Source organism: Postia placenta (genome assembly GCF_002117355.1).
Source record: "Postia placenta MAD-698-R-SB12 unplaced genomic scaffold POSPLAscaffold_1, whole genome shotgun sequence".
Classification (NCBI taxonomy): Eukaryota; Fungi; Basidiomycota; class Agaricomycetes; order Polyporales; family Adustoporiaceae; genus Rhodonia; species Rhodonia placenta.
The window spans coordinates 170-128,064 of NW_020169832.1; the positions used below are offsets into that span (position 1 = coordinate 170).

Genomic DNA, 127,895 nt, shown 5'->3' on the forward strand with positions numbered 1-127,895 from the left:
GGCCGCTTAGCAATCAGCATAACGTCCCACCAATCAAGGGCGTTTCATTCTACAAGTCTCAATGGCAAGTTCTTTCTCAGTCGAGTCCTTGCTTACTCAGGCGTCCTACTGCGCCCCGGTCGCTCGTTCCTCGCGACGTGCGACTCAGCTGACCAAGCGGATCTGAAGAGCCCATAAATACGGGCGAAACTTGGGGGTGGACGGCATTCCACCCAAGTCATCCGAGTCAGCCACTCAAGCCTTCAGCAAGGCAGGTCGACACTAAACCGCCTAACCTAACCTAAGGAGGTAGTGTGCTAGTGCACAAGCTAGGTGCCTGTTTTGATGGCACTGGGGCATTGTCTTGAGCGACTGCAATGCCTGCATCGACAGCTCTGCGAATGGTGTTTGAACACAAGATGTAAGACCTGACACCATCATGAGCCGGGACATGCAGCAATGGAGGGACTGGAGGCAGATGATCAGGTGGTTGCAACACGGCTTGCTCGAGCCCATCTGTCAGGTCAATAAGTATCAGCCAGATGATCTTGTAAACACAGTTAATTCAACTCACCTCCATCTTTAGTCTCCACCCGTGACGCATAGTCTGGCGGGGGGTCACTTGCTTGATTTGCATTTGGCGAAGCCGTCAGCAACACCAATCTCTCATTTCCAGGAGTGTCTAGTTGCTCGAATTCGCCTACAAACCATGTGTATTGATTACCCCAACTCAGCACCACCGACCCTCATACAAGATGAATAAGAACACACTGCTCGCCTGCACTGTGACCAAAGGTTCTCCAAGCAATTGCGCAGAATGTCCTTGTCGGCATCGCCTTAGAACACACCATACCAGCAAGCTCACAAACATTACAGCAGCAACGCTGCCGCATATGATAGCCACAAGGGGTAGGACATGTCTACTCGAAGATGCTGGTGATGCTGATGAGACCAAGGGTCCTGATGCTGCTAAGGAGGAGGTTCTTTCTGGTGAGGACGTGGTTAACTGCAACGAGGTGATAGAGTTTGATGGTATAACAGGGTCATCGCTGGCAAAAGCGTAACCTGACACAGTCAAGGTGGCATCCGTATAAGGGACAATTGAAGCCGTCTCAGAGCCACTGAGCTGCATGTTACATAAACACCATGCATTATCGGTGAGTGACAAACGGGAGCTTGCTACTGAGACACTCACGCCAGCTACCGCACGCTCATAGTACACCCTTTGAGTAACTGTCGCAGTCATTCGGAGCAGGCCTTTTCTAACGAAGTTATCAGACACAGCAGAGCCAGAGGAGTTCGATGTGCGCGATACTTACGTGTTCGCACCCACAAGTGGTCAGTTCACCGGTTCAGTAGACAATATATCAAGAACGGCTTAGGACGAAGACCAGTCACCGACAGCACGTAGGACAGGGTCATGCATTGCGGCATCGCAGTCGTTTTATACCTTTTCTCGACAGAAAGGAACGCATCCTATTGGATTCCCTGATGGACCGTAGCACAATGATAGATGAAGGCTGTGTAAAAACGAATTTGGGACTCGCTGACCTCCTTCATGGTCGATCTCTGCAGAAGGACTACGATGTCAACAAGCCGAGCTCACCGGAGGATGAAACCCCTTAGTTACGTTGAAATTGACTTGAGATCATTGACCAGATAGATAGATGAAAGTTACAGCCATGATCGGGGGTCGGAAATGGCTGGTCGTACTAGGACATGTCATGGATGGAGGGAACTATCTATGATTGAGATGTACATACATGGTTCTTACATTACTGCTTCGTCTCGTCGCAAGCGCAGGCACTCAGTCCTTCGCGACCTTGATGACCACCTTGCCGACATGCTTCTGGCTGTCGAGATACTCATACGCGGCCCGCGTCTCCTCGAATGGGAAGACCTTGTCGACAACGGGCTTGAGGCCCGACGCGGCAATGAGTTTGTTCATGTCTTCGAACCTGCACACAGTAAATTGAGGGTCTGGGTGAGCGCGCAGCACAGACGGGAACTTACTGCGTGCGCGAGCCGATGAGAATGCCACGGAGAATGACGGCCTTGCCAAGTACTTGGAAGGGCAGCTGGCTCACGTCGCCTGCGCCCGCGACGAAGCCGATGACATGGACAGAGCCCGCATAGCGGATGCACTGGACGGACTGTGTGATCGTGCCGGGGCCGCCGACCTCGATGATGTGGTCGACGCCTCTGCCGCCAGTCTGCCGAGCAAAGGAAGGTATGACGTCAGTTGGAATGGATTCAAGCACGATCGGCGTACGATCTTCAAGACTTCCTTCCCCCAATCAGGCGTCTTCTTGTAGTTGATGAGGTGCTTCGCGCCCAGCTTCTTTGCGATCTCCAGCTTGGAATCCGACGAGGACGTCGCGATGACCGTCGCGCCGGAGGCGACGGCGAGCTGCAGACCAAAGATGGACACACCGCCTGTGCCCTGCACGAGCACGTAGTCACCGCCCTTGAGCGGGTTCGGGCCCATGAGTGCGTTGTATGCAGTGACGGCGGCGCATCTGTGCGCACTGTCAGCCGCGTGCGAAGCGAGTTGTCAACATACTCACGGCAAGGTGGATGCCTCCTCGTACGAGAGGTGCTCAGGGACGCGCACGAGAGACTAGGTAGCAGTGTCAGGGAAGAGTGAACGTAGGACGTATGTTGACGTACGTGGGCGGGAAGGAGCTTGTACTCCGTCAGAACGCCGTCAATAGGGGCACCGAGACCGGTGAGCTTGATCTCCTCGGTGACATCGCCGAAGATGTGGTCGACGGCAAAGTTGGCGCATACGCGGTCACCGACGGACCAGCCTTTTACCTCGTCGCCTACAGCGAGGATCTCGCCGGCCATGTCGGAGCCGGGGACGACATTGTCTTTCTGGCCAAGGGGGTATTGACCCTTTGCCACAACGAGGTCACGATACTGGCGGAGATCCGTGAGCGCATGATAACGGGACTGATACTCGCATGACATACCTGCAGGGAAACGGCGTGGACTTTGACGAGGACTTCAGACGACTTTGGTGGGCGGATGGAAGCCTCGCGTATGGTTAGATTGTGGAAACCGTCGACCTGAGGGAATGTATTGAGTGAGACAAAGATGCGAAGGGACCGAGAGCGACCTTGGGAAGGCGGTATTCACGGGTTGTGGTGGGAATGGGCATGGTGGATGCGTGTGGAGAGGAGAGAGCAAATGGTGTGTCATCCCTCTGAGACTGGACTATTTATTGCGGACTGCAGGTGGCTAACATAAGCCAGCTGCAGAGGATAAACATTTGCGAGGATAATGACGCAGCGACGACTTACATGATCAGCCAGATGAACGTCCTCGCCCCCGGCTCCCGGCTGAGCACACCGCCAGCAATCGTCCTTGGCATCGTCTTCCAGCGTCTTGTGGTCGTCGGCCGTGTCATGGCCTGGTCATAGCTAGCCCAGCGCGGAATGCGTGATGAGAACAGAATTTGTAAAAACATATGCAACTCTACCGTCCAAGCGCTGGCGGAGGGTCGTCGGAGCATGGGAGACGCGCGCTGGTAGCCGTCTTTCCCTCGCTGCCTTCGTCGTCGACCTCGTCTGCGATGTACGCCCCGCAGTCTCGCCCGTCGTCCGCATATCTCCCAGACGCTGCACCCCAACGCCCGTACTCCGAGTATGACCAGGCCGATGCTCGCTCCACCTCATACCCCGCTCGCTCTTCTTCCCGCCCTCCAAGAGGCTCTCCCCGCCCTCCCCGCTCTTCCTCACGGCCTCCGATGCCCTCAGAACAGCTCTACGACGACTACTCGTATGAACACGAAACAGCCACACCTCCTGATCCCGACGCGGACGACTTCTACGCCTCCCAACCCAACTTCCACGACGCTGTCCCGTATTCTGCGGCCTCCGTCGCTACCCAGTCCGTACGCGCGCCCTCTCCCCCGCCCGCACCCGTCCTCGACCACTCCCACCTCCGCCCAGGCAACCAGGCCGCCCTTCTCTCCCATGAACGCACTCTCGAGCTCTACCGCGCCAACGCCAAGAAGACCCAGGATCCCGACCTACAATTCGAGTTTGCCGTCTTCATGATCGACGCCGCGAAGAACCTCCCCCAGCCCGTCCCAACCCTGGGGAACGTCATGGATATCGAGAAGGCCCAGCAGAAGCGCGAGGACCTCATCCGCGAAGCCACCGCCCTCCTCAAGAAGCTCGCCGACCGCGGGCACATGCCCTCCCAGTACTTTCTCGCCGACTGCTACGCCAACGGCATTGGCACCCACAAGAACCGCCAGGACTTTGACCGCGCCTTCCCCCTCTTCGTCCTCGCTGCCAAGCATGGCCACCCCGACGCCGCCTACCGCGCCGGCACCTGCTGCGAGAACGGCTGGGGCTGCCGCCGTGAGTCCGCCAAGGCCGTCCAGTTCTACCGCAAGGCCGCTGCCGCCGGCCACCCCGGTGCGCTCTACCGTCTCGGCATCGCCGAGCTCAACGGCGAACTTAGCCTCTCAAAGAGCCCTAGGGATGGTGTGAACTGGCTCAAGCGGTCCGCGGAGCACGCCACCGCCGAGTTCCCACACGCACTGCACGAGCTTGCTCTGCTTCACGAGCGGGGCATTGACAACGTCCTCTTCATCGACTACGAGTACGCGACAGAGCTATTGGCGCAGGCAGCAGAGCTTGGGTACGCGCCCAGCGCATACCGCTTAGGAGAGTGCTACGAGTACGGCAAGATGGGCTGCCCGCAGGACCCCGCGCTGTCGATACACTATTATGTATGTCGCTCTTGCCCGCTTCTACGCCCCTGGTGACCCTCCCCCCGGTGCATAGAACATCGCAGCGCAGCAGAATCACCGCGACGCGTGCTTCGCGCTAACAGCGTGGTACCTCGTGGGCTCACCCAGCGTGCTGCCGCAATCAGACACGGAAGCATTCCTTTGGGCGAAAAAGGCGGCAGAAGCAGGCTTGGTGAAGGCAATGTACGCGGTCGGGTACTTCCTCGAGGTGGGCATTGGTACGGAACCGAATCTCGCCGAGTACGTCGCATACCATTCCTTCTTGTCCGCGTTCCCTGCACAATGGCATCGGTTTCTCTGCAATCACCGTGCGCGTGCTGATGATCCTGGTCTGTCACTACCCTCCCAGAGCGACGACCTGGTACAAGAACGCCGCGGACCAAGGCGACAAGCGTGCTCAACAACGCCTCAAAGGCCATGGGCCCCAGGCCGTCCCCGGTGGGCCCGGCTCGGTCCTCCTCCGCAGCGTCAGCGACGAGATGTCGACGTCCGGCTCAGGAAAGAACGGGAAGGACAAGGACTGCATTATCATGTGAGCGGCGTGCAGCGCTCATTAGAGCAGAAGGCAGCAGTTGGACATCTACACTATGGCTTGGCTTGGACAGATGGACCTATTTTGTACGCATACCTCCTACCGCATGATCTGCTGGACGCTCGATACTGTGTCCTCATTTACACTAATACACGGATGGGTTACGCCCGTTTCCGTATTCGACGCTTGTGATGCAAAACGGTAGATTATGAGTCCATAGTCCAAGTATCACACGCTTTGTGCAGACGCGCGTTACATCTGCTCATCGACACTCCCACTTATGCCCGCCCACAGCGATCAGCCTATTGAACAGCTCGTCCCGCCCCTTGATGGCCGTCATAGTCCACGTCTTCCCATCCTCATCTTCGATCTCGAGCCCATCTAACACCTCGCGCTGTAGCACGTACCCGATGACCATCTTCCCCTTCCATCCATACCCACCAACCTTCTTCAGTCCCTGAACCTCCGCCAGTGCGACCGAGAACGCGGCTGTAGGTGCGTTCGCTCCCGATCCGCTGATGCCCTTTGGCAGTGCGAGACCAATCAAGTTTTTGTTGATATCCTTCTCCTTCACAAACGCCACGAACGGCGACGCCGCGCTGGTCACAAGCACGATGTAGCCGCGCTTTCCGTGCCAGCGCGCAGCCCATGCCGTCGGTCCATCGCCCGCGCCCGCCCTGTTTCCGGCGCTCCCTTCTGTGGTCGTCCCAGGACTGTCGTCGGGTACCGCGCCCAGGCGGCGCTTTGCCGCCTCGGATCCTAGCCGCGCCTTCAGATGGTCGATGCCCAGCGCGCTGCTGACCGCGGCTTTGCCCGTGCCCTTGAGCGCGCGGGCGAGCTTGCTAGCTAGTCGGGGCCTTGGCTTCCCATCCTCGCCTGTTGCAGCATTCTCAGCGTGTTCGCCTATGGCCATGTGTGCATCCACACCTTCGACATCGTAGTTCGACGTGTCGAACTCCATGTCGTCGTGCTCACGGACTGCAGCCTCGATGCCGTCCGGATGTTCCTCAGGCTCTTCCGTTATGCCATTCGTCGGAGGCGGGGGTGGGAGAGGCGTCTTGCTCTCTTCCGCGATGCGTAGCAACGTGAGGGTGAGTTGCGCGTTTGTTGGAACGCCCTTGAGAATCGATCTGTATGCACCCATGCCGAGACCTCTGTTTCGTGACGCGACTGCAGGAATAAGAAATACTCACCTACGCAACTGCAACATCTCGCGCCAGTTTGGAAACCGGTGCGTGAGCCAGTGTGCGCCGCGTGAGATGAGTGGCTGGCCGAACAACGCGAAGCCCAATCCGAACGACCCAGCCTTGACGAATATCTCAGACCTAAACACTGTTGTCGCAAGTAGTAATGGGAGCACGAGCACAGCGAGCCGGAGCCTTGGTGCATGCGAGAATGGCGGCGTCGGCGACAACACGCTGCGAATCTCGACGTCAGTTCTCTCCTTATTCACACCGCAAAGTCGCTACACACTTTGCAAAGCGCTCCCACGTATCCGTGATATCTGCGAGCGCACGCATTGCGGGGCGTGCCTTCTCCCATATCGCAGCTTGTACATGTTGCTTTGTCGCATCGTGCTTCCCATCCGCGCGAGCCCCCTGTGCGACATGCTTGGCGTCTGCTGTCTCTGCGACAAGGCGTGTCGGATCAGGCAGCGCGGCGCCCACGCCGACTGCTGCCTCATCCTGCTCCTTCTCTTCTGCGGCGGTTTCGCCGTCTGCACCTCCCTGCTCGACATGTGGTGCCTCCTTTTGCCCGGTGGCTGCGCCGACGGCGAGCGAGGCGAAGCCGGAAACGAAGTTAGTAGCCTCTTGCTCGACAGCTTCGCCCTTATGCGCCTCAGGCGCGCCGGAGAGGCTGTCTTTGCTGCCAATCGTCCCTGCGCGGGGCACCTGGAGGTTACCAGTAGATGCGCTGACGGCGGCCAGTGGGGCAGGTGGGAAGAGAATTTTGCGGGCGGGAGGATGGAGGATGAGCGCGATGAGCGTGAGGCTGAGGAGCGCGCCGAGGTTGTTGCTGAACCATGCAAGGTGGTAGGCCTGTGGGTCGCAAATTGAGCGCGAAGGTGCCCCATACATATTGAGCGAAGGAACGTACCATGCAGAAGCACGCTGTGCGCAATGGCTCATTCCACGAGCGGATACGGGCTATATGCTTCCCCGACGCAGCCATGCCTACAATCTATGGAGGCAATTGACTCTCCGATTGCATACAAATCGCAGAGTGAAGACTTACGACTGTCACATATAAACGCTCCAAGTGTGCACGAAGCTTGTCCGGGGAGAACTCTTCATCCTCTGAAATGTCGAGGTCGAGATGACCCGGAGGGGGCGGCGGGATCGCCTTCACGTAAAATACTTGCTGAGCAGGGAATTAGTACAAAACAGGCGAATGAATGAGGATCCTACATACCTTATTAAAGCGCCGAACGAGGGCGAAGAGGTCCTCATTCGAGAGGCCGTTCACGACGGTTGGAGGAAGGTGCGCGAGATCCCTGTTCCAACCGACGTCCCTAATCTCGGGGTCCTTAAGGTCGAGCTGGACGTCGATGCTCTTGTCTGGGTCGGGCGGAAGCTCGACGGTCTGCGCGATGACATCTGCGTCAGTCTGGAGAAGGGGATTGCCGTCTGGTGCGGTAGCAAGATTCTCCGTCGGTTCGAATCGAGTGTCGGGTTTGTCGACGGGACTCTGATGAGTTGCTGTGTGGTCCATAGTGGGTTAGTGGTAAGGACGAGAGAGACGGCGGGCGGGCGACAACCCTCTCAGCCCCGCCCCCGCCGCCGACCTGACGTCACGCGTCCGTCACGTGAAACGTGTCCTCTCTTCGGCAACAACACTTTAAATTCAACAAAACGACAGACAGCAGAGCAGATAACAAAGCAAAAATGACGACAGTGGCACGGATACTGGTCGTTGAGTACACCATCGCCCGCGAGGCCTCGCGAGCTGTCCTAAACAAAAGTCATTGCTCAGCTTGTAGTCAGCAGAGACAACGCTCAGTACTCATTACTTAGCAGTCAACGACGCCCAGCCACACTACCATCCGGTCAGACAATCTCTTCTTGCTCATCAAGTTCCGGGCCTCGGAGCGAAGCCTCAGCCTAAACAGAAAGGTAAGTCTCTATACAAATTTGATGCTACTATGCAAGGGATACTGCAGTAGAAACAGTGTCGTCCTCCCGTTTGTACTAGTGACAGCGTGCAAGATATGTCAAACCCATTGCTAACAAGAGACAATGATCGTGCACTTACCCAAGGACGCTCGCACCGCTTGTAAGGGTGATAACAGCGCTGGTCGCGAGACTCAGCCCTACACATCTGTTGGTATCTGACTGTCGAAGAGATGTCTTTGGGCATTGTGAGAGAGACGTTGTGAGGTGAGTGATGATTATGGAGATGACACCCACATTCTGGCGTTTTTATGCAACTCTGGTTCGGACCACATCAAGGTCATCGCGACGCCGCTCAAGATCCACTTTCGCTACGCGTGCCACATGTCGGTGGTCCTAGGTCGCGTAGCATCGATTCTGCGAAGACCTGCGCTAGACAGAGCCCAGTTGTGTCCCGAGTAAAAGTCTACGTACGGCCCTGCTAAGCGGCGCGTGCGCAACCAGAAGAAAGCATTGGCGCATGTTCAGCGCGCCGCTGTTGAGCAGTCAAGATGCGGAATGCTGCTTTACGTTATCCTGTCCATCCACGGCCTTTCGTACACGTCCCCACAGCCAACCGTCTTAAGTTGTAGTCAATGTCTTGGTTCTCCATCTCACTATAGGTGATTATGAACAGCGTGCACGGAGATAATGGGATAATGGGTGCAATAGAAGACTCGCGGTAGTAAACCTCGTTTGCGCGCTCTCAAGTCAGCTCAAGACCCCCTCGCTTACATCTGTACCTTGGCCCGTGTACGACTGGCCATAGCATCCAAATTACGTACATACAGGAGGGTTTTTGCGTGACGGTTCGCCGAAGTGTCATCGTCGCGCAGAACATTCAGGGTCTCTAACACGCCTTAATGCACCTAGGCTAGCGAGAGCGAACGTCACGCGAACGTGCAGTGCACGGGCGCGTCCCCGTTAAGCTGCAGTCATAGCGCATGAATCATCGGGGAGTGACAAAAGGACAGCGACGCTGGCAGCCTCGTTGTGTTCCATCGAGCGCTGTCCTCGTGGCTGGCAGACACGCCGAGGGGTCAGAAGACAATATGTAGTAATGTGACGTACAGGTGTACAATAATATCACTGACGCCCTAGAGGGTGCAAGAATATCATTGTGTCAATACACGGCTCGGCATGGCACGGCTGAGGATCGCGATGTCGAGCACATTGCTCTACGAAACGGCACTTCATGAGAGAAATCGAATTGTTATACGCAGGCCTACCTCGCGGCGATTCCACGCATTAGGCAAGAATTATACTGCACGTACGGCCGATTCTGCGGGATTGCAGCAGAATTTTGTGATTCGGCGCCGAGCCCAGTACGTAGAGATTGGCGAGAGTTATACAGCACACCCCGGCAAAAAAGGGGAAGGCCAACAATTTGCAAATGGATAGCACGCACCAGAGCAACAGCGGGGACACGCAGCACAACTGTCGCCGAGTCATTACCCAACTTACTACATGCACTCGGGATGGAAGTTTTGGGCATGCTTGACAGCCGCGTCCTGTTATAGCACCCGACAGAAAGCGTGGAGCAGAACAACAGTGAGGGCATTGCGACCGCCAGTTGTGACCAAGAACAAGCGAGTGTGAAACTTATACATCGGAGCGCTGCACAACTGGTGGATGCACGTGACGCTCGCGATGAGGACTGGACGCGTAGTGCACGCACTCAAGCTACACTTGCTTTGTCTCTGACCACCACTCGCTCGTCTTTCTTTCTTCCTCCCTCCTAGACAGAGCAGCCTACATCGATGACCAGCGACCCCCGTACGCCTCGTCGGCCAGACGATCCACCATCTCAAGATCCCAACCACAACGACCGCAGACCGCTCGAGCCCAAGCCAATCCGCGCAGCCTCTGTTCACGCTCCCATACCCTCCGCCAAGTTTTATGGCCCATCAAACGCCGGCTCATCCCGCACCGGCTATATTGCGCCCACGTCTTCGCCCTTTCGCGAGCCCCAGCTCGTCCAAGAGGAAGATCCCATTCCGGACCTCATTGCCCCAGAAGAGCAATGGTATGCCACTAACAACGAATCCTGGAAGGACACGGGTCCAACTCCTTGGGATGCTGCTTGGGCTGGTGCCACTTGGAGCGACACCTCCACCTCTCGCAAGGTCAACATCGACGGACGCGACACGGGGGAGGAGGAGAACTGGGCCGACGCTGCCCTCCGCGAGAGCCGCCGCAGGCCCGGCCCCGGCATGCTTCCACCCATGCTCTACGATTTATTCCATGATCCTAATCACACCCTGTACAACATTAGCCTCAAGGAATCCCAATTAGCGACCTTACAGTCAGCGACCTCGATTCCACACGCGCCCTCACTCGAGGAGGTTGTGGAGACCGTTCCTCATCCGCACGCGTACTTTTGCAAGGAGCACAATGGTTGGGTATTACTTCTCTGGCGGAATTCAAGCGTCCTCCCCAAGCTTGCCCGCAAACTCGACCGCCTTCCGGACCATGATCGTCGCAAGCGGACCGGCTCATGCGTTGGTGAGGGCGAGCAGCCGTTTGGCCAGGCGAACGTAACCCATCACTGGCACCGTTACGAGCGTGCTGTCGACGCTCGCGATCTCAATCCGCCCTTTATGCGTGAAGACACTTTGCTAGACCTTTATGTCTGCTGCCAATGTTCGATGTACTGCTTAGTATCAGACATCATTCCCGGTGTTATCCCACGGCAGTTGGTCGACGAATACACTCGCGACAGGCTTGCTCATCCGCCGATTGAAAGGACACCAACGGCGAGCGTTCTGATGGGTTGGGAGACGTTCATCTCGTAAGTCGCACTGGTCACTCTCGTACATGGCCTGTCTCACCATGTACAGCATCATTGAGAAACGTCTATGGCAGGACGAGCAGCGCATACTGCCCGTCAAGCGCGCCCGATTCCAGCAAAAGGTCGGCTGGAGCGAGACAGTGTAAGGCATCTCCCTTTCGTTTTTACAATAGCTCTTAACAACTCTATCTTGCCTGCAGCAAGCAGATCTTTGATGTCTTAGGCTTTCCCATGAGCATAGTGCCGGGTACGGAAGAGCCAGGCGTGTGTCCACCTGTTATCGACCCGTCTATCTCGGAGGGCAAGCAGAACCGGGCGCGCCTCTTGCGTGCATGGGTCGAGATGTCCGCATGGCTGACCATATATCAGAAAAGCAGTATGCCTTGTCTTCCATCAGACCAGGATCTAGCTGATTATTGCCAGAAACTAACGCACTTGGGACATACAAGCCGCAGGTGTTGAACGCGCAAGCACTCGACGTTTACGAGTTGTTGCAAACTAAGATCGGCGCGCATGTTTCGCAAAGTAGGTACAGTAGTATTGTGCTTGAACGTTATTAAGTTCGCGACAGTCCCCCGCGGCCTTTTACCAGATGCGCTCGTTGGCCTTGATATACTCGATTCCGCGTGGAAGGAGCTCGGCATGACACAAACAACATACTCATGGGGTAGGTGCATGCTATACCGCTACTTCTGCCACTAATCTCTCGCAGAAATGCTTGCCTTCGCTTATCTCGCCCAGTGCCGCTGCGATCCCGCGAACACTCCTGACTACTTTACGGCTCTCTTTCATATCGCACAAGCACTCAACAATGTCGGGGAGGCTGCGCCAGAGCTGCAGCAGCTTATAATCGAGGAGCGCACCCGCTATCGCTACTCTCGAGAGGACCTCGCAGAGGCCATCGCGGTACTCGGCTTCGGCAAGGACCGCGAGCTGCGCGTAGAGCTTGATGCGGATGTCGATGACCAGTTCATCCTTGAGGCATGGCGGAGCGCACGGCGGCGCGCGTGGCGGGAATCAAACGCCAATGACCTGAGGCACAGACTCAACGAAGCGCTCCGGATGCTGGCCGACGACCGCGGGAGCGCACTACTGCGTAAGGCTTGGGACGAGGAAAAGGGTACGGGCATGTCACCAGACGCAGCGTACTCAACGCTCGAGGTGCCACGGGAGGTAGAAGAGACGATGCTAATTACCGTCTACGTGATGCGGGTTCGTGTCTGTAGTCAGTTCAGTGCAAGGGATGCTCATGCTTGATCCAGGTTGAGGACCAGCCAGGCCAGGCAGACAGGATGCGCGAAGCGATGAACGTAATCGCCGAGGTCACGAATAGCGATAGGCTACGTCAATTTCTCACTACGGGTAATGACCGTGAGTCGCTGAAGACGGCGCCGCTCTTACCATCTTGACTGATATCCTGTTTCACAGCTGGTGATGCAACCGCTCAAGTGATGAGCTCAGATATGCCCCGCGGTTTGAATCAGCTCGGAAACACGTGTTACTTAAACTCTCTGCTCCAGGTAAGTCGATTAAGCTCCATGATTAACAATCTCACCTCGAACTATCTGTCAGTATTTCTACACCATCAAAGACCTACGCGAGGCTGTCGCACCTTTGGCCAACGCCGACGCAAAGTCCCTCGACGACAGCAAAGTCACTGACGATGACCTCAAACGACACAGAGTAGGTGGCCGGCTTGTCACCCGCCGCGAGATCCTACGATCAAAGAAGTGTAAGTGCATGAGACATGGGATGGACGCTTGCTCACCTTGAGGCAGTCGTGAGCCAGCTCGCGGATCTGTTCTGGAACCTCGAATATTGCGACGTCCCCGCCGTCACACCATCTATCGATCTCGCGAAACTGGCACTTGTTACCTCGCAGGACGAGGAAGAGGACGATCAAGATAGGACAGGCACCGAATCATCGAACGATACAGACGCAACCTTAGTCGAAGACGCTCCTTCGCGCACTGGTCACGAACGCTCATCGCCCTCGCCTCTCGATAGCCCTACTGGCAGCGTCCTCGGGAAGCGTCATCGTGACACGGCTGACATTCCTATGGAGCCAGAACGCTCGTCACCTCAGGAGGAGACAAGACCGCCGTCAGCGTCGTCCTCCGCACAATCACCACAAGCAGTAGCATCTTCCTCGAGACTCGAGCCTGCTGACCGGACATTCGATGTTGAAATGCAAGATGTTTCGCAGCAAGCCCAGAAGGCACCACCCTTACCCGCACGGCGACCACGACCCATTGACGACTCCGTGATGATGTTTGGTAAGACCCTGCGCGCATGTATTCCCATCTCCCGGCTGACAACCTACCCAGGTAGACAGCACGATGTGTCAGAGTGTATGGACAATTGTATGTTCCAAATCGAGACCGCGTTACTCGACTTCCAGGGCAACGCCGGCGCCGACAATGACAAGACAAGCGTAGTGAAGAGGTAATGTATCATTTCGTTTACCTGCTGATTTCTTCTAACATAAGATACATGGTTTGCAGACTTTTCTATGGCAAGAAGCGCCAGCGTCTTACGCCGCTATCTGCTGCTGATGACGCGCGGCACAAGGCTTCCATTCATGAGAAGGAAGACTTGTTCTCGCATCTGCATGTCAATGTCTCAGACGAGGGATTCGATCTGTACGATGGGTTAGCCCGGTACTTCGATGATATCGTTGAATTGGAAGGCTTCAAGAAGCTAATGGAGGTCTCCGTGGTGGATCTCCCGCCATTACTACAGATCCAGCTGCAGGTAATTGATATGTTGTTAGACGTCAGTGGCTACGTCTGACGTTTGGCATAGCGCGTACAATTCGATCGCGAGACGCAGCAGGCGTACAAGTCACAAGCATACATCAAGTTCGATGAAACAATCTACATGGACCGATTCTTAGATAGTGCAGACCGGGAGAAGCAGACGCGCGCAAAGGCAATCCAAGCTGATTTGACAGCCACCCGGGACCACATTCAGCGGCTCACAAAAGACAAGGTGCGCGCTGATCATACAGCGGTCATATGGCATTCACTGATACACGATCAAGCACGCGCCGTTCGCTCCTGCCCTGGCTGCAACTGCCGAGTTTCTCTCAACACAGGATGTTATTCAGCTACCTGACGTTGACGACCAACTGCTATCAAGTCTGCGCAATGAGCAAGAGCTCATCACTGCGCAGCTCGAGCAGGAACGACAAAAGGCCGTGCAATTGAAGCGAGAGATCGACGAGATTTGGAAAGATGATACGTCGGCAGCATATGAGCTCACATCTGTGTTCATTCATCGCGGCTCGTCACCATCTTGGGGTCATTACTTTTTCTATGCCCGCAATCTCCCGGAGAACCCTGACCAATGGTTCAAATACAACGACTCGGACGTCAGCGTTGTCTCTAAAGATGAGGTCCTGGCAGATACGACCGGTTCCACCGCGAACCCGTATATGGTACGCTTCAGTTATCACTATTTGACTAGCACTGAATGACATTGGTATTACAGCTTGTCTTTGCCCGCAAAGAATCTGAGGTGATTCAGACCGTTCACCGGTTCGATCCATCGAAGCTGGCCGAAGCCGAAGGTTGAACATGGACACGTCGATGACTGCTGCTGCCCTCACTCGCTCACATTTATCTGCATTGTTGTCGATACCGCAATTCCAAGTCATGTATGCATCTCATCTGCTATATATAGGTCTATCGAGGATAATACAAAGTAGCTGTATACGCTGACTTCAATAGTACGCGGGCATACCACCAATCCGTCCTTTCAGTCTTCACTGGTTGATCAATGTAATCACACTTACGGTACTCATATGTCGATCCCGAACGGCTTTGACTTGGTTTGATGAAGCCGCTGTACCTATATACCAAGCTATGACAATCCTCTGTCTGATAACGGGCACGTCTTCCACGACGCGATGGTGAGCTCCCTCAGAATGTGACACTTCGGCCGGTGGCGTATGGTCTCTGCTTCGTCCGCGTTCCCCCAACGCGACAGCTAGAAACATGAGATATTTCCGTTGTATCAAATGCTTTCTATACTGCCGTGAAGTACAAACTCCTCTGAGTTCCTGACGCACTAGACGATGCTCAAAATGAATGCGCAGTACAGTTAGAACTTGGAGCTGAGACAGATGTATCCAAGTTAGCTTTAAATCAAGGGCCGGCTAGCTCAGTTGGTTAGAGCGTGGTGCTAATAACGCCAAGGTCGTCGGTTCGATCCCGGCGTTGGCCACATGTTTTTGTTTCCGTTATACGATTTTTGCATGGTACCTTCAGCTTACAAGGTGGGCAGTAGCGCTGTATATGACTACGGTACAACTTTCTGATGACCTAGTCTATGACACGCGAGCAAATTGGTATTTATATTACAGGTGTAGCCTCAGGGCTTGCGAGGCCTGATGCTTTATGGAAACATTGCACGACAGCTACATTACGGAATAGAGGATGCGTTCATTCACTGCGTGAACAAGCTCTGGTCGCCATCCAGCGACAGTGTGCTGATACGGTTGTTTGGGCCTTGTTGCGCGACGCTAGCCACGAGATCAATACGCATTTCGAAGGGGGCGGTAGGGCGACTCACGTAGCGGTCGCGGTCACATTCGCCGTCTCATCCGAGTTCGGAGGCGTCCACTCTGCGCGGGTGCCGACCTGCATATCGACGTCCCAGTTCAGCCATCATGGGCAGCGCAGGCCCTCCATACGAGTGACGCACCTGTCCGTCCTGCAGTCCCGTGGCGGGCGCAAACGACGCCGAGTCCGGGCTCCAGTGCTTCTGGAGCGCGAGCAGCGCCTGCTTGAGGGCGGCGCGGTCGGCGTCGGTGCCTGCGACGGTGCCGGAGGCGTCGGGGGCGAAGAGGTTGTTGAAGCGCGTGGAGAAGAGGTCGACGGGGCCGTGGCCCATGCGTATGCCGGGTGGGTGGTTGAAGTGGATGTAGGGCGAGGCGAGGAGCTGCTGGAGCTGCTGCTGGAGCCACGCGGAGTCTGCGGGCACGGCTGAGGATTCGGAGGACATGGTGGGGGCGGAAGTGTGCAGGCGGTGCTCGATTGGGCGCGATGTGCCGAGGGCGAGAGAGGGGACGGCGATGGAGGACGGTGGGCAGAGGTGTAGGGAGCAGGCGGCGAGCAAGGGGATTATATAGAGAGAGCTAAAGAAAGACATGGAGCAGATGGGCGGACATGGTTGCGAAGATCCAGCTGGGTGGTATGCGACTTATGGGATCATCGACGGCCTATGACATCACCACCACGAGACTCACCGCCCAGGCCCCGTGATCGAGACGCGCCTGGTTTGCATCCGCGACGCGTCTAACCTCGCCTCACCGTGACCCATGCAAACAGCGATGCTCACCGTTCCTGCAGTAAAGGTCTAATTCCTGTGTATAAAGCTGTATATGTACGGATACATGCATCGATGGTTACATTTTCGCAACGCATTGAGCGCCTTAGAACTTGAAGACCTGTAGCGAGGAGAACGAACAGGTAAGCGACACAGTGCGACGGTCCGGCAGAAAGGCCTCCGCATACCTGGTCCTCGGTGTATCCCAGCTCCTTCAAGATCCCGCCAAGTGTGCCCTGCTTCATGCCGTCCTTCTTACCCGCAATCGCGCTCACCTGTCCAGGAGGCCCTGCAGCGCAAAGTCCAGGCATCAGCACCATCTTGCATATTTGTGCTTCCTCCGCACGCACCGCACACAAAGACCTTGACCTTGTTCCCAAGGTTCGCGGGTCCGATATGTTGCATGATCATCTCCTGGTTCACGTAACCCTTGTAGCCTGCGCGTGCGGTTTAGCATGTGTATAAGGGACCAGTGACTTAACGTACCCTTCCAATCCGAACCCGCTTGGTCCAGCGTGTACACGATGTTGAACGTGTCCGGGTGCTGCTTGCGCATAGCCTCGAACTCTTCGCGGAGGAGGATGTCATTCTCGGCGATATTGGCAAAGACGAGCGTGAAGCGTGTCTTGTTCGACGAGTCGCCCAGCGCGTGCTTTAGGATCTGATACATTGGCGTGCTGCACACGGTTATTGAGCACAGGCGGGTGGACGATATGCACGTCGGCTTACATGCCGCTCCCGCCCGCAATCATGCCGACCTCCTCAAACTCGTTCACTAGCATATGGGGCATGAGCGATTGTGTAATGGGTGGCACGGGCGCATACGGACTGACCCTTGAAGGGGATTTTCACGATGGGGCCCTTGACGGACAGCTTGTCGCCGGGCTTCATGTCGTGGACCCACTTGGACACCTTGCCGGCGTCATACTTTTTGATGAGGAAGGTGAGCTCGCCGGGCTGGTCGGGCGGGGAGACGGGGGTGTACGGGCGGACGACGGGCTTGCCAGAGTCGGTCTTGAGGGCGGTGGGGGAGTCGTCTGGGGTCTTGACGACGACGCAGGAGGCGACGGGGAGGAGGGACGCTTCGCCGTCGGGGAGCTCAAAGACGAACTTGGCGGTGTTGTGGTTGTAGGGCTCGACGCGCTTCAAGGGGAAGTCGACGAAGGCGTCGGGGTTGAGCGGGCTCTTTTCCTGCTTCTTGGCGGGTTGGGCGGCCGCAGCGGGCTTGGACCGGGAGTCGAGGTAGATGTATGCGGCGAGGCCCGCGACGCCTGTGTATGGGCTGGGTCAGCGACGAAAAGGGCTGCTGAACGCGTGTCGTATGCACCTGCGCCGCCGAGGTAGAGAGGGAGGTTGGACGACTTTTTGGCGTCGGGGGCCGTGGAGTAGCGGCGGGTGCTGGCGGCGGCCTGGCGCTGGTCATTCCAAGTGAGGTCGCGTGAGTAGGCTCAGGCAATGAGAGAATGGTGTACATACGACCACACGAGACGAGAAGGCGGCTCTGGCGAAGGACATGGCGTACAGCGAGAGAGAGGACAGCGAGCGCGTGCCAGGGCTTATGAATGCCGCGGCCGTCGTCGGCACACCCGGAGCGGGGAAGCACAGGCGCCCATGAACGGCGCTCGGGTCTGGGCCCGCAGGTCTATTTCGTGTATTGCGGCCGGCTACGTCATGGATGGGATAACTGGGGTGCACGGCTCTTATGGGAAACCAGCGACGCCGCGGCGGGCGACAGTCCTTCTCGCAGTGGCGAGTAGTCAACGCGGAGACATCGCTGTGCTCTGACATGTCGATCGGAGGAATGCAATCACGCACGACGTCATCGTCTCTTGCCAGTCAGTTCGCGTGCTCCCAGGCCTCGCCGCGTCTCTGCTTTCGCGGCCAATGCTATTGTAGGCTGTATATACTGCACAACGGGGGTTATAAAGGTGGCAGAGTGGAGGGGCCAGTGAACGAGGAGTGGTGGTTAGATCGGTGATCGTGCTTACCTAATCGGACGCAGAACTAGGGCTCCACCGCTGTCCCTGTGGAGTCGCTCGTTTTCTCGACAACCGCGTCTGTCTCCTCTTCTCCTCCTCCCCACTGCCATCTCCTGCGACGCCCTCTGTCGCTCTCCTCATCGTTCTCCATTGTTTCTCCCCGCCATCTCCATGTCCTTTGTCAAGCTCAGCATATTTGGTACCTCCTTCGAGGCACGCCCCTTCCCTCTCTCTCCATCGATCTCCCTCCTCTACTGACCGCGCATACACCCAGGTTACAACCCGCTATGTTGACTTACAACCCGTTGGAATGGGCGAGTACTCCCTACCCTCACCGCAGTACCCACCTTCTAATCTCCATTATCCAGGCGCGTTTGGTCTCGTCTGGTGCGCGACACTCCGTGCTTGACGTCCCCCATACCCTCCTCACACGAGCCCCCCATCAGCTCCGCAAAGGACCAGCTCACAGGCTCATCCGTCGCGATCAAGAAGATCATGAAGCCCTTCAGCACTCCCGTCCTCTCTAAACGTACATACCGTGAACTCAAGCTCCTCAAACATATCCAACATGAGAACGTATGCATGTCTGCTTCATACTTGTCCCGCAACCCTCTCTGAATTTCGCCCAGATCATCAGTCTCAGCGACGTCTTCATTTCCCCACTAGAGGACATGTACGCTGCCCTTCAACCCCACTCCCCCTTCACTCCCTCACCCTTGCGTACAGCTACTTCGTTACAGAGCTACTCGGCACGGATCTCCATCGTCTTCTAACCTCGCGTCCACTCGAGAAGCAATTCATCCAATACTTCCTCTACCAGATCCTGGTGAGCGCGTGACCCCGCTTCTATTCTGCTCGCACGCGTCATACTAACCCCGGCGCGTCTCTTCCCAGCGAGGTCTCAAATACGTTCATTCGGCTGGTGTCGTGCACCGTGATCTCGTATGACTACCGCCTTCCATTGTGTGTCAATCTGCTGACCCCCATTCGAAGAAACCGAGCAATATCCTGATCAATGAGAATTGTGACCTCAAGGTCGGTCCGTGAGCGCCTGCGCGCCTGTTGACGTGATTGACAGTCTCTGCATAGATCTGTGATTTCGGCCTGGCGCGCATTCAGGACCCACAAATGACGGGCTATGTCTCGACGCGGTACTATCGTGCACCTGAGATCATGCTCACATGGCAGAAGTACGATGTCGCGGTGGATATCTGGAGTGCTGGGTGCATCTTTGCTGAGATGCTCGAGGGCAAGCCGCTTTTCCCTGGCAAGGACCGTACGTACTTCTGGTACCCTTGGGGCGTCCTTCCATATACTTATTTCTCCGCAGACGTACACCAGTTCTCGATCATCACTGAGCTCCTTGGTACACCGCCAGAAGACGTCATTCAGACGATCGCCAGTGAGAACGTGCGTTCTTCTTTTAGATGCATAGTCGCCGATCACTGAATGCAGGTGTGCTCACCCTTATGCTAACAGACACTCCGTTTTGTACAAAGCCTGCCGAAACGCGAACGCGTGCCGTTTAGCGAGAAACTCACGTGCAAGGACCCCGTTGCGATCGATCTGCTTGAGAAGATGCTCGTTTTCGACCCGCGGAAGCGTATCACCGCGACGGAGTCGCTCTCGCACGAGTACGTCGCGCCGTACCATGACCCAACGGATGAGCCGGAAGCTGGGGAGAAGTTCGACTGGAGCTTCAACGATGCGGACCTGCCCGTGGACACGTGGAAGGTCATGATGTACAGCGAGATCCTCGGTGCGTCATCTGGTCTTAGCTTCCACCTGCAATCGCTTCCTTCCATACCATGCGTTGTCACGCGATGCTGACAATTATCCGTTGGACATGTAGATTTCCACCAGGTCGGTGATTCACGATTGAACGAAGGCGTACCAGAGGGTGCGCTCGCAGCACCAGAAGACCCTGCTGCCGCATCCGTCGCTGCGACAGCAGAATAGAGCGCTCATGCAGCGGCCCGTGCGCGCCAACTCCAGTGCACTACCGCTGCGAGCCGGTCGGCGCATGAACGAACGAATGAACGAACAAACAAACGTTTCTCTCTCTGTTGTGCTCTGACGTGTGTGAGATGTGCCGTATCAATAGGTCTGATCTGTGTAATGCCCTTTGACGTCTCTCTGTTTGAACTGTATGCGGACACTGGTGCTACGAGCGGTGGTGGCGGTGAGAGGAAATAATATGTGGATCTCTTGCCCGAGGCCCAAGCATATACGTACGGGCAGGATGGTAATGGCCGGTGGGAAAACGCAATGTACGATCCGGGTGTACACAGTACAAGTGTCTTGTTTTCATATGATAGATACACAAACACAGCATATCATGTTGCGAATGGGGACGTCACAGGAAGCACATAAATGGTAACAGGCCGCCACGCAGCGCGCAACCGAGGCAAAATGAGGGACTCTACGGGTTTTCACCTGGTAATGTCAAAATGAATGGCCAACGCCGGGGTCGAACCGGCGACCTTGGCGTTATTAGCACCACGCTCTAACCAACTGAGCTAGCCGGCCGCTGGTACTTGTACATTTAGTCTAGTTAACACTGGATGTCTAACCAGTGCAGACACGACGCGATCACATGGCCACAATGTACATTGACGAGAAATCGTAGAGCTCGCTCTCGGACGGCATGACCTTTACCCGCTTGGAAAGACGTATTCAGCCGCTTAATGTTGGTCATACCATGTCCATGGGAGAACTCATAAGTGATTATCACTCAGATCTTCGTGCGCTCCTCCGGATGCACCATAAATTGCTAGAACCTGATTCTTATTTACGCGCAATACTGACACGCTCGATGGCATGGCCTATAATCATCGATAACCTGAAATAAGGACACCTCGTGCAGAGTGCTCACTTTGCATACTGTACAATCCGATCCAATCCAACCCGAGAGATAGAGATAAAGCAGCACACTCACGGCTCCTCCTCCACAATATCAACCAGCTCCCTTCCCTCTTCCACCATCTCGCCCTTCGCACACCCGATCGCCCCGACCACCCCACTCACAGGGGCGCGCAGCACTGTCTCCGTCTTCATGCTCTCCAGCACCACAACCGGCTGGCCCTTCTCCACACGCTCGCCGACGCCCACGCGCACCTCGACCACGACGCTCGGCATCGGCGCACGCAGCGCGCCCTTGGCAGCGTCGAGCACCTCGCCCCCGAGCGCCAGCAGCCACCCCGGCGGAGGAAGCAGCAGCGTGCACCTCTGCATGCCGTAGAAGACGTGCAGGCGCTCCATCGTGTGTGGCGCAGAGGACGCGGGAACGGCAGGCGGTGGGAGCTGCGAGACGATCGTCGTGCGTAGCGCCGCGCTGTCGAGTGTAGTCGCAAGCGTCGTCGGGGTGAGCATCTGCGCGGGGACGGACAGGAAGGTGCGCTCGTCTTTGGACGTACGTACGACAATATCGAAGCGGCCGTTCTGTAGGGACTTCACGTGGACAGCAATGGGCTCCGTGGTCCCATCTTCGCCCTGGAGGGTGATCACACGCTCGTAAGTGTCACCGCCAAAGCGTCGAGACTCCAAAGATGTCCAGGGCGACGTCGCTATCCGAACGGATGCAGTTGGATTGTCTCTCAGCACGACATACAGTGCGGCTTGTGCGACCACCTCAGGCGACGGTTCCATCATGGGAGGAAAGAGTTCAGCATGATGTTTCTATGGATTGTCATCAATACTGGGTGTGATCACAATGCGTCCAATATTCACCGTAATGAAACCAGTCTCAACGTCACCGTCAATGAACGCCGGATTTCCGGCCAAGCTTCTCAAGAACTCAACGTTGGTGGACACTCCTACGACCTTGTATTCCTCAAGCGCGCCACGCAGCACACGCAGCGCCTCGGTGCGGTCGCGTCCATGCACGACTAGCTTAGCGATCATCGGGTCGTAGAACACGCCGATCTGCGCGCCCTGTTCGAATCCTTGTTCCAGCCGGAGCGACGGCGCAGCAATGCTCGACGTGTCGGAGACACGGGCGAGGGTGTCCGTCGGAGTACTATCTGCCAGCTGGGGCGGGAAAGCAGGAGCAAATACGTGTGTAGGAGTCGGTGTTGAAAGATGCACCAGCTTGCCAGAATCGGGCAGGAAGTTGTTGCGCGGGTTTTCGGCGTATATCCGCGCTTCGAAGGCATGACCGACAAGAGGAATAGATGACTGGCTGAGAGGCAATGCGTTACCTGCCGCGACCTGTACAACTAAGTCAATAGAACCTTGCTCTGCTAAAAGGCACCTCACCTCTAATTGCCATTCCACAAGGTCCAGACCAGTGATCATCTCCGTCACAGGATGTTCGACCTGTAACCTCGTATTCCTACACGTGCTTCGTAAGCCATAGCTACATCTGGAAGGTTGTATACGAACATCTCCATGAAGTAGAACTCCGCTGTGTCGTTATCGAAGATGAACTCGACAGTTCCTGCGCCGACATAGTGTACGGCCTTGGCCGCCGCAATCGCCTTCGCGCTCAAGTCCGCACGCAGCTCGGGAGACAAGCCGGGTGCAGGAGCCTATATCGGCTCCGGCCGCTATCGTTAGCTGTGCTATTACCTAGACCGCTGAACATACCTCTTCAATGATCTTCTGGTTTCTTCTCTGCACTGAACAATCCCGTTCCCACAGACTCACACAGTTGCCCTTCGTATCTGCGAATACCTGCACCTCGACATGCCGCGGCCGTTGAATGTACCTCTCCACCAGCACGTCATCGTTCCCGAACGACTTGGCCGCCTCTCGCCGTGCGGATGTAAGCGCGTCCAAGAAGTCCTCTGGAGCATGCACAACACGCATTCCCTTTCCACCTCCGCCATGTACGGCTTTAATCAAGACAGGATACCCTGCATTGCAAAAAATCAGTGATTGCAGCGAGGCAGTATTTTACGATCAGCTTCATCACCTATCTTGTCTGCTTCGTGGGACAGGTATGCAGGATCCTGATTTGTGCCGTGGTACCCAGGAACAACAGGCACACCGGCATCTGAATTGATGATTAAAATGGCTTATTACACCGGTGCTGCTTCGCTTACTGGACATGATAGTCTTGGATTCACTGAAGTACAGTCAGCTCAGTGAACCACGTCATTTAGGTAATTGTAATAGATGAACCTCTTCGAGCCCATGCTGACTATCGCACTTGCGGGTGGCCCGATGAAGACGATGCCTTCGTCGGTTAGCCGCTCGGCGAACTGTGCGTTCTCGCTAAGGAAACCGTAACCGGGGTGCACAGCCTATGAGCGCAGTAAGTGTTTCTGTCATGAGTGCGTATTGATGGAAGACGGCATGTCGTAAAAAGGGAGACAGAAAATGACAAGGCCATGAGAGGTCATAAGAGAGGTATCGAAGTTACAGGAGGGTATACGAGAGCCGGGAACGACCAACCTGTGCGCCACTTCTGTTGCATACATCGATGATCTTGTCTACGCGAAGCTGTGAACAACCACGACGATAGTATCGGTACGCGCCCGTAAGATGCGCCTCTCACTCACGTAACTTTCCGAGGACGGTGCAGGACCTATGCAGTAAGCCTCGTCCGCCTACGCGAGTATAGTATCAGCATTTTTGCATCCTGTTATTTTCTGCAAAATCGTCATAATTGAGGCACGATACGTACCATACGGACGTGTAGGGCATCTGCATCGACTTCACTGTAGACGGCAACCGTCTTGATGCCGAGCTTCTTGGCTGTACGGATGACACGGCAAGCAATTTCTCCCCTGGGAATGTATACGTTAGAAAATCATTAAGCTCGAGTGTCTGTTATCTGGGTGGAACAGATGAGGACGAGTGCAGTGCGTGCGGAACCTCAGACTTATGGATTCGGTCACAGTGACATACCTGTTCGCAATGAGGATCTTATCGAAGTGAGGCTTTCTGCCTGAGGGAGACGTTGGAACAAATGCAAGAGTGGATGCCCCAGGGTCTGAAGAATGCGAGACATTGCCGCGACCCCACACGTTGCACAAGCACGGCACTGACCAGCAACTGATGCGAAGCCCCTGTGCGCCAGAATGTTGGCACCAAGGGATGCCAGGCCTCTCGCAGAGAGGACAGGTTCTATATCGACAGCACCCCTCGTTGCAAGAGATGCACCAGACACGACTCCGAGACGACCATTGCGGACTAGTACACGAGGTAGAGAGCGAGAGGCAACAGCACGCTGAGTCTTTGAGAGCATCTTTCCTTGCGAGATCACAGATGCTAACTAGTTCCAAGTCCCAGAGAATGTGAGATTGTGGTCAAAGGAGAACACGGAAGGTTGCGGTAGTGGCAGAGCTACATAGTGCGGTTGGGACCACTCGTGATCGACAGAATTGATCCGCCCCGCACTACCCCGCACCCCGACCGCGCCCCCTGAGTTCAACCAAATATGGCTACAGTGAGTGGCGAGACGCTATGTACACCCCGTGCACTTTCTGTGATACACCCATTTTCACCATCTCATCTCCTGCATGGCTCTGTATTCGCCTTCTGGAGGCCCGGATTCCGGTCCCTGCACCGTGCACCAGAGATTAGGGCAAAATGGGTGCAAGGCCTCTTACAAGCCGGACATATTCATCCAACTTTCAGGAAGGGCACTTATGATCAGAGGTTCTACTACACATTACATTACTCATGTTACTTATGCAGTGGGTTATATATACATCGTGCTGTAGATATGCGCTGAATGAGGGGGTGCGACCTATGCATCCAACGCGACTCGCCTCCGCCCACGCTCGAATAAACGTTACCGCCGAAAGCGAAGCAGCATTACAAAAAAACACAAGATGAGTACAAGTATGAAGGCGATAATCATATGAAGAACTCAAGCTGCACAAGAGATCTAGCGCGTGCGTGCGCACACGTACAAGCACGGTCCATGTCCGTCGCAGCCCCAGCCATCATGCTCTTTGCACGTCACTGGCTCAGCGGGAACGCGCTGGGCGGCGTCTCCCGCTCTTTCTGCCGGTCCTTCCGCCCAAAGCCCAGCATCGGCGCCGTGAAGCTCAGCTTGCGCGTCGCCCGCTTCTTCGTGCTCCCAGACAGCACCGTCCGGTCCGCCACGTTCGAGCTCGCCGCACTCGACGTCGAATACGACGCCGACATCCCGACAGCGCCCGGCATGGGTATCGCCGTGCTCGGCCGTTGCGGCACGAGCGGCCTACGCATCCCAAAGTCGTCCACTCGACTCGTGGACGCCGAGCTCGGCGGCGCATCGCTGTGCGGCGTCGCGCGTTCTGCGGCCTCGTCGGCAGCGGCCTGCCGCAACGGCGGCGAGCCAGGCAGCGTAGGCAACGGCGGCACAACGCTCGAGTTGGGGCGTGACCAGGACGACGACGACGCCACCGGCGTCGCGCCCGCGGTCGACGGCCGCTTCGGGAGCCGCGCCAGCGCCGACGATGCCCGCCCAATGCTCGTCATCCCGCTCTTGCCCTTCGGCGTGAGCTCTGGCGTCGACTTCTTGTGCTCCGGATGGACGAGCCTCGGCTGCACGGGGGACGACGGGACGGACATCGCGGCGGCCAGCGGCGGCGACGCAGCAAACGCGGACGGCACGTCCACATGAGATGCTCTTCGCCCCGCCCCCGCGCTGCCCTTGACCGTCTGCGAGCGCGGCCAAGCGACCTCCTCCCTCGGCGCCGCGGACGACGCGGACGACGTGCCGCTGAACGACGCCTCCAGCCGCGAGCTTTTCATCCTGAGCCACATGCTCGTCTTCTTCTCCGGCGTCTTCTCCTTCGCGGGGCCCGACGGGGACGCCGGCTCCGGCGGTGCGTCGTGCGGCCCGCCTGCCACGGACACTGCGGACTGCGCGGTCCCTGGCCTGTGCGACGCCTTGGCCTTCGACGGCGACGGCAGCGACGGCACGGGCGGGACCGACGGGTCGAGCACGCTCCTCCGGTTCTCGCCCCGCGCGCGCATGGACGACGTATGCCGCAGGGTGTTGAACAGCCCGCCGAGCGTGCTCGAGGGTGCCGGCGACTCGGCCAGCGGCTGGGTCTGCGACGATCCCGCCGATCCGTTGCTCTGCGGTGTGGGAGAAGGCGACTTGGGTGGCCGATTCGGCAGCAGGGGGATCGGTTGCGACGCAGGGGTGGAAAGGAGAGGCGAGTCGCTCTTGTCCGAGGAGTCCGGCTCTTCCGACAGGCCTGGCGGCAGCGCCGGTGAGCAGGGGTCCCGCTCGCTGCTGTCCGTCGTCGTGGTCGCGATCACGTCCGCAGGCTTCGCAGTGGGCGACGAGCCTATATCGGCCGCGGAAGGAGTGGCTTCACGCGGACGCAGTCCGAGGGCAGCCATGTCCAGATCAACCGCCTGATAATAAAGGACGTACGCCGAGCCATTCGTAGACTCGCCATAGTACTTTGGGATGTCGGACTCCTTGATGGTATCGACGCTGTCATCATCAAAGAGCAGCCACGTCCCCCGCGCCTTGATGATCGTGACGTAGTGGCCGTGATGGGGACCGCTGCAGGAACACGCATCAGACATCGAGCCAAGATACCCTATGCATCAACCGGACGAAAGCACGCACTTTCCGATGTGCACGACGATCGCGAACAGCTCGTACAGCCGATCAGGATTCTCGGCGTCGTCCACGGTGTTGAAGAGGCGCAGCTGGAACGGGAACGCCACGCGGTACGCAAGCTTGATATACTTGCCCACATCCTCCTGGTACTTGAACCGCTTCAGATGCAGCGCCAGTATATTCGGCAGCTTCTTGATTTTCATCCTGCGAAAAACGCAAACCGCGCACGCTCAGCCTCAGCCTCAGGAGGGCCCCGATCGCGCGCGCCGCACGCACCGTTTCTCCGCCTCCTGCAGATCGCAGCACGAGTCGCAGAAGAACTTGTTCTTCTGGCACAGCATCTCGCTCGCGCTGAACTGCCGCAGGCACGCCGTCACGCTCGAGTTCTGCTCGATGTCGATCGAGAGATCCAGGAAGCTCTCGTCCCGAGAGGACACCGTCTCGCACGTAAGGCAACGCGTCTCGCTCGTCAGCACGCCCTCGAACAGCCGGTGCACGATCGTTGCCTGCACCGCCGTCGGCTGCGTCGTCGACACCGACGCGCTGGCCACACCCGCGGCGATCGACGACATCGTGGCTATTGATGCGGACACTGCAGCCGCGGTTACATCCCGTCCTAAGCACATAGCACTGCCACTCACTGTCTTCGGCGGAGGCACTCCCGCCATTTACATGCGCATGCGCATGCCCGTTGCCGTTGCCGTTGCCGTCCGCTAGCCCACGGTACCCGTGCCTCCGGTCGTCCTCCATCTCCTCGACGATCTTGTTCAGCAGGAAATTCAGAAACTCGTGCGCGTCCTGGTGCATCGAGCCCCGGAACAGCTCGTTCAGCTCCTTGAGCTTGTCGATGAATGCGCGCGGCGCCACCGACCCGCGCTCTGCCGGATGGCGGCTGATATGCACGAACAGCGACCGCAGTGCGGACAGCAGCGTCGGCGGCTGTGATGGGATCGCCGGCGGTGGGCCCAGCAGGCTCGCGCTCGGCGCTGAGCTCTGCAACGGCGACGACTCGGACACGGAGGCTTTGCGTTCTGGCCTGCGCCGCGGGACGAGCGCAGGACTGGAGGGGATGGAGGTGGGTGCGCGCGCGGATGGGGACGGTAGCGGGGGGACATCGGGTGCGGAAGGGTCGGGGTATTGGACGAGCAGCTCGCGGAACGGCCCGCAGAAATAGAGGGCCTGCAGGACAGAGTTGGCATAACTATGGAAGGCTGGTGTCAGCGCGATGAGAACGGTGGAGATGGATGCGATACGGGCGAGCATGCGCCCCGGCAAGCAGTCAAAGTGCGATATGCACGACGGCCTGCATATAACCCAGTATGGAGGGTGTACCGGGTGCAATCTCGTTTGCCGGGCAGTGCGCCTGCAATTCAAATGAAATCTACATCCGGCGCAACAAGGCGGCGAGCACACAATTTCAAGGTGCTCTCGCCGTTTGCAGTGCTGATACCTCCGTCTATCCATACTAAGCAAGACGGCTGAGTACCCATGCATGAGCCAATCACACATTCGCTCGCTCTGTTCTCCGACGACCCCGTGTGCCTAGGGTCCACCTACCAAGTTAAGAACGAAGCATAACTCGAGGCCGGGCACAGGTCGGTCGTACAGAAAGCGACGCAGAGCGCCCCGCGTGATTATCGCGTCCAAGGGGACTCAACGACAGGAAACAGGAGGTTGGAGACGCTGCACCCGTGACGGACTGCAGGAACCTGGGAGGAGCTGAGAGAATAGCGCCAGACAAACGTTCGTGACATAGACTGTGAGGCTGGAGGATGCCTAGTAGCAAGGCCGACGTCCACGGGCCAATGACACACACGGAAGCTGGGGTAGTGCGTGAGAGCAACGGGGCTGTCGAGGGCCGTAAAGATCGGGCGCATCAACCCCACTATAGAGGAGATGATAGTGATGCACGCGAATGGCGCAAGGACATGTCAGAGAGGCTGTTGCAAGCTTGGGCACAGTGGAATTGTTCAGGTGCGATGGCAAAGGACGAATACGAACCAGGTGTTGCCAAACTATAAGACGGTGAGCGGCAGCGAGCGAAATGGATGATAGTATGGACACGCACATTCTCGAGACCAAACTGCTTTGCATCTGCGGCGGATATGACGGGGGGACGGGCGGCGACCACGGGTGGGGCGGGGGAGGAGGACTGAGTCTGACCAAAGGGGTTCCATTTCCCTATGGCCATCATTCGGGGGGGCAGGCGGGGCGGGAGCGGGTGCCGCAGAGAGAGGGACGGGGCCCGCAGCGAGGAGAGAGAGGAGGAGAGGTTGCTTGCAAGCTGGGCGAGGGCGTCGCTCGACAGCCACCCGGCCCAAGGCACGCCTTCTATATATGGCTTCCAATGCCATCACCCCCGGCTGCGTCTTCGCGGCGAATCGTCGTCCGCCCATCTCCTTATCCTCCACCCACTCCTCCACCCGTCGCTACTGCCGTCGCCGTCGTCGTTCACTTTTCTTGCTCTCTCTCTGTCTTGAGCTTGCTCGCCACCTTACACAAAAAGCGTGCCGGCCGATCGGTGGGCGTCTGCGAGCGTGCCTGGTTCCTGCCGATATACTATCATAAGTAACTGCTCTACGCTTTCTCTCAAGTGCGCTTCCGCCTCGCTACTACTAGCAGCTTTTAGCTTGACCTGCGGCTTTCGGATCGAGCGACGATTCCCGTGATAGCCCGCGCTACAATCTATGCTTCCTCTTCTAGCACTCCATCATCATTCTTGACAATCACTTACACAGCAGGAAACCCTCCGTTGCCAGCCAGATGACCTCCCATCGAGGAGACGTGACTCGGGCCTTCACGGCAAGGCGGCGATACAGGAGCCCACTCAGTGCCGACGGCAGCCCAGATCCGTTTTGCTCAAAGTGCCCGAGATTACGGGTAGAGCAACTTCTGTCGTCCGCGTCATCCCGGAAGCTTTCAGCAAATGCATAATGGGCGTCTGCCAGCGTATGTTAACGCCGCATCATCTTGCCCCGGTTCGCGGGAATGAAGGACAATGTCCTATAGCCTATGATGCGTTATGTCAGTGCTCACACCTTTGGTAGTTGACATACACATAGCCTTTGGTCATCGAATCAGCTGCTCGCGCGATGACCGATGTTGTCCACGTCGGCCGTCCGGCATTTGTCGGTACGAGTAACCGGAGAGAGAACCGTTGCTCCCTGCGCAAGTCGAGGTCTCAAATACTCAACCTCCTCTCTTGTGTGCAAGCACTAACGCCGCAGCTCGTTCGCTGGGTCATTGGCTTGATGCTCGGGGTAAATGGCATCAGACCTCGCCCTCTTGAAATTTGAAAATGTAGATCCGACGCATGCGTATACATGTTCTTGGTAGGTCGACTTTGCGACTTACTCCACCTGCGCACGGTCTTAATACCACTACAACCTTGCGACGATCTATCTCCGCTCCAGCGTAAATTCCTCTACCTTTCGCAGCCCAGCCACAGCACCAGCATCACGCTTCGGCAGGACATCCGTGCCCTAGATCATATGGTCGTCCAACTAATGAGAGGCAGCCACACACCGAGATGATCGTGTCTCTCAGACCGCCTGTATTCTTCCACGCAACATCACAAACACCAGAAATCGATGCTCCAGGCGAGAAAGGCGAGAAAGGGCCTACCAACGTAGCCTCCACATGGATTTTACCGGGGAAGATCTACCGGGAAGTGACTGCGCAGAGCCTCGGCAGCAAAGGCATGGCGTTCGCATTCTGCCAAAAGACGGTCAAGGAGCCTCTCCTCAAAATCGGCTCTGGGAGGGAATGTTCACTCGCAAGGTGGAACCTCAAGGGTGCTTGTTCGTGGTGAGGCTATATGCTGCCGCGTGCCATGCTGTAATCGCTCCCAGATGGCGAAGGAAGCGATATAAATTGCTTTTGCCGTCTTCGAGCCAGTACTCATTGTATTTATCCACGACCAATCTTGGTGCTCCGCTCAAGCGCAGAGACGATGGCAAACGCACCACCTTGATCGCGGCTTCCGTCTAAATCGGACAACCTATGTGAGCACGTTCATGTCCCACGCACCGTCATGATTTCCAGAGCGGAAACACCTGGAAAGAGATGTTCATGTCAAGAGAGATTTCACAACCTTTTGCCTTCCCGCCCGGAGGTGGTGGTGCAGCGTGAGAGTCCAAGTTGCCAGATTAGCGAACTCCGTCTCGGACGACTCGCTGTTCTCTTCCTTTCTGACCACACGGTCTGCTGCGTCGTATATCTCCTCTAACATCCTGCCGAGGAGCGGAGTAGTACTTCCTGCGAACATGTCTACTGACTCTATTGAACTCTTACCGGATACGGCAAATCCTTTGCCGCTGTCTAAAACTGCGCGGACACATTTACCTAACAGTGCTCAATGGGGGCCTATGCGAACAAGCTTGATGAACAGTCCAGAATATTCTGGGCGATGTCTGGGCGATGTCGGCGCCCACGCCCAGCCTTCTCGTTAGTCTGACACGATTGCCGCATCAAGACGACAAGAACACACAAATGATCACAAGAAGCGGCTCGTCGTGCATGATAGTACCGCTCTCAGTGAATATGTTTCGAAATGCTCTATCGGTATATACTCCGATGCGCTCCGTGTCCAGTGATTCTACTTGAGCCTGGGGATTTAAATTGTTGTAGGGGTTTGGGGCGACAACCAGGACCTGCGTCTTTTTTTTCAGGGTCTGTGGAACCCGCGCTGCGACGACCCTTTGAGCTTCGCAATAGTGTCTATCGTTACACGTAAACAGATTGGCCAGATGACCTGAGAGTACGACGGGTTGTCTGACTTGCCGGTCGGCAGGGCCCTTACGGACGTCCATGCTCCACAGCACGGTCGTCAGCAGCCGGACGTGTCTCTCCAAAAAGATGAAGAATGTGTCGTGATTGATTGGACGGTTCCGTATCGCGAAAGTCAATACCGTTGGGCGTGAACTTGCAAGTTCGAATATTCAACACTGTGGCCACAACCAGGATTCAGAGTCTGGCTGCCAGGATCCCGAATGAAGAGACCACGTGATCGCGTTAGCGCGTCCCAAAGCTCGCGCACGACCTATATTTAAGTTACGCAGCACGAGCATGGAATCCGCGCAACGACCGCGCTGATGCGGTGTTCACCTATCGACTGATTTCTACTGTGCCAAGTCTCACCAGAAATATGCAAGAGGATCGCTGAAAGCGACGGCCAACAACGTGGTCTCGATGGCCCAGGAGGACGCGTGCCCTTGAAAATGATGCTGATGAATTGTAAGGGTGTTGTAATCGTCTGTACTAGTCGTGCTTACATCGCCTGCCAGTCGATCTCTGATTCTGTTCTCACTCAAGGACGCGTCTGTCTTGCTCTGGAGATCGCCATATGGCCCGCTCAAGTCTGCCCGTGAGAGCTGACGAGACATCATGCGCGATGTGCAACAATGAGGGTAGGAGGAGACAATAAGGAGATTTACACCTTGTTTTCTTACGTTGAGTATAACCATTCGTTGTCATCATCCGTCCCCAAGCTTGTTACTGGTTTTCGCGGACGTGCGGGAATGGCAACCTGTGCAACGTCCACGATCCGATGCCGCAACCTCGCTCACTCTGCCGTGCCATGACTTAACGCAACGCGATTGTCGCAATGTAGAGATGAAAAATTCGTTCATTGCATTCCAAACACACTTAGGTGAGCCTCATGATCTCTGCACAGAATCATCACAGCATACATATATTGTACATCATACACTTTCACCGAGACAAAGGCGGATTACTGAGCATCTGCGCATTCATACTTAGCGCTTATTCGCCCTTCCACTCACTCAGCTCGATGCACTCATCCTGCATGAGAGCCTGGTACTCCGCCGGGTATCGCTCACCCTTCACGTCCGCGCCATCTACCGCCTCGCGCAGCGCCTTCACGTCCTCCTCCTTGAGCACGATCTCCGCCGCCTTCGCGTTCTCCTCAAGCCGCTTCACGCTCTTCGTTCCCGGAATAGGCACAAAGTCCGGATGCACCGCGAGGATCCAAGCGAGTGCGATCTGCCCGGGCGTCGCGCCATACTTGTCCGCGACGCCCCGGAAGGCGTCTACGAGGGCAAGATTCTTGGAAAAATTCGCTTCCTGGAAACGCGGCATTTGCAGTCTGAGGTCATTCTTATCGAGGTCCTTGGGCGATTTGATCCTGCGGCGCTATCAGCGTCACGGTTCCTCGATATATGCGCCGAGCGACCTACTGCCCAGTCATTATTCCTCGGCCCAAAGGCGAGTATGCGACAATCCCAACGCCAAGTTCATGCGCAGCTTTGGCGAACCCGTTCGTCTCGAGGTCTAGCGTGAAGGGACTGTATTCCATCTGGCAAACAATGACCTTCTCTCCGACACCAGGGACAGCCTTGGCCCTCTTCAGAACGTTGACGCTGCACTCGCTCAGGCCGAGCCATTTGATCTTCCCACTCTCGACGTACGGTCGGAAGGTCTCCAGCACGACTACATAGTAAGGCCGCATACGTTAGCTGCTACTATACCGTAATCTTGTGAGTGCCCGGACGTACCCTCAATCGGGACCTCCGGGTCGACGCGGTGCTGGTAGTACAAGTCGATGTAGTCGGTCTGCAGCGCTTTGAACGAGTTCTCAATCTGCTGCCGCACGTACGACGGCTTGCTGTTCGGCGCCCACGGCGACGGCGCCTCGGGGCGCAGGTCGCACGCGCCGACCTTTGTCGCGAGGAAGATCTCCTTGCGCCTGCCCGTCTTCGCGAACCACTTGCCAATCGTCGCTTCACCTGTGTATTACACAGTTAGTCATCCTGTGAGGTGAAGGGAGGGGATGGTAATACGCACTGGCCTCGTATGCGTCGGATGTGTCCCAGAAGGTGATGCCGCGGTCGGCGGCGTACGTGAGGGTGCGCGAGGCCTCTTCCTCGTCTGCCTTGCCGTACCACGTTCCGAAGCCTGGAGTTGTCATTGAGTGTCCAGATTCGGCACCGCTAGATAGTGAACTCACTCATCGCTCCGAACCCGAGCGCGCTGACTTTAGGGCCGTTAGCACCTAGCTGGCGAGTGGGATAAGTGTTGGCTGGCATCTTCGCTCTCGGTGTTGGAGTCTGAAGAGGGTGCACGTTCGTTGGTCTGTCTAGGGCATCTATCAACTTCTTATATAGCCGCCCCCCGGGCAGGGAGCTATCACTGCCGCACGACAAGCCTGGGGACGCGTCGCCCCTCGGCTGGGCTGGGCTAAGCTTCTTGTTCCCCGTATCCTATACCACATGTGTCGTGCCCATGCATCATCTCGGGCGGGATTACCAATGCAAATCGCATCAGTAAGTTGTGGCCCCAAATCCTGCGGTACATTATGCTGTATGGCAATATTATATGATCTGGATCTTTCCCGAGTCCATGTTGGTGCCTTCGGTGTATGCAGTATAAATGCTAACGGGTATTTGAACGCTAGAAAGAATATTCCTGTAATGCATCACGCAGACGAGACATAGATGTTGGTGTGTAGTACCCACTTAATGATTGAACACGTTCTTCATATTGACGTATGGGGGTGCCAGTGCAGCTCGCGCTGCGGCCATACGGGCCAGCTCCGAGGATCTTGATTTAAGGAGAAAATATTTACACACCCGCGTCGGGCGGTGCCTTCACCGCCCGGTTTGAAGATCACGAACAAACAGCACTGACGAATCATCAATAAGAGCAGGTTGTGTAAGTGCCCGTCTGTAACGGGCACGTCGAACGACGTGCGTTGCAAGAGTCCCGGACGTCAAGTCGTCCGAGAGTGGGCACGAGAGCGAGAAGCGGACGAAGGTCGCGAACAGAAGGGGCCCAAGATTGGCGTTGATTCGGCGAGGGTATCGGGCGAGCAGTCGACCCGCTGTGTACGGTAAGAGCAGACGAACATCTCCGAAGCCTGCCGGTACGTATGCAAGATAATGATCTTGGCAGGGACGAGTGGGAAAGGTGTTGTAACCACCACACCGTTTCATTTCATCACCTCAGCCTCTTAGTCTAGTAGTATCAGTGATCGATCACTTTTGAAGGAGGCACCACTTTATCCTGTGATGATAATGCTCAGGAACGTGCTTCAGAGAAGAACTACGACACATACAGCGTATTTGTTGTTTTGTGCATCTCGCAAAGTGCTTATGCATTCTTCTTTCTTGAGCCCCACGGCAGATCGAATGATAGTGAGAGTAAGAAACGAAGAGATCAATTATTACAAATTAACAACAATAGTTCTGCGACCAACGTAATAATGTAAACAAAGGGAAAGAGTTGTCTATATGTAGTCTGCGAGTGAGCGTTATACGTAGGAGAGAATCGACTCGTCGTCGCGGATGTCTTGTTCGTGTTCGCCGTTGCGAGAATCTACGTGCGTTGCCATATTTTCATTGTCCCTGACGCCCTGAACCGAATCGTTGTCCCTAGCGCCCTGGACTGAATCATCGTCGCGAATATCGTCCATGACATCCTGTGATGGCCCATCCTCCGGAACTGCATGGGGCTCCTGGTTATCAGCGTCCTCTTTTGCCCAGTCTTTGGCGCGTTGCAGCAATCCACCGATGTCCTTGTAGTCCCTATAAACGAAGTCCTTGTTGTAACCCTGCCATTTTTCGCTCTCGTCGTATTCGTTCAGAGCTGAACGTGGAGGAAGGATAGAATCGGGCAATGGCGCCAACACTTCACTGGGATCGTTGTTGATCGACGGCGCAAACGGTAGTCTGCTTCCGTCTTTGTCTAATCCGACACAATCAGCATTAGCTACGACGGCGACCGAGAAAAGATAGCACGCCACTTACCGGCTTTCGGCGCAGCCGCGAAATCGAGCACAGTCACCCAGAAGAATTTTGTCTGCGCAATGACCAGCCTCCCGATCGTCTCGTCCCATGCCATTGCAGCGATCGACGCTCGGTCGACTTGTGTTGGCAGTTCAATTTCAGCAAGGATAAGTTCCATGTCTTCGTCGGTAGTCGTCTGCGACATGTGCTGATCATAAGCCTCCGGATCAATGTGTCGCGCTATAGTGACAACCGGCGGAGTGTCCGTTATGTCGTCCTTTGGCACCTTGTACAGAATTCCGCGCATCGTGCCGACAAGCGGCTGGTATCGGAGGTCGTCGCCAGGGAAGAATGCGCGCACCCCGTCGATTTCGTCGACATGATAGCTATAGGAGACCAGATTGTGGACAGGCCCCTGCGAGCCAGGAGGTGTCGGTGGAAGTTGAAGGACAGTGCGCCGCGGAAACATGGTGCCTTTGAGCATTGCACCGTCGCGAAGCTTCCAGTAGATGACGATAGGACGGGGGACCTTTGCCTCCTCAGCGCTGTAAAGAGTCGAAATGGCGGACTCATCATCCGACGTTCGCATTCCGTGGTCCGTCATATACACGTCTACAACGTCAGCGTCATCGCTAATCACCACGCTCTCAAACGCGCCCCGTTCTGCCTTCACAGGCTCGTCTTGAGAAGGGATAACATGGTATTGTTCGGCGAACTGGGGGAACACCTGCTTGTGAGTAAGGGGATGGTATTGAGGATGAGGTGTAATCATGCGGCGGAGAACCACGACAGATCCCTGTAACGGGTTTAGTCGGATAGCCATCGTCCGTATTTCCTATGAGACGGAAAATTAAGCGCTTCATCAAAAGGACAAACGGGACATAGCTTACATGACGCTCAGAGAAAATCTGGTGGGTCGGCATGATCAGCGTCGACGCTTGACCCCCATCCAAGTTCTTGAACATAATCATATCCGGTTGCTTCATCAAAGCGAGGTACGGTGAGCCGAAGATTACATCGAGCGCGGGGTGAGCCAAGATACTCTCGCTCCGGATCTGCGTTAGCAGTCGGAAAGGCGACTCCTGGGAAAGTGCATGCTTAATAAATTCAGGCGAGCCAGCTGTGACGCGAGGGTCGCCAAGTATTTCCAGCTGCTCGAGAGAGATGGAAACGACATTGCATTCATACTTCAGCGGGAATTCGGGGTCCAGGATCTCGTGGTCGCCGCTGTATTGGGAGACGTCGATTGGTGTGGCACCTTGCTTTCTGTGCCTGTGGCGCAGGAATTCGCGGCGGACGTACGCGATGACAATGGACCGGACGCCGCCGATGGTCATGTAGCGCGCGTTGATGTGGATTGCTTTCGTATTCACGAAGGTTTTTGCGAGCGCAACAACCTCATTGACGCGGTGGTCCATCATGTAGATGACGATAGACCACCTGCTCTCAGCCTTGTCAGATGTAGATGCGATGAGGTAGCGTCCACCGGGGAGAATGAACATTGAGTGAATTTGATGATGAGCGTTGAAGTCGTAAACATTGGCGGGCATCTGCTCCGTGGAGTTCCAGACCCGGTCGAGAGATGTTGCACGAAGAAGCAGCCGCTCGACTTCAATGCCGCTCATATGAGGGATCGTGTGGCGGGAGGTGGGCGGTAAAGGAGGGACTGGGACGCCGGCCCATCGTAAGAGCCTTTTCCACAGAACGGCGTGATGTGTAAGGTCATAAAATAATTTGCAGACCTAACGCACGAGGGATTCAGCTCAACACGAGTGGCACAAGATATTTGGCAGCACGTACCTGCCGCAAACGGATGATATCAATGACCTCCAAGTAGCTGAACACTTGGTCCACGAGAATATCATTCGGCAGCTTCGTGAGATAACATGGTGGAGGAGGATACCAGCTCCCCGGTATGCTGAGGTCGTCATAGATCTTTTCCTCTTGAGCTGCACGAGCACGTTTGATTTTTCTCAGATAAAAACTACTGACGGAGGAGCCAGAGAAGAAGGACATTCTGCCAGGGTGACCTGCACGGACTCTACGATGGGGTGCGGACGAGGGAAGGAGATGAGCATTGCTTGGGCTCAGCGTACCTTCTTACATGAAAGGAGTAGGTTTGTCCATGTTTTGCGCTGTGGGCGACTTCGCAGCCACAGCGTACCTTGTATTTTGCAGCCCACGCGATCGCACGAACTCGAGCCGTTGTTTCGAGCTTGGGACCCGTCCTAAACGGGAACAAGCGCGCCCAAATCGGGCATCGCATGCTGATGAGCGCCCAATCTCCTCTCCGCGATCAGGGTCCTGACCACCTTTCGATTATGCGCCGGAAATTCGGGGGTAATGAGTACAGGGCTTATGCAACGCATTCGACCCAAGGCCTCGATATATCAAGGCAATCGTTTGTGCCCTTTCGGGATGTCTTCGGCACGTGAGCAGCGTCGGGTGGCAAGTCGATGCGGCGATGCCCACCTGATTCGTGCCAGTTGCATCTGAAGAAGTTGCCAGTCACATCTGAAAACTTTCGTCAGTAACCTGATGCAGCCGGTAGTGAAGCTTGAAGCTGGACTGAAGTTGTGCATGGGAGTAGCGAAGGATGATGTGAATGGGGCCAGTTAAACCCTAACCACAATTAGGGTGTTGACTCTATGACAAGACAAAGTCGTGCATCCATTACTTATGTGCTGCCAACAATAGCTCATACTAGTGTGATTGAGTTGACCGCATCAACATGGTGAATCCTTCTAACGGCAGCGAGCGATGAAATGGCTGGTGCAGCAAACTGCACACCCAGGTATGCTCAACGCCTCATTCACTGGCGTCTAACAAGCCTTGAGAGAGAGCCGGTCGAATGATTGATTGTTTCTCGCACCAACTGTCGACTGAGTCTGTGGAGAGTCCCTTTTCAGATACAGCAAGCTAATAACGAACTTACATCCAGACACAGTTCTCAAGCTCCTAGGCTACCAGGTCATCAGCGCCGCAGCAGTCGGATCGGACCAATAGGTTCACTAAGCCCACATTTAAGGACGTCAAGCATTCCGCAGCTCATGATGCATATCGCAGAGTGCGTCTTGTAGCTAATTCCATATCGGTATACCTGTTGAACTCAATACGCGCGTAAGCAGATTTCGGGCGGGGATAGGCGGGCCCTGGAATAAACAGCTCACTTTGGATTATGGCTCTGACGATACTTTGCCGGGCCAGCCAGGTCGGGACCATGGTCCCGACCGTCGATTCCGAATATCGCATTGACCCCGCGTACGCACAAATATTCTCGGGTAGGTCTATCGATATGGAATCAGCTGTAATTGTTATTTGTGTTGGGCACAGTGTTAATCGCTGCATATAGGTCTCCGGTTCCTGGTGGTAATGAGTGGGGTTAAACGCAACTGCATTTCACTGCGTATTTATTATTAAGTCATCTGCACGCAGGGCTTGCTCTTGGTTGGTCCCGAAAAGCCATAACGTCTAGTAGTGTCTGGCCTACACCAGATGTACGCAGTTGTCCTTGGTTGCGACGGGCAGAACCCTAACCTTTGACGCCCCCTCAGGAAGATCAATCTGTACGTACTAGCGCCAGATCCTGGCCTGCTCCTTCAAGCATGCGCAACGACTGTCGCCCATCTTTCCAGCTTGGACAAACGCTTTGCGTGCGGTGTGCTTCTACCCTGCTATAACAAACTTGTGATTGCTCAACAATTATATCATGGATCTACGGCGCAAGGACGGATTACAGCGGCTACATCCGCGCATGACTGTCATGGTAACAGCGACTCGGAAAATCATCCTCTTCTTCGTTGCCAGAGCTGAGAGTGCCGAGCAGCGCGTCTCCGGCTGCGACTTACGCCGAAAAGACGAGCCCTTGCGCTCGCTAATTACGCGTGCATGATGCCAAGACACCACCAGTAGACTGAGGGAGGTATAAATGCAGTCGCTCGATGCTCACCTTTTCCCTATTCTTGTCCCTTTCAGCTCGTTCTCGTACCAGTCTTGAGGGCTTGGTCTTCTTTCCGGTTCATTCCAATCCATCATTCCTTCAACAGCTAGCCTGTCCTTCACCGAACCCGTTGTCAATCGTCTCCTATCTGTTCAAGCGATGGCCCGTTTCAATCTCCTCGCTGTTCTTGCACCCATGGTCATTGGCATGGCCAGTGTTCTCGCTGCACCTATCTCCAACGTAGTAATTCCGCGCTTGGACTTGAACGCGGTCGAGAAGCGTGCCAATGGTACCACGTTCGTAGCCGGTTCTTTCGCGAACCAAGCGTGCGTAGTGTCTCCCATTCTGCTTTCGCGCAATCCACAGGTTTCTTACTTGCGGATTGTTGTTGCAGTTACGCTGATTTCCAGATCTCGGACGGTGTGGCTGGGAACGCGCAGGCTGAGGCCAACGCTGTCTTCGTCGGTCAGTCGTGTCTACCATAAGTCATCGTTATAGTGAAGCTCAATACTTGATATGATGCGCAGATCCCTTCAACGGCGTGGACCTGTCTACCGTTGACAGTGACACTGTTGAGACGATCAACACGATGCGTGAGGCCGCTGAGTCCGCCGAAACGGACGACTTCGACCCTCAGATTGACGCTGCATCTGGCGACGCGGGTGATTACATCACTCATCACCAGTTAATTGGCTGTTTGCTCACCGTTTTTCAACAGCGACTGCGCTTCAGAATGGCAAGATCAAGAACAAGGTGCTCAAGCTGACCGGTGAGGTCCAGGCTCTGAACATCAAGGTCAGTGCCGTCCACCCTGCTCCCACACCACTATACTGACATCCTGTCCAGATTGCTGTCGCGCAAGCCTCTGGCTCCGACACCTCAGACCTGGAGAGCCAGCTCGCTACTGAGCAGGGGAAGCTGACAACCAACATCGCTACTGACACTAAGAATGCCGGTCAGACGTCACAGGGCGTCACTGGCGGCTCGTCCTCGTCGTCCTCAGCATCCTCGGCTGCTAGCTCGTCCGCGGCATCGTCCGCGGCTGCTGATTCGTCTGCAGCTTCGGCTGTGGCCGCTACCTCGTCCGCAGCATCGGCCACGGCTTCTAGCTCGTCCACAGCATCAGCTAAGAAGGCCAAAGCGTCCAAGACGGCTAAGAAGGCCAAGGAGTCTGCAAATTGAGGGTAGCGCTGCTGTTTCTTACTTTTGTGTGTTCGACACTGAGGCTGGGAATATATTGCGATTGGAATGTTATCTTTGGTCTGATGATGCGTGAGAGACAATGATGTAGATGGCATGATAAGATGCAAAAGCACTGCCCTATGCCAGCCTTTCAACGTGATGAGTCAGACACTTATAAGTACCTACTAATGGTTGATGGTCGTGCACCATTGACTTCGTTCATGATTTCATATGAAACCCGTCGCATTGTGCCTGACAATCAATTTGAGATGAGGGAACTAGTCTAATTAGAAATCCGGAACCAAAGCACTGTTCGCTGGGATCAAGTGGTAGCTCAGGGAAGGTACAGTTAGAGTATCATAGTCGTCGCAGTGTCATTTGGGTGTCGTAGAATACAGGGATCACCATCATCATGCAGGGTATGAGTGTACGCAGGATAACCATTAAAAAGCGTGCAACACACGACACGAGCCTACCAGAACCGATTCGACTCCGGTGGGAGATTATTTGCCATGCGCATCATGACGATATTCGACGTCAGGCTCGAAAACTGTGTGCACGTGGGCATGGTCAGCCATCGCCGGTCGAACGAATACACTGAAGCCGCACGCACCCCGTTGCCAATGAGCACCTGGGCCCGCTGGCCGATGAGCATGTCAACCGCCTGTGCAATGTACTTCTGCTCCCAGCTCAATCGCAGCTCGCGACTGCTCGACACCTTCTTGAAATGCCCCGTCTTGCCCAGCGCGCGCTTGAGCTCGTCGATCCAGTCCTTCGCGCCGTTCGTCATGATGTAAACGTGGCGCAGCCCGCGCCCAGCGGGCGTCGCGCGCACCTCCTCGACCTTCGCGACGATCTGCTCAATGCTCGGGAAGCACCGCCGCATATACAGATCTAAGTTTTCTGGTGCGGTCTCGCCCCAGCCCGCACTCTGCAGCCGCTCGAACTTGTCCGGCAATGTGGGAAACTGATTGAATCCGTTCCAGTCCGAGGACCATCTCGCGAGGTGCTCGCAGTGGCTTGCGAAGTCGCCGCGCCGGACGTGGAGCACGAGCAAACCGGGAAGTGGTGGGTAGGGATTCGAGCTCGCTCCAAACCAAGGGAGCGCAGGAATGTAGGGCTCGAGACCAGATGCGGGGGAGAAGATGGGCCGGTTCGTCTCGAAGGCGGACTCAATGAGCGGGGACCAGCGGAAGTCGCTCAGAATGGGCGACTTGGTGAGGCTGTCGTAGATGTCGAGCACGCGTCTCGAGCCGAAAATCCTGTGCGCGTGGAATATCAAGACATGAGCGCAAACGTGGAGGGTCGCGCGACGGGAACATACCAGATAGAAAATATTTGGAGCGAGTCGCGGTCAATCTCGACGCAGCGGTCAGCGGTTCTGAGTTTCTCTATCCACTTGTCGAACATCATCTGCGCGGACGAGTCTCCGGGCAGTTGTGACGACACTTCATCACTGTGAATAACCGTTGGGTGCGGGCAAACTTCATCAAAATATTCCTTGGTAACAGCGCGGGGCGCCGGATCGCCGGGTGGGAAAGGTCCCCCTATCGTGGGTCCTGCGTGAAGGCGTTAGCTGCGGGAACTTAAACATGCAGATTCGTTGTTGCAGCCAGGATGCCCGCTGGTATGAAAACGCCTCAGGGACCATAAATGCATGCAACATTCGAGATAAAATGTATATATGTTGTCGTGCCAGATATAGCAAGGATCGTTTTGCAAAGTGAGCATTGTGTCCCTTCATTGCAGACAATATAGCATGAGTGATATCTCTTGCTAGATCGACCAACAAGATGCGAATCATGAGCACCGCATATATACGCAAGCGTTGGACTAGTCACTATCCGCACGGTCAGCAGCGGTGCACCACGCGTTGATAAATCCCATATCGTCATCCACGGCGAATGGGCACCAGCGGGGTAGATAGGTCAAAGATGAAGACAGCCAAATACGTTCCGATCTTGAAGAGTAAACAAGCGACAGTACCTGACATGATTGCAGATAGCGGTATTCGTGATGGGATGAGTTTGCCATTATAGTCAGTGTAGTCGGAACCGTCCCGATTCCATGTGTAGTTGTCGAAAACGAAGCTGCAGAGGGATGAGTCGAGGGCACGAAGTTGTGTGACCCGCAAGGGACATACGATCTGCCTGACCCATACGCGAGGTAGGAGTTCAACAATAGCTCTTGCATGGCGTTACCCCACCCAGAGGCTGATAGCGCCTTAGTTTCAGCCAAGCGAGCGAGCTTGATTGTGACGCACCATGTACATGGTTCGCCATCCATATGTACTTCCCCTCGCGTCCTTCGGGTAATGGCAAGTCTGGGTCATGCTGTGGCAGCTGCAGTTCTCGTGCATGGTACTTTTCGTACAGTGGGGGGTATATGTGGAACTCGGGGAGGTCCTCGACGTAGGGGACGATGTCGGCGGTGCTTGTGGTCCGGAAGAGAGCAAGAACTGCAAGTGCGACCAGGGCAAAGAAGGCGATGCGGGTATAGCGTCTGTTGTGCCATCGCAACCAGTGGGGTGTGCGCTGGGTGAGTCGGTCGTGTGTGGTGGGGAGGACGTCAGGGCCGCGGTGGGCGAGGCGGAACATGGCGGCCTTGTCGTCGGCGAACATTCACGTCGGGAAAAGCGCGGGATCGGCGCCCAGCGAAGCAGTGGCGCCTTCCTAGTGCCCACGCATCAGCTCCCACCGGGTGCAGCGCGCAGCACCCGCCTGCTCAGCGCTCCATGACGCGTGCCAAGCGGCACTTCGATCGCTTCCCCGCCTCCCACCAGCCTCCCTCGTTTGGCACAACAGGAGTCTGGAAACGCGGCATTCGCCGGGTCCGCCAACTGCACAGTTTCTCCCAGCCACCACTCCCACCTTCACTGCCGCCGTCTAATATACGCCTAGCAATTCCGTCAAGATGTCCAACGATCTCCAGTGGCTGCTCCTCCGCGTTCGTCGTTGCATGCCTGTTCAGTAGGGCCCTCTCATGCTGAATCCTGCGAAAATCTGCAGAACAACAATGCCTTCATGGTGAAGAAGGTCCAGGAGGGCCCTGTCTTCTCCAAGGAGCCGGTACGTGGACTTATGCTATAATAAATTTGTATCCACTCACCCTCGTTCTCAGGGTAACCTCACCAACCTCCACTCCTTCAAGTACTCTGGTCTGGCCAACTCTAAGGTCAGTGTTTCTGGGTGTCAACTTGCGTCTTGAGTCATGACACTATTCTCCAGGTCATCGACGTCAGGCCCACCGAGGGCGGTGTTGAGATCGCCACCCGCAAGAAGGACGCATCCCCTCACAGCGTCAGCTCTGGTTTTGCCAAGACGACAATCCGCCCCCGCTCAGGCAGCCGACGTGTCCTCGGTGCCGCTGCAAAACAAGCCAAGCGCGGCTACCGCCCCGACCTCCGCACAGTGAGTATCTCTTTCAGTTTCCGTTCTATATATATATATATTTCCTTTGTGTTTCCTATGTTTCCTCCATCGGCGCGCTTAGGTTACGCGGCCGATGGACTAGCACCATCTAGAGCCCGCTGGAGTATATGAAAGTAGGGTGTGGACATGATGTGCAAGAATACGTGGTCCAGTTTGGGGTCGATCAAACTCTAGCTAGATACGCGCCATGTCGCTATCGGGTCCCGTTCGACGCGCGTCGCGGTTGCCCGACTCTTTGGCGCTCACAGATTTTATTAGCTTCGCGCTCTGCGCTACTCATAGTCGCGGTCTGTACATACAGAGGATACTGACACGTATCTTCTAACAGGCAACCCTCGCACGCGCTTCTGCTATCCTCGAACTGCAAAAGGAGAAGAAGCCCTCACCACCGAAGAAGACGCGTGGAAAGAAGGCAGTCGCATAGGTGTCCTTGGGTGGTCATTGAACTGTATTCTGCTTTCATCTCGCTTTCGGTATCACTACAGCACCATGCGTATGTCCCTATTCACGAGCATGCATAACCTATGCGACGCGCGTATGCAAGCGATTTCTCTCGGAAGTTGGAAGCCCCAAGTTTGCGATCAATTTGGATATGCGACACGATAGCAAATGCAAGATTGGTTTACAAATACAGATGGTACAGATTGGCAATTATTCTCCGAACAACGTTCCCCCGGACATTAATCGTACAGAGCTTCCATCACCAGCATGTGTTCACATCAGCGTGCGACCCGCGGGCTGCCCGATCCTGCCACCGCCGCCGACCGCGTTCACATTCTTCGCGGTGTGCCCGTCGCGGCTTGGCCGGTTCTGCTCAGCCTTGCGGTAGAGGCTCTCTTGAAGACGGCGCTCGTGCTCGTCGCCGCCACCACCCTTCTTACGCTCCTTCTTGGGCACCTCGTCTTCTTGCGGGTCGTGTGGGGGCGGTTGCTCGCCTGGCGGTGCCGGGCGCGGGTAGTTGGGCGCCTCAGCGGGCGGCGAGGGCGACTTGGTCTCCCTGTGCGATGTATGTTCGTCAGTGTTATGGAGAGTGGCGAGCTGCCCTGAGACGCACGTGGAGGATTGTGGTTTAGGGCGTGTGGTAGTCGACAGACGGCGCCCACCAACTCTCACTAAGGGGAGTGAGCGAATCGGCCTGCAACGCCGGTGTCATGGTGGACTCACTAGCGGGTGGATGCTGGATCAGAGCCTCTGGTGTTGACATTGCTCGTGTGACGCTGAGATCGCCTGTGTCTAAACGTTGTCGTTTGTGCTGAGGCAGAGGGAGATATAATCGGTGTGGTGGTAAGGAGGCATCTCGAAGACGGGCCCCTGTGGATATATAGTCGGGCGGATCTGTAGGTTCATGGTTGCATTATTCGGAAAGTGGAAGCTGTTGGAGTAGGCGTGCCAGCTGACCAGCCTTCCGCCGAGGCTCAGCTGGACGCGGGCCTGACCGAACTTCTAGACTTGCCTATTCTGGATTGCCCGTGCTCGGCTATGTGCGCGGTAGCTGCGCTGAGCGCCCGCCCGCAGCTTGTCTGACTTGCGCATGACCGCAACAAAGTTACGCGCGTAGACGCGAGAGATCACTGCTCGCCGACGCGCACCAGCCGCTTGATCACGACATTGTAGACATTGGGTGTGAGTACCAACCCAATTGATTGGGCAATGCGAGGATTACGCCGCTGTCTCTGGTTCTTCCTTGTGACCCTCTCTGCCGTCTGCGCCAACACCGAGATTGTCAATTTCGACGCAGTTGAGAGCGTTGCAAGGGTTCCGCTGCCAATATCAGACTGGTAAGTGTGTTCCTCTTCATTCCGCACGGATGTACAGGTGTTGACGTGCTCTGCGCACAGGACGAGGCTGCATCCCAGCAACCCGGAGCGCATACTCCACGTTCAACCTGCACCACTATACACTGAACCGGCTCATATATGCGCGTACGATGTGCGAGGGGATGAAAATGCGGACCCTGGGTGCCCACATGAGATATGGCTCGTGCTTGACGTGGATGGGTCCGACCACAAGTGGTCCCGGTACGCCAGATTCACCTTGCGGATTTCGTGGCCGGCATGGGTGCGTGCTGCGTTCGTTTCTGTCTATATGCGCAGTGGTAATGACCGTCTTCAGGCCCCCACAAACTTCTTCATAAACATCTACTCGTCAGACAGCGTCCACGACGTGATGTCTCTTCATGCAAAGACGTCGACACAAATAATCGCGAACCCTGAGCCTATGCCCACCGACATCCCAACCGGAGAGAGTCGGTCCGTATCCCGCACCATGTTCGCACATATTCGTCTTGTGGACACCGGCGTGCGGCCGCCTGCAGCGGCCGCACCTGCGGAGCCCGTGCCATTCGTCGTGCTCCTCGAGCCGCTGTATTTCGGCGTTGTCCCCGCCTCAGTGGTGCCAATCATTGCATTCCTGGTGCCCGTCGTGTTGTGTGCGGCGTGGGTGGTCGCACCTTTTGTCAACGCACAGCTTGCACGGGTGGCAGACCAGGCAAGGAAGGAGATCGTGCTTATGAAGGCTGCCAAGCGCAAGCACCACTGAGGGAATCTGCGTGAGGATATGCAAGGCACGTCCGCTGCTCGAAAGACATCTCCGAATATTGAAGGATCAAGGGGCCGCATTTGCGATTTCAGCGTGCTAAGGTATGTCACAAGTCGCGAAACGAGCAGCAATGGCTCATATATGTTTAGTGAAGATGTTATTACGACTCACTGTCAACCCTGTCATGACAGTGGCATGATGGTAGTGATAGACAACAGAGAGAACCTATTATGCAATCAAGCAGCGGGTTCAGGATGCTCACGTTCGAGTCGCCATGCGATTGCCAATGACTATACACGTTGCCGCGTGAATGTCGTCTACTTTTTGGCCACCTCGCGGTAGCGTACTGCAATAGACGCCCCTTCCCGACATCAATCGAAAATCGAGTTTCAAATCAAAGATCAGGTCCCTTTTAAGTATGGAGTGATGGAGTGGACAATGGAGATGCCCGATGCGTTGTCCACACAGCGCTTTGATGTGCTCAAACAGGTTGGTCGATCCTTGGACATCGATCATTCGTTTGGGCCTGGTTGAATGTCTATGGTCGCTGTGAGTCTGTCAGCTAGTAACTGGCAGAACGCAGTCTAGGTGAGCTGCAGTGTTGCACTTGAAGCATACCCGTCGCACGCCTGCATAGCCCTCCGAGTGGCCGTCTGACCCGAACAGTCTTACCTCGGCTCAAGTCCTCGGAGGCCTTCCACTCTTGTTAGTAGATCTACCTTTCACCATCGATGGCGTTCGGTCCTCCAACACCGGCTTACGTAAAGTAAACAATGCCCGTACTCACACTGTATCCAAGGGATCCATCGGTGAGTACATACTGACAAAGCACGCATTCCTGACGTTACACATACATCGATATATTAGACGCCCATTGCAACGCCGTTGCAGTGCAAATGACCGCCGGTAAAACCACAGCCCCCATGCGGATAGAGGTGAAGAGGCTAGCATAGACCGGTGAATTTTGCCACCTTGGCGATAATCCCGCTTACTCCAACGTAGAACGCAAATTCGAGTGAGAACGAGGAGGGTAAATAAGTTATCAGATAATCTACTCGGGGACAAGAGCGCTGATAGCAGCGCGCCCATGCCCGACTGATGGTGTTTTTGTAACAGGCGTAGACGGCTGTGCCAACGTTGTGATGGTGTGCCTCTGCGGCGCTCTGTATATAAGGCGCGACACACGAAACGGTATATTCCCCTGCATCACTTTTATTCTTGTTCATTACCTTAGGGCTTCTTTCATTTTCATAATCTTGAAATCATGACAATCAATGACAGCAGATTCTATGCGACGCCAGAGCGGCTGTCCACATTATCGTTTGCGAGTTCCGAGGTGACATTTAAACTCGATCTCAACGAGCCGGGGGGAGACTACAGAAAGCAGCGAGAGGATGTTATTGAGCGGTACGTTTTCTCTCAGTCTCTCGTTGTAATATTATCGCTACTTAGTAACATGTTAAGATTCAGGAGTGTGCCCACCAAGGAACTCGGGGTGATGTTCAAATACCTCCGCGTTGTGGGGCTCGGAGCGTCCACAATTTACCAGCCAACGTTGGGGTCGAAACTCAACCCTCTGAATGTCCTCGATCGCATCAAACAGTGGCGATCGCCTGCCACTCGAGATCTCCTATATGGCTTCGAAGGTGTCGTTAAGCCTGGCGAGATGCTTCGTACGACGGTCAACTTTATACTTCATGATATATATTGACATGTCTTGACCAGTGGTTCTTGGTCGGCCGGGCGCGGGCTGCAGTACCTTTCTCCGAGTCTTGGCCAATCAACACGCCGAGTTTCATTCCGTCCAAGGCGATATCCATTACGACTCGCTGAGCCCTCAAGAGGTGCATCGGCACTACCGCGGCGACATTCATTACTGCTCCGAGGAAGATTACCATTTCCCTACTCTAACGGTGGATCAGACGTTGCGGTTCGCGGCACGAACAAGGACGCCAAAAGATCAGTCCGACTCGTCGTCGCCGCGTGATCACACGGAGAAGGTTGCGGAACATTTGGAGACCACTTTTGGTTTGCGCCATGTTAGGAATACGGTCGTAGGTGATGCAGCTATTCGTGGTATCTCTGGAGGAGAGAAGAAAAGAGTGTCCATTTGCGAGGGTCTTGCGACAAGAAGTCTCATCAGTTGCTGGGACAAGTACGTGTTTCGACCGTTTGAACTCAGTCCATATTGAGATATGTCCCTAGTCCGACTCGTGGGCTTGAGTACGTGCATGCGTATCTTTCTCACACCGACGAAGTACTCATGCCGTCGCCACGCTCAGCGCTTCCACTGCGCTCGAGTTTGTGCGGTCCCTGCGCTCAGTAACTGACCATGAGCGAAAAGCGACCATTGTCTCCTTGCAACAAGCCGGGGAACCATTGTTTGAGCTATTTGACAAGGTTTGTCTCATATACGAGGGCAGAATGGCGTACTTTGGGCCTGCGTCTCGCGCGCGGCAGTACTTTGTCGACATGGGCTATCTCCCGACCAACAGGCAGACGACTGCAGACTTTTTGGTGGCCGGTGAGAAATAAAATAGTTCTTCCATCAGATATACTCTAATGGTTCTTAGTCACTGATCCGGATGGTCGAAAGACACAAATTGGCTTCGATCGCTATATCCCTCAGACGGCCCATGAGTTCGCGGGATATTATGGGAAGTCTGATATCTGTCCACTCAACAAGGCCGACATTGAGGCATATGGAGATGAGTGCATCGGGAAGCCTCATCGAGCAGCGATCTTCCAGGAGCGCTCTCGAGCCGAGAATAGCAGCATGACTGGCGCGGATAGTCCCTACCTCCTTTCACTATCTACGCAAGCGTGGGTGCTCCTTGTTCGCAGGCTTCAACTTGAGCGAGGTGCATTACGCCGGCGCATCACACAATTGATGTATGCGTCCAGTTCTATTGCGAAACTATCCTTGATACTTAGGTATGATTCTCAGTGCCTCCATGATACAGGCTATCATGGCCGGGTCCGTATACGCTCATCTCCACCCCGATACCTCAAGCCTTTACTCTCGCTCAAGTGTAGTACAATTGTGAGTATCCTCAACCTGACTGTATCCATTCATTGACGATCTGTCAGCGCCCTCGTTTGGGTTACCTTCACCACATCAACCGAGATTCCGGCTCTCTTTTCGCAGCGCCCGATTGTGTTGAAGCACTTTAGGGCTGCGATGTACCATCCTCTCTTAGACTCGCTCTCCCTGACACTACTCGATATTCCGATCACCTTATTTACCACGGGCCTCTTCTCGGTTATTATTTATTTCTTGGCTGATTTACATGACTCATTCGGACGGTTCATGTGAGATTTGTCTCTTTCGGATCTTTCTCACGAGTGCTGACTTGGGAATAGAACTTTCACCTTAGTATTGCTGCTAATCACTTTCACGATGAAGGGATTGTTCCGTGCCGTGGCTACGTCATTTAAGAGCCCGGCTCCGGCTCAAGCACTGGCAGGACTTATAATGATGTTTAGCGTGCTTTACATGGGGTTTATCCTGCCGATGCCTACGATGATCGGAGCACTCAAATGGATTACCTATATAAATGTAAGTTTGATCATAAGGCCTTGAGATTAAGACTGATGCATTGGCTAGCCTCTCAAATATGCCACCGAGGCTGTCACAGTCAACGAGTTCGAAGATTTGACCGCGACGTGCTCTACGCCCATCCCTCAAGGACCTGGATATGAGCATGTGGCTTCAGAAAACCAAGTGTGCACAACGGTGGGGTCTCTTCCTGGCGACCTCTCTGTCTCAGGTGCACGCTATTTGCAAGTGAACTTTGACTTCTCGTATGACCATCTGTGGCGGGTAAGTAAAAATCACGATATGCACGAAGATTACACTCATTATTCTGCAGAATGTTGGCATCCTGATCGCTTTCTTCACCTTCTTTACGCTCACCTACCTGCTCATGACTGAAATCCGAGTGGAATCGGCATCCCAGACTTCGGTTGTTCTTTTCAAGAAGCCGACTCGTAAGCAAAACAGTCAGCACAGGCGATCCAATGTCGACACAGGGCACGAGGCGTCGACGAGAACTGCCAGAGGTGGCACATTCTCATTCGAGAACCTGTCGTATTCGGTACCCACAGCTGATGGTGCTCGGAGGGAACTTTTGCAAGACGTCTCCGGATGTGTCACACCAGGATCTCTGGTCGCACTGATGGGGGAATCTGGTGCAGGGAAGGTAAGTATTGGCGTCCATTAAGTCACTATTTTGCTTAACTCACGGACCTCTCGCGACAGACCACATTGCTCAATGTCTTATCCAAGCGGACCACCACTGGAGATGTCACTGGTGATCTGCTTCTGGATGGTAAGCCTGTCCCGGCGGACTTCCAGACCCAAATGTATGCAACCAAAGTGTGGTTTACTATAGTGGTCGCTAACACCCAACTAGTGGATTCTGCCAACAGGTGGACACGCACTACCCTTTATCGACCGTGCGCGAAGCTCTCTTGTTCTCAGTTCAACTACGTCAGTCTCAGTCTGTGCCACTTTCAGTGAAGATGGACCAGTATGTTAAATCCCAATACAATTCAATGGGCTCTTACTGATTGCGAATCTTAGTGTAGCCGAATGCATCACTATGTGCGGTCTCGAATCGTACTCAGATGCCATCATCGGCACGTTGGGCATCGAGCAATTACGACGGGTTAGCATTGCCATCGAGCTGATCGCAAAGGTAAGTCGTATTATTGAATGAAGGCCTACGTTAATCTCGATGCGGTAGCCTCCTCTACTTTTCCTTGATGAACCTACTTCAGGCCTTGATTCACAAGGTGCTCTGTCCATCGTCGGAGCGCTGCGGAATCTGGCTGATAAAGGACAAGCGATTGTATGCACGTACGTACGATTGCATGATTCGACGAGAGTGAGGTCTCATTGCTTGCATGCGCAGAATCCACCAACCGTCGTCTGATGTATTTGAGGTGACGTCACGATATGCTTCGTATATACTTGATCAAGTGCTGACGCGGTCGTCTAGATGTTCGATCACTTGCTACTGTTGCGTAAAGGCGGGCAAGTCGTGTATCACGGAGAACTGGGCACTGAATCCAAGACGATTATTGACTATTTCGAGAAGCATGGCGCGCGCCCATGTACACCAGACGAGAATCCGTATGTCGCCGTGTCTTTACCAAGAGGTTGTTCAGCTGAGAACAGATCTTCGCAGTGCCGATTATATCTTGAATGCCATTGGTGCCAGTGCGATATCTACCTTAAACCAGGATTGGCATGAGATATGGGTCCATTGCCCAGAAGCTCGCAAACTACATGCCCAACTGGATGCCATCAGACTGAACAAAATTCCCCTTGAAATTGCTCGGTCCTATTCACGTGGTTCCGCTGTCTCTTGGAGGACGCAGCTGGCGACATTACTGAATCGCAATCTTACTGGCTATTGGAGAAACCCAACGTATCTTCTGTCGAAGTTCATCCTCACGTCTGGTGCCGGCATCGTAATTGGTCTCTCATTTCTCCACACTAAAGACAATTTACAAGGCACCCAGAATCAGCTTTGGGTACGCGTCTCAATCCGTGCCAAAAGTATGCCGCTGCTAAAAGGCTGAGGATGTTTGCAGACAGTGTATTTGTCAACGTATATGGCTTCTCCGCTCACTCATCAGATGTTCGTACCGTTGATCAACGTGCGCAACGTCTATGAGCTTCGCGAGAGGTTCAGCAACATGTACCATTGGACAGCGCTTCTGACCTCCCAGCTATTGGCCGAACTGCCTTGGAACATCCTGGCTATGACAGCGTACTTTATCTCTTGGTATTGGACGGTTGGATTCCCGACTAGTCGCGCAGGCTACTCATACCTGATGTTGGCAGTGGTATACCCACTATACTTCACGACAGTGGGCCAGGTGAGCAGCATCGGCGACCGGAACATGATTTATTGATTCACCCCGTTATTTATTAGGCAGTCGGAGCATTCTCACCCACTCCTGAGGCAGCTTCGCTCGGTTTCAGTGCATTATTCGCTTTCATGCTACTCTTGTATGTGTCGCTTGATCGTGTGTCGAAGCCATTCGTCTGATTTTTGAACGTGCAGCGATGGCGTCATGCGTCCGTACGCACAACTGGGCTGGTGGCAGTGGATGAATCGTGTTATACCCTCGACATATGTTGTGGAAGGCATAGTCGGCCAAGGTATGCTATCTGCGTTGCGGCGTTTCCAAAAGCTAATTGTCTCGTATGACGTAGCTTCGGGGGGCATGCCTATTCATTGTGACCTTGAAGAACTCGTCACCGTTGACCCTCCTGCAGGAATGATCTGCTCCCAGTATTTGGCCACATTCGCCGAGACCGCCGGAGGCTATCTCACAAATGCAAATGATAGCCAAGCGTGTGGCTATTGCCCCTACCGTACGAAGGATATATTCTTCACTCAGAACTTCAGCATCTCGTACTCGCATCGCTGGCGTGACTTCGGTGTCCTGATAGCCTATATTCTCATCAATGTGAGCAGCCGAGTATGTACTCCCAGACATTCACTGACTTGAACCTTGTTGAAGATTTGTCTAATATTTGCGATGACGTACTTCATCAGGGTTCGGACGTGGAGTATGCGAGGCTTGATTCGGGATCATATACACAGACGGAGAAACACAATCATGACGGAGGTGCCGATGACGAACGTCAGTCTCAAAGCCGACGGCGAATCTCCATATCGAGAGGTTCTTCACATTCACCCAGAAGTGATTCACATCAAGGCTGGGATGTTCGACTCTCCAGACTCTCGTTTATCCGCTCCCTCATCAGCATTGCCGAACACTGACTTGACGCCGGATTATATAGAGACAGTGCGGAGATAGTACTAGCCATTTCACTTGCTACCGCCACTACCCACATCGTGCTGCATAATGTCTCTATTCCAGCTGTCTACCCTGCGACGCAGATTCGGGACTACAACAGATAATTATGTATTTACCACCGCGCAAGCTCGTGTTTACTGTCATTAATATTGTTCATTGTATATCATTTGCAAGGCCGTTTCGTTGAGGGATTCCAAAACACGGTCACATGATCGCGTCTGATGTACTATACTTCTCGATCGCGGCCATCCTGAGTCTGCCACCACGACGCACATTGCTCACTGATGGGCGCATGTCGCTGTCACTTTTCCTATCCTTTTCATTGTAAGAAGGTTGAAGACGCACGGTGCCTTACCTTGTCTGCTGTCCAAAACACCACCTTACAGGTACTCCAATATTAGACCTCGATGCTGATGCTCGTTTTAATGTGCTCGAGTATATGTTATTTGAATATAAATCAGAGTCAACAAATGAGAATGTGTATACAGTAAACCGAAAGTATGCTCTGGATTCAGAAAATCCAGGATAACCAGAGGGACCGCGTGCAAAAGCTTCCTGGTTACATATACCTCTCAATCGAACGCATTTATTCGGTCGACAACGATGAAACCTTCACCGCTTCGGAGAAGGTCGTGTTTATCTTATCGTCTCGGTAAGGATCGTCTATGAAAACAGCAGATGCCGATAATCACGGCCGACTTCGACGACGATTACTTACTAGCCCCTGCGTAAGGTGGGTCACCTCGATATGACACTAGTATAGCAAGCTCCCGGTCACCTGGGGGATGCCCCAGACACCAACGCATGATCATGCTTATGTGCTGACACAGAGACCGCCAGCGGTAGTCTGGCTAACATGCAAGCTACACTCATCACGCAACCTAACCACCGTGGGTTGCTCCGGACACCGTCCAGCGAGATTAGCTTTTTCAATCGACCTCTGGTCCACCTTCCTTGCCTTTGACATCGCACGCTGGCCGATCAGAAGGTGTCATCATCTCATTTTCGTACAGTGTCCCGAGTCCGGCACACCCTCCGAAACACTACGGATTCCAGAGATGCTCCGAACAACAGGTCCTGTCGACAACAAAGAGGTCAAAAAGCTGAAATTGGCGCACTTGCTACAAGTGGGGCTGAACTGGAATAAGGTGCCAACAATCAGATAACCCCACAGACAACAACGCCACGACATGAAACAAGCTCAGTACGAGTACAACCAAGGATGTAAAGTTTGATATTGAAGGATACCAGGGACAACGGAAGTTATCAAGCCACGGTGTCCAGCTCCGGCAAGTGCACGGCCCCAAGCCAAGCAAGCACAATCTCGACCCTGGGGCCGTGCAGAGGGATATTGATGTTCAGCGGCTTCTTCTTCCCCTTGTTCGCTGCCTTCTCCTTCTCCGCCTTCTCGAGCTTCTCGCACAGCCGCACCGCAACCGGAGCAAGCAGGATCCGAGCGCAATCCAGCGCCTCCGCTGAGTCAACGCGCTCTGTGCCGCTGGAAGGTGTCTCGCGCCCGGACGGTGCGGGCGACATGTGAACCGTTGTACTCGAGCTGGAGCCATTCACGCCGAGTATGAGGGAGGATGCGGACGCGGCAAGGCGGTCCATGTCAGGCGAGGGCGGTGACGGTACACGGTCGACCTCCTTCGCCTTCGCTGAGAACGTCGGCGGCGCCTCGAGTGCGAGCATCGAGCCCAGGGACGAGAGTGAGTGCGGCTGGACGCCATTGCGCCACCCACCTGCGAGGCGCTCGAGCACCTCGACGAACTCAGCCTGTGCCATAGAGCGCGGAGGGAGGAACACAGGATAGCCCTCCAGACCGTCGACCACGGCGGCAGTGCGCGTGAACGCGGGCAGCAGACCGGGGAAGTCGCCAAGCAGGAGGTGTCCCAGGAGTATGCTGAAGTGCGATTCCACCAGGAGAGGATGATATGTCGTGAACGTCGCAGGAGACTCGGCGGCAGGAGGCGGCTGCGCCTGGCTGCCTGGGCGGAATGACTCCGTAAGTGCAAACGCGTGCGCGAGGCGCGAGGCAAGATCCTCGCCCACTGCGGGGTTGGGCACGCCTTCGAGTGAATCGAAGTGGGCGAGGAACCTCTCGTGATCACGCATGCTCTTTTTGACTAGTAAAGTGACTTGCTCGCGGAAAAAACCTTCAGCGAGGAGTGCTCTGTACGCGGCGAGCTTCGTCCCGTCTTTGTTTCCGAGTGGTCCGTCGGGATGGCCGACTTCAACGCCGCCGTACCGCCCATTCTCGATGTAGCACAGCCGCAGCTCCGCACCGTCCACGGACGGTATCTTGCGTATTCCCTCCAGTTGCAAGATCCCGTCCTCGATGAGATACACCGCATGCTGCAGATACGCCGCGGCGCGCAGAAAGAGGCACTGCGGCTCGATCGGGTCCGGGGCATCCGGTAATACAGACGGATGCAACAAGAGCTGCTCGCCGTCCGGCCCCTCGATCGTCGGCGCATCCTCGTCTGGCATAGCTACGCTCGTCCCATTGGGCAGCGCCTGCCCGTGCGTCTTGCTCCCACCTGCCTTACCCTTCTTCTTGTGCCCCTTCCCGCGCTGCTTCTCGTTTGATTTGCTGTTTCGGTGCGCCACCTTCGCCCGACGTAACGTGCGCGCCTCTCTAAACGCATGCGTGAAATCTTTCACCGCTGAGGCGTATTCGTCGCGGAAGCAGTGTACAATTCCGCGTGTGCGGTAGAATTCGAGCCGTTGAGGATATGCAGCTATCAGTTCGTCCAGCAGACTGGTCGTAGTCGACTCGGCTAGCTGTCTATGGACGACTCAGCGCCCCATGTACCATAAGCGAACGGACGGGACATACCGAGAAGGTATCTTCTCGTGGAAGAAGTGCACATAGCGTGCATCCACATCGTGTGGGTCTGCAGCCCACAATTAACGCTCGCACTTGTGAGATGTGGATACCAGGTTACGTACCAACTTTAAGTACGCGCTCCGCGATGTCGTCAAACACGCTGCCCCCTTGCATGACCATGACACTGGACGCTATCTCGTCCGTTCGATAAGCAGCCGCAAGCTTCTGGACGGCCAACGCCCGCAGCCTGTGCACACGCATCGCAGACATGGCCACGTTCCGCCCACCTACAGGTTCCCCGAGTGGATTCATGCCCAAAGACTGCGCCGTCGCCCACGGGCTTGAGTTCATGCCCGGACCGGCACCGCGCATCGAGCCCAGGGCCGCCGCCGACAGCCCAGAGCTCGCGCGAACGGAGAGCTCGGACGCCTCATCTATCAATCGGCGGATACTGGTTACGGAGCGGAACACGCCCGGGTCGATGGGCGGCGGTGTCGCCTTCCCGGGCTTGGGTGTCGGAAACGGCGGGGGTGGGGGGAGGCTCGCGAATGTGCTGTGCGGAGAATCAGGCGGCGAATGGTCGCCCAGGCCGGCGAATCCACGGTCGCGGTGTCTTTGTGAGCTGATGGTTGGAGGGGGGAGAGAAGGGAGACGGGTATCAGACGCGGACGCGGAGAGGGTCGCGGGGTCAAGGTTGAGGACAAGTAAAGATTCAAGGAGTTCGAGAGGCAATTGTAGCCAGGGTCCCTATGTATTCCGTCAGCGTAACAGGCGGGCGCAAGGCAACAGACGTACATGATAAGAGCTAATGTACCGCCAGTGCTTGTTTCTGCTAATGCAGAGCACGGGCGGGCGGTCGTCGTCTGCGACATTGTCCTTTCCGTTCGTTTGGGTCGCGCCATTCGCAACGTCCTTCGTGTTCTTAGATTTCTTGCTCTTCTTCTTCTTTTTCTTCTTCTGCACGTTCAATTGGTCGCTGGGGCCGCCGTTCGGGGATAGGGAGTCGGAGGACGTCGCCGGGTCGGGGCATTCGGCAGGCATTTTTTCTGCCTGAACGTGCTGTTCTACAGGAGAAAGCTTGTCTGACATGGGTTCTTGTGCGCGAAGGCTGAGAGCAAGATATAGGTGGACTGCAGGTCCAGTGCTACAAGGTTCAGTATATTGACTGGGGCATTCTCACGCATGTTATAATGCTGCCGCGGAATGATTGAGGACCGGGATGCTATAAATTAACCTCATGTTTAGCAGCGACTGCCTAGGATCCCTCTCAATGCTGTGCAAATTTCATTTGGGTATGTTTACGAGGAGCCCGTCCCTCAACAATACCAAGTTTATTACTACCAGAAACAGCGCAAAAAACGCGCACTTCCGGTTTTTAATTTATTGCCATGTGAACCGATCTACTTCCGGTGGAACGCTGATTATTACATGTTTTTGGATGATCATGCACGCCGGGTCTGTCGATGTTTGTTCAGGCCGTTGCTCAATAGAGTACAAGCGATGTCTGGAACTGCAGCCGAGCTACAAACAGTTGCAAGGACGCTGTCGACATGCGTTACATGGCGTCTCTTCTCTTCTCAGTCCGCATCTCCTGTGAGTACCCCATTGCTTCGTGGGGGGCCAACGAGAGGAAGGCAATGACGGAGCCGAGAACCTTAGTGTGTATTGCTCACGGAAGAAGTTCAAGACAGCGAATAGCTCTACAAGCTTAGAGAACATACACCCCAGGTGACACACAGAAGCAGTTGTAGACCCGACCAGCCCCGTCACCGGTTGCATGTGTGGTTTTTGTTTTGCTATCTAGAAATGTGGCTATGCCGGAGCTCGCTGATAATGCGGTTCTATGATGTTTGTTACATTAAGCATTCGCCGTGTGCATAGCAATGGGGTGAGTTGCTCGGAAACTGGAGTACTGAAGGACGAGCTCAAGGGAGACTGGACACGATAAACGGCGACACGGAATTTAGCGCCAGCACGGTCATGTGCAAACGCGTCGCGTCGCGCCGCGGCGCGTGACACGGTACGCGATCTTGTTTACTGTTTGTTCGTGTCGATACGCGTCCTCGATGTGGCCCTAATAAATACGCGCCATGGCGCGTCCTCCCTCGCCTCCTACACGTTCCCGGCCCTGCAATGCACGAACAGCCCCGTATCCGGTCTCCTACGCTCCTGCGCATCGACTCGTCGTCGAGCGTCTCATCGCTCGACTCCGAGGCCTGCGTGCCTCCGGAGGAGGCACTTATTTACGCAGACGCGGGCGACCCGCTCGCTGCGACGCGACGCACGCGTAAGCGGTTCTCTAATACCCAATTAATGATGCTTGAGCAACTGTACCGCCGCACTTCACACCCGACGCGCGAACAGCGCGACGCGTTGGCCAAAGAAGGCGATATGTAAGTAACTTCACGTGTCGCAATATACTATACCTACCGGTCTGTCTCTGCATATATCGCGTGCATCATTACTCACCTCGGTATATTCTACAGGGAAGTACGGTCAGTGACTATCTGGTTCCAGAATAAGCGGCAGATGGAACGGCGAGCCAAGAAGCCGAGCCCGAGACATTCGTACCCGTTTCACGACGTATCAGGGAAGACCATCCACACCGTCCGCCGCGCCGCACTACTCGAGCAAGAACGGGGCGGCTCCGAGGACCAATCCTCGCCGCCCGTCGGCAGCCAGAGCACGACGCCACGGGCCAGCCACAGCCCGTCGCTCGAGCCCATGACTCCACCGCTCTTGCGCGATGCCACACCAGTCCACCTCACAGCGCGCAAGCGCAGCGCCCCCACTTTCGACCGCAGCCTCTCCCTCGACCGCATCGCCGCGCGCTCCGAGCGCCCGCTGCTCCCGCCCAAGACCCCGCCACCGCGCCCGCGCCTGCTGCCGCTCACCCCGCCCCGCTGGCACGCGCCTGCGCTCTGGGAGAGCATGCCTTCGTCACCGCCGTCACATTCGAGCCCGCAGGCGGACCGTGACCTCCTCGACTTCGGGCGCAGCCGTCTCAAGCCTATACGCACGCTGGAGTGGGCGTGTGCCGCAGCAAGGGTCGGTGGGCAGCGGAATGTGGAGCGGGAGCCGGAGAGTGACGGTGGCCTTGAGCTCGATCTGGGAGGTGATACAGAGGACGAGAGCGAGGCGCACGAGGCGGTGACCCCACGGAACAGCCAAATAATGGGCGCATATCACCGCAGGGCACAAGCTGTGCGTATGGACGCTGACAAGGAAAACGACCCAATGGCCAAGTCTATGCTGATGACGGGGTTGAGCACGGAGATGGATGAGGACGACGGGGATGTTAACGTGAGGACGCACGATGCCGATATGATGAACGCCGCACTCGCACTCTGCGGTTTGGGCGCAGCGCAACAGCTATAGGGATTTATTTATATGACGGTAGAAGTCATCTTCTGAAGCTTGCGATCATGTAGAACATTGTAATTTATGTATCACATATAGTAGCCCCGACCCCCAAAAGCACCAAGATAATGCATGAAAGTGTATACGTCAAGTAGCGTTATTCGCGACGTACCCAGCCAATCCGATATAACTTATATCCGCCCTCATCTGCTCTGCCTACTCCCTCGTGTCGTGCCAGCTTCTGCATATCGAGGATTACCAGCTCGAGTTTGGAAGTGTGCACTGTGCTGTCCCTGTCTTGCTGTGAGACCTGGGGAAACACTTCTTCGACCGTGTTGCTCATGCCTTCGTGTCTTCCTGTTGGTCTTAGCGGGATAATAAGCCAGAAGATACCCCCTACGGATACATCATCGGGGCGGGTAAGGAGGTGTTCAGCACATTTCTTGATCCAGCGGGCGTGCTCCGGATGATAAATCACGTCTGCAGCGAGAATGACACCGAAGGGCAATGCGAATGGCCCATCGTGCACAGGGTACTGCCAATCGAGCGCTCGGACCACTAGCAGGCCATCAACAGTGCCGAAGTTCGTGGTAACGTTAGATCTGAGGTTCGCAAGGACGGACGGATGGTAATCGGTTGCGACGACGATCGATGTCGTGTCGTCGAGACGTTGTGCTCGGAGGATCTTGGCAGCGACGATGCTCAACAGGCCAGTACCCGCGCCGAGCTCGAGCACTCGAAGGGAGGTTTGGTCTTGACGGATGGACAGTCCGAACGCATGCGGATTAGCGCACAGTCGCTCTGCGAGGAGGATGGAGCTGCCCCAGCTCTGCAAACCGACAGATGTATGATCCTCGGTCAAAAGCGGTGCATCGTTGAGCTCCACATCGATACCGCCCTCGAACGTGAAGCGACGGGTAAGGGCTTCCTCCTCATCGTCTCCAGCAAAAGCAGCGAGAATCGACGCGGCGTCGTCTACCAACGCAGCGCGTGCGTCTGAATCAACAGAAGTGACCCATACGTCTGAACGTGCTATGAAGCCGGTGAGCCATCGGGTGGCAAAGTCGCGTTCGAAAGCGTCGGAACGGAGGACGTCGATATCGAATGCGTCTGACTCGACCTCGACCTCGGGGGAATCCGCACCGCCCTCGTCTTCGTCATCAGCAGAAGCATAACCAGAATCTGGCACGGACTTGTCGTGCAGAAGATGATTTGGCAGGTGCTTCCGGAGCAGTGTGGGCGCGACGGAGAAGGTGTTGCGGCAATAGATGGCACGTAGATTCTGGAAAGCGTCCGAGACCTGTTCTGTGGAGCAAAGCGCCAAGCGAACAAGTGGGGGTAAGCTGCTCGTAGGTGGTACCGGGTAAGATGTGGCGCAGCGCATCGTAAACATGAAATCTATGGTGTAAGGATATCTACGCTCTAGGATTTCAGAACTGTATGTCGTCTTGATCCTCTAGGCAATAGGCGGTGCGTCCTTCTAGGGTATGTTCTATACAGAGTGAAAGATGAGACTTCCGAGAGATGTGCAACCCGAGTTTGGCCCGGGCTGCTACTGCACAAGGACAGGCATCCTGGCGGTGAGGGAAGGAGAGTCGACAAAGCTCAATAGGCGCCCCTCTCTCGATCTCTTCGTGTTCGGCTATCGCCGACGAATGTGATATTGGTGAGATGAATGAGCAACCTTTAGATCGCTCTGAATTTGCCATGGCTCCTGCCGTCATTGAAGTCACATACGACCTACACCCTCCCGAGGGCACCCCGCTCTCCGGGCTCGAACCGACAAAAACCCATCAGTTTGCACTGTCATCATCTACCACGAATGCCAAAGACTACTATGGCGCCCTAAGAGCCGCAGTCCTCGATGCCAAAACAACACTAGGAGAGGAGCTGACGGCTTGGAGGGACGCCGTTGGCACCAGGGAGCAAGGCAAGGAGAGTAAGAAGCAAACACAGGGCGAGGAAGAGGAAGACGAGGGGGAGGATGTAGACGAGGAGTGACAAGAAAGTTGTAGGTAGAATATCGCACTGGAGCTGTTCAGTGCTGAGCAGAAACAAAGTGCAATGTCTTACGGATGCAGAACGATACTGTTGTCGGATGAACACGTCGTAGCCACCAAAGAAAGCACCATTCATGAGATAACATTGGATAGTAGAGGTGTGACAGAATGCAGCAACTAATTACTACGCTTCTCCTTCCCCCGTGGCCTCTCGCGCACAACCATCTTGTTACTGTTCTTCGGACCCTTCGGGCCCGGCTTACGCGTACGCTTGCCCTTGGTCAACCAGCCCCATATTGAGCGCGGGTCCTTGTTTCCCTTTGATTTTCCACGACCTCCTCCGTGAGGGTGGTCACATCTAGTTGCCAGTCAGTACCCACAAGATCTACAATGAAAACATTCCGTACCTGTTCATCGCCATACCTCGGACGTGCGGTCTTCGTCCCAGCCAGCGGTTTCTGCCAGCTTTTCCGAGGTTGCGGTTCTTCCATAGGGGGTTGCTGACCTTCCCGACAGTCGCAATACATTCCTGCAACACCTTGCGCACCTCTCCGCTCTGCAGCCGGACCTGAGTGTAGCGGCCCGAGTCCTCATGCGCAACAACCTGCGCAAAAGTGCCTGCAGAGCGAACAAGGATGGCACGACCCTGGGGATCCAGCGAGATGTTGTGGATGACCGTACCGGTGGGAATAAGACGGAGGGGGAGCACGTTGCCGGGCTTGATCGTGAGTGAGCGCAAGATGCCCTGTGCAAGCGACATAGTCGAACTCGGTTGCACCTCTGCGCCCTCGGGCTGCTCGAGCGACCTGCCGCGGACGTTCTTCGAGTCCACGAACCCGGGCACCAGACCCTCGGGGATGCCTTGCCGGAAGCTCTCTACAACGTGCCCCGCGCGCAGGCCCTCGGTCGCGAGGATGTAGCTCCAGACCTTGCTCCCGTCAACATTCGGGTTGCGATTCTTGAGGAGCGCAATGTGCGCGGAGCGGTTCGGGTCGTACTCGATGCGGACGACGTCGTGCGGGCCGGGCTCTGTGCGCATGAAGTCGACGACGCGGATGCGCCGCCTATGTCCCCCTCCGCGCGAGCGCACGGTGATGCGGCCGTGGGCGTTGCGTCCGCCCTTCTTGCGGACGGCGACGGTGAGCAGGCGCAGCGGGCGGCCCTTGAACAGGTGCGGCGCGAGCGGCCGTTTCAGATGTCGGATACCAGGCGAGACGGGCTTGTATGTTTTGAAGAGTACGGCGGTGCGTGCGAGGGCTGCGTTGACCTCGTTTGGCGCATATTGTGTGGTGGCTTCCGTAGCGTACGATCTCGTCACAGTTGCAGCTCTTGGAAAGAACGTTGCGCGAGATGATGAGGCAGCTGCGGTTGCCGTTGTGAGAGAAAAAAAGCAGGAGCGAAGCAGGTTAGCCCCGCATCGTGCAGAAAACATTCCACCGCCCTGCCAGAGCGTGATGGTGAGGGACGAGCAGAGCACTTGTTTAGCGCCCACAAATACGCGTTTCTGCAAGTCGCGACCATGGTACGTTCGGCTACTCAGAACATCCCTCGGGACTCGCTCCTATGCTCACTCTTGTATTGCTCGATTATGCTTTCAGGCCGCAACAATCACTGCCGGAGCCTCAGAGCTCAGAGACATCACAAAAATGGAGCGAATTGGTGTGTTGCACGCCGCTCGGTTCACATTACCATTGCTCAGATCGCTCGGACAGGTGCACATTCACATATCCGCGGTCTGGGGCTTGATGACCGCTTGGAACCCCGCACGAACTCGCAAGGCATGGTCGGACAGGCCAAGGCGCGAAAAGCTGCGGGCATGATCCTCAAAATGGTGCAGGAAGGACGAATAGCAGGGCGCGCTATGCTCTTCGCAGGTCCGCCCTCGACCGGCAAGACTGCCATTGCACTTGGTGCGTACATACAGCTTCGGTTTGCTTGCAAGACATGAAAATGCTCAACCTTGTGTGCAGGCATGGCGCAGACTCTCGGACCAGATGTGCCGTTTACGATGATCGCCGCGAGCGAGGTTTTCTCGTTGTCTATGTCAAAAACTGAGGCCCTCACTCAGTCCCTCCGGAGAAGTATTGGTGTGCGAATCAAGGAGGAGACGGAGCTCATTGAGGGCGAGGTGGTTGAGATGCAGATCGACCGCAGCTTGACGGGAGTGAGTGCTGCAGTTCCCTGGGGTGACATTGTCCCACAACCGCTCGCTTTAGGCGACGAAAACAGGAAAGCTCACGATCAAGACCACGGACATGGAAACCGTGTATGACCTGGGTACCAAAATGATAGATGCTCTTTCGAAAGAGAAGGTGACAGCGGGTGATGTCATCTCTATCGACAAAACTTCTGGCAAAGTCTCTAAGCTTGGTCGGTCATTTGCACGTTCAAGAGACTATGATGCCATGGGCGCAGACGTATGCTCCTTGTCCGCGTCGTTCAATTTCATACTTACTTAGCTGTCTATTTCAGACACGATTCGTGCAATGCCCAGAAGGCGAAGTACAAAAGCGCAAAGAAGTGGTGCATACTGTCTCCTTACACGAAATTGACGTGATCAATAGTCGGACACAAGGCTTCCTTGCTCTCTTCGCTGGTGACACAGGCGAGATTAAGCCTGAGCTGCGAGACCAAATCAACACAAAGGTTGCGGAATGGAGGGAGGAGGGGAAAGCAGAGATTATCCCAGGTGTATGCGTCCCTTTACCTTATGCAGTGCAGGGCACAATAGTTAAGCTCACAACCGTAACTCTGTTCACACAGGTCCTATTTATCGACGAGGTGCACATGCTCGACATCGAGTGTTTTTCCTTCCTCAACCGGGCTCTTGAGAATGAGCTCTCCCCGCTCGTCATTATGGCTTCCAACAGAGGAATGGCCCGCATACGCGGAACAAAGTTCCGCAGTCCGCACGGACTTCCAGTCGACCTGCTCGATCGGGTGCTCATTGTCAGCACGCAGCCATATACACCGGAGGAAATACAAGAGATCATTAAAATTAGGTGTGTGCATGACATGTCGGGCCCCACGTCGACGTCGACGGACCTGACCGACGGATGTTCGATCGTGTTCCAGATGCGAGGAGGAAGACGTCAACTTGGCGGACAATGCCCTGCAGGTTTTGACCACTATGGCAGCACAGACTACGCTCCGATACGCTCTTAACCTCATCTCGTGTGGGCAGGTTATTGCTCGAAAACGCAGGTCTGAGCGAGTCGAGGTTGAAGACCTCCGACGCGCATATGTTTACTTCATGGACGAAAAGCGCAGCGTGCAGTGGCTGAAGGAGCAGCAGGGCACTCTGATGTTCGAGGAGGTTGAAGACGAGGGAGCGAAGAAGGATGCCATGGACGAAAGTTGACCTGCCTCCGGCAATTGAGCGGTGTTTTGTAGTAGTATTCGGTGCGCATTCCCGCTTCTCAATACACCTAATTGACATGACGTTGACTGAACTCCCGTGCGGGCAGACTGCTTGTCTTTTGTTACCAATAGCTTGTCCTAATACAGTGCGGCCGGGACTTGCTAGTGTGCCCGCGCGCGGGTGCGCGTAAGGCCGTGACCAATTATTGGAAGTTTTGATTCGTGCCCGCTTCCTTGCCTTCGGTGGTGGTCAGCTGAGCTCTGGCTTCTGGCATCACTTCTCAGCTAGCGTGGTGTCGCGATATCTAATGGTCTCACGCTGCCGGTATCCAGTAAGAAAGGCGTCCATTGGGTAGGTCCTGGTCCTATAATCGCCGACTCTGGCTATCGCTCGACATACTCGCCTGTTCAAACATTCCCCATCAGGTGGACGCTGACACACAGAGTGCTGTTGCTACCCTTGTCATGGTAAGCACGCAGAACACCCGTCGCTGTCGAGTCGTACGCACTGCTATTGTAGGAGTCCTCCAATAACGCGTCAAACGCGAGTCGTGAGCGCACGTCCTTTTCAAGCAAGGTGAAAGGGAAGTTACGATCGTTGTCACGACCGGTCAGTGAAGTCTCAGGTTCACTGGCTCCTGGTAGTGACGTCCTGTTGCGGTCTCTTGCATGCAGCGTCGGCCAAGTCAACTTCCCTCTGATGATCTTTCGGATGTTGCTTCGGAGACAAGCACATTGGTCAGTAAATGCGTTCCGTGTCAAAGAACCCAGCCTCCTGATCTTCTCAACACCACGTTACAGGTGAACTTTGTCATTGACAGCGACAACCAGGACCAATACATGCTCCAAGAGGACCGTCACGAGTCTGACGTACATGACGGTCTTGACGGTGAAAATATTGCATGGTCAAGCAGTAGACCACGCAAGCAAGCCAAGAAGAGCATACTGAGTAGCGTTGGACTGTCCACAAGTACGACTAGTAGCAACTCACAGGTAGGTTCGTTGACATACTCCAGGCATATCGCTCATGATTCTTTGTAGAATCGCCCGATAAATCCGGACTTTGCTGAGAGGGATGGTGCCTCCACCTCGGCCGAGCAGCAATCGTTAGTAGGACGGTTTCTCCCAATGATATTTCATCGTGCCTGACGAAGCAATGTTGACCTACTGGCTAGTGAGCATCCCGTCTCCCTCGGCCATTGAATTGTGTCAGACGGTCCAGGGCAGGTCCGCTACATATCCTGTACAACAATCGCAGGCGATCTTGGATGCCTCGATTCGGAATGAGAATTTGTAATTATAGCGTGTACACCTCTTTTTTTGCGTCTGCCGGCCTTCAGAGCCCTAAATATACCATGTTCCCAGCCTACGTAGTGTCTTTTGGCCCTGAATGCTCTATATTTGGTGTGCATCATGAGTAATCTGCGATGGGCGTCGCACAGCAGAGAATAAAGCCCTCGAGTTCTCCCGTGTGTGGTTCTATCAAGGCAAGGCCGATGACTTCAGTACGACTTCGCGCGACAGGTGTTGAGATCGGAACACCATGCAATGTCTACCACATACAAACTTTCTGCACTAATGGCTAGCCGTTGCCTTCGGCGGAATTGCATGAGTGATCTACAAGTACTTACATGCTCATACAAGTAGCCAGATAGGCCCTGGGATCCGGTAGGTCTTCATTAAGGCTATCGACAGCATGATACAAGAAGTACGACATGAGGCACGCTCCAGGCGTCGTCAGCCAAACTTTTGCTTAGCCATTTGCATAAACATATCCATAGTGGCCTTATCTTTCTCTCGTATTGCGTCCGCGCGTTCGCGAATAGCGGTCGTCCTATCATCCCTGGGACCATGCCGCTTTTCGTCAAATCGTTTGCGCGCCATGTCCCGACGGGCAATACTGCAAGTGCAATAGAGCACCACGTATACTCGGCATCAGAAAAATGGAAATGGACGCGAACATAGAGGGGAAGACACACCGCTCCTTGAAGCTATCACCGCCGCCCATCAACGTCGACTCGTCCACCTCGAGGCCCTCATCGCCGCGCTCCCTGAACGCACGGTCGCTCTCGCGCTGCACGCGCTTCTTCTCCAGCATGCCCTCGCGCCCGGCCTCCTTCGGCCCGACCATTTCCTCGACGCGCTCCTTCACCTCCTTCCGCTCGCGTTTGCGGCCGTAGTCGCGCTCAGCCGCGCGGTGCTCGTCTGCGGCTTCACGTGCGAAGGTGAGGTCGGCTTGTGAGGGCAACGTGGGACCCTGCACGCGCCCACCCGCGGAGCCTGAGGGAAGGCCCGGGCGCGAAGGCCGCTTGTATGTGGCTGCGCCGACCTCGTCGCGCGCGGCCTGCAGGGCAGCATTGTCCGCGCTGGACGCCTTGGAAGCAAAAGACCATCTGTATCCAGTTTGACTACTTGCGGATGATACGTCTATGCCGGAATAGAGGAACTCTGGTGTGATAGCGCGTGAGCTCTGAGAGGGCGGCTTCGCATAAGATGGCACGAACTCGGTAATTTGCCTCGGTTCCATGCCTCAGATTACTTCTCAGTTACACTCGTCATGACAACGTTTGCTCAATGTCATACCTTTACAAACTTCCGGAAATATCTGGCTCAATTGTTCAGTAACCACCGTGCGATTACACTGACATACTCACTTGCGCGATCTTTCACTCGTTAATTCGTCAAAGTACTATCATGGCTATCCTCTGTCAGAGAGGCAACACGTCTTCAAAAGTCAAGAGCGTGCCTTCCGTTTGTCATCTTTCAACCATACCCGAAACTCGTCATTCTTGACGAAGTAGTCAGACTCAGATATTGGTGTGGCACCGCTAGGCAGAGGCACGCTCCTCTCAGGAGATCGTGACCGAGAACGATCGCGCTCTCGCGACGGCGTGCGCGAACGGTCAGGAGAGTAGGAGCGACGGCGGTGGGAAGGCATAGCCCAACGAAAGTGACGGTTAAGTTCAAGCTCACGACTGACGCCAAGCGCTGCCCCATAGACCACGAGCGCTTTCCATACATACAAGATCGACGTTGCCAATATGTTCAAACTTCTCGGAACAGATGCTTGCATGTAATGGCACATAAAATACAGCTTCCCCAGGTAATAAGCCTACCTTGCATGCGGTAGTAGATACGGGATGCGGGAGGCTACCTCACCACGAGCCTGGCGTAATTCACGGCAGATGGTCTGCTCACCCCACAGCATACAGTGTTTTCAGTTTATGCTTATCAAGGCATGGACATACAAAGAGAGCGAAAACGACGAGACATAGCCCCATGGTGCGATGCGTGAGATATAGGATACCGATGTTTTAGATCGTCGTCTCGTAACGAACGGGGGTCATGGTCTGGGGAGCGTTTCCGCTCGTCGAGACAACGTGTGCAGTGCGAGGTTGTGCGGGGATGCGCTTAAGGGTGATGCGCTCTGAATTTGCGGCAGTTCAATGAATAAAGAGCACGTGTAAGTATGCGCAGAGGTACTCACCGCCCTTCTCCCGTGCAGCGACATGCTCATCATGGTTGCGCTGAACGCGGTCAAGGAACTCCTTCCGGCACTTCGAGTGGCGGATGTGCTCAACACGGATGTTCACCCGCTTCTCGATGTAGCGGTTGCCGACGACCTTGTTGACGATGACACCAACAGCATTTGGCGTCACATTGTAGACAATTCCCGTTCGGCTATAGTCCAAGGAATCATGCACCGTTATGGCCTGCAATTCGAGCCCGAAGGTAGACACGCACCCGTGGTAGTACTTGTGGGGCATACCCTTTTGCTGGGCAGCGTTCGCCTTGATGTCAACGATGTCTCCTACACGGTAGGCAATGAGGTACGTCGACATCTTGACGGGGCCATGCTCTGCAAGGGTATCCTTCAGCACATCCGTCCATCGTCCACAAATCTAGTCTCCGTACCCTTGAAGCCCCGCTTGAACATGTCGCGCGTGCGCGCGCGGTAACCGAATGAGTGAGGCATCTTGAGGACTGCAGAACGGGCAGCATGGTTCAGTCGTCAGACACAGCAGCAGCACAGAGGGAGCACACTAACATTTGTCGGCGTCGGCGTTGGCCCAGTTGCTGGTATCGAGTACGGGGAGGTGTGCCTTCGGCAGCTGCCGAGTGGCTGAAGATCGGGTCCTGTACAGTTGTGGCGCGCTAACCTTCGCTATTTGCACACGTTTGGTGTACTCAGACTCATCGCAAGTTAGCGCTGGGTGTTTCTACCGTCTCATTCGACCTCCTCAAGCAAAATGCCCAGGTGATGTCGCTGCGTACGCTGCTGGACATTCATGTATTGACATTCTGCTCGCAGGGCCCCGCGGAACCACAGCAAGACGTGAGCCTTTCTTTCTCCAAGATCCACTATGTGGAGGGATGCAGCGTGCTGATTGAAAGCCCTGCCCCATTATCATAACTATGATAACAGCTACAAGGTCCCCCGTCGCCCCTTCGAGAACGCACGTCTCGATGCGGAGCTGAAGGTGAGCAGAAGTCATGGCATGTATAGCGTTCTGCTAAGCTTTCGTGTAGCTCGCCGGCGAGTACGGTCTGCGCAACAAGCGCGAGATCTGGCGTATCGGTCTCATCCTGTCTAAGATTCGTCGTGCCGCTCGTGAGCTGCTCAAGCTCGACCCGAAGGACCCCAAGCGTCTCTTCGAGGGTAATGCGCTCATCCGCCGGCTCGTCCGCATCGGTGTGCTCGACGAGACGCGCATGCGTCTCGATTACGTGCTGTCGCTCAAGATCGAGGATTTCTTGGAGCGCCGTCTCCAGACTCAGGTCTTCAAGGCCGGCCTCGCGAAGTCCATCCACCACGCGCGTGTGCTGATCCGCCAGCGACACATCCGGTGCGTCCTCTCTGCTCGTGTGTTCCTGGAATTTGTAGGTCTGAGCAGTGCGCATGCAGTGTTGGCAAGCAGATCGTCAACGTCCCGTCATTCGTCGTTCGTCTCGACTCCCAAAAGCACATCGACTTTGCGCTCACCTCGCCATATGGCGGTGGTCGTCCGGGCCGTGTCAAGCGCAAGCGCGCCAAGGCTGCAGCGAAGAAGGACGAGGAGGGAGAAGAGGAGGAAGAGTAAATGCTTCGCTCGTAACACCATCTCCGTATGCCGCTATTTCGTGTGGGTGTATGTCTTTAACCGCATGTCAATATGTATGCGCTCGTTTCGAGCCCCACACTATGCTACATTTGACTGGTCTCTTATTTTCGTGCCCGTGTGATCTGAACCGCGTACATGTGTGCCTGCCTCGTTATTCTCTATTTACGTGTCTCGCCGGTGATTCGGCCTTCAATTCGAGGTCTGTCAGGGTCTATCAAAAAGTATTGATGGCCCTTTTGCCCTTGCAATATGAGATCCGTCTGATGCTTCTAAACCTTGTTGAGCTGCAACGGGTGCCGTCATTCCTCTTCTGTTTTTGCTTCTGTCATTCAGGGCCGTGGACGGTATAAAGGGCACACATTCACGGTCGACCCTCTTTGCTCCCTAACCCTACTTTGCTCCTTCCTATCTCCTTTTCCTGCGTCCGAGAGTCCCAACCTACCGCGTCCCATTCGTACAGTAATATAGGCGAGGTGTGTCTTCGGTCAAACTGCACCTTTGCCGATCTCATGAATAACAGTGCTGTCCACATGAATGCTCCTCCCTCCTGCCGTATCATTGTTCATACACTGTCATTTCTTACATCCGAAATTGCAATGAATGCAGGGCTGCGAATGGACGAACTACGTCAGTTGCCTAATGTGGAGGTGGCGGTCGGAGTGCCCTGGGCGCTTGTGATCGCGACTGCCGGTTAACGACAGGACGCGGTTAGTGCCACCAAGGAGTCTTGGACTTGGACCCGGGTCATTCTCCAATCCTCCCTCGACCTCCCCATGGCCGCAGGTCTGTCTCACTTTCCCCCCATATTCCTTCTTTTTTTCTTATTCATTTTACAATTTGTTTCAGCGGCGACGACACCATCGGCCTCATTAATGGTCGATTTTCCTTCAGATTCATACCTTACGTCCAGCATCCCCGACGTTCATTACCAGCGACCTCCGCATCTCCCCTTCCGGCGCATCTCGCTCCCCTCTGCACCGAACTTACTTAACCGTCAGTCCGTCGTCAGTACGGTCTCGTTCGACTCGCTCGCCGAGGAAGGTCATTCAGAGAGCTCCCCTTCATCTCCTGCAACACCAGTCGTCATACGAAATGCGACCAGGTCTCCGAGGAACCGTCCTTCTTCCTTGGATATTGCTCGCAGGCCCGCACGTCGAAGCCAAAGCCAAATGCGGCCTATTGACGAACATCGGGAGGCGAAACGACGGAAAGTGATCAACGAGTTCCACGAGACGGAAAGGTCATACGTCGACGGGCTGGACCTCATTTATTCTGTGAGTATTGCGGATGATATCATAGTGCGCACACCACTGATATCGGAGCAGCACTTCCTTAGCCCCATCATCGCCTCTTTGGACACACCGCAACAACTACTTGATCGCAGCGAACTCACATCCATCTTCTCCAACTTTATTGATATTTGGAACTTGCACCGTTCATTCTATACCGCACTCACCACGTTTTTGGACTCTTCTACCTCTACCTCTGATGTCCCACCGGCCCCGCTGTCTCCTGTCCTCCTCGCTCACTTCCCATACCTGTCCTTGTACACGCCGTTCGTTACATCATTCTCTGACGCGCTTGCTTCCTACGCGTTTCTGCTTTCTGCCCACCATGCTTTCGCGTTGTTCGTCGCGAAGCAAGAAGCTGACCCGCGTTGCGGAAAGCTCAAATTCCGGGATTGGCTGCTGACAATCGTGCAGCGGTGTCCGCGGTATCTCCTCTTGCTGAAGGATCTGATTAGTTGCACGGATCCTGATGACCCAGAGTATACCCAATTGACAGCCGTCCACACGCTCGTCTCAAAGAGTACGTCCATTTGGTCGTACTCGCTGCCGGTTTATCTAATATCTCCTTCAGTAACATCCTCCCTCAATGCGTCATTGCATACGCATGCGCAAACATTGGCGCTGCTTGCTTTGCAGCGCAACACTGCCAACCTCCCCTTCCGCCTGATTACACCCGGACGCACATTCCTGAAGCGTGCTCCCCTCATGCAACTGGAAGGCTCCATGACCAGGGAGCGCGAGTTCCTGCTCTTCTCTGACTGTATCATCTGGTTGGCAAATGCCGATGGCGACCTCATCTCCAACAAGTGGGAGCATAGCGGCAACAGCAGCCCAGGAGGCGGCCGGCCGGCGCTCGTGCGTACGCGCAGCAAGAGCGACGCAGACATGCCAGTCGTCGCGGACGCGCTTCGGCGAAAGGAGTCTGTACTGAAGTTCAGGTTGCCTGTGAGCCCTAAGCGCAAGGCGAGGCATGCGAGCAGCGGCACAGACGAACGGTGGGTGTATAAGGGGTATGTGGACCTGGTCGACGTCGAGGTGATCGTGAGCCCGCCGCGCGAGGCTGATGATGAGAGGCGATTCGAGTTGCTGAGTCCGCAGCAGTCATTTGCTGTCTATGCTGGTACGCCGCGTTGATTTGCTAGTATGTCTTGATTGACGTGTGCTTATGATGTTACTCCTTAGCGAACGAGGAAGAACGGGATGAGTGGAGTACGGCGATTCGCAACGCGAAGGCATCACTGCTCGTCTCGCTGAACGTCATGCAGCCGAACTCAACCCTCACGTCATCCTCGTCTACAAACCACCTGCGGCGCACACTTCAGGCACTGCCCTACGCACCTGAGCAGGACTTACAGCATCCGAAGCGTGGCAGAGTTGATCACTTTGTACCCGCGATATGGATTCCGGATGGTAAGGCACAGAGCTGCATGCGATGTGGGCGGACGTTCGGCTGGCGAAGACGCAGGCACCATTGTCGTTTATGTGGACGATGTGTTTGCGGCGATTGTTCGGGGAAGGTATATTGCTCGCTTCTGGCAGGGCCTACATGCATTGACGCTATTGCTAGACCTTCTTTATCCTGGACGAGTCTTGCAAGGACTCGCACAAGCCAGCACGCGCATGCGATGCCTGCTATGATACCGTCTTCCCCGTGCTCGACTATCCACGAGACCGCGTCGCGCTTTCCGGCACGACGCACGCGCACCTCACTCTGTCCGGACTCAAGTCCATGCCCTCACTGGTACTGTCGGACAGGTCGAGCAACTCACCCTCCGCACTCATGGTGGTCGATCTCGAGAGCCCGAAGCGCATGCTTACACGCATCGACGATGACGAGGCCGGCGCGGAGGGCGCAGAAGCTGGGCCGTCCGTGCCTGCGATACGGCTGAAGCACGCTCCGCGGCCGAGGAGCTACGTGCAGATCCTCGAGGACTTCCAGGAGCACGGGCGCGCAAGCATGGGGGCGCCGCAGCACTCTGCGGGCCCGAGCGTGTCGAGCTTCAGCCTGCGCACGGCGGACGACCCCGACGAGCGCGACGAGGACGCATCGCGCGAGCTCTCGCCCGCGTCCAGTAGCTACGCGGGCTCCAGTCTGCCGCCGACGCCGCGGAAGGAGAACACGGTGCGGCGGCACAAGCGGTTCTCGCTGCCTGCGCTCGCGCTACAGACGAGCTCGGTAACGGCGCGTCCGAGTGTCGTGGGGGAGGGGAGCTCGCGCCGCTTCTCGCTGATGCTGGGCAAGGGCGGGACACTGAGCCAGACGAGGGGAACATCTGGGGAGAGGGCGAGCCGGCTGCCCGGAGATGATTTTGGGCGGCGGGAGTCGGTAGCAGCGGGGAAGCTGAGCGAGCTATTGGGGAGGGTGAGAGGCTCGTGAGTGTGTGTGCATCTTGCACCATTTTGCATCTTGTGCTCCCTATCTGCATGGGACATTGTGTAACAGTAGTAGCATTTCTTGTACCGTCAAGCATAGAGTTACATAGCGCAATTTATGACCTCATCATTGATCGTGTCACCACATATGGGGCGGTGTTTGTGCGTTTTGGCACGGGCCTATCTCGTATCTGTAGTTACGCCGGGTGCTTCGTGCACAGCTGCCCGATAGCTCTTCTTGTGACTGGGATGACTCTCGTCGGAGAAGACGGAACAGAGGACGCCGAGATGGGCGTTGCTGCGCTGATACATTTATCTATTACCCCTGCTGTACTTGTTTCGAACATCCGAGGGGTCGGACTGGCAGAGAGCTCAACGCGGCGGTGGCTGAGGCAGCAAACCGTCTCCGACAGTGCTTGTGCTGGGTCCCGGAGACTGCGGGCCGGGGCGGCAGGGGCAGGGGAACAACGGGTCAGGAAGGAGCGGGGGCGGAGACTGCCCAATATGGGGCACGCGACGCGTCTGGGGAACTGCGAGGGTTGTTATCTTGTGTTCCCATATGCACTGGAATAGGACGGCGCCTACGGGGAGCACACAGCGGTGCTCCATGGGTGATCAGGCCATCCCCGCCGGGGCCGCCTCGGGGGCTCTGCCTGTGACACCCTCTGACGTGACTTGGCCTCATACCGCCACCGCCATTGTTCCTCCAGCGCACACCACCGCCCCTCTTATACTCGCTCTTGTTGCTCACCCATACCATACCCCACCCTACACGTACCACCACCCCCTCTTAGCCTCTTAGCTCACACCATGCCCGCCCTCATCTCTGCCGCTGCCATGAGACGCCTCGCGTCCGCTGTCAAGTCCCAGCCCAAGGCCGCCGATACCCCCGCGAACGCAAAGGCACCCCCCGCGTCCGCGCCCGAGCTCGAGTCCTCCGCGGTGCTCAAGGCCGTGCGCGCGCACGAGCACGACCGGCAACGCGCCCGCAAGACCGTCGAGGTCGAGCGCACGCGCGAGCGCAAGGAGCGCAAGCGCAAGGCGGGGGCGGGCACGGGGGCTGCGCGGCAGCCCAAGGTCGGCCGGAAGGGCTCCGCGGATGCGAAGGGGGTGACGGATGCGTTCAGCACGTTCGTCGAGGAGAACCTGCCGCCCGTAGCGCGCGAGGGCGACGACGACGCGGCAGGCGCAGGCCGGTGGTCGCCGGCGCATGCGACGGAGGTGGACATCACGGTGCTCATCAAGCCTGCGAAGGTGCACAAGCGCAGAGGTACGTTTCCGAACTCCTTGTGCCAGCGGAGCGCACGTGCGACGGCTCACCGGCGTTTCGTGCAGGGGACGACTTTGAGGTGATCCCCGCGGTGCGGTCCGTCATCGTGCTCGACGACAGCGTTGCTGTGACGCCCGAGGTCGACGAGCCCTGGGAGCACATCTCGGCCGAGGACGGCGAGGACGGGGTCGCCGACCCGCCTCCCTCCTACGCGCAGATCGCTGCCAGCGCCGTCTAAGTGCAGGCTGCTGCGTCAAGTGTCAGGCGTCCGAAGCAAGTGGAAAGAGATAGAAGTTACAAGGAGAATACAGCAGACAAACGGACGGCGGAAGGCCGGACTAATGTGTACCACTATCAGTGATCTGCGCGGACAGACCAAGTGCGAACTTCAACGATATACCACCACAGTAACGACGCTACGAATAATACTCACGAGGATCTGTATCACGATGTATGCGCTATGTGCCATGGATTGCTCCTTATGCACACTCGCCGATTGTACTTTTACATACTAATCGTACCCCCTGCGTAATGTATGCGGCATCAGCATTGCTGGACGTGCACGCACTGAATTGCATCTATGAGCGGATGCAACGCAAGGATAGTGCAGAGGCGCAACACCACGGAGAGTCAGTGAGAGTAGTAAATAAGGTATCATCTGGGACGGTAGATAAAATTGTACAGAGCGCCTAGGGTGCTACGGGGATCGGTCCGACTCAGAAGAAACCCGTGCCACGCGTGGGGTGGAAGATGGGGAAGGGATGTGCCTGGAGGGGGAGAATCATGAGCTGGGCTGGGTCTCTGTGTGAGTATTTGGCGCACCTCTGTATTGAACACGTATTCTGCAAAGGCTAGACGTGAGCTTCCGTACATCGTCTCGGCAACACGCGTACGTACCCGACAGCGGCAGCACGCTCTCGTCCGAGAAGAGCAGGTAGAGGTACTTTAGCGTCTCGCTCTGCAGCACCACCAGCGGTCAGTTTCGCCCGTCGCGGCACATCGCGCGCGCCCACGCACCATCAGGAACGTCTCCATCTTGTCCTCGAGCGCGACTGGCAGCGCGTCCACGTTCAGCACGCTCGCGTACCCGCCGGACGCGACGCGGCAGTGCGCCTCGATCGCCTCGAAGATCTCCCAGCCCCACTGCCGGTACTGCGGGTCGCCCGTAAGGCGCCATGCAATAAAGAGCGATTCCACCGTCTCGGGCCTGCACCACACGCCGCGTGAGCCGGCGGCCTGCTCGAGGAGCGAAGACGCGCGTGGGAGCGCGGGCACTCACCGGAGGATGTAGCGTGCGTCGTACGGCGTGTGGCCTGGGCTGGAGTGATAGGGGTGGGTGTGAGACCTGCGCGACGTCACGGAGCAGAGAAGTGCGCGGCGACGCACCGTGCGCCTTTGATGTACCAGTCGTGGGCACTCTCGATGTGGTCCGTGGCGGTCTTGAAGTGCACGATCTCTGGGGATAGCCCGCTGCGGCGGTGTCAGCCGGGGCAGGAGGCAGGGCAACCATAGGGTCTCGGGGTGCTCACGTCGCTGTCCTGTGTGTCTCCATACATGTGCGCACAAGCTCGACGCCGCTAATCCAGTCGCGCGTTCCCTGTGCAGTCAGCTCTGCCGCGCGAGGCGGGACTGACGCAGCATGTTCTATGGTCCCGGTTGTCACCGCGCCGAGCATGAGCGAGCCGCCAAAGAAGCAGACCAGATGGTCCTGCTTGGGTATCATACGCCAGGTTCTGCGATATTGGTTAATAAAGCGTCAGTGGAGAAGCTTCGGCGCAGACATTTTGCCCTGTGTATCCCGCTCGGGGAGAATCTCCGCAGTGTATGTCAGTCCTTCCTCTTCAGATTTTTTGATGAGGTGCGTGTGCACAGCCGTCATGGCATCATCGTACATCTGAACATCGAAGCGCAATCAGCACGTCGGCAAAAGTTCAGGCTAGCTGCTCACATCGCGATACACAGGCTCAGTATAGTTCTGCATGACGTGTCAACTGCGGCCGGAGTCGAGTCGATAGTGAGCTTACAGTTTGGATATACTGTTTTCTATCGGCGCTGTCAGTACATATCGTCACCGTAGACAACTGAAAACCACTTACAACAGGTATTCGTAATACGAGTCGCCACGAGATCCCAGACGGATAGGCGATATTGCGAATTTACCATCATCAGGACTAATCATGCAAACTTGAGTATGCGCGGCATCTTTATCACAATGCTAGTAGTCGTACTTCAAGAAGATAGAAGCGAGACCTGTCGCGATGCGGGCGTCTTTGATGACTTTCATTACCTATAAGAAAAGAACACCAATTGTGTCACGATCCCAGAGCTTTGCGATCACGCATTCGTACCTGTTCCGCCTTCTCCCAGTAGACCTCTTCATCTGTCAGGAGACTCAGGTACTTGAGTTCTAGCTGCAGCGTGGATACCTCAGCTGTGCTGACGAGCCCCCGGTTGTCATTGTCCGGCACACCGATGCGCTTCGCAAGATTAACTTGAGAAAGCGGAAGCCCCGTCTTGGTACTAAACGCCGGCACGATGCGATCCGCGAGGTCTTTCGCGCGCTCGACGTACATCGAGTCTCCGCTGAGGTGGAATGCAGACAACAGGCCACCAAGCACGCGGATCGTCGTCTGCAACGGCAGTGACGCGAGTAAGGTCAATGTGCCATGCCAGACATGATATGTAGGCGTACTTCGAATGTGTTGAAGTTTCCATCGCGCTCAAAGGACATCTTTTCTGCGACCCAGGTCCGTGCACGCTGATATTCCTCGTCGAGTCCCATGATGATCATGGTATCAATCGAGTCGACAACGGTGTAGCCGATGCCGCCAGCACTCGTCAAGTTCGAGCCGGACTTGCCAATGGGATGGTACTCGTCATCGCCCATCGCGTCCCTCTCTGAGCGCGTCAGTGTGTGAACTCGACTTCTGTACGGAGAACAACATACCGTAGGCTAGCCATGCGTGCTGCATGTGTGGTACGATCAGCATTGTCTGCGAAAAGGTGTAGAAACTCGAACCTTGAATGCAGCAGTCACTGCATCTCGCTTGGGTAGGTCTGCAGACATGTCAGTCGGCCTGCGACTTGCTGCATCGAAATCCCACCCCGAGCTCTCTGCCCGTGCTCGTCTCCGAATGTACATTTTGAGATAGTCATAGTTCTGCGCGCATATAGGGCGCATACAACGTCTCAATCAGCTGGAAACTAATCAAAGCTATAGCATACGAGCGCACCTTGTAAACGAACACGACTGATGTCAGAAAGAGGGCGGCGACAACGAACTTTAGGATCCCCCCATCTCCGCTATCTCTACGGCTCTGCCCACATCGGCCCAAAGTCAGTCTGATGCGTGTGCACACGTCGATTAAAGTACGCACGACGCCCTGCTTCTTGGCACTTTTGGGTGATGGGGACGCCTTGGCACCCTTCCTCTTACGCACGCCTGTTTCTCCTGCCATGTCAATCTCGTGTGCACGTGCACGGCCGCGGGTCCAACAAGTGTATTGCTGTCAGAAGCGGCGGCTCGCGAGATCTAGAAAGGCCTAGTAGAGAGTAGAGCTCGTATCACAAACCCACTCGAGGGGTGGCAGGTGCTTTGCAAATGCGCGTCAAGTATGAATGTGGTGTGCAGGCCCAGTTTGCCGCGAGAGTGCAACGCTTGCGCTCGAATGGCTGTTGAGGTTTGACGGCGAGCCTCCAGAGGATACAGTATCTCAGGATAATAATACTGGGGGGGGTTGTGTTGACTTTTGGGTATGTCGGGCAAGCGTCGCTGCCGGCCCGGGTCACGTGGTCATGCGCCGGTGTGGGAATAGGACTTATGTAGGCGTCGCGCGCCGTAGGTAGCCCCATCGGTTTGTAACCTTATCCACCATTGATCCCTGTTCATCGAGGACGTTGGCTGCCGGCGGTCTTTCCGGCGTCGTTCTCACACAAACCGATCGACAAATCAAGTGCTTTGCTGTTGCCTAGAACCTCGCTATACTACTCTCTCGTCTGGTACTGGCGCCAACATGACTTCGGAGCATGACACCAAGTTCCCCCTCTTGGTCGAGGGGAAGTATCGGGTCTGGGCAATGAAGATGGAGGCGGAGCTGGTTAGGAAGGGACTGTGGGGGGTAGTGGAAGTCGAGGTGGAGCCCAAGGAGGGGGAAGACGGGGCTGAGGCGTTAGCGAAGGAGCTGAAGAAGCGGAAGAAGGCCGACATGGCCAAGGCGCGGGCGGAGATCGTGCTCCGGGTTGGTGACGACCAGTTGGAGCTGTTGGAGGACGAAACGGACCCCCGTAAGTGCTGGCGGGTCCTCCAGGATGCGCACCGTTCACGAGGTTTCGCCACGGAGCTGGCAAAGTGGCGACAGTTTTACCGCGCAGAGATGGAAGGCAGCGAGACAGCACAGGCTTGGATCTCCCGGGTCAAAGGCTACGCACGGGCGCTCCGGGATGTCGACGTCGAGGTATCGGACCAGCAGAAGGTCCTTGTTCTCATCATGGGACTTGGCGAGGACTTCGAGCGGGTGGTCACGGTGGTTGACGAGATGCCGACAAGGGAGCGCACATTCGACAATGTGTGTGCAAAGCTGCTGAATGAGGAGACGAGGCTCGGGAAGCGGCGGGACAATGGCGAGGTGACTGTCGCCAATGTTGCGGCTTCAGGGGGAGCTTCGGGAGGCAAGGTGACGTGTTTTCGCTGCGGGAAGGTCGGGCACATTCGACGGAATTGTCCAGACAAAAGGACTCATGCGAGCTTGGCGGTCGTGGAGGATGTCTTCGCGTTTTGATTGGGCGTAGGCTAACGGCAGCTCGCTTGAGGGGGAGTGTTGACTTTTGGGTATGTCGGGCAAGCGTCGCTGCCGGCCCGGGTCACGTGGTCATGCGCCGGTGTGGGAATAGGACTTATGTAGGCGTCGCGCGCCGTAGGTAGCCCCATCGGTTTGTAACCTTATCCACCATTGATCCCTGTTCATCGAGGACGTTGGCTGCCGGCGGTCTTTCCGGCGTCGTTCTCACAGGTTGTACTGTTCAGTAGAGGGGGTGCATGGGCCTGACGTGTCGGAGGAGTGAAGGCGTCCCGCGCAGTCGCAGCGGTGTGTATTGACGATGTGATCGGGCGTTCTCACCAGAAGAGGTTAGTCCGATCGACTAAACAGCGCTATAAATAATAATCAACACCCTCGTCTACCGCTAGTTCTACCTGGCAATCGGAGTCTAAGTTATATGCAGTCTTAGTCAGAAACTTCAGAGGATCTGCATGATGTTAGAACGGGGAAATATCATTTCGATGTCGCATATACCGACATTACAGGGTTAAAGCGATGACGATGTACAAACATAGCGGGTGCAACGAAAGCAGAAGTGAGGCGCATAACAGAAAGCATACGACAGCTAAGATGGTACAATGACAGCAGAGCGATAGCGACGATGAAAGCAGGATAAAACAAAGGAGGGGATCATAACAAGCTAATGCAGGATGAGGAACTAACACTGGATGTTTATACCGTAACGGTATCCGCAGGAATAACTTTTATATCATTAGAAGGAGAAGGCAGGTCAAAGAGGGGCACATCAAGTTCATGGTTAGCAATGGTTTGGTCGTCCCAGGAAGCACTCGGATCGTCGGGATGAATGGCGGAGACATTGAAGACGGTAAACATGTTGTCGGAGGGCGCGAAGGGGTCACTGCGAACAAGAACAGGGGAACCAGGCTGCAGCGGTTCTTCATACCTCACGAAATGCACGGTATAGTCTGGGTGATCCCCCACGTCCGCCATAGTTGAATCGTCGTCGGCCACATTGTCCTCATCCATGTCACCCACATCTCTGGCGGTAAGATTCAGATAGCGCAAAGACAGTGGGATCCCTACGCCGGAGTCCCAGGGCTCAGGCCATTCGTATATGGCATCAGGGTTTTTTATGTCTTCCCACTCATTGCGAATCAGCTCGCCATCGAAGTTCTTGGTGCAGTCGAAGAGACGCTGGTACAGCGTGTGCTTCCTCTCGTGCTGCAGCAGATTATCACGGCGATTGAACGTCTTGTCACAGAAAGGCAGGGCACACATGTAGTCTGTACGGAATCCAGGGCCGCTCAGCATGCGATCATCAGTCAGCGCGAGCGCGAAATCGATGGCGTACTTTGCTCGTTCGAGTGCAGAGACATGACATGGCGCTTCAGATGCTCGTGCCGCTTGAAGACCTTGTGGCAGTCCTCCACGGAGCATGTGTACGTCGTGCCCTTCCGCCCGCCCGCCTCCTTGGTAGGGACGTGGCGACCCCTGCCCTTCTTCGACACGCCCGGCACGGGCCGCGGACGGAATTGCTGGGGTTGCGGGCCCGGGTGTTTTTCGTACTCGAGCGGGAACAGCTGGCCATCTACCCACGTGTGCCGCTGCCCGTCTATCAAGATGACGTCACCCGATGCGATCAAGGGATCAGGAAGAGGTGGAGGTGGAGGCGGGACGTATTTGGCGGGGGGTAAGGACCGCGGCTCGATCTGCACGGGAGCCTTCTCCGGGACTACCGGCGGGGGCCGGCGGGCGAGCGGGCGGTTGACAAGGAAGGAGAGCGGCCTGCATGATTCTGGCATGACCGGCGCCCCATTCTGGGCCGAGTGTGATATATGCATTAGCAGGGATGACAGCACTCAGTGCGATTGCAATACGAGGTGACATACCCATGTGAGTGACTCCCGCCAGGCGTTCGGGTCTGGGGGGTCGTAGTAGCGCGTCAACTCCATGTCGGCGGGCATGTTTGCAGACTTGCACGCGGGGCCGAATGCGGAACCGACGATGAGCCGTAAACGGGTAGGCTCTGTACCTGATTGAGCTGGGTCAGTGAACTGTGGCGTCCGCGTGAGGACTGTAGAACGCATCGAGCACTCCTGGTACGTACGTGCAAGGCTCCAGACACTAACTGCCCTAAGAAGGCTTACTGACGACCTCTCCAAAAGGCCTGCGTGCTTCCGTGCCGCGCAGGCCGACGCTGAACGAACGCTGCGTGAAACGGCGAATTTGAAGGGCGTCTATCGCGAAGATTATGGTGGCGTCAAAGCCACGTGTATATCAACCGTCTCACAGACGCCCGCCCCTGATCTGCTTCAAACGAACCACCACATTCGAACTTCTTCGATGGCGCCAGAATGCCACCTAGGAATGATGTGGCATGTCTCAGGAAGCTGTCATAGACTTTCTATTGTACGTGCTATTTTTGCTGTTCTAACGCGTGGAGCCGCCATCAAGTTTGTCAGGATCGCAATGCGGGATCATGATCTGCCTCGATCCTGGAAGATCTGACCTGTATTGCCGATGAATATCTTGTTGCTATTTCGGACCCGGCCTCAAAGACAGGTACATCTGCCTTGTCGCTTTGGTTGACACGCGCGTGGCGAGAGAGCTGTCAATTCCACTTCTTGTGTATGTGTCCCATTGTCAGCTGGTCACGGTCCTTCTTCGTCCCCGACTTGACAGCAGCCCCCCAAAGCTTTCCCCAGAATAGTATGATTAGATGAGCCCGTTGTGCCTTTACCATTCCGAAATCTAACCGCTCAATCGTCAGAAACGCAAATTACTGTGAAGAAAGGGGTACTCCACAATCATCATTCAGATATCCCGCTGACTACGTCTTTTTATTCTCATGATCTCCTCAATGCATTCGTGCTCAATTTTTCAAGGTGAGCTGCGCAAAAATGACAGAGACGTAATTCCGCGCCCATCTACCACGCTTTGCCCAGAAGGCTATTGCGCTTCGAGAGCATATGTCACTCATGAAGCTACATTCCTCGAAATAACGTACTACTTCACTTTTTGCGGGATTCTTCGTCACGGAAGTACTACGCCTGACATTCGTGTTTCGCGTTGCTTGGAGTTCCGCCTTATCCGTCTTCTCAGCAGGCAAGGCTGAAATATCCAGCGAAAGAACTCTCATATCCGCCCACGGATGGTGCAATCTACCTTGCTTGGCTGTCCTGGCGCAAATAATCACGCCGTCAAGGCCGCCCTCCACATCACTGCTTGGGCAGTGCGCCATCTCATTTTCCCTCATTTGGCCGATCGCTGCGGATGTTCGCTGATCCCGATGCAGCCATCTGGGCTGTGGTCTATCTTGCGCAGTGCACTGCTCGCCACGGTGCTACGGCGCGCAGGGGGCGTGGAGGTTTGTGTCACGGATGGCGAGTTCGCACGGCGGATCTTGTCCGTCGTCTATGCGTACAGCTTCGATTTCCTTGCGCGCGGTGTCGCTGATTAGATATTTGCTCGGTTCCGTCATCACCGCGTTTGTGTTTCTGCGACGTTTGCCTTGTGCACAGTGGCAGGGGGTCCATTCAGTTGCAAAGCGCGTCCTTTGTCGCGACGGGCTCCGCACTCTTCTCGCGCTTCGATCGAGACACAGCTCCACTCGTCGGAACGGAGGGCGCTGCTGCTTATCTCGACGGGTTGGCTCAGTATCGGTACTACGAACGCTCCCTGTGACTTTCCGATATGTTTACTGCTATTGTTACACAACATGAACAGCAGCTAATGGTCCGATACTCCTCTGAGGAGACGAAAGAATAGGCAGGAAAGGCATTAACCACCCCGTACACCATCGCTCAGACTGAGACATGAGCGCGACCCGGGCCCCTTCCTCATCGCGTCGTAAGCTCTACAAGCCCAATTGACTCTGCCGGGATCTAAAGTTTGAGATCCGTTTATCAGCCGGCGGGACTAGAGCGTCTCGCCCTCCGTTCTCTGAACGCAGCGGCATCAGAACCAGCGGAAGGGTGGGACGGGCTGGTCATAGGGTCTCCCGCTCGACGTGTATGGCTGCCCTTGTCTCGCTCATCCGCGTAAGGCTCTCACGGCCATGGCAAGTTTGTCTGTCAAAGCCCACTCACTGTTGAAAAGACGGGAGGCGTTCAGTGAATCTCTCCAGACACAGCGGTCGTCGGAATAGGCCACTTTGCGTCTCGTAGCGTCCGGAAGCTGGGCCATCTCGATCACGGCGCCCTGCTCCCCGCCCTGTCCGTCGCGCGTTCGGAAGCTCGTGCCAAGCAAGATTCGTTATCTGCCGCTCCAAACCTTGACAAATCGCAAACCTTGAGCCTGCGCCCGACGAATAGGCTCTCTTCTCAATTGCCATGGCCCTGCTGCGATCGCCCTCGCTTCCTGTCTCCGATGCGCTCTCCCACCCGCCGAAGCGTGCGTGGCGTCGTATCCCGGCGTTCTCCCGTTCCCAGCGTTCAGATGTCCGCTGTTGACACATCTACTGCGCCCGGGCGCATCTGACCGGGGACAGTCGCGGGAAGGTGCGATTTGACAGAAACTGCTTCTGGGGTGATCGTGCCGACATCATATCACGATCACGTCTGCAGCGAATGAGGCGCGCTATCTGCCTACATCAGCGTCGACCCTTTGTCATTAATGTGCTTTATTGACGGACGTTGCGCTTCGATCAGGTAACGATGGTATCTGCCACGATGGAATACGTGTTGCATTAATAGCACTCAAAGAAGTGACGGGTAGTGAATTGGCCTGATACGGTCGGTCTATTTGTGCCGTTCATCTGTACCTATATGCAGCGGCAATGACTCGCCCGGGATACCAGCGTTGATCCGCAGTCGCCAGACTTGTCTACGCCCGCGATGCGTTCACATCATATCTATGTCGTGCTCAATGAATGAATTTCATCATGTCTTACATGGCCACAATAAACCGTACGGACGGACGTAGGCGCATAGCCCTGGGCGAGGAAGGCATTCGGTTATCTCGAACATGGCGCAGGAAGCGACTCGACCCGAATCTGTCCGCTAGGGCGCAGGGCATAAGGATGTCTGGGCGAGTCATGAGCTGGCGCAGCGGGTTCTAGTGGGGACGTTAGGCGAGCTGGAGTCGCTTGTACGCTTCATCGATGCAATTGGCCCAAGACCGTAGGCAATTGACGAGACTCTTTACTCGCTGACAGAAACGCCACCCGCTGGAAGAAGGGGCCGGAGACAAGAGGAGGCCCGGAAAGGAAAGACAGATCCGGACCAATCCCCGCACAACATCTTTCTGTGCGGATGTCTTGTCGGTCATGGGCACATGGCTGAGATGGTGTGGCTTACGTGGCCACGACATTAGAGGGAAAAAATGTCGACACTGAATTGACTGCTGACCGTGAAATATGTGTTCGGATAGTTGAACATCAGCTTCTTGCTCTTCACTATCAGCAAGGTGCCACTGTTCGCGCGATGTCATGTAAAACTACATGGCTGGTGCGCGCAGTGATACATTGTTGAATGGCAGGCGGACGAGCAGGAGTCGATGTACTGAGGCTGTCGAGATCATGAGTGCAGAATCATATGCCCGCGCGGGCGCCTCATGGAGAACCTAGATAAGTATGGGCGATCGAGAAATGATTCGGGCCAAAAGGGGTCTAGCGGAGTTTCCAAAGATAGCCGGAGATCGGTGATTTAGCAAGCTTAGATCTAACCGAGATGGTGGGTTTGCGCGCGAACTTTGGGGCGAAAAAAAGCGCAGGGATGAACCGGGGACGGGGAGCGAAGCCGTGCAGCTGGAGTCGCAGGCTGCCCGTCGCAGCCGCCGACTCGGCCACAGGCACACAGTCCGTCGAATGCGAATGCGAACCTCTCGGGCTCGGACGCGTCCGTGTCCCTCCGTGTGGGAAGAGCGCATACCCCCCTGGCCTGCCCCAGCTGCACTGAATTGGCACACCGGATGTTCGGCCAGTGTATGCGCGCGAGTCCCATCGGCGACAATGATAAAGAGCTCGATATGTCACCGTCGTATCTGGTAACAGAGGGAAACACACATACACAGCGGCTCTGCCGCCTACTTCAAGCGCAGTGCGTCTAGGCGCTGTTAACAGTGATCATCCGGTGCACTTGGGTGCAGTGTGCCTCTTGCTGCATCGTTGCTTGCACAACTTACGACTACTCGTAGTTCCAGACTTCATCCGACTCTCGTTCAGTTGCCTTATGTTTTCCATCGCCCTGTTTGCTGACGACCCCACCCACGACACTCTCCGACTTGCCAAGCTCCCGCCTTCTAGTCATTCTCTGAATCAGCTGTTTTGACACATCGCCCCTCTACGTCTGACCCGGTCCCCTGCGCTTGGCGTCACGTCTCGATTTCTGCCACCACACCGCCACCCTAATTACGATCATTTACGACTTGTACGATCCCATGTCTGGCGCATCTGTCGCGCCTTTTGTCTCCAGGCGGAGCTACCCCGATCTGTCAGCGAATAGCGTCACGCCGATCACTCCCGCTCAGGTGCCTCGACTCCAGTTCAAGCCCAGCCCACCGCAGAGGTCCGTACCTATTTCTGCCTTTTTTGTCCGCCACCCCGCCGTTCAGACAGGTGGACCAAAATCCAATAGAGTTTCACTCACACCGTTATATCCGCGCTTGCTTTGGTCTCAATCCGAGCCGCACCCCCACTCACTCTCTCTCCAGCTCTCATATCTACGCCCACCCGTCAATAATGGAACCCACCGTCCTCCTCCGTCTTGCCACTCATCGCTACCCCATACCGTCTCAATACTACCCCCATATTAGTCATTACCGGCCAGTGATGCCTTCCCAATCCTCTTACCTTCGTGCTTCTGTGCCCCGCCAGCCCTCTGCAAATCCTTCGCATATGACATCCATGTCGTCTGGCTCTCCGCCATATCAAGCAGCAATGCTCGGCTACGAGAACTCGGACGCTTCCTCCGAATACAACACCATAGAGGCGGCTTTCGACCCGAACACAGGGACTCGAGGCCACAACAGCTATGGTGGCGAATACCAAGATCCGCTGCGCAGCTCGTGGATGTCCACAGATCAAGCGTTGTCGTACAACGACGCTTACATGTCAGGGATGTACTCCTTGTCATCCGCAATGTCTCCCGTGGCCGCCGATGAAAATCGCAACCTCGCTGACCAATACTCGAGCCTCGTCGACCCGTACATTAAGCAGGAGGAGTACTTGTCCGGCTACGACAAATACAGCCAGGACAACCTTGGCTACACCGGGGCGGGCACAGCGTCGTCCGTCTCTGCTGCAAGGCCCCTCTCCGCTGCAGGGCCCCTCTCGTCGCAGCACACGGCACACACCTCTACTGCAGGAATGACTCATCGCACCCCGGCGTTTCCCCGCTATGACTTGACCACGCAGTCGTCGGCATACGGCGTCAATGCCGCCCCCGATGTCACCGCCTCCTACTCCCTCCAGCCCGGCACGCCGTTCACGACCTACGAGGCAAACATCCCGCGGTATGTGCACCCTGCGCAGGTGTCGCCCAACCTCTCGCCCGCAACAGATTACGTTCCGCTCGAGAAAACTGCCGCGTCTCCTGCGGCGTGCGACCCGCGGACTACGTTCAACGGCCCTAGCCCGCCGCTGTCCTTCACCAGTATGAGTCCCCCATCGCAGCGCGGGCGCTCCGACAGCGATGTTGGGAGCGCGAGCGTGTCCCCACCGCTTGTACAAACTGTTGCGCCCGGAAAGCGGCGACGCACCGTGAGTTTCACGAGCACGTCGTCTGGGGACAGCGCCCATCAGACCGATGGGGGCGAGTCGGAGCGCGAGAACAGTGATGAGGAAGGAGATAGCGACGATGAATATCAAGTTTCGCACCTACGGCGGCGCACGGTGTCGACGACATCGACCTCGTCCCGCGCCGAATATCCCTCCCGCCGCGTCGCTCCACCTGTTCCGGTCCCGAACCTAACTAAGAAGAGCAGAGGCCGACACGTCCCCACTGCGGAGACTGTTGAGAGCGGCGTGGGCAAGGTGCGTCTACCGCGTTGTGATGGAATTTGCTGGTGACAAAATTAACGGTCGGATTTCTTTGAAATTCAGAACACGAGGATGTACGTGTGCAAGGTGGCTGACTGCGGCAAGTGCTTCGCGAGAGGCGAGACACGTCCGGAGCATCCACACTCATGACAAGCGTCAGTCATCCCGTGTTTTTCTCGCCCCGCAGGCCTGCTGATTTACGTCCATCTGCGTGTATTACAGCGCACAAGTGCCCGTGCTGTGGCAAGGATTTCAGCCGGCACGACAATCTCGGACAGCACATGCGAGTGCACAAGAGTTCGTCTTCCAAGCAGCGCCGCTTCACCGCCGTGTGAAGATCGCACCGCGAACTGTGGTGAAATAACTAACGACCGGCAGGTGAACACCTGCACTGTATGATAAAATTCGCTTTCTTCTCTTTTTCTCTCATGTACGCGACTTTCTTTGCACGATCATTATTACCCAGTCGTTATTCTTCCTTCTTCGGGTCTCAATGGGCATCCACATCTATTGGATCTGCGTTATCGGACTTCCTTTGTTGTAACACTACGGAAATGACCATACCACTGACACGTCTTCTGATCTGCGCTGTCTTGTCTTGTTTCTCTGGTATCGTGTTTTCCTTGTCTTACCTAGCCTCCGTGACAGCCTACCTGCATGTGGTCGAGCTCCCTGGATTCCCCCGGTCCGCAGCGTGGCTGTGCGCTTACTGATGCAGACCGACGGGGCCCGGGCGCATTCCATGCTTTCTATTCCACAGGATCTTTCCCGCACCCCGCCACAGCCTCTCCGATAGTCCCAAGACAACTGCGCACACGCGGCCAGGCCCCACGGGCGGGTCATGGTGCCACGGTGAAACATCCGCCCGGACTGGAGCTAGCCCGTCGGTCCTCGTGCCTCGTTTTTCGACGCCGCCGTTCTTGCCGCATCCGGCTGCGCACGTGTGCCCCCCGTCAGCAGTTGGTCAGCTGGCGCTCCGATATGCCAGTGGCGGGCCTGTCGGCCCCTTACATGTAGTCCCCAGATCTGGCGATCACTCGTTCGCACTACGCTCACCGATCACCACACGCTAGTCCGCTTTCTCCGGAGTTTGGGTCAAATCCACTACTCACTGCTTGTAACACTAGTAGAAATATGTAGCCCCACTTGCCTTAAATTACTCCTGATATTACTCTCGATGTAGCAATAGACAATCGATTCGAGGTTATTCACCAATGTCTTGTGGCCGTGCGCGAGTATCACTTATGCGCCACACTGGCGATGTTGTCCGGGGACGTCTGCCAGAAACCATAGAATTACACAGCTTAGCATGTTACAATGTCCGATATTCGATCTACTCTGAATATCACTTAGCGCAGTAGATCGTAGAAGAACATTCAGACGCACCTGGGACTAATAAAGGCGAGACTCTGATATGCAAGCACAGCGAGAGATGTGAACGAGGTGTCAAAAGTAATCGCAAAGATCAAGTATCTGGTTCTATGCGTCATCCGTCATGATGGCCATGAATTCCTGCTCGTTAATCTCGCCGTCTTGATCAAGATCGAACTCGTCTATCATGGCTTGCCTATCACACCACAAAGTCAGCGAACATAAACATGAACAACGGATGACGATAACACGCACAGCTCATCGTCCTCGAGGCGATCACCAATTTCCTTGGCAACCCTCCGTAGGTTTCTCAGGCTAATTTTGCCGGTGTTGTCGTCATCGAACAACTGAAAGGCGCGGTGTATCTCCTCCATGGGGTCACGCGCTAATATCCGTTCACTCACTGATGCCCCAAGTGAACACGCGCGGATGAACGTATCATTGAGGTCAATACACCCATTCTAGCGAGTGTGAGAGACTCACTGATTTTGGCGAAGTCCTCAAAGTCCATCAGTCCGTGCCCTGTCTTATCGTGGTCACGGAGAATTTTCAATACTTCAGCTTTCTTCAGATCAAAGCCCAGAGCGCGCATAGCGACTTTCAGTTCGTGGTAGTCCACGCAGCCGTCCTTGTCGGTGTCGAAGAGCTCGAACGCCTCCTTGATTTCCTGCTTTTGCTCGTCGGTGAGCTCGGGGCGCGGGTGGCGCCGTTTAGCCTTTGTTGCTGAGGTGGTGTACATGGCGTGAAGAAGGCAAGGATATGCGAGGGAGTGGAAACACGAATGCAGGCGATGGACGCGAACTTGAACGCGAGGCGCGTGTTGAGCGCGTCGACTTTGCCACAGGAACGGGTCCCGTGACTAATTGGTAGTCCGTGCTTGAACTAGACCCACTGTGACCAATCGATAGTCCGTGCCAGACCCACTATCTGGCGCTGCTGTGTCTTTAAAACGAAGCACTACATCTGCCTGAACCTCGTTGACTCGCTGAGCTGAAAATGGCCATCGAAGTGGTGTCTCTTCCCCTTCCGCCCTCCGCTGATGCGTCCAAATTCGCGGACTTTGGTAGGGAGATCAAAGGGGTGGACCCCGGGTCGCTGACGCCCGAGCAATTCAAGGAGATAGAGCTTCTCCTGTACAAGGTACTATTTGTCTGCGCGGTTCGCGAAGCATAGCTGAGTCTATTCGCCGCTTAGCATAGTGCATTGCTCTTCCGAGACGTCAGTCTGTCTCCCGAACAGCAGTACAAATTAACCAAGGTAATTATGCCGAGCCATGCGGTATCGATATCGACATCCAACTTCTTTGATTGTGTTAGGCCTTCGATCCCGCTTCCGAGAGTTACGGACATGGGAACAACAAGACGGAGAGCACGAAGAAGTCCATTCTCCATCCAGATCTCAAGACCATCCCCCGCCAGCCCCAGGTGCAACTCATCGGCAATGGTATCGTCTACGACCACGAAGGCCTCGCGGAGGCAAAGCTCAAGCATCCATCTCACACGACCTTCCACAAGACTCGTGTCTCCCCCGAGGAGGAGGACAAGGGGGTGACTCGTTTCTACCGCTGGCACATCGATGCCGCCCTGTACGACCTTTCACCTCCGAAGGTGACAACCCTCTATGGTATCAAAGTGCCTCAAGGGCCAAAGCAGAAATGCAGGTATGATGATGGCACGGGCGACGAGCTGGAGGTCCCACCGGGCACGACCGCCTTCGTCTCGGGCAAGACAATGTTCGACATTCTTCCGTCAGAGCTGAAGAGCCTCGCGGTGCGGAGCAAGGTCAAGTACGCCCCGCATCCCTACGTCTGGATGGCCCCTGCCCATGCCCTTTCGACTGGCTTGGGTATCGAAAGTGAGGGTCTCGAGCTTCCGCTGGAAGAACTGCCCCCTTGGGAAGAGTCTCGGATCAAGACCCTCCCCGTGGTGAGTACATACATACATTGGATGACTCTTTTTGGATGGTCTACTTATGTTTGACGCGGCTGTAGCTCTGGAAAAACCCAGTAACAAGCGGTCTTCACTTTGAGGTGCATCCTTGCGGGGCTCAGGAGCTTCTGGTCGACCCCTTGCCTGAAGGCGCGAAGAGAGAAGGAGCTTTATACCCTGATGGCGCGCACATCACCGACTTGAAAACAGTCCGCGATTTGCTCTACAAGATGCAGCGGCCAGGCATCGCACCGCCGGTGAGTAGTTATGTTAATAGCTGCCGACATGCGCTGTGCCTAGAGTGCTGACCGTGTCTCGCCGTCCAGCTGGTCTATCCCCAAGACTGGTCAGTGACAGGATCTGTTGACTAGTGCTGAATCCAGACTGCTGACTTGACTTGCCGCCCCTCAGGCACGAGCGCGATCTCGTCATCTTCCACAACAGGGGTGTGCTGCATTCGGTCGTGGGCGCATTCAAGCCAAACCAGGTGCGCGCGTTCCATCAGTGCAACCTTGCGGCGTCGGAAGATCCTGCGGGCCCGAACGCAGAGGACGTGAGGAAATGGGCGTGAATCCACGCGTTGATGATGGGCCACAGGATTTAGGATGTATTGCCACCTCCTTGATGGGATATGTATTTTTCACAGAATGTACGTGTTATCGTTACTCCTCACAGAATGTACATGTTATCGTTACTCGACTGTTATGGTTAGCGAGGCTCTTCAGACTAGACGTGCGTGGATGTCGATCGTCTGTTTGCTTGATGCTAGTCCGAATTCTCGGGTCTAGGTCAGTGCCCTTCATTCTGTCGATCACGCTAGTAGGATCGACGAGCTCACGCCCGCGAGAACAGCCACTGTCACGCTCTTTGGACGATGGTCCGTTGGAAAGTGGATCTCAGCTTGGCTCTCTCCACTGCGCTAGTCTGGATGTTTCCGCTGTTGTGCGCTCTATTTTGACTGAGATTGAGGCCCAGACGTCAAAGAAAGTAACGTAGGGTCTCAGGCCGTTCAGACTTGGCGGATGATGTCACCGTCCTCCGATTCATGCTATAGCCATCGCCTGACAAGGCCTCTCGAGTCCCGCGTGCGGATGTGCCACTCGTAGCGATAAGGGACGCATACAGCAGGTCTATTCGCTCATATGACGGCAGTGGACGCCTTCCAAATGATAGAAGCGAATGAAGCGATACGAGAGCGAATACAACAACGATAAGGCTGTTGGCCAATCTCCCTCCCGCACCCTGCGTTGTTGCTATTCTGTGACCGCCAAAACTTGGCTAATCCAACGCGAGCTAACACACATACACACAAATGGCAGACGGAATCGAAGTCGTGCCCATTTCGCTGCCTCCTTCTGCAGATATTGCGAAGTTCGCGGACTTCGGGAGGGAGATCAGGGGTGTTCATCCTGGTGCAATCAGTCCAGAGCAATTTGAAGAGCTCGAACGATTGTTGTATAAGGTATGGATCTACAACTTTTGGCAGCCCTGGCGTTGCACACTGCTCACTTACGCCGTAGCACAGTCTCCTGCTCTTCAGGAATGTGGATGTGAGCCCCGAACAGCAGTACGCATTGGCACAGGTGCGCCGCCCATCTGAGATGATTTAAGAAGCGTCGTTGACAGGTCGACTTTCAGAAATTCGACCCAACGTCGGAGAGCTTTGGGCACGGGAACAGAAAGCTCGAGAACGACAAGAAGTCCATCTTGTACCCTACTCTCAAAGGCATCCCGCGCGTGCCACAGGTATACCTCGTTGGAAACGGCACCGCGTATGACCACGAGGGCCTGCGAGAGGTGATGCTCAAGCATCCGTCACACACATCGTGGCACAAAACGTCTATCTCGCAAGAAGATCAGGAGAAGGGTGCTACCCGCTTCGTGCGCTGGCATATGGATGCGGCGCTGTACGATCTGCTCCCGCCGAAAGTGACAACGTTATATGGGATCAACGTGCCCCAGGGACCGAGGCAGACTATCCGATACGATGATGGCACGGGCGACGAGCTCGAGGTACCGCTGGCCGCGACGGCGTTCATATCGGGCAAGACAACATTCGATATCTTACCTCCAGAGCTGAAGAGCTTGGCGGTCAGGAGCAGAGTGAAGAACGCGCCGCATCCGTATACGTGGATTTCGACTGCGAAGGCAAAATCGACCGGGATGGGCATAGAAACGGAGGGACTTGAGATGCCGTACGATCAGCTGCCTCCGTGGGAGGAGTCGAAAGTACAAATTCTTCCTATGGTCAGATAATTGTGATATTATGCGTGATATTTGGCTAACGAGGCGAGCTCTGCATAGGCCTGGAAGAACCCTGTGACTGGACATCTGCACATTCAGGTCCACGGATGGACCGCGGCAGAGATTCTAGTAGATCCACTTCCAGAGACCGCGGAGAGACAAGGAGCTTTGTACCCAGATGGAGCGCACATCACGAATTTGCAAGAAGTCCGAGACATCCTGCATAAGATACAAAGACCGGCAATCGCACCTCCGGTATTATCTTTTTGTTCGAGCTTCAGCCACAACACTAATCTCAATCGGCGCACAGCTGGTATACCCGCATGATTGGTAACACAGACTGGATTTGCACGAGAACGACGCTAATCCCTCTGCCACAGGCGAGCAAATGATCTGATCGTCTTCCACAACCGAGGCGTTATGCATTCCGTCACTGGGAACCTCAAACCAGAGCAAGTACGCACGTACCATCAATGCAACCTTGCTGCCTCGGACAGACCCGTTGGACCTGATGTGGAGGACATAGCAAAATGGGTATGAAGCTAACCATTCAAGTGATACACCTGTTCGCTCTATTTCGGTTTCTAAATGTACAGTATGTGCAACGGCCTTTCCAATATATGACAGCCTGTGCGGAATCATGGATTGGGTGATGCGCCCCATGCGCCCCAAAAATTGAGGTCTCAGCCATATGGACGCTTTCTCTTCCTGCGGTCGATAGACTATAGTACATGGGGTGTGACCGCCAAACAGTATATGCAGAGCCCTGGTCGCGACTGGACCAGGGGTGAGGTACGCAGGGCCCGGGGAGACAGGGTAGGCGACGTGCTTTACATGTAGTTTTAAGCAGACACTTGCGACGGTTGAGTTCGACCTATGCAATCTACTACTAATTGACCAGTCGATATTAAGCGTTATCAGCGCCACACAATATTAGGCTCATTAATCATGGTGCTCACGGAATTATCTCTGTAGCATTACTATATGCTAGTGAGACTATGATATTTGTGTATCCTGCATCTTCTGAGCTTCTACACGAGCAAGATCACCTTGCTAATGCCTCATTATTGACCGTTCAAAGGTTACTGTTAATCGGCGCTAATTTGCACGTGTTAGCAACTGCTACTTAGCACGGCCTTGCCCTAGAGGAATGCGCGCTGCATTGAACTTGAACTTGATAGTCGTCCTCAATCACCCTAGCGGGAAATTCCCAGTGCTCGGCGCAATCCGCCCATTACTTGCTTGACCAATCGACTACACCTTTGTGCCATTGTTGCTACTTCCTCTGCACTGCAGCCGCATAGCGGGATCACAGCCATCGCTATGCCTGACCAGTCGGAAGCTGGGACTCCTGAACCAGGACCAGCAAGTGCACCACCGAGTGTATCAAGTAATGGGCAGATTGCGCGGAACACCGGGAAGTCTGTCAACAGGATGATGAAGAAGAAGAAACGCACAGCGGACGACATGAATGAGGAGTTCGTCTGGCCATGGGTGGACTTGCTGGGTATGACCGAGTATGAGAGCAAAGAACAGAGGTAAGCCACGCGTAGTCAACGACTTGCGTCTATCTGGTTGACCCCCGGTGCATAGGCTGCATGATGAAATTGTGGCGTATGCTTCGTACATCTCCCCCACAGCACAGGAGCAGCGCGCGCGTAAACTAGTCATGGCTCGGGTAGGAGAGCTGGTGCGGAGGCGATTTCCGAACTCTACCCTGACACCGTTCGGTAGCATAACGAATCAAACATACCTTCCCGGCGGGTAAGTCTCACCCGGTCGAACAATGCTGTCATCCGTTCAGTTGATGCTCTCAGCGACGTCGACCTTCTCATGATATGGCCCCGTGAGTTGGATCTTGAAGGCAAAAAGAAGACCCTCTACAACCTCTCCGGTATCTTTCGTAACGCCTCGGTCACGCAAGACACGCTATTTGTATTCCGAGCGCGCGTACCGATCATGCACTTCGAGACTGTCGATGAACTCGGTGAGGAGTCCATTCGTCGAAATCACCTTGCATCTGCGCCCGAAGCCTGACAGCGCTTCAGGTTCCCTTCATATTGATATCAGTGTGAACTCGCCGGATGGCGTGAAATTAGTGCCGATCATGGAGAAATATCTAGACAGTATGCCCGCCTTACGATACCTCGTCTTAGTTGTGAAGGGCTATTTGTCACAGCTGAGACTCAATTCCGCGCAAGACGGTGGGCTGAGCAGCTACTCGCTGATGTGTCTTGTGATCAGTTTTCTTCAGGTCAGTTCACCTCATTGCTGTCATAGGAAGACAATTGAGCTTCCACTGGATCTCCAGCGTAATCCAAAGCAGAGACCTACTGATGACATCGAGAAGCCCCTGGAATACGAGTCGCTGGGGCGTCTGCTCATGGATTTCTTGGACCACTATGGCAATGAGTTCGACTACACTGAGTCCTGCGTATCCGTGACTCAAGGCAAAGTGGTGTCAAAGAAGTCCAAAGGCTGGGATCAGACCTCGCAGTCAGACCACCTATCCATCGAGTGCCTCGTGAATTCCAGTGAGTCCCAGATTCACGAGGCCAAGATCGTCAATAGGAGCTCACGTCGCATTCACAGATTGGGACATCGGCCGGCCTACAGGGAAGATTAAGCAAGTGCGCACCGCCTTTCACAATGCGCACATGATCCTACAGGGGTATCCTTTCTCGATGGCACACACAAATGCGCTGGGAGCCATCGTTGGTATCTCTCCAGAGGTCTGTCTATTTCGAGCCTGGGTTTCATTGTATCTATGACTTATTGGCGCATTGCAGACTGTGGAGCATCGAGAACATCTCAAACAACTCGTCGACTCTGGAGATTTGGAGCGCAATCTAGCCTCTATTCAACTTCCTCCGCCCTACGTTCCGCGTCGACAATTCCAGCCACAACAACCACAGCAGCCACAGCACTACCACCACAACCACCACCAGCCGAATCAGCGACAGCAACAGCCCATGCCGTCGTACCAGCCGCATCCGCAACACAATCCCATGTATCAGCAGCCTGCTTATCCTTACAACGCCTCGTATTACGGCAATGGCCACACGGGGGCGGCCCCGTACTACTCCGGGCAACCTAGCCAGGCGTATTACGGGCCGCAGATGCCAAATCACCCCGCATCCCAGGGTTATGGCCAAGGCTACGGCGCGTATGGTTACGGAGGTCAGCCGGCACAGCCGAATTATGGAGGGGGCCCCCGCCCTAAGAAGAGGCGGCAATTCTAGGTGTTATATGGCGTATATGACAACAGTGTCTCACCTCGGCTGCTGAAGCATGTCGATGTATACTGAATGATGAGCCTCACGGACGTCATTCATTTACATCAACATGCTTCCACATGCTAACAATCCTATGGCATATGCTATGTATATTTGAACGGTGGTCATGCATTGCTCAAACACCCAAAGTGAGTACAACATCCTTGACAGATCCTACGAAGCCTTCGCCACCAATCTGCTGCGCCGGAGCTGCGAAAGACATATTGGCCACCTCCATATACTCTCCCCAGATGTCCATGACCGTGTACCAGTACCGCGGATTGCCCTCGTCCCCGTTGATGATTGCATATGTGTAATCCGCAGTGGCGTGGATCTCCACGTCGGTGTAAGTTCCGACGGGGAGTACATATCCGAGCGGATACAGCTGCCCGGTTGCCTCGAATGTCAGGTTTGCGACGTAGAGCTTCGAGTCCTCCCCAGAGAACAAGAAGTCTGCATTAGAGCTATGGGTGTCGGGCATGACGCTGAATTGCAGAGTGTATGGTGGACCGACAGATGCATATGGTGTTGTGAGCGTATTGTACGTGAACGGATATTTGTACACGACATCGCCATACTCCGGTAGCACGACGCGGTTGAGGTTCTGGCCTGGCGCGGCTGCGTTTAGGATCGGGTACGCGGCCTCGAACTCAGCGCGCGAGAGCTCGGACGCGCGCATGCCAGAGCCCGCCCATGTCTTCTCGCCAACGACTGCAAGGCTCTGTGCGAGCTGATAGTAGTCCTCGAGCATGGTCGTTGCATTGTTTCCCCAGTCAGACCAGAGGGCCATAATCCCGCCGCGCAGGTGCAGCTCGTTCGGGGATGTGTTATTGCTTGGGTCATTGGGCGAGAAGATATTGGGTGCCCACCCTCCGCCGTCGGGCGCTCCGCTAAACATGAGGTCGAGGCTTAGCGTGTAGGGGTACACACCGCCGTCAGAGTACTTCCCATCGAGATAGAGGAAGGCCTGCTCCGAGTTGATCACGTTGTATCCAGCGGCGAGAAGCTGTACTGGGATGTCCGCGTCAGGGAAGTCCCAGTGTTGAATGGTGATATTCTTGGAGATGATCTCTGTGCTGGGTTCATTGGTGCCCCAGATGCGTATGGACTTGCCGGCCTCGGCCTGCATGAAGCCAAACATCTCATTAACGAAAGAGACGTAGGCGTCGCCGAGAGATGCGTCGTACTCGTCCGCGCCAATGGAAACCTCGGACGAGGTGAACCAGGGCAGGAACTGCTGCCAGATGGACTTGATCGCCGGAATGGTCGCGGGGTACGACAGGTTCAGCAGGTCTGGCTGGCCGCTGAGCATCAATTCCGGTTTCCATTGCGTAATCGCGAGCGAATGGCCAGGTGTGTCAATCTCGGGAATGACAGTGACGCCGTGTTCCGAGCATGTCTGCTGGAACATGAGAAATTCGTTTTCCGGCCAGCTTTCGTTAAGCCTGGGTACGAGACCGTCGATCGGGGAGCCAGGGGGAGGTTGGAAGCGGAATGCTGCGTACAGGTCCTTCCAACCTTCGTTCCCAGTTCCGTAGAGGAAGTCTGGGTTCCACAAGTTGTCTGATGCGTGTAGGTGAAACTCATTGAGCTTGAAAAAAGATGCATATATGCAAAGCTCGGCTGCGCGTTCGGAATCAGCCTCAAGTAATCGCTAGCATGCTAGAAATGACTCACATAGAAATGCGGTGTCGAACCAGTGCCGACCAGCGTCGAGCATGAACCCGCGGACCTCCCAGCCAGGCGAATCTGATCCTGCGCCTGTTGGGAGCGAGATGTTCGTCCCTCCAGCCACGGCCGTTAGGGCTACCTGCTGTAGCATGGTCACAGCGCCCCACCACGCGCCGATGGCAGCGGCAACCTTGATCGTGTAAGTGTATTCAGTGATCTCAAAGTCATAGCCTTCCAGCGTGGGTTCGCCGTTGTATAACGCGAATTGCATCGTCGGATCGATCGCAATATAGATGACGGGTGCACCGGCGAACCCAGTGCCTCCGGGAAGCACCTCCACAGGCGGTACGTGAGCAAAGCCCGCAACACTCATAAGGTCTGAGCGAAATGTCTGGGCATAAGACAATGCAGATGGCGCTCCTTCAAGGCCATGCGCGCTGTCGACGATGATGCGGACATTAGGAGAGAGCTGGAAACTGTCTCCAGCGGACGTGAATGACGCAATGGAGGGGATTTGAGGCTGCAGGCTTGCGGCGAGCGCATGCGAACAAAGCAGGAGAGTATTAATCCAGAAGCAGACTGCTGCAGCCAGCAACGACACCATGGCCGCTAGATCTGCTATCGTGCACGGGGTCTATAGTCCACTAAGCTGTGGGAGGTCCGCTGGGGGTTGCTTCTAGCCTGCGAACAACGCATTTCCGTGATCACTCACGCCTATTATGTCCGGCAGAGCGATGGTCGACGATGCCCGCTCGCATTCAATGTCACAAGCCCGATAACACCATGCGAACGCAGACCATGCGGCCCGGGAACGAGAACAGTTGCCAGGATTTCTGATGGGACTGAAGGAGAGCGGACTTTAATATCGTTAAGACCGACCTGCGAGCATGTCTAATGCTTGGTCGATGAGAAATGAAGCAAGACGGTTCAGAATATAAGTATCTTGAGCTCACGTCGCTTAGTTGCACCACTTGCTTTCACGGAGAAAGTCAACCGTATGCAACAAGGTAAGTCAGGGAAGTCAGGGGCCATAGAACGGGAAGAGCAAGTACGTCTGTTCCCACCACCAGCGACGCTCTGTAGGCGGGTTTCAACCGCGATAGGCACGTCAGAGATTGCCTGGATCAAAGTATTCCTTGAGACTTGACATTTGTGTCTAGAAGGGAGACGAGACGTTAGCAATATATCTTACTCGTGGCTCTAGCCGTTTTCTGGACACTCAAAGACATGACAATCTAAGAGCCATGGGACCTATATTAGAAGCATCTTGTGTAAAACACATTCCTAATGGACCACATTAGACCACCAGCTCGCCCTCAACGCTCTCCGGTTCCAGACCGAGGCGCCCTAGGACATTGTCGTATCGGTCCCTATCCAGCCGCTTGAGGTAGCGCAACACTTTGGCTCTCTGATGGATAAGTCTCCGCAAGCTACGGCGATTACTGATGTCCTTCTTGAAATTGTTCAAATGTTCCCAAAGGGTACGTATTCGGAGCGTCAGAAGGGCAGCTAAGAGACGTGAATAAGAGGCCGTCACCGACGGACATGGAGGAAGTGCATACCTTGAACCTCGGGCCGTCCGGTATCCGTCGGATTCTCTGGTTCAGAGAACTCGGCCACGATCCGCTTGCGGTTCTCGTATGCAATGCCCCTCGCATTCGCATTCCGCAGGTCCACGAGCCGCGTAAGCTGAATCGCCTTCTGCGTCTCTAGGAACTGGTCACTGTGTATCTTGTTTATGTCAAAGCGCGGCTCTTCTGCTGACATCCGTAGGACCGCCTCCCGCCGGAGGGCCGTGCCCTGCACAGACAGCGTCGGCAATACATCGAACAGGAGTTCCTTCTCTGTGGGGCCGACACCATAGTTCATGTACGCCGGAGGGTGCACGTCCTTGTCGCTCTTAGGCGGCTCCATGGGCGGGATAGGTGCTGCCAGGATGTCGCGCTCAGTGACGATGACCCGAGCGAGGTCGCAGCTCTGCCATTTGACTTCGTCGCCTGGGCGGTAACCGAGCACGACGTGGGGGCGGTTGGCCTGCGCGGCGCGCTCGCGTTCATCACGCTTTTCGATGTTGGCCTTCTCCGCGACTCGTGACTTACGCTTGCGGAGAGCGGAGGCTTGCAGGACGGCGGATGTGTGCAGTGACGATGACGGGGTGTGCGCCGTGCTCGAAGACGCCACCGCGCGTGAGCCTTGACAAGAGATGAGTACAACAGGACAACGGAAAGTGGCTGTGAATTCGTACATTGTGCAAGACGCGCCCTCAACATGGCTGCCGTCGTCCGCGATGTCGAGCTTGTAGTCCTCGGTGTCGGAGACGCCGAGTAAAATGGCCTATGACCGTGGGAACGTGCGCAGAACCCTATAAAATCCTTCGTCTCGCGCCTCTTCCTCTCTCTCAGAGAGATATGCCACGCTGCTCGATGTCAGAACGCTCGACCGTTGAGACAGTGCCAGTGACTCTCTCGAGTCCTGTTCTCTCGAGATTTGGCTACGGCTAAGCAGGTTAGGAAGTGTCGTGATTCATTACTTTATGTTGCGGCATGTCGACATACTCCTGTGACATTTTTTCTCAATTGTACTCACATACGTACGTACGGCACAGTCAATGTTCAATGAAGTCGTTGATATTCTATGTCCATCGAGTGCGCAAGCTAAAGTCAAGACTTCGACCCTGCGACAAGTGCACCTAAACGTATGTAGTTCCGTTCTGACCTTGCCTTCGTTTCTACAATCCACGATTCGAGGCACTTTCTGGTGCTTGGTCTCGTCGAGAATTTTTGTCTCCAAAAGCAAGTACTTAGCACAGCAGGAATCTTAACTCCTGTGCCGCGCTAGGTATGCAACTGTCGCTCATGGAGGCAGACTTATCACCCAAATCAACAAACATTGTGCTACCAGCAAGCACTGGGCGGCAGACCACGCATACGACAGGGATGTACCAAGCAGGGCTTGTCTACACGTCTACACGTCCTCTGGGGTATCGTCTTCAGTCTCCGTAAAACTTTCCGCTGTCTTCGACTTTTTCCTAGATCGCTGCTCGGCATCGCTTTCAACGTCGCCGTCGTCGCTCTCCTCTTCAGCTGTACGCTCCTTCTCATCCTCATCTCCATCTCCATCGCGCTCGGCGAGCTTGCGCTTCGCACCCTGGGTCTGCTCATCGTCCGCCTCTGTATTGCCATCAGTCTTCTTGTCCTTCAGCTGCTCGCTTGTCTTTGCATTGTTCCTGATGTTCGGGGCCGTGTCTTCGTCATCTCGCCCGCCCAGGGTCTTTATGGGATCCTAGACGTTGGGAGGCTCAATTCCCGCTGCCGGGTGCAGAACTCTTCGTTATGCTTACATGCCCCCAGTTTTTCAAGCTAACACGAGCAGTACGGTGAGCATCTCCCGTGTTTCGCAGTGTACGAAGTTACGAACCTAATAGTGCTCTTTGTGTTCTCAAGCTCTTCTCTCGTCTTTGTATCTTTGAGATGGTCCTCTTGCGCGAGATGACGGCTATTGTATCTGTGCGTACCAAGCAAGCCTTCGGTGACAAGAATACTACCACAAAGAAGATCACGTACGAGACAACCTTGCGCATGTGTTCGATGTCCTCCTACAGTTCGTAATAACAACACATTCCTTCTCGAGAGAACGCGGCCTTTACCTCGTCGTATTTCTCCGGATCCTTGTCTGGATTTTTCTTCAGAATTTCGATGATTTTGTGGCCGCTCTCTATGCCCACTCCAGTGCCCGCCTTTTTGCTCTTGGGGTCGTCGAGCCACTTCTGTAGCTCGTCTACGGACATGTTGACCTGTTCATGGAACCTGGTGATGACATCTTCCCTAGACTTGACCATCTTGCTGCGACTGTGGAGGGCGTCGGGTGCATAGGGGACCTGATCCGACACTCATTTAATCTTGCTGAGGTCCGTATTGACGGGCGTGCAACCTGCAAATCCTTCAAGGGTGTTGTCCAAGAAGATCATAATGGCTTCCGCAATTTATCCTGTCATTCTGCCCATAAGAGTACATGCCAGTCCTAGCTTGGAATCTCATGGCTAAGCAACATTGAACATCAGGTCCGTGGAATGTGATTATAAAGGTAAGCGACTATAGTATGTAGTTGCTATGCAGGATGTCCGGAGGTAGCTGGTGAGCCCATACTGCTCGTAAGTCGTGTACAGAGATCATAAGATTGCAGAACGTCGAGCGAACGATCAAGTGGTCCATGTGCACCGATCACGAAGGGAAGGTCATCGATAAAGACAAATATAAAAAGTTCAAGTCAGTTCACTGCGAAAAGAGGGCGTTGAATCCAGGAAGGACAGGCGGTCCGTGGACTAGTCATGCTGGCCATATAGTACACGAGATGTACGCACGCAATCAATAGCCGTAGCCTTGTTGTGGCGGTGCAGCACCCGGCGGAAGGTTGCCATAAGGCGACGTCGATGACCGTGAGTAACGGTTCTGCGCAGGCGCTTGAGGCGCTTGGGCCGATGCACGACGGCCCGTCTGTCTTGACACTCTCCGCACTCCTCCTGGTCCAGGTGTGGGGCCGTTGTCAGCCAAGCTAACTCCTCGAGACCTCGTCGGCGCAGGCTTTGGAGGTGGTGGGGGAGATACGGGCGATATCTCATCGGGCTCGTTTGTGGCGAAGGGAGAATACGGCTCGTCAATGTAGCCACCCTGGTTACCGTAGGGATTGTAGGTCTCGCCCGGATACTGAGTAGGACTCGTCGCATGGCGTATCGCGCCACTGTTCGCCGTCGCGGTTCGAGCGACACGAGCCTCAAATGGTTGTGTTTGGGGGTACTGCGGTTGTGCATATTGCTGCGAGGAGTATGACTGATGGGCATGTTGCTGTTGGTACTGCTGTTGTGAGTGGCGCTGTCCGTATTGTTCCTGTGGCTGTCCGAACGACCGTGGAGACATCGCGTCGTGGAGATCTGTGTACTCCTGTGGGCTGGAGACAAGCCCGCGCGATGAGCCGAGATCGGACCCCTCATCACTGGAGCGGGAGACACCAGACGTGGTCACTGATGCGGTGGCTACTGACGCGGGCGTACGGTTGACAGACAGCGGCGCAGGAAGCATGAGTAGCTGGCTACTATCTTTCCGTGGGCGGGGCGGGGCAAAGCTCGATGACTCGTATGTATCAGAATCGAATTGCGGCAGCACGTTCGGGTACTCGGCTGTCGACGACAGTGACGGACGTCTGCTGCCATCCCTGGCAATGCGTGATCTGGTCAGCCAATAATGCATGTAACTAAGATGCAGCGTACCTCTTCGGCGAGTTCGAGCGATAATCGAAGACCGTAGAGTCTCTTGACTGGCTGCCACTCTTCCAGCGCCTTTCGCGCTCGAACTCTGCCCAGCGTTTCATGACGATGTGTGTTGAGTCGAACTCTCCCTCCTTGTCGCCGTGGCCGGCGTCACCAGCTTTTTCGCCCGCCACCATTCGCGTTTGACCCCATGAGAAGTCGTCAAAGTGCCAGAATGAATAAGCTGGTAGAACACCGTTCCAAATGGGGAGGGAGAGAAGGTAGATGACCATCCATCCGACGTATGCGACCTTGAAAGATGTGACGACGATGAGGACGCCCGGAAGACCAAGGATCATGGCGAGCAGCACGAGCGGGATGGTCGTGTTAGGATGATGCGGGACAATAGACTCGATGATGAGGTATAGTGTGAACGAGATGGCAGCAGGCAACACAAGTGTGCCCACAAGCTCCATACCCACGACAAACTGCATGGAGAAACAGAAAGTGCCGCACATGTCCCTGACTTGTACAAGCTCGGCCAGGTTGTGCACGGTTGAGTTAATCCACCGACGACGTTGTGACAGAAGAACCCCGAAGGTGTCAGGCACGATCGTCTTGCAAACCGCGGATGCGCAGAAGATGTTCTTCCGCTTCGGGAACGTCTTCAGAAGCAAGGTCGTGAGGTATCGATCTTCTCCGAGCAGCAGCAGGTTCTTCTTATGCAAGGTGTCAACAATGTTCTCGGAGTAGTGTTCGACGATGTCAGGGTTAGCCAGGATAGGGACCCAGTAGCCAGATTCGCCCTTGGGAGACTTGATACGGTACATGCTGAAACAGCCGGGCAAACAAGTGACGCTGCCAAACGTCGACTCGAAGGCCTTTGTCATGTGATGCGAGATGAAGTACTCGAAGACTGAGAAGAAGCGATGGTCAGATCTGTGATTTCATATCAAGAAGTCGGTATACCGCACCTTGAATCATGGTAACCCAGGTCTCGGATTTATTGGCGATCTTCGTCTCCCCGCAAATACCCATGACCTCATAGTCCTGTACCATACATGCGACCAGCCTACTGAGGGAATCCGGGAATACCTTGGTGTCGGCATCCACACATAGCACCATCTCGTACCGGTCAGGGCTGATACCCGTGACGCGCCAGATCGAGTTAAAGAATTCGTATTCGAATGTTGTCATACGCTCGTCGAACATGACCTTCTGCATGAACGACATGAGTACGATCTGCGAGTCGCGCTTTCCTCGGTTGCCCGGCTTCGCTTCACCGGCCTCGAGCGGGTTGCCGACCTTCGCGACAAGGATGACCGGGACGCGCTGTTGCTTAGTGATCTCGATTGTGGCATTGTCGTAGTCGTAGTAGCCGGCGTAGACCTTTGCCATATTATGCCGCTTGTGGCCATCGGCAATGGCGACGTACGAGTGCGCTTCAACCTCCTCTGGTGGGGTGATAAATTCCTTCATCATGGTAATGCAGATCTCCGGTGTCGTCATAGAGTTCCCTGCACCCTTTACCATACCGTCGGCGACAATCAGGATCACCTTGTGGCTGTTCGGGTAGTCGGTAGTCACGAGCGAATCCAACGTCGTGCGAAGACCTTCCACGGACTCGGAGTAGGCGGTGACAAGACAGATGGTGTGTGCCAGCGGGAAGTTGAACGGCTCGTAATCAGGCGGAGGTTGCGGGACGACGTTGTGTAGTGGGAATGGACAAGGACTATCTGTGAACAGGTTGCGCGTCCCATCGGTTGCGAGCGAGATCGAACTCTTGGAGTTGCGGTAACCGGGCGTGTCGGGAGGGACGAGCTTGGAGAGGCTCTTGCCGCTATTTGAGCCGTACATGCTCGTCGTCGTCCCGGCCCTCTTGTACGGGATGGGCTCGAGCATGCCGTATGCAGTCGATGTACGACCCCCCATGCCGCCCTTGATCATGGTCTCCGCCGGCGTAAACCGCGAAGTACTCGGCAGAAAAGTTTTCCTCTTCGCGTTCTTCGCGACACCGTTCTTGTACACGTTGGGTCGATAACCGCTCGGGGCAGGCTTGTAAATGTCGTTCGTCCAGTCCTCGATCTCCATCATGCGCTGACGGCGTTGCTGATAGGTCTCGTTGCCGTAGTTTCCGACTTTTGAAGAGATGAACCAGAAGAAGAATATAGCGATGGCGAACCGAATGCCGACCACTCCGATAATGAACACAAGCGATACGTAAAGCACGATCTCTGAAGCGACACAACCAATGGTGTCCGTATCAATATAGCCGACCTTGATGACTTGTTGCAAGCATAGAGCAAGGTCGTGTTGGTTCGCGCGTTGGAACCACATTGTCAGATCCTTGCCATTGAACGTCCCATTTGCCTGCTTGAGTTCATCCAGTAGCGACGGGTACTGCACGTAGCTAGTGTTGAGCCACTTGAGCAGGTCAAAATCGAGTACAATTCTAAGAGACGCCACAATGAGTATTTGCAGCAACCCGTGTCATTCCACTTACGAATCATATACAGCAAGATTTCGATCTGAAGCAGCGAGGTCATCCCACGTGTAGTAAACCTGGCCCTTGGGAGACATAGAAGCAAGCTGCTGCCTCGCGCTCGAGGATGTATGGCATGTCGTCGAGGAACCGTAGTTTGTCTCGTTAGGGTTGGCAGTAGAACCCTGAGGAAAGACATTACACGGAAAGTACCACTCTGGATCTTTGGTGCTACCGTTGATCGTGGAGTCGCCCGCCTTGGTAAAGTACCCGGAACACGAGCCACCGGTTTGCTGAAACATGAACGAGATGTCAGCGCCTGCGGCATGCCAATTGCCCACGAGAAGCGGATTTGTATTGCCATCGAAGTTGCCCACTGCGGGATGGTGGAAGTCGGAAAAGTCGTAATCGTATCCGTGGATGATGACTGAGGAGTTCTCCACTGAGCCTATGTGGTACCGGTTCGGCGGCGTACCGCACACCGTTCGCGTAAAACCAAATGTAATGAAACCAACGACAGCCATGAGACAGGCGATGATGGTCATCAGGCCCATCTTTTCCCGCCATGCCCGAATCTGCTCCGGTGTGCGAATGCCTGAAATGACATATTTAGCGCGCAACGAGAAGACCTGTTGGTGCGGACTTACCACATGCCCGGAGCAATGGAGGTGGAACGAGACAAGTGATAATGTAACAGTACATGAACCAGGGACCTTTGGGACCTGGTCCTAACTTGTCCATACAACTGCGCTTCTTCTCGGAGACCGGCGCTGTGGGTACCTTCTTCCGACGCAGGGTCGTGCCCCGTTTGAACAAAGCTAGGCCAGACTCGTGGACATCTTCCTCTCGGCCGAGAATAGACTTGCCACGCCGGAGCTGCTCCCTCTGGGGAGCGTTACCAGTGGCTAGTGAGGGCGCGTCAACGGCACGATTTGTACACATGTTGACAGGACGTACTAGACGGTTGAGCATTTCCGCCACCCTCGTCCTCCATCTGGGCGGCATGGTTGCGGTAGTGCCATAGCCTGTGACCAGGCTCGATCTTCTCGCGGTCTGGCCGGACAAGACTCTTCTTCCTCCCTACGTTCGCGCCGACGCCGCCAGCCTCAGCATACGCGGGATCCATTTCTGAGCCCGGCGACAAAAGCTGGTTATTGTATGCAGTGTATGCCCGCTGACGGTCGGGATCTAAGGTATCATGACGATCGCCAGTCTCATTCTCGCGAAAAGAGATGCCTGCGGAAGATCCAGTCTGAGCCAATGGGGGTCGGTACTGGCCATGCTGCTCGTAGTCGGCAGGGGGAGACTGCTGAGGTGGTCTCGCTGAGCGCGGGGGACGCTGGCCGCGACGGTCCATAGCTACTGGAGACGGCGGAGAGGGTCAGCGCATGCAGTGTCGCGAGCGGGCGGAGGGATGAGGCAAAGAGAACGTGAGAACAACTCGACGAATGCTTGCGAAGTCTGCTGCCAGCCCGCGACCTCGCCAAATCTGTTCTCACGTAATCTATCTTAGGCAATATTCTTATGCTGTCAGCAAGAAATCATTTTAGACTTATCGTCAAACTTGCTGTGAATAATTATTAGTATCGGCGATTTATGCTATACTTTCGACGTAGTACAATACTATAGAAAATACTCGAAAGTAACTGGTGAACCGCTGCTGAGCGCGGAAGGGAACCCGCAGAGAACGTGGTTCGAGTAGTTTGCGCAAGCCCAAAGTCATCATCTCACATTGCAGATATGGCCCAGCCTAGCTGTTGATATGTAACGGCGTCGGGTAATGTTGCGGGTGGCATGAGTGACGTCGATACAGACATCTTCGTGGAGTAAATGGTCCCATCCATAACTCCATGCCATGAAACATGGGACGAAGGCATGAAGCAACTCAGCGATCAGCCATACCATAGCATACAGACACACGATACTCATCACATTTCGTAGCACACATTACAAACCGCAGCCCAGCCTGCAACCCCTCTCTACATCGCCCAAGCACCCTCTGACTGCGTCCAATCGCGGGGTCGCTCTATCGCGGTCCTCGAGACCAACAATTCTCTTATCGCTGTCTACCGCGGGGAGCGGCTGCGGTGCTCGCACACCAATTTTGGAGTGATGTCGTCCGTCTTACTCCCAGGCCCGACGTTACATCGGCTTGGCCGGGAGCTGCGTCAGGAGGATGCCATAGCGCTTTTTGATCGTCACTCGGTGCCGCGAGAACTTGTCATCAGGCGAGAAACGGGCTGTATCGCAACAACGTAACCATCAGCTATTCGCATGATGATGGAAACCAGCACCAGGGTGCCAACCTGGGTGAGCAGACTTGGTAATCTTGCCCGAGTCCGTGAGTTTCTGCAGGTACCGTCTCAGATGTTACTGAGCAAGGTGCGACTGATACACGCTACTCACCTTCAGAGTATACACTCTGCTGCCGTTCTCATCGAGCGTGTACATGAGATGCATGGTGGGCGAACGGGAGAACGTAGAGCGTGCAATGATCGAAACCAAATTTGTTCGCGTGATGGGACAAGACTTATCCAGGCTGCATAAATAATAGCAAATAGGTCCTTGTAGGTCCAAGCGCCCGTCTCGCACAACATCATCCCCATACCACTGGTGTACCGAAATTCTTATGCTCGGTGTTTCCACTTAGCAATGGCTGCTTTAAATTTGTATCTGGACTACTATCCGTTTAGTCCCCCTGCATTATGACAGCCAGAGTACGATGAACTGCGGGACTGCCATACGCTGACTCAGGCCCGCTCTACTCGGAGAGCTTACAGGTACCCAATGAATTCAACTTATTGGTGCTTGTTCTCTTACTTGTGGCGCCGAGGTGATTTCATGAACCCGCTCCTCCCACTCCCGCTCCCAACCCCGCCGCCAGGTCTCCGTCCCGCCCCGCAGCTCTTTGGCTGGGGCCTCGGGGACGCAGGACAGCTTGGGCTATCCCTGGATCTGGCTGAGAACATTCCCATCATTCGTAAACCAAGGTGCAACCGTTACGTAGAACAGAAGATGGCGGAGAACGCGCTTGGTGGCGTTGGTGCGGGACTAGAGACGGTCGCCGCAGGCGGGATGCACTCGCTCATGGTAGATGAAACGGGAACGGTACGCTACTGCCAAACGTGCAATCCTGTTTCAACGCCTAATCCGCTAGTCCACTGGGTGTCCGCTGCTCTAGGTGTGGTCATGCGGCGCGAACGACAATGCTGCGCTCGGCCGAGTCACCATACACACGACCGATCCTGCAGAACCCTCCCGAATATTGGAAATAGACGAGTCCACACACCTGCCGAACACTGTGCCCGTACCCATTCAAAGCCTCGTCAATGAGCGCTTTCGTGCGGTCAAAGTGGTCGCGGGCGACAGCATCTCCGCCGCAATCAGCGACACGGGCGCGCTGCGCGTCTGGGGCACCTTCCGAGTCAGTAACAGGCACTCTCGCGCTGCCACCTCGTGCGTGTTCCTAACCAGCGCAATGACCAGGGCGAACAAGGCCCCGTGGGCTTCTCCCCCAACACAATGCACCAGTTCACACCCACCCTCCTTCCCGCCCTCGCAGGTGTGAAGATCGTCGCCGCCGCCGCAGGGAACGACCACCTGCTCCTGCTCACGGCGCAGGGCAGCGTGTACACGATGGGCTCGGGCGCGCACGGCCAGCTCGGCCGGCGCGTGCTCGACTGGCACAGAGCGCACGGGACCGCGCCGCGCCGCATCGTGCTCGGGCGCGTCACCCAGCCCGCCGTCGCGGTCGGCGCGGGGGAGAACCACGCCTTCGCCGTCGACGCCGCGGGGACGGTCTGGGGGTGGGGCATCAACGCCAGAGGCCAGACAGGCACGGGCTACCGCGGCGCTGCCGACCAGGTCGTCGCGGCGCCGCGCAGGGTGCGGCGCCTGGACAGGGCGGCGCTGGGCGGGGCGACGGTCGTCCAGATCGCGGGCGGGAGCCACCACACGCTGTTCCGCACGTCGGACGGGCGGGTGTACGCGTGTGGGATCGCGGACGAGGGGCAGCTGGGCCTCGCAGACGACGATCCTGCGTTCGCGGACCGCGCGTTCCCCGGCTTCCTCCCTGAGCCGGCGCGTGTGGCGTTCCCAGACGCGGATGACCCGGTCGTGCACATAGCTTGCGGCACGAACAACAACCTGGCTATCACTAGAGATGGCGCGATGTACGCGTGGGGTAGACAGGTAGTCGGCGAGCTTGGCTTAGGGCATGACGAGGACGTGAAGACGCCCACTGTCGTCGTGAGACGAGTAGGCAACTCGTGGGCTGCTGTCGACGCTGCGTGTGCAGGACAGCATGCGCTCGCTCTACTCCGTAGACGAACGTGAAGTTCGGCCGTTACTGAGATCTACGCAGAGCACTATGACCTCTCAAGTCCATTACTTGGGCTCTTGTAAGTGCGTGCGAGGCGCGCTTATAGAGTAACATTTCTGAGGCAGTGGTAGTCGATGCCGTTTTCTAGGAGTTGTAACAGAACTCAGCTATTTTTGCTATCGACGGTGTTGAGTGGACAATGCGAGAAAATAGTGAGAGGGGCGGAACAATGCTACGCAGTACAAGTCAAGATATCTGCGATTGCAAGCAATAAATACGATATGACTACTAAATCAGTGATCTATCGACGAGCACATTAAATGGCCTCAACGACTCGTCATGCAGCAACGGCGACCTCCTCCACGGACTCGGACAGTCTCGCTGTGTTTGCCTCTCGATCTCTATATATTCGCCCGAGGACATTAGCCCGTGTGAAAATGCACGTCACCAGGTATATCATACGTACGGGCTGTCCACCTCGTCCGTGCTCATGTCCGCTTTCTCGGCCTCGCGGTCAGCAGGCCGCTCCCCTTGCTCGTGTTTGTGCTCCTCGACACGCGTTCCGTCGGAAGCAATGCGACAATGTCTGATGCAGCCCTTGATCAGCCATACAACGCAAATGCTAATACCGGAGGCCGACTCACGAGACAACCTGCTCCCAGTAGCTCACGGGCTCGAACTCGTACTCAAAATCGCCCCCAAAATCTGCGTCGAGCTGCTCCTTCGGGATGAGCTCGGAGAGGTCCGGGTTGAAGCGCATCTGGAAAGGATCGCATCGGGGGGCCATGCTGCCGAAGATACAGGGCACACACCTTGTCCCGCGTGATGGGGTCAAGGAAGGGCGCGATGCCCTTGTAGAAGAAATTGAGCAGCATGGGCAGGTTCACGACGAGCGCGCGGCCGAGCGTCTCGACGTAGTGCTGCTGCAGGATCGTGAGCACCTTGCGCGCGATGGAGATGGACGGATTCGTGCGCAGCGTCGTGCTCTTGTAGTCGACGATGATCACGAGCGAGTCCTGGCCCGGCGGCATGAAGTCCTTCGCGCGCTCCCTGGGAGCAGCCGTTATCGTTATACCACGCTCTGACCGCACTGGCACGGTGAAGGAGATACTCACAGGCACCAGACGAGATGCCGGAGCTGGCGCGGGCTCGTCTCCGTGTTTTCGCGGCCGGGACGCATGTAGAGGATCGGGCGGCCCTGGTTGTCGAAGCCATTCAGGATGCTGCGTCATCGCGAAGCAAGGGGCGGTGAGCGTGAGCGGAGAGAAGCATGCACAGGGATCCGGGCCGCACATTTTGCCCGTCTCGCTCTCGATCCTGACCTGGGGTTGCGCATCAGGGCGGTCAGTGCCTGGAGTCAGAGGGAAGCGCAGCTGACCTCGTCTGGCGGGATGAGGTCGGGCTTGAACTCGCGCCGCCACTCGAGGGTGCCCTTGATGCGCCGCTTGCCGTCGTCGAGGTTCCACTTGGCTGCGCGCATATAGCGGGGCACGGTGTCCCAGCGGTCGAGCCAGCGCTTCTCCCACTCGTGATATGAGTCGGACTCTGGAAGCAGCAGCGTGTCCGCATACTGTAGGAGCGGTTCGTTGGCGGCCGGTGGGAAGAAAGGTGTGGAGTACGCACCTCGCGCAGAGCTCTAATTTTGTCCTGCTGCTCCGCGGTGTACGTGCGCACGGGGCCGATCTCGGTGGCCGGGGCGGGGGCTGTGAGGACCTGGTGCGTCTTCCCCATGCCGAACGTATATTGTTACAAGGGGCGGGGTGTGGCTGAGAGGGCGGGCGGGCTGGTGACTGCGTCGGCCGGGGAGTCGGGCGGACTGAAAAGGGATGGATGTGTCACCGGCCATGATGCAGTGCCGGCCGCGCAGGTCAGCGTCCGCGTGTCATGGACGCCGGACGTCAGACGCGCTTCACAACACAATGCAATCTCCGATCCGGGCGGCCTCGAGGATCTCACATGAGTCGAATCCCGGCGTGCATGGCACGTTCATAATATACAGTAATCGTTCGAACTTCACCTGCAAAGCATATCCACTACTCGGCCGGGCTATATGAAGGACACAACTTTCCGACTAATTCTGACATACAGCGTTGTACTTTTTGTAAGGCAGATGGGTTTACTGACCCCGGCCACATATCACCGACAGTGCACCATCGCGGAGCCAAGCGCGTCAGCCCCCGAAAGGCCACGGTCGCCTCGTCCGATCTTTGGATTTAATCTCCACTCAAGGTTTTAGAACATGCTGTTCGTCTTCGGGAACTAGCTATTCATGGTTCCGCTGATGTTTCCATGTTAAACGCCGAAACGCAGTGCAGAAGGCTACTCAGTGGTGCAGCGATAGACATGGGACGAAGACCGCATCAACAGAGTACGCTCGCAAAGGCTGCTTCGCGCGCCGATCATCGCTGCCGCCGACGGGGGTTCTCCGATCGCGCTTGCCTGTTTGGGGCAGGCACTTACCCGGTTCGGCTTGCCATCGTTCGCCCGATCGACACTTTGTCTTATGATGTCATATGTGCTCCCCGCTGTGTTATTTTCCTCTACACACTAAACAAAAGCTGCCTCCCGTCAGCAGCAAGTCCTCTTTTTCTTTTTCACTCCCCCTCGTCTCCTTGGAACAATCTGGCAAGGCCCTGCACAGTGAAGAAAGCATTCGACTGAGCGCCACGACGCTGCATTTCGCGCTATTAGCATGCTATGAAGGATAGGCAGGGGCACTGGTGAGAAATACGTCACAAATCACTGCAGTCATCTTAAAGCACTGATTAACCCGCTGAGTCCCACAGTTTGCAGATGCTTGATTCGCCTCTGACGTTGTTCGACGCTGAAGAATGCAAGAGATGAATCAAGCATCTTCACGCAGAGCCGTAATCATTGTATGCGCATCTCAGCATTGATAGAGCGGAAGGGGCCACTATATGAGCAGCTTCGCACGTATATGATGAGACAGGACACATAAGCAAGAGGAAATTGCTATATGCATATCCCAACACGCGCCTTTGAGTCGCTCGTTCAGCTCAGGAGTGCAAGGTTGCTCATCATTCTTAAGACAGGCTAAGCTTCGGCAAGCGGGGCCATAGGCGAGCTGGGTGCTGCTGGACGGTGAGTAGAACACGCAAGGGGGTGTGTGAGTCACCTAAATTGGACAACTCGAAGACGTGATGGAATCAATCAGTGATCATTCGTTGAATCACCGAGCCAGTCTCACGGGTAGCCATATGGACTCTGGTCGTTCCTAGCAGTTCTCCTCGAGAAACCTGCTGGCCCATCCCGTAGCCTCTACGTTGCTGTCTCCCAAGGCCAGGCGGCGTGATAACGTGGACGCCACATAAGATCAGCCAAAACATTCAACGCCACCCTGTCAAAGACTCAAAGTAGGAAGCAGGGAACTTGTTCGGAAGACTCGGCGCGGGACAGCTTCCATGACGGGAATAGACATTAGAGGCAGACTTGCCCAATGGTGTGGAAGCTCAATCTGGTTAATCCGCTTCCCCTCGAATAAACGTGTGCCAACGGCCTTGTGTCGAGAGGGCGGGAACGTGCGATTGTGGCTCCACTATGAGGCAGCGCGGTGTGCGCTCTAGCCCGGGTCCGCGGGGAAGCAGCTAATGCAGTCGACATATGTCTGGCAGCTTACTACTTATACATGGCGGCGGCCGGACGCAACAAAGGACCGAGGAAAGGCAGCAAAGCTGGGATGGGCCGAGCACGATGTTATCGTTCTCGGTGTCACTCTGCAAGAGCGTGGACGGGAAGCAGGGGGACCCACGTGCAACATGCTTCGGAGGAGACGCGAGGCAGCGATAGAACCAGTGAGCTTGCGAGAGTCACCACCGTGGACGTGAGTGACGTGATATCGGGAGGCTCGATAGAGCATGTACATCGTTTAAAGCATTGGGAGCTGACTCACATGGTGCAATGCGCGGATGGCAGGAAGAGCGTGAGGCAGGTGCCGTGGGCTAGAAGGGGGGTTTACAGAGGATAGGGAGCAGTATATAGCGGTCATTTGGCGACAGCGAGAGAACATGATGGGTGCATATTTCAGGGAAGGCGAAGAGGAGAGCCGGCGGGGGTGATAGAGGGAAGGAGGCAAGACGCCTATTGGGCGGTATATTAGGCGTGGGCGCAACACCAGCGACGGTTCAGGCGCTGCACGGCGTTCGGTTGATCGCCCATCTGGTGTTGTCTGTTTTCTGTTTCTACTGCCCATTGCAGGGACTCGAGGCGGACGCTCTGGAGGCAGCTGCCAAGAGGCCGACAAACAACCGTCATACAAACAAGTCCAAAACAGAGCGGTCACCGTCGCGTCTCCAAGCGTTTCCCTCACTCTCCCGGCCCCTGCTGCTGTCGCCCGCACGCCCTTCTCTCCGCGTGGGCATCCTTGCTCGCTCTCTATTCCGCCTTTCCCTCCACAGCCATGGCTCTCCTCGGCCTGTTTTCAAAGCGCGATAAATCACGACCGCCCCCGGACCCTGCCTCCAAATCCACCACCTCCTCCACCTCCGACAGCGACCAGCTCTCCGTGCAGGCCTCTGTGCAGGCCAGCTCCGTCTACTCCGGCCCAAACGGCGCATCGTCCAGCAAGCTGATCCTCGGCTTCAGAGGCAAAAAGTCCCACCCTCCGCCGGGCCCGCACACAGACGACAACGGCTTCCTCCGCCCCCCAGACCTGAACTCGCACTCCCGCCCGCCCCGCTTCTCCTCCTCCAAGTCCGAGTCTGGCCACGACTACCTCGGCCCACCGCCTTCACGCTCTGACCTCTTCGCCGCCTACGCAGAGCCTAGCAGCGCGCGCTCCACCCGCTCGCTGCCCACGACGACTGAGCACAACCTCTCTCATGCACGCACGAACTCCCGCGACGCCATCTCCCTCAATCCACAAGTCTCTCCATCCAACACTGTGGTACCTGTGCCCCCACCAAAAAAGCACAGGGGCATGTTCGCCTGGGCCACTCGCGAGCGCAAGAAGTCCAAGGTTGCCCCTCCCGACGTCGTGTCCCCGGACGACTCGTTCAACCTCAAGTCCTTCCGCCATGTCCGTCCCGTGTCTCCCGGCCCCGGCGAGGTTCCGCGGCCGCCGTCTTCACTGTCCGTTGCTGGAATGACGCCGCCGTCCCGACCGCGCGGCAGCAGCATCGCTTCTGCGGACTCGTCGCAGCGCATCAGCGTTGCCGCATTTCGCGAAGCTGCACGTCGCAGCGCAGCCAACAGCCCATCCCCATCGTCCACAGATCTCGCACGCGGCGACGTGTCGCCCGTCGTGCGTCCTCCTTCGGGTCTCTCGCAAGCCGCGTCTCCGCAATCCGGCCGCCGTAGCATGCCCCGCTCCCCGGTTTCTCCTACGTCGGACACGACGTCGTCAGAGTCGGAAGAGGAGGACGACGAAGCAGAGGATTCGGCTGGTTCGTCCACACTCCGCCCGAAGCGCGCTACGAATGCTGCAGCGTCGGGTACGCCAAGGTCTGTAGGCAAAGGCACGTCAAACGAGCTTGGACATCGTGCGCGACCCACGCCGCCAAGAATGACCCCGTCTACATCGGTGCAGAGCTCGACCAGTGGACAGGAGAGCATGTACAACCGCGCCCGCGCGTCGCAGTCGACGAGTGCGCTCATGCCGAACGCTGCAGCGAGACGTGCGTCGATGCTGGCTGCTGCCAAAGCGGTCTCCCAGGGTCAGTCGCCTTGTCCTCACTTCGAGCCAGTGCTTTGGCTAATATTTCTTGGGTTTCGCCTTTTGCGTTCACAGACGTAGCTGGCAAGAAACCTGCGCCCAAGGCGGATACAAGCGATGATTCGTCAAGCGACAGTGACGACTCGGACGATGCGCCCCTCGTGAGATTCGTGCCGCCCAAGCGGCCAGGCAGTGCGATGTCGAACTCGACTTCTGCGTCCCGCAGCCGTGTACCGCCCAAGCCACTGATTGACATCTCAGGGCTGGCACCTCCATCATTGTATCAGCAGGCATCGCCGAATGACGAGAAGGCGCCCACGCCGCCGGCGAAGGAGAATCTGAGCGGGAAGGAGCGCGAGCGCAACAAGGAGAATATCAAGGACATAGGGAAGGAGAACGAACGAGGTAATGAAGAGAAAGAGCTTGACAAGGATAAGGAGAAGAGTTCGTTGTCGTCGACCGAGAAGCCGACCTTGAACGATCGACTCGCTCGCCTCGCGCAGACCGTCGCGGGCGGACGCTCGTCGACCTCTCACGAGTTCCCGGCCAAGGACGACGACAAGGCCGGGCGCGGCCGCCAGCCGAAACGCAGCCAGACCGCGCCCGTCGAGCAGTTCGCCGCGTTCTCTGACCCCGCCCCAGCAGTCCTGCGCCTGCCGCCGTCGCCCGTCACCCCGCAGCCACCTTCGCCAACTAGACAGAAACAGAACGGGCGCTCGCTCTCGACCCCGAACGCGATGGAAGGCGTCAAGGACCTCTCGGATCCTGCGCCCATCGTGCCCACGCCGATCCGCGAACGATCGCCCCCTCCTGCGTTCAGCGTGACGTCGCGTCCCGCGTCGCAGCTGAGCCTTGCATCGCACACCCTCAGCCCGGCGAGCCTGTCTGGTGCAGCAGCGACGGTTCAGTCGCAGACCCATTGGCAGGCACTCACGCAGTCGCAAAACACGTCGACGATGCAGTCCCCTGCACCCTCGATGCCTTCTGGCCGCGCCCCGCTCATTCCAGACAACGGCAAGCCACCGTCAAGGGGTTTCACCGGCGGTGGCCTGCTCGCAAGCCCCTCGCCAAATGCGCGCTCCTCACCTGCGCCGAGTTCACAAACGTCCAGCCCCGCTATACGTGCAGCGCGCAGCCGTGCGGCCACCGTTGGCCAGAAGTCGCTCAAGCCCACGATGGAAGAGACAGCAGCACCCGTGCCTGTGCGCCCCTTTGCGCTGCGGAACACAAGCTCCGGCAGCGGCGCGGGCGACGCGAGCAGCCGCGTGTCGTCTTCGTCGGTGTCTACGCTCTCCAACACCTCGTCTCCTGCGGCGGCGCCGGGTGCATCGCGGAACTCTCAGCCACGCCTGCGTGCAAGCACGGTGGGCCCTCTGGGTGCCCCGCCGGTGAAGCCGTTCGCAGGGCCGGGCTTTCGAGGCAACAGCCCGGCAAGCTCGACGGGGGAGTCGAGCAGCGGGCGGACGCCGATCACGCCTGTCGACGGGAGCGAGGTGAGCTACGCCCCGAAGGACCGGGAGCAGGGCAAGCGCAGAACCGACGCGACTGCGGCACGCAGAGCGCACAGAAAGAACGCGAGCGTGACGTTCAACGAGCCTGAGCGTGAGAGGGAGAGGGGCAGGGATGCTCGGGAGGAGCAGAAGGAAGAGCGCGCGGCTGCGAGTGCGAGTGCAGAAGAGAGTCGGAGGCGGGAGCGTAGGAGAAGCGAGGCCAAGGCAGCGCTCGAGGTATGTGCTCACGTCGCGTTATTCAGCGCTGCGATGCTAATGACGGTGTCTGTGCAGCTCGGTCGGATTGTCAATGGTCATGGGCCTACGGTCAATGACGATGATGACGACGAGGATCGCCCGCTGAACAATATGCCGCCACGCATGAGCATGATGTCCTCGATGATGGGCGGCCTTTCGCCCTCCCCGATGGCTCCGATGAATCCGGGCATGAACTCCGCCTCTCCTATGCAATGGCAAACACAGCCTGGTATGCTCAGCCCTCAACAGTTCATGTACCCCAATATGCCGCCAAATGCAGACCCCGCCTTCCTTGCCGCGCACCAACAGGCCATGATGTTCGCCAAGCAGGCGTTCCAGATGGCGGTCGCACAGCAAGCTATGGCCGCCGCCGAGGAGGAATGGGAGCGTGGCTCTACCGTCGCCGCAAGCATGGTCGGTGGATCGGGCGGACGCGGATTTGGCACGCCCTCTATGAGCCCGATGTACCCGAACCAAGCGGGTTTCGGCATGGGTATGGGCGGCATGGGTGGTATGGGCATGCCGATGCAGGGCGGATGGGGCGGGATGATGTTCCCGAACAGCGCGCAGTCTATGTATGCCGGCAGCGTCGCCGGTAGCGAGCTCGGCGTCAACGGACGGGGCGTGGGCTGGGGCTCGCGCAGCGCGTACGGCGACCCGAGCGGGAACGACCGCTCGTCGATGGCGTTCCGCGGCTCAGCGTACGGTTTCCAGCCGGCCCCGATGCCGTCCCGCCCAGAGTCGTTCGGGCAGGCGGGCCAGCAGATCCGGCCGGGCCCTCGACCGCGCACACGCACAGCGCCAACAGGCGATGCGCCGGCCGCGACGTCAGGTGCGAACAAACGCCAGCCACCGCCTTCCAGCTGGAAGGCCGGTGCGCGGCCTGCATGATTGATGGTACTGGTGTTGCCTTCGTGCGTCATGCCTTCCCCTCCTTTTTTTATTTGTGACTTGGTTTCGCTGGCACGCAGAAGCTGCACCGCATCCTGGACGCCACCAGGGCGGGGGTCGTGCGCTCTGGCGGCTCTAGGCTAGACATGGACTCGGATTAGCCGATTTAATCATGGTTCCTCTTGCATTCCGCCCTTTGTCATATTCTCGCTCTCTGGATGGATGCCACCTCACATCGCGCCCTGCGGCGGGTGCTGGCACTGGTATCCGTATTCGTATCTACATGCGCTCGTTATGCTATCCTATTCTACACATACCCATCGCACCCCTACATCGATGATACTCCATACATTCTTTGCTCTGTCCATCGTGCAATGTACCTGTATTTCATGACCAATAGCCAATGTCAGAATTTGTTCACTTGGAGGAACACTGGTGTGTGCATGTGAACATATTGCCAAAGCTGTTGTCGGCGTTGGGCGCAAATAGCACTGAAGTAACTTAGTTTGTGCGTGTACATAATAACTTCCTCCAGGCCAGGACCTTCCTTGGCTCCCTTTAGCATGCAGTTCCCATGGCAGGGTTATTTGAAGCTGCTTAGTTATATGTAGCTGTCTATTGGGCGGGTGGGATGCTCGAGTCCTGTGGAGTCCTGGCCCCGTGTACGTGATGGGCTGTGTGGTGTCGTAATAATGGCTCTCTTACGCGCAGTGTTGATCTCCGGCTACGTTCAGGGACGGGTATAGAAAGCATTGACGTCACAATTGTGTCACTGAAGCGGAGGGTGCATCTTGCACACTGCCAGGTGGCCGAAGCTTGTGAAGCACTTCCTTCCATAAGGGCCTGTTGTGGCCATAACACCGGACCACTTCTTGACTTGGATGACAAGCTTCAAGAGCGGCAATCCCGCGAGTTGTTCTCGCGACAGGCCCCGTCGGGAATTCACTGCCTTGTGACCTGTTTGCATGAGTGTGTCCTGAGTGTAAGCAGCCAGTGTGCCATATGTATTCTTAGTCGCATCTTCTCGGTGTCGAGCTTGTTATATGAATGCAACCACCATGTCCTGTTTTTACATCGAGAGATTATCACACGCCGGCGGCCTTTAGCACCGTCGTCGGGTCGTGCAGCTGAGAGTGGCTGAGAGTTAGAACGCAGACGCGACTGATCGACGCGTCGAGTGATCTCACGGATCTCGTGATCGCTACCTCATCGGGGGTAGATCTGCAAAAATAGATGACGTCTGGAGCTCGAAAACTCACTCACTTTCATGTAGTTCAGTCATTCCCTACGCGGGCCCCTCAGTGAAGTAACCGCGAATGCACGATATCTGCGCATCATGTGTCCTCCATTTCATTCGTTACATCAACTCCGTCTATTGGTACAAGGTACAATAGGCTGTGCGGCAGGCTCATAGACTGATAACGATAATCGGGCGGGGCAGTGAAGAGCCGCCCGCAGATGGGGACGGACATTCATGCTGAAACGGCCTTGATCAAGTCCTTCATGGAAAGCAGTGTCAGGACAGTTAAATTGAGGAAACATGCTAGTAGCGTACCTGGAGAGCGCCTGGGTTCGCGCCAACGAGATCTTTGACCTTCTGGCCGTTCTTGAAGGCTATGAAGGTGGGCATCTGAGTGACAGGTTGGTGGTCAGTTTCGTAGCTCCAAAATGTCTGGTTGCTGGGCGCATGTTCAGTATGTCTCCACTTACCGCACGGATGCCGACCTCCTGCGAGATCTCCTGCTGCTCGTCAACGTCGATCTTATAGAACTCCAAGTCGGGGAATTGGTCGGACAGCTTCTCGAAAATTGGCGAGATGACCTTGCAGGGGCCGCACCAAGTCGCCCAGAAGTCAAAAATGGCGACCTTTTCGCCGTTGATCTAGGGGGAGCACGCGACGAAGGTGAGCGGGGCATGATTGGGGGCAAACTGCGCCGGCGGGCACAGATTCGCGGATAACACGCGACTTACGATCTTGTGGAACTGGTCAAGGGAGGTGACAGTCGTGACCGGCATTGTGAGTGGGTGGATGTATTGTTAGAGAGGTATGAAGGGGACGGTGAGTGCTGAACGTCAAGTTTGAAGCGAGATGACCGGCGGTTCGACTGGATTTATAGGGCGGGGACACCGTAAACGATCGGATCGCGCCATTCGTCATGTGATCCTGACAAATGATATGTCTTCGTTCTAGGCAGACCACTTACATCCGACCGCGCTACTGCAGCGCCTTCGATACGTCTTGGATCCCCTTTCAGACACTCGGACACGTCTCTGTGCCGATGGTCGAGGACGAGCATACTGCATTTTGCTTCCGCATATGCACGCCTGCCAAACGACGTCAAATGACAAATGGCTGAGGCGATCGTTGCGCGTACCTCTTTACCGCCGCTAAGCAAATATCAGCTGCGCACTGGCCACAACGTGCGCGCTGACTACAGCACGTCAGTGAGTCAGCGGGACGATACCAGTGCTTTCTCGTCCGTCAAAAGGCGGTGGCGAGTCGATCGTCACCCAATATGGAGCGGCTCGGTACACGCTTATGCAGCTGTATGCTGTGTGCAGCAAAACCGCGACACAGTGCTTTCTGTATCTTACAGTTCTATCCTACATCGGTCAACATTCAACACACAAACGCATATAGTGAGTGCGCACATACCTTCCTGCATTTTGGCGGCAACATACAGAAAACCGCGTTAACAATGATTTGCTGTTGCTAACGTCTCACTTGTCTTGATGCGAGGTGCTGTACTTTACCTTCTACTTACTATCCGGCCAAGATGTCCCCGATGTGCACGATATCTATGTATGCGCGAGGTGCAGCAGTAACGCAAGTAGACTCAACAGTCACAGCAGATTGAACCTGGTTTCGTCAACATTAGCAACTGCTGAAAGCAGGACGCATGTCTTGAGCCGATGGAGGTGCGGGAGAAAGACCACGGTGACAGAATGCGTCGTTTGAGCTGTAAAATATGTCGCTGAGAATCAATACCATTGTCTATTTAATATCAGCCTCGGAGCCAATAGTATCACGGAGAAGAGAGAAGAACGGCCTTTGCCAACTGTGCATGTTGTACTGTAACTTCGACTTCTCAGTGCTAGATGCAGGGTGCCTTTGCATGTGGAGACGCAGAAATGCCGCGGGTAAACGATTGCCTAGCTACCTCTTCGTCATAGCTCAATACATCCTCATTGACACTGTCATTGTTTCGCACTCAAGGCCTGAACGCGGCTCTGACCGTGCGTAGAACAGTCTGATTTAGAACGCGCCGTAAGCGACTTGGCGGTCTCGTTGAAGCGCCGCTGTTATGAATCGACGTCTTGCCAGTCTGAACACGAACTGTCTGGACTCCTCCTCGTTCCACAACTCTCCCTCCTTGTTTTCTTCTGCTTTGTTAGCGTGACCAAGCCTGTGCAGTCAATAACTTCTATTCTCGCATCTTTTCTCTCGCATCTCTTCTCGCCGATATCAATTGTCAAGCATCAACGGGCGGCTGTCAGCACTGCTCAGTGGGACTCGTAATTGAAGTCTAGTCAAGGAACCATCGGCTCGTTTTACACGTATGTCTTACACGCTGATTATGCGGACATGAATTATTAAACGTTGGGCCGATGAAAATGCAGATCAAACATATAGCTTTGCCGGCCGACCCAACCCATGGCGCCCAATTTCCTGTCTAAGTTCGTGAAGAACTCGCCTGCGCATAACCTCATAGGTCAAAACACGCAGAGGTCACGATCTCCTTCACCTGCTCCGTCTTCTCAATATCCGCCATCCATAAGTGTCGAGCCAGACAGTCCCTCCGGTTCTCGACCGCGCCGCCATACCACTGTCGGGAGTACTACCCCGTCCTTCCAAGGGAGTACAGAGTCCTTCCCCAACGTCACGGTTGTCCCACCATCGCCTCGTAGCACCAACTACGGCTCCGACATAACAGACGAAGATCCTACCCCCAGGTCCGGTCAATCTCCTAACAAATTCTCTAATGGTTCCGCACCACCTGTGCCACCGCTACCTAATCTGAGTTCTGTCCGTCCTATGACGAACGACGAGAACATTTCCACGCCTACACCTGAAAGTACCCGTACTGCGTTCGCCGACCAGATGTCAGATACGTTGTCGCATTCTCGGTCTACGGGAAACCTCCGCGAGAAAGCGCGTGCCCCAGAGGTGAGCTCGCGCAATATAAACCATCCTCGCTCCGCGACGGTAGTGGAATCGAAATCCAAGGAGAGCCTTCGTCCATCGCCGGTGAAGAAGGCGAGCAAAGGCAGCAAAACCCGCGGCTCTGCTTCCCCTGCTCGTGAGTCGTCTCAGAGCAGGCATGATCGCTCTGCCTCTGTACCATCCATTCCAGTGCACCCTCTGCAGGTCACTGTCTCTGAAAATGGTGTCCTCACGTCTTCCCCCACTTCTGCTGAATTCCCTCTGCCAACATCCACGTCTTCTTCCGGTTACTCCGCCAAGACATTGCCCACATACCCGACTATCACAACCAGTCTGCTGGCGCCAGACAACTCGGATGCGGCCTCGACGTATTCCACGAATAGCAACGCGACGTCCTCCAAAAGGCGTCGTGGATGGCCACGAAAATCAGGCAACAACGGCCACAACTCGGCACAGCCTGGGTCATCGCCAGCCATGTCCACGACGTCTCTTGCTCCCATTTCCCCGAAGCGTAAGACGACTGGCGGTGGGTCCTTTGCTCAAGCCCTAGCTGCTTCTGGTCTGGCGATGGCTAATCCCGGGGCTGTTTTACCTGAAATGCCGTCTACAGCTGGGACGTCATCTAGTACGTCTTCGCGCCGTCCGCGGCGCTCATCTGAGGTTTCCAGAAGCGGACGCCCCCGGCTGCCCTCCCTAGGCTATCCGAACAGCGACTTATCTGACCGCGAGTCGTTCCATTCGGGGCAGGAGCTTCTCGGTGACCAAAGCGGCTTGGAGGACGACGATGACCTTGATCTGGATCCAGATGACATTCCAGTTACTGGTTTTGCAGTTGCGAGTGCTAGACGGAACCAGGACTTCCATGAATTGTTCCCTACTGTTCCTGAAGGCGACTATCTCATTGAAGGTGGGTATATGCAGCCTCAGACCGCCAACGAAGTGCATACACTGACGCAATCACGTTCAACAGACTATGGATGTGCCCTGCAGCGCGAGATACTTATTCAAGGCCGTCTGTATGTGTCCGAGAACCATGTCTGCTTCCACGCGAACATATTCGGCTGGATCACCGATGTAAGCCACTTTGCCCTATGATTATCCATACATACTGAGCCTCCACGATCATCACGCGCATATAGTTGACCATTCCGATGACTGAAATCATCACGATGGAAAAGCGCATGACGGCGTTCGTCATCCCAAACGCAATTCAGATCATGTCGCAGAGCGCGAAGTACACGTTTACGTCCTTCCTGTCCCGGGACAACACGTGGGAAGTCTTGCATAATATATGGCGATTGGCGCGTCCCGAGGGGTCTTCCCTGGGCTCGCGGGTGCAAAGTCCAAGGGGCTCCATTGATATGCTTGTCTCGGATACTGGGTCTATAGCACCCCCGTCGGCTAGCCAAGTCGGCGAGAAGAAGGGAAAGGTGCAGAACAAGGTGACGCAATGCGCCTGCGGGACGAACGGAGAGCACCTCAGCGAAGTAGCGATGGAGAGTGTCTTCCCTGGCACGCCGGAGCAGATATACAACCTCATGTTCACGAGCGGCTTCATCAAGGACTTCATGATGCATGATCAGAAGCTGATAGGTACATTTCCTTGCCAGACCATGGTGTTCCCCCGTTCATAATCACGATTGTGGCAGACCTCCAGATTTCCGACTGGATGCCTACTGCGGACGACCCGAAGCTGCTGTACCGGCAGATGTCGTATATAAAGCCGCTGTCAGGAGGGTTTGGTCCAAAGCAGACAAAGTGCGAGCTACGAGATGAAACGTTGCATTGCGACTTCGACAACTACGTTTGTATGCTCACTACGACACGGACTCCGGATGTCCCCAGTGGCTCTGTGTTCTCCGTGAAAACGCGGACATGCATAACATGGACCAGCGGTGTGTCCACGAAGGTGCTGGTGACGACTCAGGTCGAGTGGACAGGGCGAAGCTTCATTAAAGGTGGGGCATTCAGTAAAATTGCATCCTGAGCCTCATGGCTGAGATAATTTTATCCCAGGCATCATCGAGAAGTCCGCCATCGATGGGCAGAAAGAGTACCACGGGGACCTAGACAAGTCTATGCGGGCGTATATCCACGAGCATCAATCCGAGTTCATTCCTGAGGGCGTGGACCCTTCCGTCGTCGAAGAGACGGAATCCCAGGCAGCGGAGATGTCGCCTAGGCCTAGCACGGAGCGCCCATCCATTGTCGATCAGCAGGTCCGCAATTCTCGCGACTTCAAGCGGGATCAACGCGGTCTCCAGTGGGCCTACGATACTTTCGAGGGCGCGTGCAAGGTGGCGCAGCAGAGCACGGCTGGCCTGCTGGAGCTCATTCGTGACGCATGGGAGCAGTCGACCTCGACCACGATCCTGTACTTTGTTATCGTATTCCTCGTCATCAGTAATGTTTGGACGCTGGCTATGGTAGGAGGGAGGGAAGAAGCGGGAAGGAGGAAGGAGCTGAAGAGAATGGAGGAGAGGGAGAAGTGGGTCCAGGGGATTGTTCAGGCGCTATGGGAGGAACTGGTCGCGTCCAAGAACACTCCTGGAGGCACGGCATTGAGCCCTTCTCCTCGACCTATCGCCGACTGGAGGGAAGAGGTGGGTGACATCAATACGGCCTTGGACATCATCGAGGATAGAGTGCGGAATATCAGAGAAAGCTTGGCAGAGCTCGATTGATTAGCTTGTCGGACACTTTGCATTCATTCACGGGTTTTTATTCGACATCTGTACTTACTATACACTCCATGGCGATGGGATCTCAATAATAGGACACACCAAACTGCATAATGTCCTGCAATGCTGCTGTATTAGAAAGGAGTCTATCGGGGGCCGTACTTGCTGATGAGATGCATGTAACTAAACAGGATTGCAACGATGGGGTACGAGATACAATTTACTTCAAAAATTACCAAAGAACGAGAGTGGGACACAAAATCCGCAGAGCAAAGAATGTGTCCTTTCCGGCACAGGCATTCAGAACGCGAATGAGTGTGTAAGCTTCGCTGGGAAATAGGAGCTATAGATGAACTGTATAGTGATAATTTGGAGATGCGGCAGGAAAGAAAGATAAGCATGGAGGGAGATGCGGCAGGATAGCTTTCAGATCGACGCAGAAGACCCAGAGTGCAGCCGTGAAACGCGACTAGCGCGGCGACTGGAAAATCGACAACACCTTCTCCGCACCCTCCTTGTATTTCTTCAATACCTTGCTCTTTTGCTTGTCCTCCTCTATAGACACGACCGAGTTGCCCCGGATCGTGTTGTCTCCGTTATTCCGCCCCTCGCCATTGATCGACTGGTCGGACGACTCACTCGGCGAGCCCATGGACAGCGCCGACTCTTTTGACCGCAGCGACGGCGAGTTTGGCAGTGTAGACGCTCCGGAGCCGGACGGCGAGAGAAAGCCCGTGCTCCCCAGGGTCGACGTGGTCAGCGTGCCCGACGTCGAGTGCGTGAGCGTCTTGCCGGTCGTACTGGAGCGCGTCGACGCCTGCGGCGAGCGCTGGCGCAGGAACTGCTTCGGGTGCTTGCGAAACGTGAGGCCGGGCGTGCGCCCGCGGCGCTGCTTGTCTGCAGGCGTCGGCGAGTCCCCCGCCGGCTCCGAGCCTGTGACGTCGGACTCGACCGACATGCCTGAGAACGAGCGCGGCCCGCCTGAGCGGCGCGGGGTCGACTTGCGGAAGACAGCCAGCTTGTAGCGATCGACGACGCCGCGCGCGAAGAGGCTTGTCCCCTTTGCGCCGTTCCGCTCCTCGACCACCTCCGCCTCGACAAAGTCCCATTCATCGTCCTCCTCCTCGCGCTCCGTCGCGAGCTCGTCCTCGTCGTGTACGTCGGACAAGTCGCGGTCGAGCGCAGCAATGCCAGACTTCTCCCTGCGGCCACGTTGCCGTCCAGCAGTCGGGCGGGGTTGGGCCTTTGGTATTGGTACCGCCTTGGCCGGTTTGATCTCCTCGGGCGCGGCGCGTGCAGCGGTCTCGGTTTGTCCACGTTCTGTGCCTGCCTCGTGGCTGCGTCGAGGTGCAGGGGCTTTCTTCGCCGCTGGCTGCTCCCTGACTGGACTCGCGGGTGCCACGGGCTCCGGTAGTGCGGGCGCCTTAGCTTCCGGCGTCTTGGGTTCTGGGGCCTCCTCCGTTGCGGTTGCACCTTCTGCCAGTATGATCGCACTGTTGGCCGCAGTCTGCGACAGCTGCTGTTCCAACAGTACATTGTCAGTGCTAGCAGCGCTGGTGGACGTGTCCTCCTCTTCGTCCTCATCCTCCTCGTCCGCCTCCTCATCCTCATTGTCCATGATGATAGAATGCCGTCCCTTGAATGAATACCCGTCGAAGACATCTATCCCAGCGTCATCCGGTCGCACGGAGGGACTACGCGACTGCGAGGGTGTCACGACGGAGTCTTCGCCCTCACCGTCGGTCCTGTCGGTGTCCGTTTGACGATCCTGATCCGTGTCGGACTGTTCGTTCTCATTTTCGTCGTTGATTACAGGCTCCATGTCCAGGAAGGTATCGTCGAAGTTCTGGGTATCACTGGCGTTGGACGGGTCGATAGGCGGAATATATGGGGCTGCATGATCTGTTGTAAGCCACCTGACGGTCAATCGAGCAGAGGCGAAGACGTACGTATGTAGCGTTTGAAGTATACGTGGGACCAATCTCTGCATAAAACATGCGGTCAGTGAGATTGCTGAAAACGGATGAGGGGAAACCGACATCATGGAGAAGTAGGGATGCTTCTTGATGCGGGGCTCCTTCATCCTGAGGGCGGGGTTGCGTTGAAGCAGCTGTCACCAATCCGATCGAGGGTCAGATCA

General features: G+C 55.7%; 46 protein-coding genes and 2 non-coding genes across 48 annotated transcripts in view; 21 read left to right on the forward strand and 27 right to left on the reverse strand.

The window, feature by feature from the left end:
* Nucleotides 1-1,669: 1,669 nt before the first annotated feature.
* On the reverse strand, nt 1,670-3,142 carry POSPLADRAFT_1068222 (hypothetical protein; the record flags this gene model as incomplete). Its single annotated transcript, XM_024482282.1, has 7 exons — nt 1,670-1,937; nt 1,993-2,192; nt 2,252-2,498; nt 2,547-2,599; nt 2,650-2,901; nt 2,955-3,050; nt 3,101-3,142. The coding sequence occupies 7 exons, from the start codon at nt 3,140-3,142 to the stop codon at nt 1,787-1,789; spliced, it is 1,041 nt and encodes a 346-aa protein (XP_024343563.1). The 3' UTR covers nt 1,670-1,786.
* A 588-nt stretch (nt 3,143-3,730) lies between these two features.
* Nucleotides 3,731-5,283, forward strand: POSPLADRAFT_1030043 (hypothetical protein; the record flags this gene model as incomplete). The annotated part of the gene is made up of 3 exons (XM_024476709.1): nt 3,731-4,726; nt 4,782-4,987; nt 5,097-5,283. 3 exons carry the CDS (start codon nt 3,731-3,733, stop codon nt 5,281-5,283), a joined length of 1,389 nt encoding a protein of 462 aa, XP_024343564.1.
* A 258-nt stretch (nt 5,284-5,541) lies between these two features.
* On the reverse strand, nt 5,542-7,991 carry POSPLADRAFT_1129096 (hypothetical protein; the record flags this gene model as incomplete). Its single annotated transcript, XM_024483809.1, has 7 exons — nt 5,542-6,409; nt 6,473-6,697; nt 6,753-6,954; nt 7,003-7,318; nt 7,356-7,460; nt 7,515-7,640; nt 7,692-7,991. The coding sequence occupies 7 exons, from the start codon at nt 7,989-7,991 to the stop codon at nt 5,542-5,544; spliced, it is 2,142 nt and encodes a 713-aa protein (XP_024343565.1).
* A 2,650-nt stretch (nt 7,992-10,641) lies between these two features.
* Nucleotides 10,642-15,103, forward strand: POSPLADRAFT_1063775 (hypothetical protein; the record flags this gene model as incomplete). The annotated part of the gene is made up of 15 exons (XM_024481721.1): nt 10,642-11,219; nt 11,269-11,361; nt 11,420-11,466; nt 11,643-11,744; nt 11,791-11,886; nt 11,932-12,431; nt 12,482-12,590; nt 12,648-12,739; nt 12,792-12,951; nt 12,998-13,495; nt 13,547-13,664; nt 13,724-13,973; nt 14,025-14,210; nt 14,263-14,658; nt 14,712-15,103. 15 exons carry the CDS (start codon nt 10,642-10,644, stop codon nt 14,793-14,795), a joined length of 3,309 nt encoding a protein of 1,102 aa, XP_024343566.1. The 3' UTR covers nt 14,796-15,103.
* Nucleotides 15,104-15,372: 269 nt separating this feature from the next.
* Nucleotides 15,373-15,446, forward strand: POSPLADRAFT_t1. The gene has a single exon. It is a non-coding gene; the product is annotated as a tRNA-Ile (tRNA).
* A 71-nt stretch (nt 15,447-15,517) lies between these two features.
* On the reverse strand, nt 15,518-16,399 carry POSPLADRAFT_1068224 (hypothetical protein). The gene is made up of 3 exons (XM_024482283.1): nt 15,927-16,399; nt 15,795-15,862; nt 15,518-15,744 (listed from the first exon to the last, which is right to left on the reverse strand). The coding sequence occupies exons 1-3, from the start codon at nt 16,371-16,373 to the stop codon at nt 15,669-15,671; spliced, it is 591 nt and encodes a 196-aa protein (XP_024343567.1). The 5' UTR covers nt 16,374-16,399; the 3' UTR covers nt 15,518-15,668.
* Nucleotides 16,400-16,656: 257 nt separating this feature from the next.
* On the reverse strand, nt 16,657-18,065 carry POSPLADRAFT_1030047 (hypothetical protein; the record flags this gene model as incomplete). The annotated part of the gene is made up of 8 exons (XM_024476710.1): nt 16,657-16,671; nt 16,739-16,839; nt 16,901-16,987; nt 17,037-17,227; nt 17,280-17,325; nt 17,384-17,821; nt 17,878-17,965; nt 18,027-18,065. The coding sequence occupies 8 exons, from the start codon at nt 18,063-18,065 to the stop codon at nt 16,657-16,659; spliced, it is 1,005 nt and encodes a 334-aa protein (XP_024343568.1).
* A 553-nt stretch (nt 18,066-18,618) lies between these two features.
* Nucleotides 18,619-20,840, forward strand: POSPLADRAFT_1164002 (hypothetical protein). The gene is made up of 12 exons (XM_024487802.1): nt 18,619-18,742; nt 18,804-18,843; nt 18,898-18,916; nt 18,976-19,105; nt 19,159-19,202; nt 19,256-19,355; nt 19,424-19,471; nt 19,523-19,564; nt 19,619-19,805; nt 19,860-19,939; nt 20,009-20,288; nt 20,382-20,840. The coding sequence occupies exons 1-12, from the start codon at nt 18,701-18,703 to the stop codon at nt 20,486-20,488; spliced, it is 1,119 nt and encodes a 372-aa protein (XP_024343569.1). The 5' UTR covers nt 18,619-18,700; the 3' UTR covers nt 20,489-20,840.
* A 144-nt stretch (nt 20,841-20,984) lies between these two features.
* POSPLADRAFT_t19 lies at nt 20,985-21,058 on the reverse strand. The gene has a single exon. It is a non-coding gene; the product is annotated as a tRNA-Ile (tRNA).
* A 405-nt stretch (nt 21,059-21,463) lies between these two features.
* Nucleotides 21,464-24,722, reverse strand: POSPLADRAFT_1042091 (hypothetical protein; the record flags this gene model as incomplete). Its single annotated transcript, XM_024478035.1, has 13 exons — nt 21,464-22,207; nt 22,259-22,738; nt 22,787-22,862; nt 22,913-23,058; nt 23,117-23,385; nt 23,445-23,525; nt 23,575-23,597; nt 23,654-23,775; nt 23,927-23,974; nt 24,034-24,081; nt 24,159-24,261; nt 24,383-24,422; nt 24,524-24,722. 13 exons carry the CDS (start codon nt 24,720-24,722, stop codon nt 21,464-21,466), a joined length of 2,379 nt encoding a protein of 792 aa, XP_024343570.1.
* Nucleotides 24,723-25,138: 416 nt separating this feature from the next.
* Nucleotides 25,139-29,241, reverse strand: POSPLADRAFT_1072024 (hypothetical protein; the record flags this gene model as incomplete). Its single annotated transcript, XM_024482476.1, has 6 exons — nt 25,139-26,990; nt 27,057-27,254; nt 27,327-27,642; nt 27,692-28,251; nt 29,052-29,065; nt 29,119-29,241. The coding sequence occupies 6 exons, from the start codon at nt 29,239-29,241 to the stop codon at nt 25,442-25,444; spliced, it is 2,760 nt and encodes a 919-aa protein (XP_024343571.1). The 3' UTR covers nt 25,139-25,441.
* A 3,572-nt stretch (nt 29,242-32,813) lies between these two features.
* POSPLADRAFT_1042093 (hypothetical protein) lies at nt 32,814-34,096 on the reverse strand (the record flags this gene model as incomplete). Its single annotated transcript, XM_024478036.1, has 5 exons — nt 32,814-33,195; nt 33,248-33,500; nt 33,566-33,796; nt 33,855-33,965; nt 34,018-34,096. 5 exons carry the CDS (start codon nt 34,094-34,096, stop codon nt 32,814-32,816), a joined length of 1,056 nt encoding a protein of 351 aa, XP_024343572.1.
* A 1,106-nt stretch (nt 34,097-35,202) lies between these two features.
* POSPLADRAFT_1068226 (hypothetical protein) lies at nt 35,203-37,851 on the reverse strand. Its single transcript, XM_024482284.1, has 4 exons — nt 37,595-37,851; nt 36,685-37,536; nt 35,816-36,629; nt 35,203-35,753 (listed from the first exon to the last, which is right to left on the reverse strand). The coding sequence occupies exons 1-4, from the start codon at nt 37,808-37,810 to the stop codon at nt 35,320-35,322; spliced, it is 2,316 nt and encodes a 771-aa protein (XP_024343573.1). The 5' UTR covers nt 37,811-37,851; the 3' UTR covers nt 35,203-35,319.
* A 1,960-nt stretch (nt 37,852-39,811) lies between these two features.
* POSPLADRAFT_1037719 (hypothetical protein) lies at nt 39,812-40,987 on the forward strand. Its single transcript, XM_024477252.1, has 6 exons — nt 39,812-40,060; nt 40,129-40,199; nt 40,262-40,396; nt 40,453-40,529; nt 40,581-40,737; nt 40,807-40,987. Exons 1-6 carry the CDS (start codon nt 39,894-39,896, stop codon nt 40,914-40,916), a joined length of 717 nt encoding a protein of 238 aa, XP_024343574.1. The 5' UTR covers nt 39,812-39,893; the 3' UTR covers nt 40,917-40,987.
* A 401-nt stretch (nt 40,988-41,388) lies between these two features.
* POSPLADRAFT_1130213 (hypothetical protein) lies at nt 41,389-43,109 on the reverse strand (the record flags this gene model as incomplete). Its single annotated transcript, XM_024483932.1, has 5 exons — nt 41,389-41,466; nt 41,530-42,178; nt 42,241-42,475; nt 42,903-43,006; nt 43,060-43,109. The coding sequence occupies 5 exons, from the start codon at nt 43,107-43,109 to the stop codon at nt 41,389-41,391; spliced, it is 1,116 nt and encodes a 371-aa protein (XP_024343575.1).
* A 700-nt stretch (nt 43,110-43,809) lies between these two features.
* Nucleotides 43,810-44,906, forward strand: POSPLADRAFT_1037721 (hypothetical protein). Its single transcript, XM_024477253.1, has 5 exons — nt 43,810-43,862; nt 43,925-43,984; nt 44,037-44,090; nt 44,144-44,326; nt 44,676-44,906. Exons 1-5 carry the CDS (start codon nt 43,830-43,832, stop codon nt 44,769-44,771), a joined length of 426 nt encoding a protein of 141 aa, XP_024343576.1. The 5' UTR covers nt 43,810-43,829; the 3' UTR covers nt 44,772-44,906.
* A 155-nt stretch (nt 44,907-45,061) lies between these two features.
* Nucleotides 45,062-45,551, reverse strand: POSPLADRAFT_1050953 (hypothetical protein; the record flags this gene model as incomplete). Its single annotated transcript, XM_024480102.1, has 3 exons — nt 45,062-45,344; nt 45,402-45,459; nt 45,512-45,551. The coding sequence occupies 3 exons, from the start codon at nt 45,549-45,551 to the stop codon at nt 45,062-45,064; spliced, it is 381 nt and encodes a 126-aa protein (XP_024343577.1).
* Nucleotides 45,552-45,997: 446 nt separating this feature from the next.
* On the forward strand, nt 45,998-46,885 carry POSPLADRAFT_1050954 (hypothetical protein; the record flags this gene model as incomplete). The annotated part of the gene is made up of 3 exons (XM_024480103.1): nt 45,998-46,125; nt 46,186-46,405; nt 46,460-46,885. The coding sequence occupies 3 exons, from the start codon at nt 45,998-46,000 to the stop codon at nt 46,883-46,885; spliced, it is 774 nt and encodes a 257-aa protein (XP_024343578.1).
* Nucleotides 46,886-48,341: 1,456 nt separating this feature from the next.
* Nucleotides 48,342-53,413, forward strand: POSPLADRAFT_1128402 (hypothetical protein; the record flags this gene model as incomplete). Its single annotated transcript, XM_024483733.1, has 20 exons — nt 48,342-48,558; nt 48,611-49,040; nt 49,144-49,409; nt 49,459-49,777; nt 49,833-49,928; nt 49,976-50,197; nt 50,249-50,444; nt 50,493-50,708; nt 50,758-51,087; nt 51,147-51,250; nt 51,301-51,417; nt 51,471-51,585; nt 51,634-51,746; nt 51,802-51,832; nt 51,889-52,022; nt 52,078-52,426; nt 52,487-52,774; nt 52,831-52,907; nt 52,963-53,060; nt 53,115-53,413. 20 exons carry the CDS (start codon nt 48,342-48,344, stop codon nt 53,411-53,413), a joined length of 4,017 nt encoding a protein of 1,338 aa, XP_024343579.1.
* A 1,578-nt stretch (nt 53,414-54,991) lies between these two features.
* On the reverse strand, nt 54,992-57,596 carry POSPLADRAFT_1128755 (hypothetical protein; the record flags this gene model as incomplete). The annotated part of the gene is made up of 4 exons (XM_024483768.1): nt 54,992-56,513; nt 56,565-56,622; nt 56,678-57,302; nt 57,351-57,596. 4 exons carry the CDS (start codon nt 57,594-57,596, stop codon nt 54,992-54,994), a joined length of 2,451 nt encoding a protein of 816 aa, XP_024343580.1.
* Nucleotides 57,597-58,688: 1,092 nt separating this feature from the next.
* POSPLADRAFT_1030059 (hypothetical protein) lies at nt 58,689-59,933 on the forward strand (the record flags this gene model as incomplete). Its single annotated transcript, XM_024476711.1, has 2 exons — nt 58,689-58,948; nt 59,042-59,933. 2 exons carry the CDS (start codon nt 58,689-58,691, stop codon nt 59,931-59,933), a joined length of 1,152 nt encoding a protein of 383 aa, XP_024343581.1.
* A 154-nt stretch (nt 59,934-60,087) lies between these two features.
* POSPLADRAFT_1119908 (hypothetical protein) lies at nt 60,088-61,272 on the reverse strand (the record flags this gene model as incomplete). The annotated part of the gene is made up of 1 exon (XM_024483507.1): nt 60,088-61,272. A coding segment is annotated over one exon (1,185 nt), but the record flags the coding sequence as incomplete, so codon positions are not given.
* Nucleotides 61,273-61,622: 350 nt separating this feature from the next.
* POSPLADRAFT_1127461 (hypothetical protein) lies at nt 61,623-61,916 on the forward strand (the record flags this gene model as incomplete). The annotated part of the gene is made up of 1 exon (XM_024483630.1): nt 61,623-61,916. One exon carries the CDS (start codon nt 61,623-61,625, stop codon nt 61,914-61,916), a length of 294 nt encoding a protein of 97 aa, XP_024343583.1.
* Nucleotides 61,917-62,092: 176 nt separating this feature from the next.
* POSPLADRAFT_1042104 (hypothetical protein) lies at nt 62,093-63,436 on the reverse strand (the record flags this gene model as incomplete). Its single annotated transcript, XM_024478037.1, has 3 exons — nt 62,093-62,273; nt 62,323-63,243; nt 63,408-63,436. The coding sequence occupies 3 exons, from the start codon at nt 63,434-63,436 to the stop codon at nt 62,093-62,095; spliced, it is 1,131 nt and encodes a 376-aa protein (XP_024343584.1).
* Nucleotides 63,437-63,561: 125 nt separating this feature from the next.
* On the forward strand, nt 63,562-65,432 carry POSPLADRAFT_1063783 (hypothetical protein; the record flags this gene model as incomplete). Its single annotated transcript, XM_024481722.1, has 7 exons — nt 63,562-63,574; nt 63,628-63,825; nt 63,886-64,079; nt 64,132-64,332; nt 64,388-64,917; nt 64,991-65,317; nt 65,383-65,432. The coding sequence occupies 6 exons, from the start codon at nt 63,562-63,564 to the stop codon at nt 65,274-65,276; spliced, it is 1,422 nt and encodes a 473-aa protein (XP_024343585.1). The 3' UTR covers nt 65,277-65,317; nt 65,383-65,432.
* A 512-nt stretch (nt 65,433-65,944) lies between these two features.
* POSPLADRAFT_1050962 (hypothetical protein) lies at nt 65,945-66,478 on the forward strand (the record flags this gene model as incomplete). The annotated part of the gene is made up of 4 exons (XM_024480104.1): nt 65,945-66,013; nt 66,077-66,268; nt 66,317-66,381; nt 66,451-66,478. 4 exons carry the CDS (start codon nt 65,945-65,947, stop codon nt 66,476-66,478), a joined length of 354 nt encoding a protein of 117 aa, XP_024343586.1.
* A 451-nt stretch (nt 66,479-66,929) lies between these two features.
* On the reverse strand, nt 66,930-68,213 carry POSPLADRAFT_1063784 (hypothetical protein; the record flags this gene model as incomplete). The annotated part of the gene is made up of 6 exons (XM_024481723.1): nt 66,930-67,175; nt 67,255-67,723; nt 67,780-67,804; nt 67,859-67,880; nt 67,930-67,964; nt 68,022-68,213. 6 exons carry the CDS (start codon nt 68,211-68,213, stop codon nt 67,013-67,015), a joined length of 906 nt encoding a protein of 301 aa, XP_024343587.1. The 3' UTR covers nt 66,930-67,012.
* Nucleotides 68,214-68,589: 376 nt separating this feature from the next.
* POSPLADRAFT_1030063 (hypothetical protein) lies at nt 68,590-69,251 on the reverse strand (the record flags this gene model as incomplete). Its single annotated transcript, XM_024476712.1, has 4 exons — nt 68,590-68,702; nt 68,763-68,956; nt 69,020-69,134; nt 69,191-69,251. 4 exons carry the CDS (start codon nt 69,249-69,251, stop codon nt 68,590-68,592), a joined length of 483 nt encoding a protein of 160 aa, XP_024343588.1.
* A 246-nt stretch (nt 69,252-69,497) lies between these two features.
* POSPLADRAFT_1175477 (hypothetical protein) lies at nt 69,498-70,481 on the forward strand. The gene is made up of 5 exons (XM_024488354.1): nt 69,498-69,533; nt 69,588-69,611; nt 69,702-69,756; nt 69,806-70,122; nt 70,182-70,481. Exons 1-5 carry the CDS (start codon nt 69,526-69,528, stop codon nt 70,354-70,356), a joined length of 579 nt encoding a protein of 192 aa, XP_024343589.1. The 5' UTR covers nt 69,498-69,525; the 3' UTR covers nt 70,357-70,481.
* Nucleotides 70,482-71,546: 1,065 nt separating this feature from the next.
* POSPLADRAFT_1175479 (hypothetical protein) lies at nt 71,547-75,851 on the forward strand (the record flags this gene model as incomplete). Its single annotated transcript, XM_024488355.1, has 7 exons — nt 71,547-71,651; nt 71,703-72,186; nt 72,238-72,786; nt 72,849-73,039; nt 73,234-74,028; nt 74,904-75,309; nt 75,375-75,851. 7 exons carry the CDS (start codon nt 71,547-71,549, stop codon nt 75,545-75,547), a joined length of 2,703 nt encoding a protein of 900 aa, XP_024343590.1. The 3' UTR covers nt 75,548-75,851.
* A 123-nt stretch (nt 75,852-75,974) lies between these two features.
* Nucleotides 75,975-78,376, reverse strand: POSPLADRAFT_1164019 (glycoside hydrolase family 47 protein; the record flags this gene model as incomplete). Its single annotated transcript, XM_024487803.1, has 16 exons — nt 75,975-76,076; nt 76,132-76,151; nt 76,207-76,267; nt 76,327-76,516; nt 76,589-76,627; nt 76,696-76,779; nt 76,839-77,042; nt 77,091-77,203; nt 77,258-77,284; nt 77,334-77,352; nt 77,406-77,480; nt 77,538-77,596; nt 77,658-77,939; nt 78,002-78,207; nt 78,257-78,275; nt 78,329-78,376. The coding sequence occupies 16 exons, from the start codon at nt 78,374-78,376 to the stop codon at nt 76,026-76,028; spliced, it is 1,497 nt and encodes a 498-aa protein (XP_024343591.1). The 3' UTR covers nt 75,975-76,025.
* Nucleotides 78,377-80,798: 2,422 nt separating this feature from the next.
* On the reverse strand, nt 80,799-85,980 carry POSPLADRAFT_1129832 (hypothetical protein; the record flags this gene model as incomplete). The annotated part of the gene is made up of 5 exons (XM_024483885.1): nt 80,799-81,370; nt 81,439-81,667; nt 85,436-85,499; nt 85,528-85,649; nt 85,753-85,980. Coding segments are annotated over 5 exons (1,215 nt in total), but the record flags the coding sequence as incomplete, so codon positions are not given.
* A 485-nt stretch (nt 85,981-86,465) lies between these two features.
* Nucleotides 86,466-88,400, forward strand: POSPLADRAFT_1042110 (hypothetical protein; the record flags this gene model as incomplete). Its single annotated transcript, XM_024478038.1, has 4 exons — nt 86,466-86,593; nt 86,739-88,059; nt 88,129-88,192; nt 88,288-88,400. The coding sequence occupies 4 exons, from the start codon at nt 86,466-86,468 to the stop codon at nt 88,398-88,400; spliced, it is 1,626 nt and encodes a 541-aa protein (XP_024343593.1).
* A 1,144-nt stretch (nt 88,401-89,544) lies between these two features.
* POSPLADRAFT_1128116 (hypothetical protein) lies at nt 89,545-90,175 on the reverse strand (the record flags this gene model as incomplete). The annotated part of the gene is made up of 3 exons (XM_024483704.1): nt 89,545-89,632; nt 89,692-89,839; nt 89,920-90,175. The coding sequence occupies 3 exons, from the start codon at nt 90,173-90,175 to the stop codon at nt 89,545-89,547; spliced, it is 492 nt and encodes a 163-aa protein (XP_024343594.1).
* Nucleotides 90,176-90,415: 240 nt separating this feature from the next.
* Nucleotides 90,416-92,087, forward strand: POSPLADRAFT_1175488 (hypothetical protein). The gene is made up of 6 exons (XM_024488356.1): nt 90,416-90,576; nt 90,631-90,693; nt 90,753-91,361; nt 91,427-91,621; nt 91,691-91,710; nt 91,776-92,087. Exons 1-6 carry the CDS (start codon nt 90,433-90,435, stop codon nt 91,933-91,935), a joined length of 1,191 nt encoding a protein of 396 aa, XP_024343595.1. The 5' UTR covers nt 90,416-90,432; the 3' UTR covers nt 91,936-92,087.
* Nucleotides 92,088-92,676: 589 nt separating this feature from the next.
* Nucleotides 92,677-94,148, forward strand: POSPLADRAFT_1050974 (hypothetical protein; the record flags this gene model as incomplete). The annotated part of the gene is made up of 6 exons (XM_024480105.1): nt 92,677-92,826; nt 92,885-92,947; nt 93,003-93,611; nt 93,669-93,863; nt 93,919-93,938; nt 93,989-94,148. The coding sequence occupies 6 exons, from the start codon at nt 92,677-92,679 to the stop codon at nt 94,146-94,148; spliced, it is 1,197 nt and encodes a 398-aa protein (XP_024343596.1).
* Nucleotides 94,149-94,931: 783 nt separating this feature from the next.
* POSPLADRAFT_1072037 (hypothetical protein) lies at nt 94,932-96,850 on the forward strand (the record flags this gene model as incomplete). Its single annotated transcript, XM_024482477.1, has 7 exons — nt 94,932-95,146; nt 95,202-95,372; nt 95,426-95,595; nt 95,657-95,837; nt 95,889-96,142; nt 96,201-96,340; nt 96,398-96,850. The coding sequence occupies 7 exons, from the start codon at nt 94,932-94,934 to the stop codon at nt 96,848-96,850; spliced, it is 1,584 nt and encodes a 527-aa protein (XP_024343597.1).
* Nucleotides 96,851-97,019: 169 nt separating this feature from the next.
* Nucleotides 97,020-99,158, reverse strand: POSPLADRAFT_1175493 (glycoside hydrolase family 20 protein; the record flags this gene model as incomplete). Its single annotated transcript, XM_024488357.1, has 2 exons — nt 97,020-98,506; nt 98,561-99,158. 2 exons carry the CDS (start codon nt 99,156-99,158, stop codon nt 97,020-97,022), a joined length of 2,085 nt encoding a protein of 694 aa, XP_024343598.1.
* Nucleotides 99,159-99,851: 693 nt separating this feature from the next.
* POSPLADRAFT_1042115 (hypothetical protein) lies at nt 99,852-100,824 on the reverse strand (the record flags this gene model as incomplete). The annotated part of the gene is made up of 3 exons (XM_024478039.1): nt 99,852-100,063; nt 100,117-100,746; nt 100,800-100,824. The coding sequence occupies 3 exons, from the start codon at nt 100,822-100,824 to the stop codon at nt 99,852-99,854; spliced, it is 867 nt and encodes a 288-aa protein (XP_024343599.1).
* A 1,289-nt stretch (nt 100,825-102,113) lies between these two features.
* Nucleotides 102,114-102,392, reverse strand: POSPLADRAFT_1096968 (hypothetical protein; the record flags this gene model as incomplete). The annotated part of the gene is made up of 2 exons (XM_024483138.1): nt 102,114-102,149; nt 102,201-102,392. Coding segments are annotated over 2 exons (228 nt in total), but the record flags the coding sequence as incomplete, so codon positions are not given.
* A 112-nt stretch (nt 102,393-102,504) lies between these two features.
* On the reverse strand, nt 102,505-107,635 carry POSPLADRAFT_1175499 (glycosyltransferase family 2 protein; the record flags this gene model as incomplete). The annotated part of the gene is made up of 7 exons (XM_024488358.1): nt 102,505-103,395; nt 103,507-103,750; nt 103,818-104,712; nt 104,771-106,248; nt 106,300-106,873; nt 106,926-107,183; nt 107,236-107,635. 7 exons carry the CDS (start codon nt 107,633-107,635, stop codon nt 102,919-102,921), a joined length of 4,326 nt encoding a protein of 1,441 aa, XP_024343601.1. The 3' UTR covers nt 102,505-102,918.
* A 785-nt stretch (nt 107,636-108,420) lies between these two features.
* Nucleotides 108,421-108,738, reverse strand: POSPLADRAFT_1042118 (hypothetical protein; the record flags this gene model as incomplete). Its single annotated transcript, XM_024478040.1, has 3 exons — nt 108,421-108,518; nt 108,585-108,627; nt 108,685-108,738. The coding sequence occupies 3 exons, from the start codon at nt 108,736-108,738 to the stop codon at nt 108,421-108,423; spliced, it is 195 nt and encodes a 64-aa protein (XP_024343602.1).
* Nucleotides 108,739-109,119: 381 nt separating this feature from the next.
* POSPLADRAFT_1128891 (hypothetical protein) lies at nt 109,120-110,613 on the forward strand (the record flags this gene model as incomplete). Its single annotated transcript, XM_024483790.1, has 3 exons — nt 109,120-109,386; nt 109,460-109,702; nt 109,765-110,613. The coding sequence occupies 3 exons, from the start codon at nt 109,120-109,122 to the stop codon at nt 110,611-110,613; spliced, it is 1,359 nt and encodes a 452-aa protein (XP_024343603.1).
* Nucleotides 110,614-111,055: 442 nt separating this feature from the next.
* Nucleotides 111,056-112,330, reverse strand: POSPLADRAFT_1129647 (hypothetical protein; the record flags this gene model as incomplete). The annotated part of the gene is made up of 7 exons (XM_024483861.1): nt 111,056-111,185; nt 111,244-111,359; nt 111,412-111,649; nt 111,715-111,822; nt 111,893-111,921; nt 111,978-112,169; nt 112,223-112,330. The coding sequence occupies 7 exons, from the start codon at nt 112,328-112,330 to the stop codon at nt 111,056-111,058; spliced, it is 921 nt and encodes a 306-aa protein (XP_024343604.1).
* A 2,686-nt stretch (nt 112,331-115,016) lies between these two features.
* POSPLADRAFT_1130157 (hypothetical protein) lies at nt 115,017-119,048 on the forward strand (the record flags this gene model as incomplete). The annotated part of the gene is made up of 4 exons (XM_024483924.1): nt 115,017-116,271; nt 116,346-117,997; nt 118,055-118,892; nt 118,990-119,048. 4 exons carry the CDS (start codon nt 115,017-115,019, stop codon nt 119,046-119,048), a joined length of 3,804 nt encoding a protein of 1,267 aa, XP_024343605.1.
* A 1,179-nt stretch (nt 119,049-120,227) lies between these two features.
* Nucleotides 120,228-120,925, reverse strand: POSPLADRAFT_1068240 (hypothetical protein; the record flags this gene model as incomplete). Its single annotated transcript, XM_024482285.1, has 4 exons — nt 120,228-120,408; nt 120,465-120,539; nt 120,620-120,790; nt 120,881-120,925. The coding sequence occupies 4 exons, from the start codon at nt 120,923-120,925 to the stop codon at nt 120,382-120,384; spliced, it is 318 nt and encodes a 105-aa protein (XP_024343606.1). The 3' UTR covers nt 120,228-120,381.
* A 1,639-nt stretch (nt 120,926-122,564) lies between these two features.
* Nucleotides 122,565-125,758, forward strand: POSPLADRAFT_1129433 (hypothetical protein; the record flags this gene model as incomplete). Its single annotated transcript, XM_024483843.1, has 8 exons — nt 122,565-123,210; nt 123,265-123,600; nt 123,685-123,699; nt 123,772-123,981; nt 124,045-124,148; nt 124,214-124,574; nt 124,685-125,032; nt 125,091-125,758. The coding sequence occupies 8 exons, from the start codon at nt 122,565-122,567 to the stop codon at nt 125,756-125,758; spliced, it is 2,688 nt and encodes an 895-aa protein (XP_024343607.1).
* Nucleotides 125,759-125,871: 113 nt separating this feature from the next.
* Nucleotides 125,872-127,895, reverse strand: part of POSPLADRAFT_1175504 (hypothetical protein) — a gene marked incomplete at its 5' end in the record, with an annotated part of 4,560 nt that continues 2,536 nt past the window's right edge. Inside the window, 3 exons of the mRNA XM_024488359.1 lie at nt 125,872-127,648; nt 127,705-127,739; nt 127,795-127,865. Coding sequence (XP_024343608.1) covers nt 126,225-127,648; nt 127,705-127,739; nt 127,795-127,865 — 1,530 coding nt within the window. The 3' untranslated portion in view covers nt 125,872-126,224. The remainder of the gene's footprint in view (nt 127,649-127,704; nt 127,740-127,794; nt 127,866-127,895) is intronic.

What these genes read in the sequence shown, in the direction of transcription:
- POSPLADRAFT_1037721 (XM_024477253.1), top strand. Translation starts at nt 43,830, where the DNA reads ATGTCCAACGATCTCCAGTGGCTGCTCCTCCGC. An exon ending in TCCAGTGGCTGCTCCTCCGC is followed by an intron (nt 43,863 to 43,924) that starts GTTCGTCGTTGC and finishes GAAAATCTGCAG; the next exon opens with AACAACAATGCCTTCATGGT. An exon ending in CTGTCTTCTCCAAGGAGCCG is followed by an intron (nt 43,985 to 44,036) that starts GTACGTGGACTT and finishes CCTCGTTCTCAG; the next exon opens with GGTAACCTCACCAACCTCCA.
- POSPLADRAFT_1175477 (XM_024488354.1), top strand. An exon ending in GTCTCGATGCGGAGCTGAAG is followed by an intron (nt 69,757 to 69,805) that starts GTGAGCAGAAGT and finishes GCTTTCGTGTAG; the next exon opens with CTCGCCGGCGAGTACGGTCT. An exon ending in ATCCGCCAGCGACACATCCG is followed by an intron (nt 70,123 to 70,181) that starts GTGCGTCCTCTC and finishes GTGCGCATGCAG; the next exon opens with TGTTGGCAAGCAGATCGTCA.
- POSPLADRAFT_1068226 (XM_024482284.1), bottom strand. Translation starts at nt 37,810, where the DNA reads ATGTCCTTCTTCTCTGGCTCCTCCGTCAGTAGTTTTTATCTGAGAAAA. An exon ending in AGATTTTCTCTGAGCGTCAT is followed by an intron (nt 36,630 to 36,684) that starts GTAAGCTATGTC and finishes TCCGTCTCATAG; the next exon opens with GAAATACGGACGATGGCTAT. An exon ending in CGCGGCTGCGCCGAAAGCCG is followed by an intron (nt 35,754 to 35,815) that starts GTAAGTGGCGTG and finishes GTGTCGGATTAG; the next exon opens with ACAAAGACGGAAGCAGACTA.
- POSPLADRAFT_1175488 (XM_024488356.1), top strand. Translation starts at nt 90,433, where the DNA reads ATGGCCATCGAAGTGGTGTCTCTTCCCCTTCCGCCCTCCGCTGATGCG. An exon ending in GGCCAGGCATCGCACCGCCG is followed by an intron (nt 91,622 to 91,690) that starts GTGAGTAGTTAT and finishes CTCGCCGTCCAG; the next exon opens with CTGGTCTATCCCCAAGACTG. An exon ending in CTGGTCTATCCCCAAGACTG is followed by an intron (nt 91,711 to 91,775) that starts GTCAGTGACAGG and finishes GCCGCCCCTCAG; the next exon opens with GCACGAGCGCGATCTCGTCA.
- POSPLADRAFT_1068224 (XM_024482283.1), bottom strand. Translation starts at nt 16,373, where the DNA reads ATGTCTTTCTTTAGCTCTCTCTATATAATCCCCTTGCTCGCCGCCTGC. An exon ending in CGGGACTGCAGGACGGACAG is followed by an intron (nt 15,863 to 15,926) that starts GTGCGTCACTCG and finishes GTCGATATGCAG; the next exon opens with GTCGGCACCCGCGCAGAGTG. An exon ending in AATGTGACCGCGACCGCTAC is followed by an intron (nt 15,745 to 15,794) that starts GTGAGTCGCCCT and finishes TCTCGTGGCTAG; the next exon opens with CGTCGCGCAACAAGGCCCAA.
- POSPLADRAFT_1164002 (XM_024487802.1), top strand. Translation starts at nt 18,701, where the DNA reads ATGTCCTTTGTCAAGCTCAGCATATTTGGTACCTCCTTCGAG. An exon ending in AACATATCCAACATGAGAAC is followed by an intron (nt 19,106 to 19,158) that starts GTATGCATGTCT and finishes AATTTCGCCCAG; the next exon opens with ATCATCAGTCTCAGCGACGT. An exon ending in GATGTACAGCGAGATCCTCG is followed by an intron (nt 20,289 to 20,381) that starts GTGCGTCATCTG and finishes TTGGACATGTAG; the next exon opens with ATTTCCACCAGGTCGGTGAT.
- POSPLADRAFT_1037719 (XM_024477252.1), top strand. Translation starts at nt 39,894, where the DNA reads ATGGCCCGTTTCAATCTCCTCGCTGTTCTTGCACCCATGGTCATTGGC. An exon ending in GGTTCTTTCGCGAACCAAGC is followed by an intron (nt 40,061 to 40,128) that starts GTGCGTAGTGTC and finishes TTGTTGTTGCAG; the next exon opens with TTACGCTGATTTCCAGATCT. An exon ending in CTCGTCCTCGTCGTCCTCAG is followed by an intron (nt 40,738 to 40,806) that starts CATCCTCGGCTG and finishes CTTCGGCTGTGG; the next exon opens with CCGCTACCTCGTCCGCAGCA.